The following is a 109,935-nucleotide window of genomic DNA, read 5'->3' on the forward strand; positions in this document are numbered from 1 at the left end:
AAGTAACCTTTTAAATTATAAAGCACACTAGTTGTTTTTTCACTTGAGAATATAAAACTTTTATTTCTTCGTTTCTCTGTTTATTATTATTTTTTAACTACAAAGTCACGTCCTAACTGCAAATGCATTGTGGTCAATTTGATGAAGTCCGGTGCAGTCTGCACCCTCCGCAGGCTCAGTGGAAGTGGATTTTGAACCTGAAAAGGAGCATAATATGTGATGATTTGGATTTTTTTTTTCCTTCAACAGAAAGGCCAACTTGATACTACACAGGGTGGAGAAGATAAGCCATTACTGCCGCTCCCTCCTGCGTAGCACCCACATCCAGAGCCGCACCGACACCATGGCGTACGTCTACTGTCGGAGTGAAGAGGGTCGACCTCCCAGCAACACATGGCATGGTTCTTTACATGAAAGACGTGCCACCTGTATGGAGAAGCTGATTTCTGTACAGCGTAACACTTACAGCAACACAAAACTCCGATGAGACAGTGTTTGGAGACTGTGCGCTGTGCTTCGTTTTCTCCCCTGCAAAATGACATCAATGATTGATGTACCTGGTCATCCACTCTGCCGGTGTCTCTCAAGTGAGCAGAGGATTTTTCGAAAAACCAGGAAAGCCTAAAAACCTCAGAATTCACTGGACATTGTGTTAAAGCTACCGGAAATCATATGTTTCTGTGGCTTACTTTTATCATGAGACAGAATATATATATAAAAAAAAGGAAAATGCCAGTGATTGCACATATCAATGAGAAAATGCAGTGTCAACTTGTAAATATTATTCAGCCAAGAGAAAAACTGTTTTTGCTTAGTACTTTGAATGTAATATTGTAGTTCCGCTTTCGGTGCTTTGCAGCTTACCTGGAACATTTAAAAGAGAGAGAGAGAGAGAGAGAGAGAGAGAGAAACAATAGCATAACTTATTTGCCTTTACTACCTTCATTTAAGAGGAGAAATGTGTTTAAGCCATTTGAATATCTTGTTTTTGTTTCAACTTCACTTTAATTGAAAATGTAAGCGTTGCTTGATTAATTTAAATCGGTAAACAAGACACTATGTTGTCTTGTATTACATGTTGTAGATTCAATTGAATTAGCAAGGCTTTGTGTGGCAAAATGATTGACAGAGAGGCTGCTACAAGTCTGTTGAAGTTATCAAAGACAAGATTGGCTGGCATTCAAACAAAATATGAATTTACAGACTTTTTATTTAGCACAATTCCAGTGCTGAAAACTAGGAGTCCTTTTGTCACCATATTTCATTTTAATACTACAGTACCCAAAATGAACTAAAGCCTAGGATATGTATTCCTTAGTATTATCATGAATTATGCACCCAAAACAAAAAAAAGACACAATGCCACACCAGTCTTAAAAGTAAATGCTTTAAAAAAATGTGTTTGGTTGTGGTATGTGACTTAACACAACAATAGTATTGATACTGAAAAAATATATCGAAAAATTAAATCAGAATGTATTTGTGTTGCATTCTAAGGGAATTGGCATACGTGATCACTTGACAGGTTCTGCTAATTAAACATTTAAATAGATACGTCTTAATACACAGATAATACGATAAGTATGATTAGATATGGTATTTCAGTTGTTAACATGGTCACAGTGACCTCATCACGTTGAGGAACATGTCAGGTGCCTGAACAGTTTATGTTAAAGCAGTGGTTCTGTCCGCTGAATTGTGAAGAATCAGTGATTTTTAGGGAACACCTGTTGTCCTTTGAATCGTCTAATTTTTCAGTCCAATGTCATATCTTCTAAGCCATGGATATTGTTTTAATAAAGATAAACAATGCCTTTTTCCAAAACTTTCATCTCATGTTATATGAATTGTAATAATAAATTATTATATTGTACATTTTAAATTGTAAAAAAAAAGACATGTATTATTATGTGGCTTTGATTGTAATTTTCTGAAGAATGTGAAATATTAAAAATGTAAAAATTTAGACAAAATCATGCTTCTTATTTCACTACATTTAAGTCTGAAAAATCTGACTTTATATAATGTATGCAGTAGGTAATGCATAACTGCAGTAGTTACGAAAACAAATGTTTAAACCTATGTAGTAGGTAATCCATAATTATGTAGTAGTTTTTGTTTTTTTACAAACATTTAGGAGAAAGGATGGCATCATGAAGCACACATTTCAAAGTAAAGGCACATTATTAGAATAGCTCATTAAATTGTATTTACTATATATATATTTGTGCTGCGTGAAAGTATGTGAACCCCTTGAGCATTTTGGAATTGTATTCAGTTTAAAAATGAATCATTCATTTTTATCAATATCAGTACTTTTTTATATGAAATAACAGATGTTATCAATTAAACATTTTCCTTTCACGGAAATCGATTATTAAGATAAACAGATAACAGATAAACCAAATTATTTGCCAACTATTGTACGTGCAAAAGTTTGGGAACCCTGAGCAGCATTGCTTAAATTGAGCAGGTGTGTTTACCTGATTATCAGTTGGGCCAAATTGAGTGATGAAATGGACCAATGTAATAAGAGATCTTTAGGGAAAAAATTGCAGAATTCCTTTTTTTACTTTATTTATATGTCAATATCATGAACAATGTCATATTACACCGAAGCTGTTAAATTAAGAAAATGAAAAAAATCTGTTTTCTGGTTGGTAATAAGTGTAACATTGTTACACTTACACTATATAAAATTGAACTCAGATTCAGTGTTCACGCTTCTAGATACTGAATGAATCAGCATCAATTAAGTGTTACTTGTAATGAAAATGTGATGTTTATTCATCATCAACATAAGGATTTCTTTCAATTTGGTTTATCGGTCAAGGATCCTTGTAGATTCAGGACTTCTTTCTGACAACATATCACTATAGACTCATCTTTTGCTATAAGGTGTCCCATCGTAGACTACTGATTCATTTGAATAAAAATGTCTTCTGTTAGTATGAATCTCTGCTTTCTAATCCCTTCCGATGGAGCTCACAATTTGTGGGTGTTCCAGCAATTGTTAACACATGTTGGAACACCCACATCCAAAAGCAATTGTAATAATGATCTGTTAACTCCAGCACACATTCACTTTTCATAAAAAATTATAGAGTAACTCGAATTCTTGTGATTCTACATAGACCTTCTGGTAACACATCCACAGTTAATGATGCTTGACAGAATCTTTCAAAATATTGCAACATGTCACTCTTATTATATACTTGAGGGGGGCGTAACTTAACTTATAAATTCCAGGGATGCCAATGTTGGTCGGTCTGCCAGTAGATCCACCACTTTGTTGGACTGAAACATCTCAAAATCTGAGGGTGGATTGCCAATACATTTTGTACGGACAAAGAAGCTGCATATTTTTGGTGATCCCTTTTTCATTGAGCACTAACATGCGGTTAACATATTTAATTTTCACTGAAATATCCATTGGTATATCCAATACATTGGATAGAACTTTGGTTCATGACCAAAAACAAGCAAAACCAATAGCATTGCCCTTAGCGTCGGGTGTATTTTTTGTTTGCTCATTGTTTGCTAATCATAGTATGTTAGCATGCTAACACACTAATCAAATATGGTGACAAGGGTAAACATCCATTTTATTTCTCAATATCTGCATATAAGCTATGTCATTGGGAACAGAATCCTGATGTTAGCATTTAAGTCAAAGCCCAATTGTGCTTAAAGGAATACTTCACCCATACGGAACCAGCGTTCTATCATTATAAAATAACTATTATAATACAATGAATGAGGTTTTTCTTCCCTCAGTCTTCCCTTAGTCTTCCCTTGGCCCAGCTGTCCTGTTATTCCTGACCCATACTGTGATGTCACAGTAAGGAAACTGTAGGGTTAGACAGTGAGACCATAAAACACTCTTTCTGCCTTTTCTCAGGCTAAGATGATCCGATTTCAATTTTGTTTGCACATTTATACTAAATAGGATCTACGAGTTAAATACACCTTCATATTCCAACCGGTGAAGTAGGCCTTTAAGTACTGCCTCACAGAGCCAGAAGTCATGCATAATCAGAAGATTACGCGTAGGTATATGTTTAATATCAATGTGTTGAGAGCTTTTTGGTTCAATAATTTCAGTGTAACATTGGTTCCTGAGACCTTTTGAGTATTTGAATTTGATTACTGAATTGTGGAATAGCAGCTGAGGCTATCAACACCAACGTCTAGTAGATAGTGAATAATGCGGTATTGACTCCAATGATTTGTGTTGTTAGGAGGTCAAACCTAATCTGACTTGGTTTTGATCAGCTGATGCACATGACTCATGTCTCCCGCCTGAACTAACCCAGACCTCAATCGAGAAAAGCCCTATGGGTACATACCACTTCATTGAAGTTGCAAAATATCACCACAATAATCTGCATCAGAATAAATGAGCTTGATGGCAAAATTGTGAAATGAGAGTCAGATGAAAATAACTGTAATCAGATTTGAACTTAGCAATTGTAGAAATGCGGTGCAATGCGGTTATTTCCCAGGCTTTAACCAATTTACCACATGATCCGAGTGAAAAATATTTACATTGAGCTGAAAAGGGGGAGGAAATCAGTCACTGAACTAGCAGACAGCTATCCCCAATGAATTACTCTAATTTATATCATTAACTGAAGGTGGCTATGCCTCTCTGCATGTGAGCTGCTGGGAAGCATTTTCTTTTTCCATATCCTTCAGCAAACTATTCCTTTAAGCTCGGATCCAGTTTCATTCCAGTCATGCAACATTAACTGCACTTTAAAAATCAGTAGCTTGATGTTCATTCTCACAAATTAGGCCATTAACGTCACTAGTGTGCCAGGAACAGAACTCAAATTTTGATGCCAATGTATCAATGGAGGCTTAAAGAATGAGTTCCTTTTTTTAAAACGACCCCCCATTTTTGGTACCTTATTGCCTTCCAGAAGAGTTCATAGCAACACCGTATATAGCGGGTTCCAAAATGAACCCAGACATACTTTGTCAGAATATTTTCAGGAAATACTCAAAAAAGAATCTGAACTTTCAAAGAACTGACCACACTCATCCAGCTGATGTTCACTTTAACCAGTGTTTTATTTCTACACAATAAATGACAGCAAAATGAACATGATACTCATCTTTATGACTCTTCCTTATGAAAATATAGTACAGATCAGACATGTTTTAGCCATGTACCATAGCACCAAAAATATATATAATTGCAACTGTGAAAAACAGAGAGAAACATCAACGGAAACATAAAAGTCCAATCTGTTGTATATGTGCCTGAAAAAGTGCATACTGTGTAAGAACCAAAGAGAGAGGATGCCATCAGAGGGAGGGAGGGACTACTGTGTCTGATGGCTACCTTTACAGTGTTGGTGAGTTTCTCAGCAAACACAAAGGCATTGGGATAAGACTCAACATACAGTATGAGTGAGGAGAAAATGAAAGCTGTTGGTGGGTGCCATTCAACCGAGACAAATTTGAAATGAAAGTCAATGCATGAAAATAAAAAACATATATATCAGTCAAGTTTGATTATAATGATCCATTTCAACAGACTAGTGAGACCCAGAAATGGCGATTATGGTTTTATTCATCTGGACAACAAATAAATAATTTCTGACTCAATGGATAAATTCAATGGTTTAGACAACTGACAACAGTGCTTGTACTAAGCCATTATGAACAAATAAATGCTGACAGTGAGTGGTGTGGTAAAGCATCATAGGGTCTTCTTTTTCTTTTCTTTCTTGCAGGTGATACTTTGACACAATGCACAACATATTCACGGTTCATCTCTTTGTATGATAGGTATGATAAAAATCAATCCAAGGGCTACTCCCAAACAGTTAGTACATGGTTTGCAAATACAATCATCATATAATATTATTATTTACATCTTAAAATATATTTGTTGAGCAATCGGGTACGAAACATCGCAGTAATACCACTAGATATCCATATAATATGTAAATACAATTTTTGTACTTCCCACTTAGAAAAAAAGGAACAATTCATTATTTTTTATTTATTGAGGGATTAGGAAACAGACATAAGTGGACCATTTCATAACCAGAGGCCTGTGAGAGGTACTTCATGTGTTACAATACACACACACAGAAAAAAATGTCTTACAACAAGATGGCACATCAGTATTTTTCTCCACAGTGATCTGAGCAAAAATATCAGGGCTTCAGACACTCTTTCTTACACTCCCCCATCGCTTTAGAACGAGTTAGACACTACAAAGTGTCTGCCATTTTTAGACAAGCAATACAACAACCAGGTGTTATGTTTGAAACAAAGGAGTGGCTTTGGTGGAAAATGTGGAGAGGTATCAAAGCCTATATCAGAAAAGCCCGCTATACAAATTGTATCATGCATAGGCTCTAGGTGAGAAGAACTGTGTTCCTTCAGCCTGACTTCAAAAGGCTCTGTAAGCTGGGCAAACATCCTCTCTCATTTTCACAGGACCAGCTTGACCCTGGCAGCCCCGCACCGGCATACCTGACAGTGACAGATGAGGCAGTGTGTGGAGGAGTGGGGAGGTAGGGAGGGGGTGCTGGGAGTCCCAGAGAGGCATGGCTGCCACCCCTAGGAGAAACTCTGACTCATTGGCCCCCGGCTTGTTGCCAGTCAGAGCTGGCTACCCCTGGCCCAGGGGCAGCCTCTGTGAGTACACATTTTCACACCTGGACAAATAGCGAGACAGGCCAGGAAAAGCAGCCCACCCATCCCTACCTCTCCTCTTGCCCACCTTCTACTTTTCCCCCCCATATCCAAGAGCACTCTATCTGGGTCTCTCCATTGGCTGCCTTCTGACCTCCAGTCCTTATTTTCCTTCATTTTTTTGCCACTTGCCCATTTTCTCCTATACCCTCAGCTGGGCTGTATACATATAATCTCTGTGCCTTAAACTGGTCTTTCAAAACAGAATTGTCTATATTATGGATGTATATGTACTTGACCATTATATACTTGGTTCTCTTTTTCACAACTCCTTGTACATATGGCTAAACTGTGCATTTAAAATAAATGAAAGAAAGAGAATCAACTTTACATTCTGGTTTTTAAAGGAAAAGAAGATACACTGCACTCAGTAACATTTGTGGTGAATGCTCATTGGATGTAAGCAGTGTCCATCTATACTTAATGACCAACGAGACTGGTTTGTGTGTGGTTGTGGGTCTGACATGTAAAGAAGACATGTACTGAATGTCCGACCAATGTTTTGACAGCAATGATCACAACGGATTGTGATGAAAATAAACAAAAATGACAGTTTTGACTCACAACCAATTATGTTTTCGGTTATGTGAACAATGTAAAAAATAACTTACATGGACATTAAATATAACTTAAAAAAGTATAACACTCTCAATAAATAGTTCTACTATTTACACCATTGTTATGAGACGCAAAAATGTCACTAAAATACCAAAAATATAGAAGCAGCAAACATTACAGGCATGAGGTACAGCAAGGGATCCTGTGATGGATAGTAGAGAGGTGATGTCCTCATCCAATGCGTAATCTTACACTTCTTTTAATGAATATCTTTGTTAGCTATGGCATATGGGTACCTTCTTCAATATTACCAATATATTTGTTTTCAAGTAAACATACAGTCACGCTCTGTAGCCTTTCTTCAGACATTGACTGATGACACAAGAAATTGTTGAGGAGGACATTTATAAGTTAGTTTCTAGTTCCAGTTTAAACGAGTGAAGGGAAAGGTCCGATGAACGATTTTTAATTTGTCCATTCTGGGGGCTAGAACGGCTTTCCAGTGACCTCAATGGCAGATATAGTGATTGTGTAGTGATTGCTGATCAACCTCTCCCCACTGGTAACAAGAATATGTAAAGCAGCAGTATCTGGAGTACTACCATTACATATCATTGGATAATAAGAACATAATACAAGTCTTTTTTTTTTTTTTACCAGGGCTATATATTTTAAATATAAAGTGTTAAATGCAATCTTTTCTTTAGCCTTTACAGGGTCCTTACAAAGTTTCATATTTCATAAAAGTTACTAAGTCTCTCTAGAGTCCCTTTTAATGGGAATTACACCTTTCCTTCCCATTTGACATCTCGGTTTCTCATCCAAAGTATACACCTTTATCCTAAGATGATATATTACACACACGCTAGGGCAAAAGAAAAGGGAAACACATTTGCAGTCTACTGTGACCATGCATTTCTAAACATAATGTGTTGATGTTGTTGGGAACCCTATTTTTTTTAGGGAGAGTTGGGGCCTGTATGGATGACGGATGGATGGATACATGGGTGATAATGACAATACCTTTCTACCTCATCGATAATATTCAATGCAAAGCCAGTTTAGGTTGGAGAGGAGTATCTACGGCCAGATGAAAATAATACAAATGAAAGGAAAGCGAATAGCAACACAGGGGGTCAAACGACCGGATATCATACAGTTTGTTTCAGATCATCATTCTGACAATAGCAGCTTCTAAACATTTTTTAAAGATATACTTTTTTCTCCTTACATGGAAACTAAAAAGTGCAGTAACTGAGGTCAATAATAAAAACACTGATTAAATATGACATTTTGTAAAAAATGAAATGCATGAAAACCAAAACCAAAAAAAATAAAAACATTGTCCATCAACATATAGTAATATTTACATGATATTTTAGAGTTTTTCTTCTTTTGTATTTGGTGAAAAATAATACCTTCTCACTTTCTCTGCAAGTTGTGTCTTAGTACTTCACTAACATTGGTTTTAAAATGGCATGAAAATTGGTCTTACATTGCCACTTGTGCGGGCTTGTTGTGTACAGTTTCATAAGAATGGTCAGGAATTCTTTAGCAGCCTATTATGAGTCAGAGGGACTTTGCCATTGGCCCAAAATGGAATGAAAAGTCATAATCATGCTGATTGTAACGACTATGGTTGCAGCCAAAAGAGAGCAGCAGAGTTTGGGCCAACATGCCAAGCAGCCTTCATTATTAAATGTGCATGAGAAAAACTAAGTATGTATTTGTCTGGAATGAACGGTAATGAAACATGAATGAAACAGCGATTCTAGCAGCCATGGGAGTTAATTGGTGGGCATGGACACCCGAGTTCACAATACTGAAAAGTGCTGTTCAGAACAACCAAGTGCACTTTTTTACTGCAGAGACAAACGTAACGATTAAATCAATTGCTTAACCACTAGACCCAGAGCAGAATCTTATGGACCTTTGCTCATATTGTGAGTGCAAATGCTGTGTTGACATCCAAATGTTTTTTTTACTGTGTACAACATTGTAGAGAGCCTGCAGAGCAAGAGCTGGTAGTCAAATGCTACTGGCATTGGAGAGAATAAGAGATATGTGTGTAGGCAATCATTTGTGTGTTTGTTTGTGTGTGTGTGTGTGTGTGTGTGTGTGTGTGTGTGTGTGTGTGTGTGTGTGTGTGTGTGTGTGTGTGTGTGTGTGAGTGTGTGTGTCTGTGTGTGTCTGTGTGTCTGTGTCAAATGTGGTCTCCCTCCACCTGTACTCATTCTCACTTAAAGCCATGGCCCAGGTTCTTAATTCTGTACTCTTTTATTCTGTGACTGTGCTATGACAAGCATTGACTACATTCAGAACAGGACTGGGATCATTCTACTTTTCAGTTAAAACTTTTTGAATTAGCGCTCGAGGTAACAGGTAAGTTTTTAAGCGCCATGAGGGAGCAGTTAAAAACTGAAAACTAAAATCACCCCAACCCTAAGTGAGGTGTTATTGATGACATTCTTTAAGTCGTGGTCAATGTATGTTGTATCTTTCCTTGGGCATTTTGGTTAAATGGTAATGACAGTGAGGTTCTGTTTTCTTCTTTTTTGTCTTAGTGCATTTCAGGTGTGTTGTCAACGTGTAGTCTCTAAAAGTATAGTGGACTAACATGCAAGCACAAATGAATGCTATAAAGAGGTACTGTAAGCAGCAAAGCGAGATTATGATTAGAAGATGGCAAGTAGCAGCAATCACAGTAGCAGAAGCCATGCTAAAATGATTTAATTACGTATTCAGGATTTCTCTCAACGTATAAAATCTTCTTAGGAAATTGTGTCTGTGGTTGGTCAACAATGAGCTGTCATTTTTTGTATGTGTTTGTGCATTTTATTTTGGCTTTTGTCTTGAATCTGTGGAAAACGTGACATTTAACATTATGGCTGTCTTATTCCCCACCCAAGCTAGGACTAGCCTTTATAGCCCCTGATGTGCCTATATGAAGAAACACACTTTACTGAAAAGGAGATAGAGGTACTGACTGTCTGACCATTTTTAAACCAGGAATGATACAAGCACAAACGTCTAGCTGCTCAAAAAAGTGTTGAACATGCCTTTAAACTGGCTGAGGATTATTTTTTAGATTTCCTTCATATTTCCAAAAACAAAGCCAACATCAACAAACCCCCCCCCCCAACTTGCACAATTTGATTTAGCTTTGGTTCAATCCTGTGATTGTAGAGCAAGGTCACTAAAATAGACATTGAAGCCAGCACAAAACCGAAAAAAAAGGCATGCTACCTAGGCTTGGTTATGTTTTTGTTTCTTTTTTTTTGTTTTGTTTTTTTGTAGATTTGTTTTCTTAATCTTTCAAAAAGAAAAGTCTTTTTCATGTATTTTTTTTTCTCCTTGCTATATATGTTTTTCTTTTTTTAAATGACGATATTGCAGGGGTTACTTTCCTTTTTAAGCTGAGCAATGAAGTTTCCTGTTGGGAGTTCTCATGAATCCCAGCCTCTATTCTATTTCTTTCTGTGATGAGGAGGGCGGAGCCATTTCAGCTGGTTGGTTGGGTGGTTGCAGTATGGATGGAGAGGTATGCCTGTTAAAGCAGCATGTGCAGGAAATTGGAGGCCGAGAAGGAGGATGGAGGAGGGAGGAGGGAGGAGGGAGGAGGGAGGAGGGAGGAGGGAGGAAGGAGGAGGGGGGGTCTGCCTCGGCCACTCTGGCTGTGTTGGAGCAAAGGTCCTAGGACGTTGAACAGAGGCCGTCCCTTCTCAAACCTGTCACCCCAGGGAATGGACATGCTCATCCCTTCTGTTCTCTATAGCGTTGGGATCCCGACAGGAGCACTCATCCCGTATGTCACAGGACATGGGGAATGGAATCACCTGGGTGGGACAGAGAAAAAAACAGTCACATTCACACTCAGAAAGTCTAATAGCCTGTAACCATACAACCCCCATGCCTCACTGGCTCAAAACCACAGCAATCATTTCAAATTCCAGTTAAGATACCAGGTTTACAAAAACACCAAATTTGCCAAGGTTAGTTCCAGGGAAATGTATTTAAAAAAAATGTGTTGTTAGTCCATTCCCCCCCGAGGGGATTTTTGTGATCTGGCCACTTACAGGACAACGTTTCAAAACAAAAACTGAATTCTGATTTTTCCAGCTCTATGGTTAAGGTTTGGCTGGATTCAAGTAGAAAAAACAACTTGGTAAGGGTTAAGGAAAGATCATGCTTTGGGTAAAATAAAAATGTTAGGGCAACTGTGTGGCCATGGTTATAATAATAACCAAATGCTTAAGGCCATGGTCATGAATTCAAAAAAATGTCAACAACTGTCATCCTTTTTTAAAGTTCAATGTTTTGTTGAACCATTTATCCACCCAAACTTTTCAACTGTGTGGATTATGTTACTTTATAATAGCATCACTTGACATCATCCTTTCCTTCCGTCGTATTTACTACAGCTCTAGAGGCCTTTGTCACATGAACATACAAATAGGGGAGAACGGGGGAATCTGAGGCATCGGGTAATGTGAGCCACCCCCTGTATCTAGGCAACGGAAAACATTTGTGGTCATGTGAGATATATGTTTTCAAGCCCCTCTCATTTCCCCATGGCCCTGAAAGAGAGGACCTCATAGTGCTGTGGTAAGCATGTTTTTTTCACCAAAATGGGTATTTTGCATGTAAAAGTAAATTTTCTTACTGTCAACTAATCAACTGTTGTGCCAAAGCAAATGTATTCACGTAGAAAAACTTATATCATACGTGTTGATGAACTACCAACATATAAAAACCATGTGATGATATTAGCCAAAGATTAGCCTGAAATGCTAAGAGAGGTAGTTTTTCTCAAATTGTGGTGGTGGGGGAAAGTGAGCCAAATGCTGTGGGGGAAAGTGAGCCACTGTCTCACTTTCCCCCACCATGAGGCACAAGTTAAGTTTAGTCTTAAACATATCTGCATGTAATATTACATAACATGTTTTATTTTAATGTCATACATATTGTAGAAAAGCCATCATGCCAAGGAAATACACCAGGAAGACGACCTGGGGCAACCACACGGAAAGAGCATCTTCTCATCTTTCCCTGTAACCTTCAGGGCTGGAATGTAGAGTAGGCCTAGGTGTAGAGTATGACAGGCTGATGTTATAATCCAGTTTGGTCTTCTCCTGTGTTCTGAGTCCCAGGCTCTTCTCACTGGTTCTGATTTTCCTATGCGTTGACCCCCAGACACAAGCTGGCTCTAAGGGTCCTGTGTTCTGACCCCCAGACTGTGTTCTAATCTAACTGGTTCTATCTTTCATTTGAATCTTATTAAAACCTTTTGAATTATAATATGTTGTATTTAATTTTGTTCAGTTACTTTCAAGAAATTTGCTTTGCTTAATTGACCAAACCCCATCATTCTTTTACTAGTCCGACATTAGTTCTGGAATGTGTGGCTAGCTTTCAGGATTCTTACTGTTACAATATGTGTTGTTATAGTAGTTTCAGAGTGGAAAAAGTGGATCAGTTTACCCCCTTGAATTTTCTGGTCTGTCTCAGCTTACCCCACAGCTGGGGTAAAGTGAGCCACATGACAACTTTTTTTAAAACAATCATATTTTCACTGCCCTTTTTCTTGAAAAAATTCTGCTAATGCCCATTTCTAGGACACATCCTGAATTAATGGGAAATGTGTAAATTTGAGTGATAAATCATTTTAGCTCGCTTAGAGGGGAGCAAATGTAAAAAGTGGCTCAGATTACCCCGTTCTCCCCTATGTCATTTTGCAAAAATTTGTGATTTTGCCGTTTTTCTTCGGATTGGACAGTCTCATAGAGTTTGATATTCTTCCCATGTGGTGTAATGGTGCCAACATTTGAAGAGTGCTGAAGAGGGTGGATAACAATTACAGACATGCAAAAAATAACACGGTAAGAGGCATATAATACAAGAGGCAAACTGCTCAATAAGTTGTCTCAATGGAACAAGCTGCCTTGTGATCTTCTAATATCACTCATATTCTATCTAGATCGTATAACTTTATCTCTTATTATGTAACATTTCCAGTGGGCATGTACATATGTCTTTCTCAGAGGTGCCCAGACACACACACACATGCACAAGTTCGCTCACTCTCTTTCTCCTCTTCCTCATACTTGATGTAGACCTTGCAAATCTCAAACAGGTTTGAAATTAAACTGGTGTGGTTCTCATTAGGCCATTTAGTAATGGGTACACACTCTGTGTACAACGTGTACCTAAACTCAGAGCTGAAGTGTTGAAGCGCTGAAACCTCCATAGTGTTGTTGGTATTGTAGTTCTATGCTGTTAAGTTAGGATGACAAAACACCTGCAAGTCAATGAAAAGTGGCAATTCCTGCCGTATGTAAAAAGAATATATATATATTTTTCATTAACACTTTAATTCTACTTGAAGTCCTAAAAGGAAAAGCTTTGGTTCCTTTGGTGTTCATAGAAGACCAACAATATATCAGTCTCAGAATATATCAGAGATTGATATCCCTATTTCACTGGATAGTCTGATGTCAAAGTGAAATACATGGGAAAATAGAACCGGAAGATCAGTAGCCATTGCCCCTGGCGTTTGACGTCACTGGGTAACGTTGGCAATGCGTCACTAGCACCAGCTGCTGCTGCCTTGTTTGCTTGCCTCTCGGGGGGCCTGTTTCAGCTGTTTGGGTACACAAAATGTGTCCCCCTTCTCCAGGCCAAACAAGGAACACATGTGGTCCAAGTCAAGACAGGCAGCAGACCAAGGGCATGTCTGCATTTGTGTCCTGGTGGCTTATCAGATCAATATGTGGGGGGATGGGCCGCTGTAGCTTTTTCTTGTTAGGGTTGAGTGGTATTACCTTTTTTGTACAATGGATTTCTGTACACAATGTAAATGTTACAACAATGCTGGCCACCCTGACCAACACATATCCTTAGCTGACAGCAAGCCCCATGCCAAAGACAGCTATCAGTTCAATGCTATTAGGGAAAGCTGTCTGGCTGCTAAGGGAGGCGTTGGTTCCAGGGGGAAGGTTTACGGCGCTATTATCTGAATATGGAGTAGCTGCTGTATAATTACACAGACTACAACTGTAAAGCCATCAAAGAAATTGCATCATGAGCTAATACTGTCTTGGAGGGTTGGTCAGGTAATTATTAAATGCATTAGCAAAGAGTGAGAAATAAATTAGAATTTCCCATCCCTTAAAGGATGGGGACAATAGTGTCCATTATATTGCCTACCATCAATGTCAAAGTTTGGGACTTTGAAGCTGACTCACTTCCCGGGAGACTGATTAAGGAAGTTAGTCAAAATTGAGCCCGATAATAATGGAATCCTCATTGCTCATTCCCATTTCCCACTAAGATCCTGACCACCGTTTGACAAGTTCCTCAGCTCAGAAAATAAAACGACCAGTGATAGAAATTGAATCAAAAATTAGAAGAAGAGGAGGATGTTTTTTTCTCAAAAGCCTGTCATGGAGTTTGTCTAGCATCAGAGCAAAGTTCAAATGTTAAACATTGTCGGCTGTAGATATGACAGGTTTGGAACTCTCAGTTTGTGAGATTGAGTGAGTTGTAGATTATTATGGAATGACATGGGGGTTCCATGCTAATCAGGACAGGGGGCAGTGATGAAGTCTACCCTTTGAAATGGGGTGTAAAATAAGTTGTATGTGCGGTGTTCTTAATGTGAGAGCCAGGTGAGCAGTGCCCGGACTCCTCTGAGAAAATGAGGCCTGTGCATGTGAGCACTTTACAAGCCCAGGACCCGACACACTTCAGAAACAGCTGTCAAACCGCATGAGTAAATTGAAGCCAAGAACCCAGTGCTCCTCGCTCCTACCTTTAAGTTTGAATAACACCAATCTATTAGTTGAACACTTTCACCTTGTCTACTTTAGATTCTCTTCCTTCACTGTCCCTTTGCTTTATTCCTCCTCTCTCATGCAGCATACCACCCCCACGTCTCCACCCACTTCCCTTCTACACCTTACTTCCCCTCCAAGGCCACCTCTGTTTATCTCTATCTTGAAAATGATGGTGGGTGGCAAATTTGACATGGTTTCCTTTGACCTTGACCTGCAGGGTGGCTGGGCCAGCTGCCACATCTGGCCCTGACTTGAGGTTCTCTCTGAGTGGCTGGGAAATGAGACTGGCGTGGCCTTGTGGGCCTGGGGGCCCTCATTCTGCCCCATGTCCCAGGGCTGGAGGAAGGCTGGGGAAGGACACCCACTAACAGCAACATGAAAGCCCTTTCTGAAGAACGCAGATCTTGTCAGAGCCCCATCCTACCATCTCAAGAACAGGTCAAAATAACACAGAGTTCCCTCTCATTTCTGCGTGTGCAGTCTGTGCGTGTCAGCCTGGGGGGGGGGGGGGGATCCTGGGGAGAGGAACTGGCTGATCTCAGGGATATAAAACACAGCTTCTCATTAGCAAATTACAGGTGTCATTAGAGTGAATTTTAACTAGCAACATTTTTGTTGATCTTCAAAGTATATTGAGAAATGTTTTAGGGAATACAGTGCAACTTGTCTTTTTGTAAATAGATACATTAATATATGCATAGCCATCTCAAATGTAATCATCTCTGTTCACAAGAGTAAGGGGGGGAAACGACAGTTGCAGCACTATTGCTTGTTCATGGTGTACAGCAACAGTCAAAATAAACTGTCAGTGTGACATTTGAAAAAACAACTTAAGCTATAATATGCGGATGCTTATTTATACCATTTGCCATAAGACAAAAGGTAATAAAGCAATGTGGGTACCTGCTCCTATCTGTGTCCCCTTTAACTGCTCTAGTGGAGCATTGGCAATGAGAAATAAAGTCAAGCTAACCACCAGGTATTTAAAAAAAAGAGAGACCTGTTGATTGCGTGTGTTTGTGGCATCTACTTCTGTGAATATTTGATATAGAACATGTTAATGAGAGGAAACTGATAAACATCATACCATCATCTAAATCTAAAAAATCTTCAGAAGATGGCGCTTTAGAAATGTGTTCTGTTTGTCTCATAAAGTAATACTTTAAATGTAAATCTGATATCAGCCAAAAAAAAAAAAAGTAAAAGAAGTAAATTACACTTGTTATTTTGAAAGGGTTTTGTCTACTATGTGAATGATCAACAGAGACAGAGAGGTTAAGTGGTCAGGTGCTGCCAAGGTGGCATTCACGAACCATCAGCTTAGACATAAACATCAATCGTGACACATATACCGAGTCATGTAGTGTGCATACTTGTGCCAGACTGAGGGTTACAAGCAGGGTTGAGGGACTGGGAGGAATCTCAGCACTTACCACCACCACCAACGCAGACAGAAAAAAACCTTTAAGCACATTTACAAAAAGTTGGCGAAGCCGAAAACTATATAATCGGTGCCCTCTGAGTACAGCTTCCAGCATCCAAGAAAGGAATTCCTTCCAAAGTAGGGGGCGTGGGGAGGTGGGGGGGACCTACAAAAGGTGGTCTTGCGCAGGCAACCCTCAAAAAAGGCATACTCCAAAAACCCTTGCCTCCTCTCCTCCCTGCCTCTCCAAATCCAGCCAGCAGCTTGCAACTATTAAGGGGAGATCCTGTGGTGACCTTACGTGCAGCCAGTCCTTGCACCTTCAAAGCTTCTGGGGTGGAATAATACACAGCAAGTCATCCAGAACTCCTTAATACACAAATCTCCACCAAAATAAAAGACGAGGGAAGCATATGCTGGGAAAAGGGAGTGAAAGTAAGTGAGCAGCTGAGTTCCATTGCTTTCCACAAAACTATTATTTTTCTTTATTCTACCCCCTGTAAGTCAGCTCTTATCAGGATGAAACTACGTTTTACGAGAAAACATAAGAGGTGATTAATAATTGCTAATAACGTCAAACCTACAATAGGATCCAAGCTTGTTTTGAAAGAGCAGAAATTGCCCAATTGTTGTATCTGGAAGACATTTTATGGTGTTCCAAAAATTCAGATTTTTCATATTGAACCGTTGAATCATTTCAGATTTGACAGGCATGGCGTTTGATGCCGGGAAACATAATAATAAACAATCATGCAGCTGCTGTAGAGAAGTCACTTCAGCATCTTCTGCAGAGGAGGAGGGAGCAGATGTTTTCACCAGTGCGTTGTATCTCCCCCATCAGTGGACTGAAGATATAGTGGTATGAACATTTGGTTTTAGGTCACAGAGTAAACAAGTTTTCCCCTTCATCTCCTTACCAAAGATCAGAGGGTAATAGTAGATGTTTGCGCAGGCGAACAAATAAAAGGGGTATGTCTGTGTGTGTGTGTGTGTGTGTGTGTGTGTGTGTGTGTGTGTGTGTGTGTGTGTGTGTGTGTGTGTGTGTGTGCGGTTGTATGAAAGGGGTTATATCATTGTTCTCATTTGCTGTGTCACAACACACTAGGGACAACAACACTGAGTTGGATTAGTCACCAGACCAACTGGTGGCTGGCTTTTCATGTGCTGTGTGTGTGTGTGTGTGTGTGCTGTGTGCGTGTGTGCGTGTGTGCGCGTGTGCGTGTGTGTGTGTGTGTGTGTGTGTGTGTGTGTGTGTGTGTGTGTGTGCGCGCGTGCGTGCTTGTATGTGGGTATGAGAGAATGTGAGTAAAAAAAAAATGTGAATGACTATTTGAAAGTGAATGGAGAAAGACTGAAAGAGTGAATGAGAGGGGGAAATGGTTCCAACATAAAATTTAAAATCCTTTTTTCAAATAGAAATATAGAAATATATGCTTTCTAATTCACTTCTTAATATACCAAAACAAATGGAATTTAAGGGATAGCATTGGGATGACTGTCAGACATACAGTAGCTTAGCAAAATTTTTGGAGTGCAGGCAGGTATTTTTAGGGTGGAGTACGTGGGATTGAATTGAAATAACTATGTTCATATAATATGGCACAGAGGAAGGAGTTGTGTCATGCTAAACAGAGCAATTGTTAGAGGAATTAATATACGTATAGAATATCACCAGGTTTCGCAATGACAATCATATAAAATACCTAATAAAAGACAGTGTGATTTTAAATACACCCATACAGTAAACAGATAAGAGATAACGAATACATTTTTTTTTAGGTCTTCCATGACACTCCTTGAACCATAACAATTAAACAAATGCAATCCAACCCCTAAATCTACTGCATTTTTGCTCAGTTGAGCTAAACCATTAAATACACATTAAAAACACAACATAATATGTCTCTGTGTATGAGCCAGGACCAGTTATAAATGCAGAGGGTTCATCATTGGCATCAAATGACATAGGCCTACACTGAGGCACAGACAAAAGATGTTTGGCAACAAAATGTGTGTTCTCGAACAATTAAACAAGTTGGGATGAAGTCTTCCCTTGAGGTCTGGAAAAGAACATTGATTTCCCACAGAAGAGTAAAACACTGCCTGTCTTTGTCACCCAGCAAGTGTGTGATTCAGCATCTCAGAGGAGACTGTCATAAATGAGTTACAGATTCCTTTTGTCAGATATTGTGTCATTTTTGAGGTTTTTATGCAACTCCGTCCTTGGTGGACTGCCATGCCTGTGTTTAGTTTGAGGAAAATCAGAATCAGGTGGAAAATACTCTGTTTCTGTTTTGACTGAGTTGATCAAACAGGGATGACTATAAGGATAAGCTTTGCCCAAGAGGAATAAACAACTAAATCCAAATGCCTTACTAAGTGCAAGTACCAAAACGATAATACATGAGAATTAAATTTAAATGCGGACGACATTGAACAACAGGATGAAGGTTGTCTGGAAAATAATTTATAACTGACATTTAGGTTAATTGTAGTTTAATGCAAATAACGTATGTTTATATCAGCCGAGGTATTAAGCAACATGTGTTGCAGGCAAGCAGCATCCATTACGAAATGGACTCACAAACTAACAAGCGCGAGGGGATTTTATCAAACATCTGGCTTTTATCTGTCCCCCCATATCAATTTTCATCAGCTTCATTTCTTAGTGTTTCCTTTTTGTTTTCCCTCACCCACCCACAGTAACCTTCCGTGCTCCCTGCTCCTGGCAGCTGATAAATTAAATTATGATTGGTTATTAGTTATTTCAGAGCAATCTTTTTTTTTTTTTATCGTTCTGAATACTTTCCTGGGGACCTAGTTGTGGAAAACATCAGTCAGACCTTTCTTCAAACAATGCCAGGGCAAAATGCTTTAAGAACATGTTGACAGTATCAGTTCTTGAGCCCAGGTAATCCACTTACTGTATGTTACTGTAGCAGCCCTCTGCAAAACAGCAATTTTTCAGTAGTTGGATTAGAACTGCTCTACAAGTCATCTGTTACTGCTGGTGTGACAGGAGTTAGTATCAAGTAGGTAATTTGATCCTCCATTTGCCTGTAGTTATTACAGAATCGGTAACACCTGTTTTACAGACACTACTATTGACCATCGGCATGTAGTATCCTTGGCTTGGACAGCAGTGGTAAACCTGTGCCAGATTCCTCTACAATGATTAAAGCCCTAATGCAATCACATTTTTAACCGAAACTTTTTTTTTCATCATCAGCAGCTTTTTTATAATTAAGAGGGAGAAAGAAAAGAGAAATAACTACTGATATGACTAATCCACTGGAGTGGTGTGTCTGTTTGATTGACAACAGCTATCTATCTATCTATCTATCTATCTATCTATCTATCTATCTATCTATCTATCTATCTATCTATCTATCTATCTATCTATCTATCTATCTATCTATCTATCTATCTATCTATCTATCTATCTATATATCTATCTATCTATCTATCTATCTATCTATCTATCTATCTATCTATCTATCTATCTATCTATCTATCTATCTATCTATCTCAGTTGCATTTAAAGGCTCATCTTGGATTACAGATGTTATCCGTAAGATTTACCTCTAGTTTATGGTCTGTTAAGTACTGTACCTATCTATCAAATAGTCAAGGTAAAACAATGGTGATGGAGCATATGACCCACTGATGAAAAGTGCCTGTATTTGCTACTTTGCCAGTAAGACTATTGGTGTATCTGTTTCGACCTGCCGAGTGCAGTAGTGCAGTAGTGCTGTAGCGATACACACTCTCTCTGTCTGCACTTCTCATAACTTCTGGGTCACAATGGCGGATCAGAACACAAAGTGAAAGCTTTAGGCGGGTGAGATCTGACAATCTACTGACTTCATACAAACTCTAGTCCAGAAGCGCCTGCAATATATCCACTGAAACTTGCATCAACAAATGTTATTTTCAAACTATAGATGTATTACTTTACACCCAAACATAAGTTATTCAGTTAAACTGACCATGACCGCCTTTTAATGTACAACATCCTAACACCAACAAGACCCATGCCCTACTCTGATCTCGCCCAGCTTAACCTCTTGTTGCTGTAGTAATCCAATGGACTCTATCCTCCCATTGGAATCTGTCAGTAGAAGGAAGTTATGCAAGTTCTGGCTGAGCCCCTGCACTGGATTGGGGCCAGAAGATGTAGAGATGAGATAGTGTCAATCAACAGCAAAAACCACTTCAGGAGTGAGGTCATTTCCCAGTGGGCAGCTCACCAATCTCCTTGCTGCTATCAAACTTAGGATTCAATATAGCTTACTGATTCTCAAGTTTTGAATAAAAACTGAAAGAAATCATGGACCTCTGGATCTCTTTCTTGCTGAAAGTAGCATAGTGCAATCAAATTTATTAAGACTAGCCTAGTTGTTAAGAATCGTAAACATGATATTCCCAGAACTCATTTTGCCAGACAGAATTTAGTGATAACTGTAAAACTCTCAGTGATCTTGAACCTGTTCAAATCTGTTTTGTCCACTTGCAATGAAATTAACATGTCAGGTTGTAAGGTTTGATTGATTGAATTAAATGCATTTTCGAGGAGTGCTATTGTTTTGTGTTTGTATAGTACATATCGCTATGCATCTATACATGTGCTGGGTCATGGTGTTATAGCACTCTTTCTCAAGGGCAAGTACAAAGTGCTTGAACCTATTGAATATGTGTGTGATTGGCCATTCAATTGCAGAATATAATATAATTGATTTACCTACAAAATAAGTGCTTTCAGGACCAATGTTTGCCAGGAAAGAAACATGACTAAGAAGAAACCATTACATTCATTCAATTGAACTAAAGTGGACCAGGAGCATCCTCATCCCAAAAGAGGAAAAGAGTCTCTCCACCTGAGGGACACTGACACAGCCAGTGAGACACATAGACTGCAATAAAAATGCAGCCAGACCTACGGATGGATATGCTAGGAATAGGCTACAACTAAAGTCCCTCGTCAGATTCATAGAAAGGTCAGGCCAAAGTAGCATATCCTGCAGCGCACAAGCCACAATACACTTCCAATAAGATCCCTTGCCAGCAGCTGGCTGGAATGAGAAAGTACCTCCCTGAATTAAGAGCAGTACTACCACAAGGATGACCAAACTTTTCGTAACACTCAGCTTAAAGCTGAAATACAACACATTGGATTAAGTATTGACTATTACGAAAAAGATATTCTTATAGTCATGATCTTAACCCTCTGTTATATTGTAAATGTTGGGTGGTGGGTAACTTCCTACAGACATAGAAAACCAAAAAAAAAGATTATTTGCATTTTTAGGAAAACTGAATATTGATGAATTCTGAAAACTCCCACTCTCCTGGATGTGGACATAATAATCTATCTACCAGCAACTTCAGGTCAGTTGGACACAAGGAAAAGGAGGGAAGAGTTTGTTGAGAGATGTTCCAAGAAGGTGAAACACAGCATTCATCAGCAATATATTCAGGTGTGTTTTCCATTATACTTACCTAGTGGAGGTAGACAAATTGATGCATAGCAGTGAGCAAGCCCAAGTGGGTTAGGCACAGGGAAAGGGACCAACGCTCACATGTGGGAGTTGGGATCTATTCTAAGCTATGTGTGACCAGGACCAAATCCAACATCATCTTTTTGTCTGATGGGTGAGCTTTATTCTGAGGTTCACAAATGCAACTAACCTTCTTGGTCTTGACAGTGGATTGGCAGCAGTCTCCTCCGTCATAGTTACAGAAGGCTCTGTTGTTGACCGAATCACAGTAGTTGTCTCCCATGAATGGCTACACCGGAAAGAGATAGCAAGTAGACAATAACAATATTATATAATAGCTAAAATTCTAAAAAAAAAATACAGAAGAAGCCTTTTGTTTGGAAGTAGTGGCTTCCTCTAGAGACATTTTGGGACCTTCTAGAGTTCTATGGATGTATTTGCTGATTCATGTTATACATTCAATTTCCCTCATCATTCAATGTGACTTTTTAAGCCCCTTAGTGGGACTGACCAGTAAATCAAACTGAGGACACCATAAACTATTCACCGCACAAAACACTCCAATAAGGTGATTTATTGGGTTGGCCCCACCCTCTCCACTTGGGTTACCAATCAGATTATACAACTGGCCTAAACTCAGTCGATGATATCATTCTTCCATGGAATGACGTGGAATTCTTTCACATGTTGTATACACATGTGAATGCACCAGGACTGATGGGTTTACCATCTGATCGCATAATCGCATGTATAAAGGCTATTGTCACAAGCAATAAATCAGTAATTACATCAGATTTCAGCAAGTTAATCAGTCACCTCAATTACTCTGATACCAGATACCCATGTAGCAACAGGATTTCAAGCTTGCTTACAAATGCTAACAACCTTCTGGTGACAGCCACCTGAGCCCCCTTTGCAGGTGGTTGTCCTCAGCAAGGAGGCGTAAGAGTAAAACAATATCAATGTGGGCAATAACTTGCTGGTATGTTAAAATATAAGTGTATTTTTAAATGTGCTTCCACATCTATCTAGAATAAAACTAGCCAAGGATCTTAGTCCTACGTAGAAGTATTGTTAGAATTGTAAATCCAAATATTCAGCTAAGCATGTCTGTGAGTATGTTTTCTGTTTTCACGCTATATCTAGTAAGTGGAATCTTCTTTATACATTGGCCACTTTAATCCACTGCAAAGTGTCTCGGTCAAATTTCTCATCCCTCTGTCTAGTTTCAGAATAAGAAAAGTGGAAGGAATAAGAACTTAAAGTATTGTAGGTTAGAAAAGACACATAAACATAATAATAAATCAGGTTGAGCCCTTACCTCGCATCCTTTGAGGCAGTGGAGCAGTTCTGGGTGTGGGTACCATTTCAATCCCATTGTACAGACTATATTCTGGAAGGTAAGAGAAAAGCTTTGGTAAGGTGTAAGTTATTAAGAAGTGTTTTTACAGTGGCTTGGAGTGTTAGGGTTACTGTTTGTGCAGAATGTAAAGCATTTGAACATCTTTGCCAAGAAGGTGTTTTTCTATTTACCTGCATTTTATTCCACATAACTCTAACTCCGACTAAAGTCACTGGGAATTTACCAGCCGCACACAGAAAAACACAAACCTGATGCGGTGAAACAAAGGCGTTATCAAAAGGGCTCATGTGCTGCACATGGGGACTTTGAAAGTGAATCCCTCTTTGATTTACACTGACTTTTTGCCCCCTCAGAACAAAGCTGAATAAATTGATTTTGACGAGATACAACTTGATAGAAAATGTTTTTTTTTTTTCATAACTAAGTCATGACCCCCGGAGGGCAAGGAGCTGGGAGCAAGAGCGAGAGAAAGGGAGAGAAAAAGACATTGAAACAAGAGCACCGTGTTATCAAATATCTTTGCAGAATGTGTGGAATCCCTTCCTGTTCCCCTACTGTGCTCTTCACTGAAATGCCACAGAAAACATTTCTGCTCAGGGCAGGTGGTCAGTTACTGTGGAAAAAGCTTGTGTAAACGCATCAATGTAGGCATACACTTTAGGTACCTGAGATAATGCCTCTGGATGGGCATGTGTGCGTTTTGCTGAGTGATTGTCTCAATACAGGGTGTGTGTGTAAGGGATAGGGGCAGTTGTATGGATGAGTCTACATATGGAGAAGTCAGCAGGTGAAGTAGGATTGTGTTTACAGCATAAACATGAATAGTAGTGTGCATGATCAAAAGTGCCGTCCACAGCAAAAGACCGGCTGACCTCAGATGGTCCATTTCACAGAACCCCCTGTGCCCAAATACAGTATCTCCCAAAATTGATGTGTGTTTCTTTTGTTGCTGCAAACTCAGGTATTGTTAATTTCAGTGTTGTCAGCAAATCAATGCAAAAAAACTAAAACAACATAGACTGATAACCGAGAGCTGCATAGCTGAGTAACTGTTCCACTCCTTCGATGTAGTGACTATAGGAGAACACATAACGTTGGGTTTGTTCACAGCATAGGTGACATTTTTTTCAACTACTGTACTTTTAGTCCCTTTTTTTCCCAATGCGGTGATGTCATCCAGAAACTCCTCTCTCTTCCCCTCTCTCCGAACTTTCTCTCTCGCTCTCTCACTCTTTTTTTCCCTCCCTCCCTCAGCCAGGCCGTAAATCATGATAACTCATGATCGTGGCCTGGCCTCACCCCTCACTACGTATAGGTTCCTCACCCTCTCAAGCCTCCCCGGGGCGCTGATACCACGTAAAAATAGATCCCTATCTCAGCGCACCACCACAGACGAGGTCATGTCATGTAGAAAATGACTAATTCCACAGGAAGCCCGACAGGGTAATTTTGCTGATAAAGGGGAGGGGAGGTGGGTGCTGCTGCTGGGGGCGCAGAATAGTTAGAGATATAGGGACAGAGGAAAAAAGTATAAGAGGAGGTGGAGGTATACGGAAGCAGTGAAGAATTCTAAGTGGGTCACACTAAGAACCGAAATACAACAAGTGTAAGAGCAATAAATCAACATCACTTGTTATTAAGGTGGGAAACATTGACCTCCAACTCAGCAAAGTAGAACTACTGTAGAAAGTAGATTTGAGGACATGCATTCTGTTTTAGTTACTGTATGAAGAATCCAATCCTGGAGGGAGATAGAGAAGTATTTTATGATGTCTACTGTACTCCTACTTTTACTACGACTGCAAACCGTTGTCAAGATTGATTCATATTTCCACCACCGCAACCCTTTTCCTGTTCTTGTTTCCCTAATACCATTTCATGACAGCGCCTGTGCATTTCTTGTATCTTATACCACAGCCATATGTGTCTGACATATACAGTAGGGGTATTTTTTTTTTTTACTTCCTGTTGCTTCATTTCTTGTCCTATAACTAATGGTCAACGCTCTCAAGGTGGACCGTAAAGGATTCCCTAAGACTATGGCATTAGTGTAATTACAAACATGACATCAAATGACAACATTTTCCAATGTCTGTCTACTCATCGTTGGGATGTGTGTAATAATTTCCATCACTGTCGGAAAAAGTGTTGCTTATGTGGCTATGGATGTCTGTCGGTTATGCAATTTGACTGTCCTGGCATTACATACATTACCACCAACACAGGAACTCTGAGTTCAATCTATTTGGAATCTATCAGTTGACAGTTAGTGGCACAGGACACAACACTAAACTCCACACTACCAGCAAAAACTCCTGACCCATCTCTGACACACTCACCCCTTTGAAACCCCCATACCACCACCCTCATCATCTTTAACTTATCTTATGCTATCCGGTGCCCCCCAAACAGCATAGCCCTAGATCTCAAATTACCACTGAGCACAAACTCATATCAATGACACAAATCCATGAAAAACAGATCATTTCATGTCCACGTGTCTCAAAGTAGCACTCCTCTCTCCACCACAAAAAGTTGCTGACTCAGTGTGACTCTGAAACAAAAACAAAAGGAGTTGTAGGGAGAGAAAAAAAATAATACAGCGAGAAACACAATGTGTTCCTTCACTTGGCTGTTCCTTCTCTAGTTACGAAACTCGATGCTATTTAGTAAGATCTGTCTCTGTCTCTAAAAGCTAAAAGGGCGTTGAGCTGACAAAAACACTTTAAACTAATTGCACATCCTTGACATCAATCAAGTTAAATGGGGGAGAGTGAAAATACAAGAGTAGGTGTAGTCTAGTATTCTTTACGTACGACAGACACACACACACACTCAAACACACACATACACAAAAACGCACACACATACACACCTTTGTATGCACCATAGCCCTATACTCGCCTCTTAATCCCACCCACAAACTTCATAATAATCTCAAATGAGCCCATGGGGTGCCACTCATATGTGATCAACCCACTCCCACAGGGATAAGGTGTACAATTCCCCCCCCCCATCCTGCCCCACCATAACCTCTAACCTCTGTGTTGTGCTACCTGCCACTTTAAACAAACAGTGCTTAATCAGTGGACTCGGGAGCTATGAGATATATCTAAATCCATCTCGGTCAGTAACTAGTGAGTGTCATAGGTTCAATTCAGAGAAGTACAGTATTACTGATGACTGGCCATGATAGGGTTTTAAAAACCTGACCACAGCTGCAGTGGGGGTCAAATGATTGACAAGACATCTTCAGAAGGCTATTTTGTTTTGTTTCACTGCGGGCTATTTGTGGTTATGACAAATAGGGGAGAACGGGGTAATTTGTCACATGGGTTGGATGTCACATTCGTTATATCTCGCCACCAGAGCGTGCTAGCTCTGAAATGTTGATATAAAAAAGGTCCAGAATTGGGATCAGAGGTCACATACATAGACTTCCTTGGAGGAAGACAGCTGCATTTCAGGTGAGAGGATGTTTTGTGTTTTTCATGTCAAATTCAAAATATTTTGCTTCTCAGTATTTTTCTTCTAGGCTTTTACGCAATGGGTTTATAACAAAACACTTGTTACCCTCAGAAAGTGTGAAGGGTAAACTATAGTTTAGATTGTGGTTAGCAAGCTAATTAGTTGTCAGATGGTTGTTGGCCTTGATGCTAGCAAGAAATTCAAGTTGGGGTTGGTCGTCAAATTTTTTGGGGGGTTGGTTGTCACATGTTATCTCAAGGCTGCAGCCAGAAAAGGAACCCAATAACGAAATAAATTGTCAAGCTGTATCCTCACTGACACCCCAGATAAGGAAAGAATAGAGCAGGAAAAGGCAGCTAGCAAGCAAAAGAAAAAAGGGCAACAAAATCAAAACAACCCAGTGCATCCCAAACTAGACCAGCTGCCAAGGCTACAGAACGTTATGTAGGCCTATTTGTCAACTTGACAATGCAATTAAACATTCAAATTTGGTTCTGCCTCCTTGCCTTCTTTTTAAGATTTTTCCCATTAAGATAACATTGTGACAAACAACCCTTATAGTGTGTGACAACCGACCCCTTGATGGGGTTGGTTGTCACAATGTGTCAGAGTGTCTTTGATGGTAAATTACTTCTTCATTACAATAAGTTGGAAAAAAAGAGAGACACACATTTCTAGCCAACACCTTAAGCTTCAATTTAATGTAGGAATGGCTATTGACAGATGTTTTGGTGATGAGCAATTCTCACTAGAGTAAAAAGTGTGCCTACTTACCCCGTTCTCCCCTACATGGGAGATTGAACAGTACAAATCGCACAAGTAAGTGTGTTGTCAATGTAAGGAGGTGGGGGAAATGTAACTTCCATGACCGGGATGTCAAAGGGCGTCATCATGTTATTTCCAATCAACTTCTTAGAAAAACATTCGACACAAAATGAAGCCACAAGCTGACATTTTGCATTGCGGGTAATAGAGCCAGGATGTTGACACTAAACGTGAAATTCTTTGCAGGCGAGTTGTCAATCGCGGAACTTTGTGAAGTGCGTCTGTCGGCACTGCAAGGCGGACACAAACCCACGTACAAACGTACCTTGACTTTGTGCGGGTTCCGCCAGTGCTCTTTGAGCACGCTTTCTACTGTCATGTTGCTAGGGAGGATCACCACGTCGCTGTTACTCTCTCTGCACGTCAGCTCACACTCCTTCCCTGTGTGCGGGTGTGAGCAAGAGAGAAACAGAGAAACAAAACCAATTAAAGTATGCACAAACCACACATACAGCAAAGGCATGTCACATGATACATCCCTTACCCCATTCACTTTCAAACGATTAGGAAAGTTTGTGTGACAGAAGTGCCATTTCACATAACTATGGTTAGGACTGTGGTTGACTCTCAGTAACAACAGATTAAAATAATAATCTGCGGTATAAAAGGAAAATAACAAGTATTGCAAACAATAAAGAATAATAGTGGCACACTACAATCAGTGGGTAATAGGAACAATAGAAGATGTCATCAGCAGTAAGAAAACTGAATTGTTATTATAAAATATGAAATTTGTTCATACACACCTATGCCATGTCCTTGCTTGCATGAGTACTGCAGGCTATAATGGAGGTTTTGAGGTAAAGAACACTGGCCTTTGCTGTGAAGGCAAAGATGGAACGACCCTGTCCAGTTGCCATCCTTCCTACAGCGGATCACATTGGACCCTGCAACCTGAAAATAACACGCATATTGACTGACAAATAACTATACACACACATTGACACGCAAACACCGGCCAAGGACATTGAGATGGCATCCCGTTGCAGAGGGGGAAATACAATCCGACAAGCCACAATGCCTGGGAGGCAGAACAGATTAAAAGGTGTATACATTTCAGAGGTCTGTGGCAGCAGGACTGTTCTCCCAATCAATAGCAATCTAATTAGCATTGCGTCAAATTGAGTACGGCTAAGGGAGACAGGGAGAGAGGCTGGCAATGGGAGACAAGTGTTCATACAGTGAAGTCGGTGTAATAAGTATCGGATAAAAAGACAGCATCTTATCATGAGCTATCATGAGTATACAATGCCTGTGTCGTATTAGATGAGAGTATGTTTACAACAATGTGTCTGTAGTGACTTTTGTAAACTAACAATATTCAAAACAAACATGACAATAAACTGCATTGTGAAGGGTTATGGGTGCAGAACATCCAACAAATACAAATGCTTTTCAAAGATTGTACAGTAGAGTATTTAGCTTCTGTGGCCTTGTTGACCCTCACAGTGATAAACAGTAAGAATTCAAAGAAGGGAGGAAAAAAAGAGAGTGTCTACTTTTTATGTGCACAATGACAAAAAAGAAGACAAATATACATATACGTATAGGTAAAGCAAGAATAGAAAGAGAGGAGAGGTATGGACGGACCTGCTTGCATGGAGCGTGCAGCAGCCTCACCGTATGGGCAGAGCCTCCTGTGCCGGCGATAGCAGTGTTACTGGCCGGATCGGAGCAGTTGAGTCTGCAGACGCTGTCAAAGCGGAAGCCATCGGTACAGTGATAGGAGCCGTGGAAGATGGGAGGTGGGGGATCGCAAGTCACCGGCTCACATGCCCCTTCTAGCCAGCTACCATCCTCCGTGCATTGGCGCTTGAATGCACGTCTACAGGGAGTGAAAGGGAAAGGAGATGATCAACACTTCTGACTGGTAAGTTTTGCTCAACCATTGGGATTAATATACAGCTTTTAATTAAATAGTCATTAAAGGTGTAGTCAGCGATTCTGGAGCATGCTTGTTTAAAAAAAATCAGTGAATATCTCCTTACGATCTGCAAACTGTATGCACTGTGTGTGCGCTGAAAAGAAATCCAGTGTTAAAACACAGCCTAGGCACTGTTAACTGGCATGTTGCTACAGCTACAGTGGGCGCCCTTTGTTTACATACCCTTTGTTTACATGCCAGTTTACAGAGCCTATAGGCTAAGTATTTTTTCAGTGCACCTGCAGGTTAGCGAAAATGAGGCGCTATTCACTGATTTTGACAAAAAAGTGATTTTGTCGACAAGGGTCCCTGAGTCCACCTTTAAATGGGACTTTATGCCTCACTTTCAATTCTAAAATGGCATGTTCTGCTGAAGTTCTGCGCTTAAGATAAATCAACACCAGCCAATGTTCCTATTTCTTTCTCTCTACCTCTTGGGTTTGTTGGTGACATGGTAGCCTGGCTTGCACTTGTACTTGCAGAGCGTGCCCACTTTGAGGCCCGTCTCGTTGCAGCGCTTGGTCTGCAGCACGGCGTTGGGCACGGGGGGAGGGGCCGGGCAGCGCAGCTCACAAAGAGCCTCCGGGAAGGACCACAGACCGTCTTCTAGGCAGGTGAGTGTGTTGTTTGTGCCTGAGGAAAACAATAAAAAGAGTAAGGGATATGTCTAAGAAAGGAAATGTATTGCAGGTTGGTGAAGAAAAAAAGAAATACAAATGTGTGTATCTTTAGTATCAGGATGTGAAACAGTAGCAGTTGTCGATTGACCCATGACAAAGAGTTTGACGAGGACAATTTAGACATTAGAAGCATTATTTGTTTTGTCAGTACCTTTTACATGATAATACACGTAACAATGTCTATTTATTATCTATTTTATCGCTATTTATTTTAAACAATTGAACTTGCCGTGCTGTCATTCACCAACCTAGAATCTATACCTCTCGTGACTTGTATTGTTATGTACTCACTCTAATATCTCATGGACTGGGAAGATAACAGCCTGAAAAAATGTATCAGTACATACATGCATGTGTGTTCATCACGCTCCACTTTGCATCTCACCTACGAGCTGGGCCGGTTCTCTGCACTGAAAGGTACTCTTCTTGCCGTAGGTAGTGCCCTCGGGGAAGTTGAAATGGGCGGGATGGACGTGGTATTTGTCCGGCAGACCACAGTCCACAGGCTCACACGACACCTGTTTGTTCCACTTCCCATTAGCACAGGTGATGGTCACCGTTGAGTCCGACTGGGAAAACAGGACATGGATATCAAGTGAGTGCCGAGATACGGAACCTATATGGATGACAGGCCTATTCTGAAGTTATTGTCAGTGCATTGATACACACGTTCGTTTGCGTTGCATTGATATAGCAGATTGATGTCCCGCACTCAAATTTATAAATGTTCACCTCACATAAAAATGACCACAGCGATTCAGCACTTGCTCCTACAAGTCTGTAATCAGCGTGTAACCTAACAAAGCTCGATCAGGCTTAGTTCGCTGCATGTCAGTATACCTCACAGGCTACCGAGCAGCTCAGGTAACTGCTGATAGCATTTGTAAGGTCAAGTCATGCCATTCCAGACAACTGATATCCAACAAATGCACAATCAGCCATAATACAAAACAGATTGACTTTAGTGGAAGTGCGACAACCTCTGAGAAACAGGCAGACAGGAAATATTCCAGAACTGGAATGCAATTTTTTGTATGTGTAATTATGATACTAAGATAGCAGTTATACTGTATATACTGTGTATTCTGTACAATTAAATTTCAACATGATTTTTGAATCCAACTAAAATTATTTTCATGTAATGCCATACAGTCAATCAACGTTGTTGTTACTGTATGTGGTAAACAAAGACAAAATTACTTTGAGATAATGTTTTTATTGTTAAGTTAGCTAATTGCATTACCACGCTGCATGGCTTAGTAATTGACAGGAGCCAACTACACTCAACAAAAATATAAACTCAACACTTTTGTTTTTGCTCCCATTTTTCATGAGATGGACTTAAAGATCTAAAATTCATTCCAGATACACAATATTACCATTTCTCTCAAACATTGTTCACAAATCTGTCTAAATGTGTCATAGTGAGCACTTCTGCTTTGCTGAGATAATCCATCCCACCTCACAGGTGTGCCACATCAAGATGCTGATCTGACATCATGATTAGTGCACAGGTGTGCCTTAGACTGTCCACAATAAAAGGCCACTCTGAAATGTGCATTTTTTTGCTTTATTGGGGGTCTGGGGACTCAGAACCAGTCAGTATCTGGTGTGACCACCATTTGCCTCATGCAGTGCAACACATCTTCTTCGCATAGAGTTTATCAGATTGTCAATTGTGGCCTGTGGAATGTTGGTCCACTCCTCTTCAATGGCTGTGCGAAGTTGCTGGATATTAGTGGGAAGTGGTGCACGCTGTCGTATACGCCGGTCAAGCACATCCCAAACATGCTCAATGGGTGACATGTCCGGTGAGTATGCTGGCCATGCAAGAACTGGGACATTTTCAGCTTCCAAGAATTGTGTACAGATCCTTGCAACATGGGGCTGTGCATTATCTTGCTGAAACGTGAGGTGATGTTCATGGATGTATGGCACAACAATGGGCCTCAGGATCTCATCACGGTATCTCTGTGCATTCAAAATGCCATCAATAAAATGCACCTGTGTTCTTCGTCCATAACAGATGCCTGCCCATACCATAACCCCACCACCACAATGGGCCACTCGATCCACAACATTGACATCAGCAAAGCGCTCACCCACACAACGCCACACACGCTGTCTGCCATCTGCCCTGAACAATGTAAACCGAGATTCATCCGTGAAGAGAACACCTCTCCAACGTGCCAGACGCCATCGAATGTGAGCATTTGCCCACTCAAGTCTGTTACGGCGACGAGCTGGAGTCAGGTCAAGACCCCGATGAGGACGACGAGCATGCAGTTGAGCTTCCCTGAGACGGTTTCTGACAGTTTGTGCAGAAATTGTTTGGTTATGCAAACCAATTGTTTCAGCAGCTGTCTCAGTGGCTGGTCTCAGACGATCTTGGAGGTGAACCTGCTGGATGTGGAGGTCCTGGGCTGATGTGGTTACACGTGGTCTGCGGTTGTGAGGCCGGTTGGATGTACTGCCATATTCTCTGAAACGCCTTTGGAGACGGCTTATGGTGGAGAAATTAACATTCAATGCACGAGCAACAGATCTGGTTGACATTCCTGCTGTCAGCATGCCAATTGCACGCTCCCTCAATGCTTGTGGCATCTGTGGCATTTTGCTGTGAGACAAAACTGCACATTTCAGGGTGGCCTCTGCTCTGTGCACTAATCATGATGTCAGATCAGCATCTTGATGTGGCACACCTGTGAGGTGGGATGGATTATCTCAGCAAAGCAGAAGTGCTCACTATCACACATTTAGACAGATTTGTGAACAATGTTTGAGAGAAATGGTAATATTGTGTATCTGGAATGAATTTTAGATCTTTAAGTCCATCTCATGAAAAATGGGAGCAAAAACAAAAGTGTTGAGTTTATATTTTTGTTGAGTGTAGTTGGCTCCTGTCAATTACTAAGCCATGCAGCGTGGTAATGCAATTAGCTAACTTAACAATAAAAACATTATCTCAAAGTAATTTTGTCTTTGTTTACCACATACAGTAACAACAACGTTGATTGACTGTATGGCATTACATGAAAATAATTTTAGTTGGATTCAAAAATCATGTTGAAATTTAATTGTACAGAATACACAGTATATACAGTATAACTGTATATGCAGTGGCTTATCAACAGAAAATAATGAATGAAAAAAATGTCCAGTCCGTCTTCCAATGCAAGTTTCTCAAAATCAAGGCAGACTGCCTCTCATTTTCGAGTCTGCAAAGTGCATCCAGTGCGATTGGGCACTTACATGTAGTTGGAATGTGGGAGGAAACCGGAGAACCCAGAGGAAATCCACACATGGGGAGAACATGAAAAATACGCATGGAATAGACTCAGGCCAGGAGCAAAACCCTACAGAGGTAACACCACTCTCCTCTGACAAACACTGACAAACTCAAGTCAACAGCTCTATATAAGACCTAGTATAAAAGATTAACGTTCCCATTATGGCCCTATTGAAGCTAGAATAGCCCTTGATTAGAAACAGCAGCCATTCAGGTTACTGCTGAAGGAGCTATGACCTAGCAAGGTCTGACGGAGACTTGCCACATGTCTTGCATTAATTTGTGTGCGCATGTGTGTGTGTGTGTGTGTGTGTGTGTGTGTGTGTGTTTGTGTATGTGTGTACTTGCGTGTGTGTGTGTGCGTGCGTGTGTGTATGTGTGTGTGTGCATGTGTGCATATGAACTCATGTTTACACACCCTTTACACATATCAGTGTGTAACTGTCCCTGATCAAGAGTGATGGGAAGACTATGCAGAGAATATAACATGAAGGACCCAGTACTCACTGGTATACAGTCCCTGGAAACAGCGGTGGCAACCAGAATGTTTTCAAAACATTACATTTCAAAATGGCAAAATCTTTTCTTGATCCTTGTTTTTTTTCACAAGAACAATTTCCTGACCTTAGGTCAGTTGATTAGAGATGACTCCTATTCCTGTAAATGATTTGGCTTGTGGATTGATGTGAGCAGAGATGAGACCAAAACAGGGAGCCACTGCATCATCCAAGCTTCAACTGTTTTCCTCTCCTCCCATTAAATCCCACCACGTAACGCAATAAGAACACTCAAATTGATAACAGCGCCAAGAATTCTCACAACAAAGTGGGGAGAGCTCAATCATTTTGACTTTTCCTGCTCACAACAAGAAAATAGAAACCTGTGTTTTTACCATGAATTACATACTACCCATGTTTTGGTTCATTTTGATTACACACATCTTTTTAAAGAGAGGCCAAACTTGAAAGCCACACAAGCTGGACTCGGTTAGCATTACGTATCTATTGCTTCATAACCTTCTTCCTCTTCCCATGTATATCTGTCTTTCATCTTGATCCCATTATATGATACTGCATAACAGTATCGGGTTCCTTCAAAATAAATAAGCTCCTTTCATATTTGGATAGCCAACAAAGTAACATATGCATCACATGTGAGCGACCGGCTGAAAAATAACTGGGTGTAGAGCTGAATGAGTCAATCATGATGGGAGGTTGTGAACAAAGTCTGCTTATAAGAAATGTGGAAAGATCTATTTAGTGTTAATGCGCTGACTGTAAATATGTGTGCAAGTGGAATGTTAAGTGACTTTGGAAATTGTTTGTGTGTCTTAAGTTACAAGATTGCCCATTCTGAATCGTGTGTGTGTGTGTGTGTGTGTGTGTGTACACGTGTTTGTGTACGTGTGTGTGTGAGTGAGTGTGTGTGTGTGTGTGTGTGTGTGTGTGTGTGTGTGTGTGTGTGTGTGTGTGTGTGTGTAAAACTGTGGTCAAGTGTAGGCACACAAACACACACACGTTTACATTTACCTACATCTGCCACGAGCTGTTTATTTAATCAAGCGTGTATCCCCAAGTGTGTAAGTGCATATTGTGTGTGTAAATGTGTAGGGAACTTTCCTTCCTTTAAAAAATTTACAGCTGACTCTTTCTCTTCCAGAAGTGATTTTAACAACCGTTGGCTACTCTGCCTAATTCAAGCCAGACAGACTAACAGACAAATGAGCCGACAGACTGACAGCCTCCATCTTCAACTTATCAGGGGTCTGCCTTTGCTCAGATCGCACACAAACAGAGCAGCACGTGAACAAAAAAAAAGTATTTTAATAACACACATGCAGTTGCTCATTGATAGGTGGAACTATTAAACTATTGTTTAGGATTGGAATTACAATGGATTATTGTATAGTCCTCGTGACAACAGTTTTGGTGAAAAGAATATCCAGCTTTACCTGGAAGCAATACAATTGTATTTGCCTGGAACATACAACGCTTTCTTGTTGCAGTTGAAGAAAATATTCTGGACAAGAATACGCTCAAAACAGTAACACACGGCCGAGTGTTACTGAGGCTCTAAACTGTACTCAGAAGCAGACATTGCTTGTCACTACATAAAATTCTGGGAGGTTTCTCTTTTTTTTAATGATAACCACCAACTTGTGTTACCAACCACCATATGAGAGCTTTTGTTTTGTGTTTCAACATTCATAAAATGCATGAATGAGGTTAAAGATGGACAGTTTCTCTAGACACCTAAATATCCTAAAGCCCTAAAAGACAGCAACCCCTTTTGCCCACCATCAATCATTGGTTAGCAGCCATACAACTTTGAAATCCAAACTCAACATCCTGTTAAGCAACAGGTTGGCAATGTTAAAGGACTCCGCTTGTGCATCAAGAAAAATAGGATTACGATGCACATTTGCTCGTATGGTTATGGGGGTAAAGCCCAGTGCATGACCCCAGGAATCAGTAGGTTTTATTAATTAAGAATTGAACTACATCATCAAAATCAAGTTATCTGCCATCAGAACTGGGTGAATGTGGTTCGATCACATTTGATTAACAGTGTACTGGCAACATGAGAAAAAAAACACAAAATTCCATCAGGTTATGATTCAGATGTTTCTTAACCCTGACTGTTGTATGGAAATATGTACAAAGCATAAATTGCCAGTTAAATGATAAGCTTATGTGAAATAAAAGTGTCTCATTCAGTGCCAGCAGTCAGTGTTCACTAACCCTTCAAAGAGAGAGAGAGAGAGAGAGAACGATAGGGAAAACAGACATCAGTCAAACACATATACAAATCAAGCAAGTGACGGAAACAGATTTCCTCTGAAGATAGCATAATCTGAGAAGGTGGTGTTCCCAGAACCACTTTGACATCCCTTAAACAAGAATGTAATTGGCTAATGAAAGGAGACAAGATTGTGCTTTGTGCTGCACTTTTCAACCTTTCCACCTGTGTGCGTATGTGTGTTTGTGCGTGTGTGTGTGTGTGTGTGTGTGTGTGTGTGTGTGTGTGTGTGTGTGTGTCTTGTGTGGCTGAAAAAAGAACAAAATAAATCATTTAAGAGATGTGCACTGAGGGGATGAGGAAAAGCTGAGTTAAGTTGAAGGCTATTCTATGTTATTAGTGTTGTGGTTTAACTTCAAATATAGCTTCAATGTACACATGAGTTTTTTTTTCAACTATGACTCCAACTGATGGGGAAATGAGAAAAGAAGTTCCTTGTAAAAGCAGCCGGATCGATTTATAACCGGCCCTTTGACTAATTCCTAGAAATACTCGACACTCAACACAATTCCTGTATTACATTTGATCTGTAATGAAGGTGCCCGGGGTTATTTTCAAATCAAATTCTTACAATCTGCGCTGCAGTCGAAAGGTTTAGTCAGTCACAGCTGTGGTGCTGTTGTAATCAAAAGACCACATATTGCCAGTGTTGGGAAAGTTCTTTTTCTACGTGAACTAGTTCAAAGTTCAGTTCACACCCTTTAAAATGAACTAGTTCAGTTCATAGTTCATAATTCAAAATTCTGAACTAAGTTCACAGTTCAAAAATGAACTAGTTCATAGTTCTTTTTTTTAAATATGTTGCTGCAGGCTATTATTTTTCTAAATAATTCCATATAGAACCACAGACAGAAATTATTTCAATAACATTCAGTCCACACTAGAAGCCAGCTGCAGCTTTTCCCCCTACAGTATATTCTCAAAAACATGAGGAAAAAGTTGCTGTTTAAATGTTTTTTTTAATGAAGAATTATTCTAACAAAAAAGGTTAAGGTGCAAATTTTTTTCCATTTTTATAATTTTCCAAACCTGGAAACAATTCACATGAAAGGTCATTCAAAGAAAGCAATACTGAAAAATATACCAGGCAGGTTGTACTCTACAAACAAATTAGCCTACAACTTAAAATAGTAAAACCCTCAAGGAGACCATTCTAAACTGCAGTATAGGGCCTACTGTTAACAACAAATTCTAGAAGATGTGTTGACATACTTATTAACACAAACACAATCTGAGGTAGGTAACAATCATACGAAGGAGAGGTAGAGCCTGAGGCTAGGTCCATGGTCTGAGTAAGTGCTGTTGCATTCATTTGTTTTTGTTTTTTTCCGCAGTGTTTCGCATTTTGATGACGCAGCGGCGGTGCGACGCTGTGGTGGCATGTGTTGCCAGATTGGGTGTTTTTCAGCTACATATTAAGGGCTGTTTACGCTGTCTTTTAGCGGGGGTTTTCTTTGGAAATCTGGCACTCGATGAACGATTGAACGACTGTAAGAGCGCCGTTCACAAACGCCAGAATGAGCGCGTTCGCAAAAACGTTCATGAGGCAGAAATACATACGTTCAGTTCACGTTCGCCCCCAATATGAACGAGTTCATGAACGAACGTTCATTGAACGCGTTCAGGCACAACACTGCATATTGCTGCTAGATTTTACACAAAGCAACAAAAAACTTTGAACTTCATAAAGTTGCACTCTACTCTCAAGACAAAGGAAAAGTAGATGTTAAAAAAAAGATATGGTTTACAGTGACTCGCAGTGAAACTGTTTCTGTGTAACAACTTACAGTACAAAGGCTTTCGGAAGAAGACTTTGACTGCCCCTGGAGGGATGTGCAACTGGAGAAATCGTTTTCCAGATAATTGTTTCACTGTTTTAGTATAAAAGAATGCACTTGAAAAAGATCAAAAAGCTAGCAAGAGAAAAGCTGTGAGGGACAGGGCGAGAAAAAATAAGATTGGATTGGATTGGATTCTGTTATGGTAATTATCAACATCATTCAGTCTGCACATCTATTTTGCAGCATCAACTTTCTTTCACCATTGGCATGTCAGCTGAGCACAATGATTTATTTGTCCTCTCTGACATTTCGTGGCCGGGCTTAAAAGGATTTCGGAACTCAGGGAGAGGATTTTGGCGCATAGATTTCCGTTCGCTCTCGCTGAATGACTATGTATAAAATGTTTAACTGAATTATGAGTTCTGAATGACAAAATCCATCATTTTAATCACCCCACCAAAGAAGACAATCATAACTTCCATAAACAATTTACGATTCCAAAAACTAATAGTAGATAATGGGATTTTTTTTTTGCGATTCATAGATGGATAATTCTGCAGAGCACAGTTTATTAAAATAAAAAGAAGAATGCTAGTTTGTTTTAAAACCAACATCGGAGTGAATGTATGCAAAACGTTATGTGTAAATAATGGGTCCTCTAAATACCTTTGAAATGTCTATCATCAGTTGTGCCAACACCTCAAAGTTCAAAAAATTATATTCTGCACATCCCTACTTTCACTTTGTATCCCTCTGACCCCACTTCACCCCACTTTCTTTGTACTGTCCTTTCTCTCCCTCTCTGAACAGCATAATTTATCACTAAATGAATTGACATTGATGAATAGCCGCATAGTGCGCTGTCAATCAAAATCTAATGCAATTAGAAGTCTGTGCAGACTCAACAGGGAACTATTCTGAGGTTTGTTGTACACACAATATGTATATGGTTGCTGGTTTAAATGAGCTTCTGTGCATATACACAGCAGATATTTATTTATTTATTTATTTCAGGATATAGTATTATATCTAGTATCACTGTGTGCAGACACAGTATACGGTATGCACATGTGTGAAGAAGGCCATTTAGTGGAAGACAGATGGACAGCTGAACAACCATGCGGTTCTAGAAACCCTCAGATACAGTCATGTCAAAGATTGGAGAAAGAGTATATAGTTATGGTCAGAACCTTTTTCTTTTCTTTTTTTTGTCTATTACTCCCATACACGAACATGAACAAACGCACATACACCCCCCCCCCCCCTTCCACACACACACACACACACACACACACACACACACACACACACACACACACACACAAACATACAGTTCCAGACTGAAATACACATAAAAACAAAATTTACCTTGTTCTCTGAACCTCCCGTCTCTCAGAGGGAGCATTAATAGATTGTCTTGTAGACTGCTTTACAGAGCCGTGGAGAAGGATAAAGCATTTATATGGCCTTTACAGCAGCCTGGCTCCACTCCAGAAGGTTTACAATGCGGTGTAAACTACCCTGTTTGTTTGTTTACTTGTGGCTCTGTGTGTGTATACTGAATCCGTCCACATCTGCGTCCTGTTTGTGCAGGGAGATTTTTCCCTGTATTTTCACTGTTTGTAGTATGTTACTGACTACATGGAGGCATTTAATGTGTGCCGCTGTGTGAGAGCAGTAGCAAATCTCTGCCCTTTAACAGAGACTTCAATGTGTGTGCAAAATGAGCAGAGATGGAGCGAGGGAGGGAGAGGGAGGGAGTAGACACTATGGGATGATGTCATCGTCCCGGTGGAGTAGCGATACAAAGTGACTGTTTGAGGTGATGGTGCAGCATGCTCAGCAAGAGACTAAACACTATTATGTCCCTGCTTTAAAGGGATATGTGTGGTGAGTGCTCGTGTGCACATGTGTGTGTGTGCATGTGTTGTGTGTTGTGTGGTGTGTGTGTGTGTGTGTGTGTGTGTGTGTGTGTGTGTGTGTTTGTGTGTGTGCATGTATGTGTGCATGTGCATGTGTGTGTGTGTGTGTGTGTGCGTGTATGTGTGTATGTGTGTGTGTGTGTGTGTGCGTGTTGGCGCGCATGTGTGTGTGTGCGTGTTTGTGTGTGTGTGTGTGTGTGTGTGTGTGTGTGGATGCGTGTGCGTGTGCGTACATGTGATTTTATATGTTTAGCAGCAAGCAAGCAGGAGGAGGAGTAGACTGGGGCGTCTCCGCTCCTCGGTGCAGCACTCATCTACCTGGATGTCCATGATGTCATTCTCCCTGGAGGCTTGCCGTGCCAAGCCTAGTTTTTGCAGGTGACAGAATAAATGCAAAGATAGAGAGAAGAGGAGAGAACGAGTGGAGAGCCGAGAGAAAGCCTGTTTTGCGCTTCTCTCTCAAGGCCATTTGTGTACTTGAGTTTGCATCGATGCATATTCACGTGTGCATTCGTAGATTTATGTTTGCACGAATGTACCATATGCTGCAGGAAAAAAAACGCTTTTGCACTTAAGTGTTTTCTTATGTGTACATGGTTGCATCCATGTGCCTCTTGTCTCTTGTCTTGCACTTCAGCTTTTTGACAGCCTGTGTGTGTGTGTGTGTGTGTGTGTGTGTGTGTGTGTGTGTGTGTGTGTGTGTGTGTGTGTGTGTGTGTGTGTGTGTGTGTGTGTGCGTGCGTGCGTGCGTGCGTGCGTGCGTGTGTGTGTGTGTGCTTGTGAAGCAGCGTTGTGTGTTTACCTGGCTCTTGATGATGTCATCGTCCTGGTGGATCTGCAGGACGTATCCAGAGTTGCAGAAGATGGTGCAGCGGTCGCCGTTGTAGAAGTGGCGGCCGGGGCTACTGCACTTGAGCTCTGCATTGCGGATTAAGGGTTCCTGGCAGTCGATGGCTTCACACGAATAATGTACACAACTACAAACAAGCATGTGTGTGTAGGAAGAAGGGGTCAGGGAGGGTAAAAAGAAAGTGAGAGAGGGAGAGAGAGAGAGAACTCAAAAACCACATTTCAAGTAACAACAGACATACATTTCCTTTACAAAATAACACCGCACGCTACAAACTCAAACATGGAAGCAGTCACACACGTTTTGCTTGCAAAAAAAGAAAAGCTGTGCATTGAGACGACCACATCCATCCATCAATGACTGATTAACATATCAGATCAATAAACCACATGGAGACAAAGATTGCCATATTTGCAATGCACATGAAAGGGGGTGTCCGTGGAGCGCATAGAAACGGCAGGTTGTACTCTGTGAATTAAGAGCGGCAGGATATATTATGTGCACGCTACAATGGCAGAGTTTGGCCCCAGCAGTATGTACGTTAGCCCTGATGGAGGAGACATTTAATGCTCTAGGAATGGTTGGACGTTCAAGGCACCTTTTTACAACTGCCCATATTCTACATTATAGGGCTCCCTCATGATGCCGATGCGGAAGGAAAGAAGAAAGAGAAAGAGGGAAAGGTATAGAGGCACACAGAGAGAGAAAATTTAACAAAATACAGGTCTGGAGAAAACATTTTTAAACTCTCTCCAGCAAGAATGGAACCTTATTTTGCCCTTTTAATCATGTTCTCTTCCTCCGCCAATTGCAGATTTCATCTTTTGAAATGTATATGCCTATTCTCTAAAAAGTTTGTTATGCCCCAATACTATTTATCATGTCCCCTCTTTTTGCTTACCTCGCCGTTTCTCCGACTTTAACATAAAGAAAGAGAGTAAAAGTAAAACAAAATTGGCATTTAGTCCAATCCATGCTAAGCCGAGCAATTGAAGACTGCTAAAGTAATAAAGCACAATAGTAGCAGCCCCCTTAAGTCTAAATCGTACTATTCTCCTGCCCTTCAAATTAGAAGTACAGTATAAAGCACGATACAAAAAAAAGTATAACTCCAACAATGTTGTGAAAAAAAAACATTACAGTGAGAAAAAAAATTGTATGAAAAAGCAGGAGAGAAAAAGGGAAAACACACATGTGCATGGAACATAAAAGTGAGTCATGTTAATAGCTCCTGTTGTTAACAACTCAGGGAAAAGGGGATGTGGTGTTTTGTGGAGGCACAAGTATTACGGGAAATGTGCTCTGCTCCGCCCAGGAGAATGAGAGAGTGAAAGTGGAGCAGGAGGCACAGAAAGGGGAGACTTAGGAAGCAGCAGTAGATGGCAAACAGTTAGAGGGGAATGGGAAGATGATGTGAAAGTGAAGGATGAGAAGACACCAAGGGATAAGGTATGATGAAGGGAGGGGGGGTGGAGTGAAAAAGTAGAGAGGTGAAATGATATTTGGAGGGAGGTTCTAAAGGAAGGACAAACAGGTAAATAACCAATCAGGTTTCAAGGATTTCACATTCAGTTTAGCCTGCTCAAAACGTAAGGGGATAATTGAGCCTTTCCGCTTGACATGCCATCATAAAAAGCATTAGTTTTCAGGAGGATCTAGAAATGAGATCAAGTGGGGGAAATAATTTGAAAGAAGAAGGAAAGAGAACTCTGCGAGGCAACTAGTCTCTCTGTGTGTGTGTGTGTGTGTATGTGTGTGTGTGTGTGTGTGTGTGTGTGTGTGTGTGTGTGTGCGGTGACAAAACAATTTTCTGGCTGTTGTAGATACACAGCAGTTTTAATTTATCTAGGTGCTCTTGGATGTCTCACTGGCACACACAACAAAAGCCACAGACAGCTCTATCTCTCTGCACAGCCCCCCCCCCCCCCCCCCCCCCCCCCCGACACAATCCATTCTCTGTGTATCGGTAGTGTTTGTCGTCAGTGCATTTTCTTGTTGAAAGGGATGGGGGGGGGAGGGAGCGGCGTCAGTATGAATTGTCTCATGCATGACAGTGGTGTGGAAATTGGTAAATTGTGACTCCTTGTGCATGTGTGGTCTGGTTATAGGCTATGTCGGTAGGGGAGTGATTATACAGCCACATGGTTGGTAGTTTAGAATTAAACGTTCTGGAGACTCAGAAACCGTGAATTTGTAGCTAAATAGGTGTTAATTGTTTCTGGTCGGTCTTGCCAACAGGCTAGGTATTTCCTGGGTTTTCTGCACAGCTAGGTGTTTTCCAGGGTTTTCCGCACACAAACAGAAAAAGGTCCAAATATGGTATGCTGTTCCACCCAATGGGCAGGACTTTTTGACGCATGATTGACAGGTGATTTACACATTAGCTTAAATGGCGACTGACGACCTTAACGCAGCGCAGAACAATGCAAACAGCTATTACAGGGAGGAACATGTCCACTTTGGCAGCACTTTGGAAAGGAAAAGGAATATTTGTATGCATGGTGCACTCCAGCCGAACTCAGTACACAACAAATTGGGGTGGTAAACAAGATTTAGTGCTAAGGGGGCAGCACGGCAGCTCTATTGTTGGAAATGTGTGGAGCTCAGCAAGAGGCCCAAATTAATTGTAAATTTCCAGTGCTAATATATTTGTTACCTACGACGTTTACTGTTATAGCTGTAAGCTTTGGGCCGGCGTCTAACGTCAAACAGATTGTTGGCATCATTAACTAACGCACACCTCTCTCTCTCTCTCTCTCTCTCTCTCTCTCTCTCTCTCTCTCTCTCTCTCTCCCTCTCCCTCTCTCTCTCTCTCTCTCGCTCAAATACAAACAGGCAAATAGCTCTTACCATCTCTTGTCTATTCACGTTTTTTCCCTTGTTTTGAGACGTGTTGGGGTTGACATCTCTTATCAACTGTCTTCCCTACACTTTGACTGAAAGCTTTCCACTTTCGCAGTAACTGTACTATATATTTTGTGTATTCAATTTTCAGTATTGTAATAACTCTGCTGCCACTCTGTGTACTCTGTATACAGTACACAGCACCTATTGCATGTCTGTTCTTCCTAGGAGAAAACTCTTCACTTCCTTACTTTTTTATTCATGTTGAATGTTTTTCGACTATGAAATCCTATACAAATGAATAGAACTGCCCCTACACCCTGGTCTATCAACAGCAAAGAGTCAGCATAAACTAAAATGATGGTGATTTTCAACTACATGAAATGTATACCCCTTTTAGAGACGTGGAAAAAACATGATCCTTGAAGGTGCTAAGAAGAATAGTTCTGAACCACTCTAATTTTTTCTTCTGATGATCATAAATTACATTTCACAGCAAACAAGACCATCAGTGCAAATAATGATATTTTATACAGTTTTTAGTTATGCTTTAGTAATGGGTACGCTCACCCAGGAACAACAGCTGGGGTAGTAGAAACACTATCACTTTTGTCCAAAGGGGGTGCAAGACTTAACAAAAACTGAAAGTTCCTCAGAGCACCTTTAATCAAGTATCGTGTGGCTGTAAACTTTTGTAGATTTCATATTATCGTAGGTTTTGATGTGTGTTTGATTTGTACTCTCATGTTGACCAATCGGCCCTTTTTTCCAAATGTTGCCTCAGCCTTACCTCTGGCCCGTGGGGTTGTAGATCTCGTTGCTCTGGCAACCGCTTATGGTGATGGGGTCGAAGGACTGGAAGGAGCGCAGGCCCACGCCGGAGATGGCCACCAGCCCTGAGGCGAACATGACCAGGATGGCCTTAGTGTGGTAGAACGCCACAGACAGGTCGTGGCTCACAGGGATCACCAGAGGGTTGGTACGGCAACTGAGGCGCCAATCACCTGTATAGAGAGGAGATTTGGGAAAGGGGAATAGAGAAAAAAGTAAGTGGAGAGTATTGCAAAATGTAGGGTTAGGATTAACAGGACAGCTGGGCCAAGGGAAGGCTGAGGAAAGACTAAGGGGAGAAAAACCTCATTCATTATATTATAATAGCGATTTTATAATGATAGATCGCCTGTTCCATATGGGTGAAGTATTCCTTTAAGTGGGTTGCAATTTTTTTTTAAGTATACGTAAAAGACAGTTCTCACCAAGACTATGGATGGTTTCCTTGGTGTCCACCAGCTGAACAGTGATGTTACACTGAGTCTGGTCAACGTAGTCAGTCCCATCAGCAGCCAGATGTATAATCACTGCTGCCGCCACCATAGGATGAGAAAAGTGGGCCTGAATAAAGGAAAACAAAAGTATAAAGTTAACTACAACTTTCAATAACCGGTATCCTCTCTCATACTGTAGGGGTTTGAATGTGTTAATATGTCTTTGCCTGTTTTTTTAGACATTTCTATCATGTTTCGTGATTTCTGTTGAATTTTCTTGTGGCTTTTGTGACATGTTTAAACTTAAAATAACTTTTATAATAACAGTATGTTATATACTGTAGCTATAGAGACAGTACAGTAACAGACTCCAATGCAAAACCTTCAAGACAGCATCATCATCATTTTCAACTTCAGGCTCTGCAGCTGGTCTGTAACATTTCTTTGTACTTAGAAGATGGACAGAAAAGAACCGACACTGTCATAAAAACTGGGATCACTGCCATTTGATTTTTATTAGCAGGACATGTGTAGAACACTCAGTGAGTCTTGGATTGCAGAGTGTGTATTAAATCAATTATTTTCTCCCTCTCTCTCTCTCTCTCTCTCTCTCTCACAAGCCAGGCATCTTTAGCGCATCGCTCTCTGAAGTTGCATCAATATGTGGTGACAGTATAGCAGTCAAATGACAGAATGTAGCACCAAAATGTCTAATGTTTTATTGATATAGGTCTTACTTTGAGCCAATAGTTAGGATATCCCCAGGTTGACTTGTGGGCCTCACGACAGGGGAACCACGCATACTGAGACACTCCATCTGATAAGTCAAACACCTTGGACTGACAGGTCTGGAAAAACCAAAAAGAAAAAAGAAGGAAATGTAGTTATCTTGTATGCACACAAATATTTTTTTTCATTCTTTAGAAGGTCCAAAGAGTTTGTGAAGTGATTAACATAAATAGGTTGAAATAAATGTAACATAAAATGAAATGTCAGACAGAAACCAAGTTTCTCAAAAACACTTGTTTCAACTGACTTTGAACAACTCAATTTGCTTTTATGGCAAACAGAGAATTACTGCTTCCTCACAGTGTTTATGAGGGTAACATCCTTTCACTCAAGAACATGTGGTGTAGCTTAGCCAAATACAACTGTTCAATTTTCTTCAACTTGTGGACAACACCTGCTGAAGGGAAATAAAAGGATCATGTAAATGGTGACGATCGTAGGTTATTTTCGCAAAATATCTCAGTACCTAACGTATGCCAACTTGCCAGCTAGCGAGTCATAACATTGGTTTCCCATCAAAACTCCCAGGGTTCAAACTTGCCAAAAAAGTGAAGAGTTGTAGGTAAAATGGAAATAACAAACCACTTAATGGATCTACGAGGAACGTCTAAATGTTTCTTAAACAGTCTAATTGTTCCTCTGATGATCATAATTTACATGAAATAGCAAACGAGACCATCAGTGCAAAGAATGCTATTTTTATAAAGTTTTTCTTAATGCCTTTGTCATGGGTACGCTCACCCAGGAAGAACAGATGGCATAGTAAAAACACTACCGCTTTTGTCCAAAGGGGGTACAAGAATGAACACAAACTGAAAGTTCCTCAGAGCATCTTTAAAAGGCTGTGACCCCTGTTTTTTCCTGCTATATCAGCAGTTTGGGCAGACGTGTAGCTGACATCCTTTCAGTGCAGTACTGTCTTCAGTGTGTCTTGCCAACAAACCCGACATCCTGCCATGCATTTCAACCACCATATCCCTCTCCCTTTCCTTCTGTCTAAGATTCTCTCCATCATGCTTGTCTCTGTATACTCACCTTCTGTTGGCTTTTTCAACCCTGTCATGCCACACCTGCCCACTAGAAGCCCTCAGAGAGTTTTCAAGATTCCATGCAGCACCCAAATAAGTTGCCTTGTGTGCATGGAATACCTTGAAAGAAGCCTATATATGCGTAAAAAGAAGTTACAATATGAGACCTCAATTGTGATGTAGGTAATTTAAGGGGTCATTTTAATTGAGTGAATCTTACATAATAACTAAGATTACTGGATTACTGGATTCAGTTCATTAACATGATAAATGGTTCTTGGTTCTCCAACCATTAAAGTCTTAGCGGTACCGTTTTAATGAACTCTGGCCTGTTAGTTAATACTTGACTAATTTAGAAAAAGATTATGTAGAACCAGGCTCGGCCACGGAACGAGGACTTTCATTTGTTCCTAAAACCAAACAAGGAGCCATAATGTATTGATGACTCGCCGATGTGTATATCTCTGTTAGTATGAGTGTATGCTAAAAGAATACATGTTGCCACATTTGAGGCATGTTCTGTTGTTCAACAGTGCCAGTAAATGCATAGAGCAGAAACGTTTGATAAAGAGGTGTATCATTTTGAACCTGTGGACTTCTATGGATTAAAATTCACAAGGAAAATTCTGGTATTGTAGAATCCAGGCCCCCCTCTTGGATTTGTGTCCGACGCTTTATATAAAGGATGTGGAGTATGCAGGGATGGGATACTCCAAATGGTCATTTTTTAATAAAAGCAATAGAAGAAAAAGCAGAAAAAGTAATAAATGGACAACTCGGTTAAAAGACTATTGAGCAATAGATAACACAGACAAAGGCTGAGAGAGGGCAAATACCCAAGGACGGCCAGTTTCACCCGCTGCCCTGAGCTTGTGAAATGAGATACCAGTAACATGAGAGTTTTGCTAGAGAGGCTACTGTAAGATTCTGCCACCGTGGAAAAACTGGCCAGACCAGCTATCTGTCTATATATCTATCCCCTGGATCTGTTAACGTGACCTTTCTGCGCACAGCTGAAGTGGCAGAAATAAGAAATGCAGGTGAAAAGCACCTGAGACAAGTCGCTGGGAGACTTCTTAGGCCCCACTCGGGTGCAACTGCGTAGATCTACATGTTGTATTAATCTAGAATATGTGGCCATGTGCTAAATGTTAAGGAAATGAATACAGTGACTAAATTGAAACCAAGGGTTGTTTTTTTCTGCCAAGAGTAAAAACAGTACAACATTGCTTCCCAGACTTTGGACTAGAGGCTTGAAAAACTATCTATTACTGTATGACTTCACACTATGCTTTAAAGGGACTATGAATTAAAGTCAAGAGCTGGTTTCCATTGCTAACCATTTTCTGACAGGGTAGGTGAGAAAACCCTTTACTCGTGCAAACTGATGACTAATTTGTGTAAACACAGGTGGCACTAGTTATGCCTTCCTGGACACCACTCCTCCTCCTCCTCTTATCCTTTTCTCCATGTGTTTTTCTAACAACCCCACTGTTTGAGACAAACACTGCATTTCAAGCTCACAACATATGGCTACGAATATCAATATATATGGACTACTCAAAGCAATTGAGAAACCGAGGCAGCAGCATAAACACTGTCGCAATAACATCTGCACAAAACATCTGCACAAAACATCCCAGTATTGTAACTGCATGTTACCTGTTTTTAGAAATAAACAGTGAGAGGAAGAGGAAGTAATTGGTGTCAAATACACATAAAGAATTTCTGTGACAAGAAAGACAGCACAATTGCATGAGCATGTAGAGGTGAAGCAGAGGTCATAAACAACACTAAATTGCCACTAATTTAGGCTCCAGGGGGTTAAAGTGGATCAAACAGGAAAAGGAGAATCAAAATATGGAAATCAAGTAAAAAAAGAGCAGCACACTAACATTTAAACTAAGACCAGTTTTTGTTTGCCTTCGCTCAATCTTGTATGCCTATAAAATATACCACCCGCTAGCAGACCTTCAAATACATTGCTTGATTACAACTACAACATCACAGCAGGAGATGTTGACAAAAGACAGTCAAAATAAGTCTCTCCTTTAGAAAAAACAGCAACAGAAGTTGTGGCAGATCCGTGGTTTCTCGACTGGTAAAAATGGGTGACTGAAACTGTTGCAAGTGACAGGAAAAGGCAATGCTGTTATTGCTCATAACTGTTCTGATTCAAAACAAGGACATAAACGTCACTATTCCGGGTACATAAGTCAAATGTTGAGATGTCTCTTTGGAAAAAAAACACAAGTTTCGCCGTGCTTGGAAAACAGTAACAGCAACTATAGAGATGAGTTCAACTTCACACACACACACACACACACACACACACACACACACACACACACACACACACACACACACACACACACACACACACACACACACACACACACACACATGGTCTTAATTAGTACCAGCTGGCAGACAACAGCCATTCCCTGGTCTGTGGACACAAACTGGTATGTTTGTAAATCACCGCTTCAGATAAAAGGAGAGCTAAGTGTCTTGGGCCAAGGGGAAACCAAAGAAGATAAAGGTGAGGAGGAGAAAGTGCCACCGTCAGCCTCATTACCCTGAAAATATGTCTGTACTATAAAAACCTTTATGAGCATGAAGCGGAACAAATTATCTTGGAAAAGGGGAAGAAATAGAGAGTTGCGCTTTTAGTAAAGACAGAGTAATGACAATAATAATGGCTCTAACAGCATAATGTTCCTCAACCACAGCCTTTCCCCTTGTGAGATTTTGTGCCAGGGTGAAGTTAGATTACCTATACAGGGGGATGCCTGCGCATAGCACACATATGCTTTTGTTTCTCCTTTTTTTTTTACTTGTACCAGCTCGAATATTAATGTTGAAGGCTCCAGGTTGTCAAAATGTCCGATTTCGGGTTCAAATCATTAAAAGTCACAGAGACACACATAACTTGAGCCATTGTTCTTGGAAGATTATTGAGGACATTTAGGAGTTCCACAAAGGACTTCCGTATCTCTTCCAATCACTAAGGACGCTACAGGATCTTAAATTACTTTAGACTTTTCTGAAACTCTACTCTTTAGGTCTCTATACTATATCCTCTTGTTGTAAAGTCATGACACACCTAATGCAGTCAATAGTTAGACAATAATATAATTTATACTACTACAATAATATAGACTGTAATATAATACAATATAACTAGCTAATATTTCTGCGTAAATGTCTTGACATATCACTTGTGGTAGAAGTGTATGAACTCGGTCTCACACAGGTGGTGCAGAAGTTTTTACAAAAACAATTTTTATTTGTTCATCTATATCTATGTGTTTGTATTTTAACAAAACTCTCTAAAGCGAAGAGGCTTTGATTATTCATTATTGAGTTGCGAAGTGATGATCACGACAACGTATCACATCTGCACACTGTCAGATAGGAGGAATTTAGCTAGACATTTTTTTTTCAACCACCTTTGCAAAAAAAATAAAGAAATTACAAAAATTGACTGTTTGTGTGATCTATCCACTCAAGTTTTGTGTGAGCACTTGGGCATCAGTAGTCAGGGGTTACCTGTTGAGCATTTCAGAGTTAATTATTGTGGCAGGTCCTGCTGTAGTGCTTTGTGAGGTCAGACAATGACCTAGTTAGTTTATTCAGGATTTGTGAAAAAAATCTAGGACCTAAAGGCCAGGACACACCAGTCCGACTACCCGAAAATGGAGACTGCCGATTCAGGGAGCTCCAGTCTTCCCATCGCGGCCGAAAAAGTGCAAAGAACACACCAAACCGACTGCTGACTTTCTGTACGCTCTGCGCTTGCGCGGGACGTAATGTCTCCATAACAGCAGGCGGCGCTAATCTGTATTGTGGCCCGAAAAAATACGGAAGCTGGAAATGATGGGACGGCTCTCTAGACCATAAACATAGATAGAAATACGTATATTTATGGACCATAAAGAGCACCATTTTTAGCAGAGAGTGTCGAGCATGGTGTCGAGCAGTCAACAAGGGTTGATGCATGTGAGTACTCGCTGAACGAAACAAACAAACACATTAAAACGATGGCTAACTGTTGTTAGCTGTTTGTGCTACCCGCCTCACTTCCGGGCTTCACTGATTCGCTAGCCCTCCACAAATCAAATTGCTCCAACTGAAAGACTGCCCGCCGCCGATTGAACATGTTCAACCGGCTCAAAAGAAGCCCGACGACATCTACGACGACCGATTTCACGGCACACACCAAACAGATTCGTGTCCCCGCCCCCTCCCGACTCCATCAATAAAAGGTATTTCTTCCTTTCCATTCGTCCCTCTCTCTTAGTTCAAAGGCACATATAAGAATTTGAAGCCTGAGCACGGTGAGCACAGGAGTGAGCATCTGTGAGGCATTTGTGGAGAGAAAGAGAGAGAAATAGCAACAGGGAGAAACTAGTATGAGTTTCCAAGCACCATCCCATGGTTTACTGGAATGCTGGTGAGCGCCTGGTGTGTGAGGTAATGTCCTGTCACCCGGCCCCACCCATACCCACTGAAGCTCCCCGTCTCATTGTTCGAGGGGCTAATGATGGGCCACTTCCATGGCCTACTGAAAATGGGGCTGTAAAAAAGTTGGTGAGTGGGTGCAATTATGCAGTTTACCTATCCCAGTCTCATCAGGGCAGGCATAAGTGGCTGCGTGGTAGGGGAGCGCAGACCACAAACTAAAGGTATAGGGATTGGTGAGTGTATCATGCCAGCAAGTTGAAAACAGATGGGTCTGCGGAGAATATAAATGTCTCTCAGTCAGTGGCCCCCTATGCTCAATGAAACAGGGCCAAAAGCCTGCATATTAACAGCTTAAAAATGTTATGGGGGGTCATCGGTGTCATGAAAAAAAAAACACACCAGTCACAATGAGGTTTCCACATGGCAGAACCACAATAATAATTGAAACGGGGGAAAAGTAAAAGGGGAAAAAGGAACGCCATCCCCGAGGTTTCTTTTTAATGTTACCACACGCTTATGTCACTGGCACGGTGCCTGACGAGGGCCGTGTGGTTTGGGGGAATGTTGGTGAGAGAGAGCATGCCAGAGAAGCTCGCCTTCCTGTGCTGCTGAAAGCAACAGCTCGGCTACTGTATGAGCTTTTGTTTTTGTGGGCATGTACGTGTGTGTGAGTATGTGTGAGTATGTGTGTGTGTGTGTGTGTGTGTGTGTGTTTCGGCTTGTGTGACGGTATGCGCAAGTTTGCCTGTGTGTTTGTTTGCATGTATATGGTGAGGAAAATGTGTGTAAATGTGTCTATCCGCGCTCTGCAGAAGCCTCTCTCTGCAGCATGGACCTATCCCTCGCTTAAGTACACAAACACACGCTGCTTGATTTTTTTTTGGGACCCGGGACAAAAAGTGGGCCAGTTATCGGTTCCTTGTTTACCAGCCAGAATTGTTTCTCATCTCTTCTCTCTTCTCTCTTCTCCCTCTCCTTCCCCTCTGAAGCATGAATTACCTTAAGGATGAATGTGGCAGAGGTTAGTTAATTCAGACCTCATGCACATGTTTGTTTTACCTCTGAAGATGGGTGAACTTCATATATGGGCAATTTCTTGCTGCGTGAGAGGACTAAAATGTTATCCCTTCTGTTGCCTATGTATAATTAAGGGGAGTGTTCTCCAGAGGTGCCCAGGGGTTGCGTCAGAGATTGCCTGGGCAGCAGCCCTCTCTGGAGAAATCACCTGGCTTGATGTTTGATCTTAAAAGTTTGAATGCACACGCACACTTCCCCACCTCAAACACCAACTCATCTACACACATAAACTACATGTTCTTAAAGGCAAGCAGTCTACACACACACACACACACACACACACACACACACACACACACACACACACAAACACAGGTTAGTTGCTAGGGCCAGTTCTTCAATCCAATCCCCCTAGAGCAAGTTGAGCTGGCTCACCATATTCCATGGTGTGGTAGAGGGGGAACATTATGTTCTGCTCCACAAAGACAGCAGTAGTACATTTCAGTCCCCTATGGACCTGCCCTATAATCCTGCTTGGAGTCTGCACTCTGAGAGTGTGTGTTTGCCTGTGAGTCTGACTACCTGTGTGTATGCGGTGTGTGAGCTCGATCAAGAAAGAAGGAGGAATCATTTACGTAAGCCGAAGCCACCTTACTGTTTTCATAGCTAAGCCCCATATTAGAGAACCTCTACAACATTCTGTAACAAGTCTGCAAGAGGAAACTGAAAAGTAAAAAAAAAAAAAAAAAAAACATAACCCGAAAAAAAATGAAAACAATATAGCTATTAAACCTGGCTAGAATATTCTTGGCAGTTAGGGCATTTTTTGTGAGATTATTGATGTGTCTCAACTTTATTAACTTCATACTTTCTCTGGTGTCCATATGGCATTTTGATTGGATCAAACTGCTCATTTGAGGACTCTTAAATATGGAATGGCCAATAAGAGTGGTTTCGGACCATTTTTCACTGTCTCAATGATTTTAATTCAATTATGTATTTTCTTTCGAATGCAGTGAGACTGTCAGTCAAAAACTAATTTCCAGATTGTTTTGCCTCCAATTACAACCACCAACTCTCTCATTTTTTCATCCGTCATTTGCCATTCGGACTCCTTACATTTTTGAATGTGTTGTTCCAGCCATCATATAAGATATCGTTAAATATAATTTACCCCTTTTCCTCTAACTTGTGCTGCTTTTACAGCATCTAATCCCTGTATGCTCTTGTGTATTCATTCTCATTTAGAAATATCAACGTCTCCTCCATAATCTCAATCTGCATGTTATTCTTTTACTCTTTTAAATTGTACTCCCAGCCATTACATCATGTAACTTCCCTTTGTGTATCATTCAAGCACAAACAATATTACTGCACTGCAATTATATTTTCTATCTTAACACTGTAAATAACTCCACAAGTTAGTGCTGGGATCTACACTCTGTGAACCAAACATTAATGTGTCTCTTACAAAGATCCATCACACACTTGCATTCTGCAAAGCTACCCTGAATACTACTTAACTATTGTGTACAAAAGGGCAGTATATGGCTCAATGCACCATTTATTGTGAGGTTGCTGAACCATCTTTTAGAAATAATTTGAATGTGGTAGCATTCACCCATCATCCATGGCTTTGCCCAGGTGTATAAAGATAAAGAAGATAAGAAAATAAAGCTCAGCTCTCGTGTGCAAATTTTTTGCTTATCGAGATTATCGTTCATTATGGTATTTAATGGATAAATGGATGTGTTTGAGTATATATATTTCTAATAATACCTCTACACACACACACACACACACACACACACACACTTACACACAAACACACAAAAGAACAAGTACAAGGCATTTGAGATTTCGTGCAGATACATGATCTCTCTTTCTGCTCAAGTGCCTTCTTGTGCTGTTGTTGCTTTCTTGCATCCGCAAAGATCCCTATCACTGCTGCCCGCCTTTCTTTCTCTCTTGGACACAGACACATGCTCACGCACACAAACACACACACAAACACACACACACAGAGGGAAAGAGAATCAAAACTGTCTTGTGACATGAAACACAACTGAGACACAAAACCAATACAGGACTTGTTTACTAGATCAGAAGGAAATGCCGTTTTACCCTTTATCCTACCTCCAGCACTCTCGTTCAGATATATATAAAAAAGAACACACACACAAAGTTGGTTACATATTAGTGTTGTGGGAAGCACATTTTGAACCCAACTCTACCAAAGAGCTGTGAGCCACGAATATAGTAGAAACATGATTAAACCGCAAAAATCGAGGTGAGCTATTAATGTAACTAGACAGGACATCATGCTTTTGGTTTCTGATAAAACTATAACGACTACACCTAGCAGACTCATCTTCACAGTCAGTTATTTAACTGCTTGACAACATGGTGCTAAGGCATAGTTTGGAAAAGTGGTTTAGTTTCTCAATATCTTCAGTTCTTAGGTTATGAATTGCAGATGTCGAGTGTTATCGTGTTCAATGTGTTACTTATGAGTTATGACTTCGAATAGCATCCCAAACATATTTTCAACAGTAGACCGAAAACGTGGACAAGTGGAATATTTGACAGGAAGATTTGTGTTGAAAGAAATCAATGATAAAAAACACACACACAAAAAAACTTTTTCTTTTTATGTGGCTGTTGAATTTCCCTCCAAAACATTTTTTTTGAGACCTTGGCACTGACGAGTCATAATTACAATGGCTGCGTGAGACCGTTATCATTTGAACGTAATATGTTGTGTTGGGGCATTAGGTTTGTTTGACCTGTATGCAAAACAAAACAATATATTCAGTACAAATTATTCAATAAATTGATCAAATATGGCTTTGTTTCATAGTTCTATTGTAAAGAGAGGTCAGCTATTGGGAACATTTTGCTAATTTCTCCAGTAGTCGTCCAGAGAGAAGCCAAGGACCAGAGAAGGTGTTTGGGTGTCTTAACACCTTACTACGAGACTTGGTGTTGGTTTTCTTAACACGTATAAGCTATTTCCATGCCTCAGTTTGCCTCTGTCTCTTTATTTATCTCTACTTTGTTTCTCACACAAACACCAGCACACACACACACACACACACACACACACACACACACACACACACACACACACACTTACACGCACAAAACCACAACAACAATGGAACATACTGTGGAATGGATGCTGGTGGTTAACCAGACACTAACTCCAACAGAGAACTTAATTGTTGTTTTGGCTTTGTGCCATGGAAATGACATTGTCTCTGGGGTGTGGTTGACTGTGATCACAGGGTTACTGCCAAGTCCCCAACAAGAAATGACGGCTACCGATTATTGATCTTGCCAAGCATAGGAATGTATTCTTACGAAGCAAGCTACATTGTAACTTCACCCACAGTAAAGATTAGCATATAGCAAATGGAGAAAATGTGTGTGTTGTAGCCACAATGCTATGTAACATAAGAGCTCCTGACAGGGTCACCCTCAAGCTTATGTATGCATCACTCTCAACACTCTCGACAGTTGTTGCTTGAGAAAAATATTATGAATGTGTCACACAAATGATAATATTGTCTGACTTTCTTCTGACAGCCTTGTTTTTCTCGAAGTGGCAAGTAACTCCAAGCCAAAATTCTACATATAAAAGATATGCCCACCATCTACAAAGGCAAGTAATAGCATGCATCTGCTTCCTTATCCGAGGAAGTGATAACAGGTGTCAAGCTCTTCCTACAAACTTCACTGAAATAGCTTTTCCATACATTTCCGTAATTTCATAATATGCGCGCTGATCCAAAGGTTAATAACAAGAATAAACAAAGGTGATATGGTACACTGTGTCCATCACTGGCATTTATTTCTGTAGACCAATCAGTTCCCTGGAAATGACATAAAAGTCCTGCTGTCTCTCAGTAACCATTGATTTGTTTCCCGAAAGAAAGGCATACATGTCTTACACATATTGCAACAACATCCAACTATGTCCCAATGCAAGAAAAGCAATCTGCAATACGGTAACTTCATTAGTTGAATTCATACTCATTATTCAGCTGACATTAAATGTAAAATATAAAGTACATAAATAGAAGTGTATTTAATGTTGTCTCCCTTGAATAGAGTAAAATAGCTCTGCACCCCAATGGCAGTTACCATTTCTCAATCCTTGCCGTTTTATACTGATGACAGTCATTTTAAAGTGCCAAGCAATTTACTACCAACGTTTAACTCCGTGTCAAGGGCAATATGGGAGACTGTATCAGCAAAGCCACAGTGCTTTTTGGCAGACTTGAAGAAGAATGACATCAAAATCTTAACAAAGTTCATAGATAAACAGTACCATCATAAGTAACTATGCAGCTCTGAGGCTTGGACTTCCGATCTCTTGATGGTTATTACATTAAATGCCAAAAGGCTTTTCCTTTTTCCAAAAATGGGAAACTCAAACCCCTTTATGTAAACAAACGCCAACACACTGACAAAACTAGAAAGAAATATTCTAGATAGGGAATGCAATCCAGATGCCTGACTCCTGAGCGCTTTTCCTTTAAACATGGTAAGATCATTAATAACTTTTGCTACTGATCAGCCACTGTGGTGTTTTTATATGTTGTTCTGGAGTGTCCAACACATTAAACTGGATCAAAGAACAAGGGCAAGTCCGCTGTCGGATCTTCATCTCCAGAACACATCGTGCTCCTACTGTGGCATGAGCCTCTAGGTCTAGGACAGTCCCCTTAGCCACATGCCTGCAATTGTGCAATTGCTTATTGCCTGAATGAGACTCTCAAGTCAGTTATTTGAGGCCCCCTTGTGTTATCTTTGTTTTCTGAGGGATTACATGGGTGTGCACAATTGTGTGTGCTTTTTGTGCTAGCAGGTTTCTTTTGTTTGTGTCCGCATATGCTCAAAACTGCAAAGACTCAGTGTAATCAAAGTCAATTTGGAGTTGAAGTGATGTCATTTACTGGTGTTGGTGAGAGGAATGGGCTTTGAGGACACAATTTTTGATATAACACTGGACCCACCAGCTTTCTAAATCACGATTTACTTGATAGCTGACAAAGTGTTTTCAGAGAGTGAAAAGGGGGGACGGGGAGACAGAGAGAGAAAGTGACGAGACTGTTGCGTTTCGTTAACCGTGGTTTGCATATTTCCCACACATACACATGCCCTTGTGTGTCCACCTAGAGCATACCATCACTGGCCTTGTAGTGACGTGATCTCATCACATATGACCCTTTGGGGAACAGTGTGTTCTCCACAGCAAACGTGCTTTTTGAATGGACAATGTGTCCTTCACAGCAGAAATCCTTTTTTGTATGGTTATATGGACAAGTTCCACTGGTGTTTCATTGCTCTCAGCGAATAAACCATCTACAACGGTTTTGGTTTTCGAAAGCACTCCCCTTTTAGCTCAGACAGATGTGGTGTGGTATGAATGTCAAATGCATTAAGTGGGGTCAGTTAACCTATATCTTTGTTTTTAAGTAAGCCCTTGCCTAAGTGTTCTTCATCAAGGCACCTGACCACAGCCGGGCAAGAATACCTAGTTCCTCAGCCTTGGAAAACACATCATAAGCAGTGGAATACAGTTCCACACCTGACATCAAAAACTTCCAACATCAATCACAAGCATCCGAACAGAAGGCACTGTACGTGCAGAAGCATGAAGCAGATCAAAAAGGAGTATATCCTCTTTTGTAGTGTAAACATTTTTGCGTACAATTTACCAATGATGTCACCCAAAACATGACACTGCAGGATGTCTGTGTTTGGTCCAACAAATACCCTGAAAGCTATTACGGAACTAGATTAGTTAAATTAAATAATAAATAGGGCTTTAAAGAAGATATTATATACTTAAACAGCTTGCATTAGCTTTGACCATCCATTTATAGGGAGTGGGGGTTAAATAGGATTGAGTCTCATGCACTTCTATCTGTTAGAAGATGTGTGTGTGTGTGTGTGTGTGTGTGTGTGTGTGTGTGTGTGTGTGTGTGTGTGTGTGTGTGTGTGTGTGTGTGTGTGTGTGTGTGTGTGTGTGTGTGTGTGTGTGTGTGTGTGTGTGTGTGTGTGTGTGTGTGTGTGTGTGTGTGTGTGTGTCCATGATTGTATGCCTCACCCTAATGTTTTGGGCAATCAGCTCCTGTCTGCGTTTGAGACAGCAACAGATCAATGCCTCCACCAGCATTACTTTAATGAGAGTAGCTAACTTCTGCAGCCACCCTAGGAGACATATATTTAAATGTCCCAATCTCAAAAATAAGTTCCCTTGCAAGTCCCTTTTAATGTTTGTCATTCATCAATGTGTAAACTGATTCATGGTTGAGAAAGCAATTGTACCAAATCACCCCGTACCCTAGGGAAGGAGAAAGCCTGTTTGCTGATTGACATAATATTCTATTTTGTGTTTTTGAATTAATTGTAGTTACTTGTATTTCAATGCATGTTAACCTCTATTGCAAAACAAAATGCATCAAACTATTTTGATCTTTTAACTGAGAGCAACTGCAATGTGTAATGATAACACAGATAAAAGCATAGTCTTGAAAAAAAAACATGCATAACACATTCCATAACACACACACACACACACACACACACACACACACACACACACACACACACACACACACAGGTTGTGTTTGTATCACTTCCGAGGACATTAAGACTTACATTGATTTCCTGGGGACTTGCCCTAATTTCCTGGGGACTTGCCCTAACTATAACCACCTTTTGTCCCTAAAAGGAAAGTAGGTCCCCACAATATAACTGTGTAAACAGAAAAATGTCCCCAGAACAATAGTAATACCAACACCCACACAAACAAACACACACACATACACACACACACACACACACACACACACACACATATACGTTTATATACTGTATACACCTTACCTTAGTAACAGCAGGGTATCCAGCTGCCACCTCGCCAGAGCAGTAGGGCTTCTCCTCATGGGAAACATCCACAGAGGAGGCCCACTGGTCCAGGAAGCCATTGGGGGTGTAGAGGCCACAGTCTCGCACGCCCGTCTCTCGTTCAAAGTCCTCACACACGCCATCGCCATCATAGTAGTAACACATGCTTGGCTCATCTGCAGGGTTAACAGACAACATAAAATGTGTTGTGCTTTAATAATTCATTCTCTGTGGTTTACCTTTAAAGTACAATATACTTTTTGAGTAAAAAAATAGAATTGAATACGACTCAAATATCCGTCTGTATTAGTCACTCTTCACTGTCTAGAATGTTTCGCACGAAGCCAGGTGAGTTTTTAACAACACAACTCAACCGTTGCTACTGCACCAGTTGTCTCATCCTTTTCTACATAACATGTCCATCCTCTGATCCTTTGGGATACCACCAACAATTCAACAAACTTTATCACTCTTATTTTGGAAGATGGAGAGAGAGAGAGGACGAGATGTAGAAGAGGGAGAAAGGTAAGGGATTCAATTGCCCGTGTGTGAGGATCCCCAAGCGGAGATAAGGGAATATTTTAACGTCAAGAAGAAAGAAAAGAATAGAAATAGGGAGAGAGTGATAAAACGAGAGCAAAAGAAGAACACAGAAATAAAGGGGAAATGGGGTGGTAAGGAGGGGGCGGGGGACAGAGACAAGGGATAAAGAGAGATACAGCCGTCATTTTTACAGACGTCCCACCCGGAGTTAAGATCTGCAACTGGAAGCTTATGGACTATAAAGAAAAAAGAAGGGGAGCAGAGAGCAGGGAGGTTTGTATGGGCCTCATTGCTCTCAGCTAAAGCAGTGTCAGCCGGTGGGGTTCCAGTTAGGGGGGAAAGTCGGCATTCTGTGCCAAGTTGGCTGGGGCCCTCCTCCTCGAAATTCCAGCCCTCTCCGGCACGGCCAAAAAAACTCAAGTCAGTCCTGTTGCTCTCTGGCAATGGTGACGAGGGGCTACTGAGGGGGCACACAGAATACGCTCCCGCCACTCACTCAGTGGGAGCGGAGGCGCAGGATGAGAGGGAAGCCAGGCCTGAGACAAGAGGGGAAGCTCAAACAGTGGCTGGTGGAAGAGCAGGCAGAAAAAAAAGGCAGTAGGTAGTAGAGTGTGAGCTTAAGAGAGAGAGAGAGAGAGAGAGAGAGAGAGAGAGAGAGAGAGAGAGAAAAGGAAGGGAAAGGACGAGAGTATTGCCACAGTATTTGAATTCGCACAGGGGTAAAATAAACAGATAACGAGGAGGGGGGAAAAAGTGGAAAGGTGATTGAGTGCAAGAGCAAAAAAGAAAGTTGGAAAAAGAAAGAGAGTTATGAGATGAACAAAGATGGATAGAGACAGAGAGGAGAAAAGGTCCAGAGGCTGTCAAAATAAACTCTACCAGGGGGGTTTGAGTCAGCACCCCCAAGCTACACTGACAAACATGTCAATGTGGGGGAGATGTGATAGCATGCAGGCATATTCGAATATTGCTTAAGAAAATGAGATCGCTGCCTTTTCCTTTATGCTTTATCTGCACCTGTGTTTATCGTGGATTGGAGCCCTGTTGAGACGTAGCCACTGGGATTGTAACTCCTGGTGGGGTCATGTGAAAAGAACTTGTCCATTTCACCAATTCCATATATAATACGGCCCAATCGTGTGAATGGCCTATAACAGCTCATCCACACTGCAGTAACCTCACCCATTTCTCTCCCACTATCCAACACAAATGACAAGCCGGCATTCTCTCACACATACAGACAGATGGACAGAAGGTCCCATCATTATAGTGTCAGATTTCTGTGCAAAACTACAACTATGTCAGACAGTGCCGGACACACACAGACACATAACACACTTACGCACACCCCTGAGCACTGCAGTCGGTGGAAAAACAGCTCTGACAATGCAGTCATCCAGCAATCTGACAGGGATTAAGTGGCCACTTCACAGAGGCTCGCACACGCGTACATGTGTGCATGCATGTGCTGTACACGCACAATCACACCCCAAACAATCACAACAGGGGGGCGATATGAATGTTTCGACAGCAGGAGAACTGGACAGGAAACCAACCGTCGATTCATAAAACAACAACAAAGTATGAGATGCCAGTCACTCAACCGTGTGAAATGACTCACCCTTTCAAAAAAGTAATTATTTCCAGATTTCTTTTGATTTTCTTGTTTTGTTTTTTGTTTTTAACAGAAGGTCAAAGTGATTATGGTATCTAATGGCATGTTTGTTCTTCTGTGAAAGTACTTGGATGAAAGATGCCCAGATGTTAAATCTGTTCATTCACAAAGTAAGCCTGGGTTTCTCATCGACAACTTCACTTTCTATTTTGTGGAATTGTACAAAAAAAAACATCAAGTCAACTCCAAAAGGAGAATAATATCATGGCACAGAGGAACACAGAACTGTGGTGGTCAGATCTTAACTTTAGAAATGTTAAGACATGTGCACGTTACACATTTAAAATGTCATTGTGGCCAGTAAAATCGGAGTCTTATCAATCAAACTTCTTCAAAAATTCAACATGGTGTATGCACTCAAACGCAACGTGTATTTCATTTGAGTCTTTCCAAACAGTGTTTGCCCTGGATGCATTTACTGCAAAAGCAGTGCATTGGTAAACATCACACAGCTACTAACAAAGCGAAATGCTTGATAATGCAGGGGTTAAATACTTTGATCGCAGCTGCACTGAAGGTAAAATTACTGTTCTATTTCCAGCCTTTTTCTCAACCGCAATCCACAGAAATAAACCAGCCATTGCAAGCATGTCTTTATAGTTTGACAATATAAGTCCATATGACTTACCAACACAGTTGAAGAAGGGCTCTTTCTTGCACTGACTGGAGCAACCGTCGCCATTGATAGAGTTCCTATCATCACATTCCTCTCCTTTGGAACTAAAATAGCAGGAGGCGTTACTCAGAAAGTGTCCACACGCATCATTTTCCAAGTGATGAATACTGATTGAAACACATTAGGAGTACGGATTTCTTTTAGTTCTGAAAATGGTTCATCTGCAGGCATGCATTTTTAGTATTAGTATTGTGTTGGTGTTGGTGTGTGGGGGGCCTGTTACCTCTGGATGCGTCCATCCCCACAGTAGGGTGCCCCCAGTTCATGCACCAGAGCTGGGGAGGGCTCACTCTCACTCTGGCTGGAGATGGTTTGGACCCGGTAGGTGTACACAACATGGGGCACCACATCCCTACAGAGAGAGAGAGAGAGAGAGAGAGAGAGAGAGAGAGAGAGAGAGAGAGAGAGAGAGAGAGAGAGAGAGAGAGAGAGAGAGAGAGGCGAAAAATACAGTAAGTTGCCATATTTATGTATGATGTCAAGCCTTGAAGAAATGCCTGATGAAGAATCTGGAAAGAGAAGACAAAGTGTAAAACAAAAGCTAGAACACTGAGAAAGAGACTCAGACCAACAGGCATGTGAAGCCTGTGGTTGTGTGTGTGTGTGTGTGTGTGTGTGTGTGTGTGTGTGTGTGTGTGTGTGTGTGTGTGTGTGTGTGTGTGTGTGTTTTAGTAGCTAAATTACCACTAAAGCCAAAATAAATAAAAACCCTTGTCCCAAGAAACACTTCCACACTACCTATCCAGTCGCACGCGGATATGGCTGAGGTTGCCCACTTTGGGTCCAGCATTTGTTTTTGTTTTTTTTTCCTTATCACAGTGATTCGTGAAACCATCGCGATGAATACACATTGGACAGGAGAAATATTGGGGGACTACTCACTTTGCCCGGTGTAAGTCGCCCTGATGGTTTCTTGAGTCACCATGATAAGGGATTCTGAAATAAAAGTCTGAAAGGAAAACATAAAAAACATAAATGAGAAAAACCAAAACCATAAACCAAAAATAAATAAATAAATCCAAACTGTAAATGAGAAACCAACGGCCATAAGCAAAACAAAGGGAAGAAAACTGTAAATGAGAGACAACTAGACTGCAAGTGAGGGTGCTTTCATCAGACCAGTCGTCCTGTTTTTGTCAATATTAAACACGTTACTTTTTCTCTAAACTGTTGTTTGCCTTTACATGTTTGTATTACCATCTGGTTTTATCATTTCTGTTGGAATGTTGGCACTGTTCTAATTTACGGGCATACTAACTGGTCATTTAAAGGCAGAAAAAAAATTGAGAGTTTATGATTATTTATGTATTTTGACTCTTATCAACAATAAAAACAGGATGACTGATGTACACATCAGCATTCTCATTTGCAACAATGTATTGTTTACAGTTCTCTTTTCCATTTTGACTTCGCTTATAGTTTTGGTTTCTGATTTCTAGTTTGAATATCTTGCTTATGATCATGGTTTCTCCTTTATGATTTTCTTTTTTGGCTTTCAGTATTTTTTTTACTCATCCTTGGTTTGTGTGCGGCTGTGTGTGTGTGTGTGTGTGTGTGTGTTTGAGTTTTGCTCCCTTACATACAACAGAGCAATTCATTAAATTAATAGAAAAACATGTAATATTTTTAAAACTGTCATATTTTCAAAATCACTATGTGATGTTTGCTCATGCTGGAAAAATATTCTTTGAACGACTGCGACAGTATTGTTCTTTAACTAAACACTATTATTTTTATATGTTTAAACAAGATCACTGCTGTTTAATTTTTGGTGAGTGTGATAATTATGTTATCTTGGTTATATAGTGCAGAGGGGGATGGGAATGAATAATGTTTGTGTTTAATCACGGCCAGTTACATGACCATATAGATTAGCCATAGATCATTTCATGTGAACAATCAAGTACCATGGGCTTGATTTTGTTTTTTATTTCTGCATAACTGTAGACTCAATGACAAGCATGCAGAGAGACTGTACAGCTCATGCACATATGTGGATTCATATGCCCATTACACATAGGCCCTCACGCACATGCACACATGTGCAGGCAGGTGTGTACACACACACACACACACACACACACACACACATACACATACACATACTGTACAGTACACAATATATTTGTCATTAGTAAGACCCTGCCAGCCAAATATGGGCTTTAAACTTAAACAAGAGTGCACGGGCATCTACCACTATTCCCACTGCTGCAATAATCCCCAGTGTAAGTGCAATTCAACACCAGCAGCAACAATCACTCTGGTACAACAAATGTTTTACCCAGGGCCAAAGTTGAAGTCAGAAATAAAACCAAGAAATAGTAAGAATGATGTGCAGGGAAGCACATAACCATAACTTTTGATGAGCTCTAAATCAAACCATTCACTTTAACAGTTTTGACTATCAAGCAAACTAGCAAAAAAAGGGCAACTAATCAGAGTGTTGGTAGTTCAAACAGTGTCCCCTCCAGTCCACATGTTGAAGTTTCCTGAAGCAAGACACTGAACGGCAGCCCTGTCATCAGGGTGTCATCGAATGAGAGGTGTGCATTTGTGCATTTTTCGTGTGTTTGCTTGTATACAAACATTCTGTAATGCTCTTCCTTTGGTGACTCAAGTTAAAACACAAAGAAAAGACAGGAAATGTGTTTTCTTTATGACTTGTCTCACTATGGTACATGTTATTTTGTTTTCCCCCCTCATCTTCATTTCTCCAGTTTCTCTTGTGTTTGTTCATCACATTCCAAGCAGACAAAGGTAGACCGAGTTCAAGTTCACTGTGCTGTCCCAAATCTAAAAACTTATGGGACCCTAAAGATCAAGTAACACAATGAATTTCCCCACAGTGAAATGTGTGCCTGGGATAATATATTTATGTTGGCTTCGTTATCATCAACAAAGAATGTTTGACCTGACAGACTTGTTTTTTTACTACAGTATGTCCTGTTCTGTAATGTTGGCTCATGCTTGGTGCAACGTTAGGCTACACTCAAACATGCCCCCTCTAATTGAATTAGTTTAGCCCCTAGAAAAGTCAAGCTGTGCGAGACTGTATCTTTAAAGAGAGCAAACACGCAGAATGGACGGAAAGCATAGAAAACAAATCTCGCTTTGCATCAAGGCAGCCAATGAATTTTTCTTTTTTTGTGGATAATGAGAAATGCTGGCTATTATACTGTTTTCCAGCGCACAAACACAAAGTAATTGCACTGCTTGATCGGACCACACTGAGAAACACGTTCATGCAAGAAAAGAACAATACAAGTGGTTAGATCTGTCCCAGTAGGAAGTAAACGGAAAGGAGAAGAGGGAAACATAAATCAAGAAGAGATAAGGAGAAGGGAGGAGTAAATTGTGACGTTTGTGGAAAACACGATAAGGTAAAAGTCATCCATTCCTTATAACACTGATGTTTATTCCATCAATCTCGGACACGGATGGACAGGGAGTTGGGAATTACTGTAAGATCGCTCTCAGTGGTCTCCAGACAACATTGAATCAGCAAATGTTTAATTGCTCAAACTGCAGCCAGTTATTGGAGATTTGGAGACCAAAGACACCTTTAAAATAACAGCATCTTTTGAATGTTCCTGAAAAACGATGTCTTGCAGACCTGGGAATAATGATCCAGAAAGGGGCTTCAGGAGAAAGCCATGTGGACGACTGAGCGCACAACCCCGGTCGTTTGGAACACAGGCTTTGGTCAGTGTGCACAGTCAATGTTGATTTTCTTTTACAAGTCTATCTAGGCTAAAAATTGCAAACAGTCAACACTGTCAATAGCCAAATACTGCAAACACTTTGGAAGAGAGCCAACAACTTTCTCCGGTAGGAGGCCATTAGCCATAGGTCTGAATTGAGAAATGTTTCTACATTACAAACGTCATTTCACCAGTCCTTACCTTACCTTTCAGGCTCATTGGAATCAAAAAATCAGATCAGATATATCAGATACGTTTGGTTCTGCAGCATAACAAGCATGTTAGTATCAGTCACATTCTTTGTAATGATTTAATGAAGGCTATGGACGATCAGAGGATTTCTTAGCAAAGTATCTTCTTTAAAAGATCCTGATGTAGGTTTCCCAGGGGGTTAGGGTTCTTCACAGGGGAAGCAGCGTGCTACCATTGATGGTCTTGTTGTGTGTAACAGAGTGTCCTACCACTGTAAAATTAAATATTTCTAAACAGACTGAAGAGATTATTTCAGATATATACAAATCCAAAGACATATCCATGATCACATTCTGTGCACCAGCGATGTCTTCTACATCCTGTGCTGTGACTGAGAGTCTGAAGTATGGGTGTCATGATGAATCCTTGGTTCTATGGGTTCAATAGTGCTACTTCTCATAGCGTGATAACAACTGTTTGAACAAGGCTTTCACCCTGTATCCAATTAGGTTCATGCCTCATTCCTCCTGACCTCAATACTAATAGCCATGCTGTGTTAGGCGCTGCCGTTCGCAGCAGGCATGAATTAAACAGAACATGTGGTGCAGATGTATAGCAGTTCTATGAATTCTCCATAGGAGCCTATAGTGAGTGGAATACATCAGAACAACATTTGGAATGACAGGGGCATGAATAAACAGTTACTATATGAATGGCTTTATGGCCATCAGCAAATGTAGACTTTATGTGGTATAATCATTTGACACATGTGTATATGTGATGGATAATATCCAGTTACTGACTTACTTCTGGCAACATTCCAGACTTCATGAAAACACACTTTCATCTGTAACTGATTCGATATGATATGTAACTGATCTGACATGCAACTCATACTACAAAGAACTTTCCTCCAGTCGCAGACAAGGTGTCATGTGATAAGATTCAATCATTGGTGCTTCTTTGTGCATCCAGACATTCTTCTCAAGACCCTTGTGGGAATAGAGGTTTAATCTTGGCTTGTGCTCAAAGTCAGGCACAAGGCACTGTAATATGCTTTTCAAAAGTGTTTTGATAGCACCAAGTGATTACATATGGAAGCATGTGCTAATGTATGTGCCTGCTACTGAGAGCAATAAGAGTGTTGCTGTGGGTCTGTGTTAATCTGTGTGTGTCTGCCTACACTTTTGTGTACACTGGGCTTATGTGTGAGCATGCATATGGATGTGTTTCCGTTCTGTAGCTGCTTGTTGTTCTTGGCTGAGAGATCCCAGATGAGAAAAGCAGATAAATGTAGGGAAGTTGAGAAAATATCTTAGATTGAGCCTGCAAGAAAAACAAACAGGCCAATACTCCTTTTGTCAATGTGGCAGCTGACATGCATTTGAGGTTTCACTGCTATTAATTTTACACCTCAAGCATCCCTAACAAACTAATGCTACATGTTTAGACCTGACACTGGTACATTAAAACAGACAGAAGAACAATCTAATGCCATATTAATGCATTTTGAAGGCATCTATCACTCCAGTTAACAGTTGGCTATAGTATACACAGCCTCATTGTTGTGATGTAGTAACATCAATTAATAAAAAAAAGTTATATATCTCTATTTTGCCTGAACCCTTACCTGAATCTAAGCTTCCATCAGGCTTTCCTCTAAAAAACCTGTGTGCCCCAACATATTAAACACACATACAACTTAAAAGACGTAGTTTGTTGATTATATTCCATTTGACTGCAAAATAAAAATCTGCTTAACGCCTAATGCTGGGTTTACACTAAAGGACTTTTAAAAGACTTTTTCATTTCCTTTATTTATTCTCGAAAGATCAATTGAGGTTACCCTCTTTTACAATGACGTCGAGACAGATACACAATATACAATGAGAATACACAACAAGCTTACAAAGAGACAACAACAATTAAAACATTCAGATCAATTGAATAAAACAGAACAATAGCCTAATTAAAACAGTTACAAGTGGAGTGGGGCTGATTCAAAATAATGACTTTAAATTGGTTAACAGTTATGAGTGTATTTATTTTAATTTGATGTTGTAGGCTGTTTGATGTTGTAGGCTTTGAAAAGACTGAAGACTGACACCCTCTCACATCTAGAGACAATCAATTTACACCTGAAGACAATTAGTCATTAGTTCTCAGTCACAGGTTGCATTCCGAATCGCATACTTTCTACTATGTAGTATGTAGAAAAAAGATTTAGGATGTCCCGATTCTTGTGGCCAGATTTAGGATGGTTAGAAGTACCCAGATGTCCTACTTCATGCGGCCAAGATTGTTAGTGTTGAAAAGTGCATCCTATTTGGGCGATTCTGACCCACAATCCAGTGCGCACGTGAAGTGACGTAACATCGACGAAGCCTCCATATGAAAACAAACGGGGATGCGACGGATATAAAAGCAAGAGGCAAGATCAAGGCGCAATGTTATGATGAAATAAGAGAGTAAAGTATGTCCCAATAGTATGCCTACTGCATCCTAACTAGATTATTTTTATCGTCGGATGTAGTATGTAGAATAGAAAAAAGAAAGAGTATGCGATTCGGAACGCAGCCACAGACTGAGATTTTGAATAGACAGGGGGTCTCATATTGCAAGACTACAACAAGATTCCTTTTGAAATTAATATAATTTCCAATCCTGCTACGGGGGATTAAAAGTGATTTCAGTGAAATAAAACATTATTTTTAGCAAGTAAAATGGACTGTATAAACAACTATATGCCCTTATCACGTAGGCTTTGTGTCATGCATGATCACATTAAAAACTGCAAACGCGATTGTTGTTTTTATTTAATTAAAAAAAAGTTAATTCAATATTCCGAGCGGGGGACATCCTGTAGTTATTTGACCAAATGTATATGCTGATATATGTATATGCCCCAAATAACTCTCACTCCTAACCCTGTATTTGACGGTAAAGTGTTAAGGTTGCGCGTGACAGCCTGGTTCTCCAGCCGAGGCTTCTATGTGAAAGTGTCCGGAAAAAGTGGCTCACAGCTGGACACAGGTCGCGACTAATGCCGCTCCTCCTGCATCGTGTCTGGTGCTGGAGAGAGTGTGACAGTGTTCACGTCATTTCGCTTGAGCCAACCCCTTAAGACTAACGATAATATCAAACCTGTTTGATAATGTCGGAACGTCAAGACGGGGAGAAGACTGGCTGAAATCGGGTCGGAAGACCACCATACACCAAACGACTGAGATTACGGGCACGTGCCACAACTCCAGCAAGACTCCGTGATTTTAGTCCGACATTGAAAGATTGTCTGCGACTGCCAAATCCCGTGAAAAGTTGTGTAGTGTAAGCCCAGCATAAGGTGCAGCAAATGATTACAATTTGCATCTTAAAGACACAGAGATCAATGTAATGATGTGTGAATTTGAAAGTGCAAAGTGGTCAAATTGATAAGGGATGAGAGGAAATTAAAATGTATGGGGTGATAAAAAGTGTTGCCAAAGCCTTCATGGTTTATTTTTAATACTGAATTTTCTTTTCCAATGACTTGACTTTTGCCTACCATTGTGTCATCCGACCATGCCGGTGGGTAAAAGTGGTTATAGCTGTTGCAAGCCTTTTATAGAAGGAGATCTTCAAAAGTTCAAGTCTTGCGATCTTGCGCTTACTTTCTCACAGCAGCACACCTAGTCCTTCAGACTGTGAGGTGGACAAGATAGTTGGACTGTCGGTTTTAGAAAGTTACCGATATTGTAAGACTCTGAGAGAGTCCAAATCTTTTCTGGTACACACACACAATGATGACTGTCGGAGTGCCACTGCTATTATTCACAATTAGCCAGAAAGTTTGCAGAATAAAACACATAAACAACCAGATCTTGCAACTTCTTTTTAAGAGGAGAGGTAGTGTGATTTTCAAGCAGCAGCAGCAGACTTGAGTTGTATGGGAACAGTTGTGAAGAACTATGGGTAGAGACCGAATAAATTGGGGCGTGGGGGGTATGGGGTATAGTCTGGATACTGTGGGAGGTACTCGCTCTCTTTTGGCTGGGAGGTCTCTTCACATCCGCTCCAAGATAGGCTTTGACTGAATGACAGCTCGTCAGAAATAGGATTAGCCCATTTAACCCAATCCTCCTTCCCTCTCTTGTCATACTTTCTCAACCCCCTAATGTGTTTCTCCATCACCTTTTGGCCCCCTTGAGCCCAGCAAAGATTTACCCCCAACTAGTCAAACCTTCCACCCCTGAGTCTTCTTTTCACTTCACAATTTCTTACTCCCCACCATAATTTACTCTGTCACCTTGACCTCAGAGCCCTTAGCCATTCCAAACAAACCGCCACCCACTGATGGAGCCAAAGGAGCCAAAGACGTCAGTTGTCCTGTCGCCCCCAGGTCAGGTGAAGGCCAGCCTGACAGTGGGAGGTCATCCCCCCCTTCATCAAGACCTCCATCTCTCTATCCAACCCCATGGAAGCATGTTGCAAGAAGAGACGGCTAACTGTGTGGTCAACAAAAGAATTTCAGCAGCTGGACCAAGTCGATCAAACACAGCACTTTATATTTGATTGGTGGCCTGCCAAAAAATCCAATTGAACTTTGCTCTTTACTCCACTATGTCAATGGCGATGTTTGTTGGACTTTTTATTTTTAAGAACAACACATGAGTACTATGAAGCACTGGAACCTGTCTGCTTTTGACTTATTTGGTTTTAGTGCCATGGTATGCAAACAGACACCAGAGCATAGTAATACACTTCTTCAATATCATAAGTAAGATATCGAGGCTTATGGCCATGCACTGATCAATATCCAAGAGTAACTCAAATATGGTAAGAAAATGTTCTCACAATTGTTTTTTTTTTTCTTCTCTGACCGGAGACAAGACCCCATATATGCTCTCACAACGTAGAATATTGGCCAGTTACACTGTAATGCAACCACAGCTAGTGAAATATACCACAGCAGTGAAACTACCAACAGTACATCAATAATCACTGAAGTGTGCCAAAACCCCCAAATAAATACATCTCTACTGCAGACAGCCTTCCACAGACACTGCTGTTCAATCAGGCAGTTGTGTACAGACACTTTATGGAACTTAGGGTATCATCGTTCCATCTTGCGTAACATGCATACTCACCTTGTTGCCTCTTATCAAGCACTATCCTTCTCATGTGAACCACGCTGACAGCAGGATAGTGAGATGGCATAACACGCAGCAGTGCCATGTATAGCACAATCTTTACAGAGTCAGCACATTCCATGAAAGCAAAGCACTAAACCCTCACCACAGTGTGCAGATAATACCTTTAACAGGCCGTCTGTATGCCTTTGCTTCATGGAACATGGGAAAAAACAAATGCTGGCAACGATTGACCTGTGACTTGAGGAAACAAATGTTGGGCCGCAGATTTGAAAACTGCAGAAGAAGCGGTGGCACGCTAGTGCTCCTGTGGGTAATGAAAAGGATATCTGGTATTACAAGAACATTTTTTGTGGATAGTTTCCAAAGATAGATAAACACTTTCGTACTTGTCCAAAAAAAACATTTCCACATGACACCGAAGCAGAAAGCTAAATTGCCATCACTTAGCAATTCCTGACTAATGAAAGAGAATACTTTGGGTAAAAACAAGTGTTTAACCATCCAATGCATGTCCAACGCATTGTTAGGATTTCTTCTTTTGGCTGGCGGGAAAAGTTGGTCTATAGAAATTTGCCAAAGACCATAACCTTTATTCTATTTGGTTTATTTAGTTTTCTCAACTCAGGAATGTCAGGGAGAACGTATTGATTTGCTGTCACAGTCTGTCAGTGATGAGCAATGAAGATCTTTTGTGCACTCATGCAAAAACATTCTAGCGGGTCACTCACCTGTCCGTATATCGCCGGGTAGGTTCATTCAACATCAGGCCATGTGGTGCGTGGCTGAAGGGTGGCTGGCGCAACAGGCGGTAGCGTAGTGGTTGGCAATGTCTACAAAGTGCGCTGTCTGGCTTGGATGCCAAGAGGGTGGCGTCAATCTCTAGGTGTTGTTCCATTGTGAAAAACTGTACCCCGTACACCTCTTCCTCTATGTCCAGCCTCAGAGTCAGTGGGGTGTCACAGAAGACATTACTGGGGCCCAATGAAATGTTGTTCCCACTTACAGTCAGTAGCAAGACGTTGTGGATAGCGGGCAGCGCGATTTCCTCTGGGTTGAAGAAGGTGACCCACACGGTCAGGGAGTCTGGTACCAGTGGGTAGGGGAACTCTAGCTGAAGCATACAGCCCTGGAGGGGGCACTCCGACAGGCCAACGACACCATGCTCAATCCCTGCATTGGGACTCCAGGTCCGCACACTTGGTTCACAAGCCTGCTCCACATCTGGAGGGCCTGTGGAAGACATGTTTTTTTTAAAGACACAGTCACCTACATGACATGTACAGGTAAACCAAACAATAAGAGCTCAAATGATTCACAAATACAATCAAATTATGTTAAAGGTGCTACGAGTAACTTTAAAATATTTCTGAAGAAGTCTTATTTCCGATGCCTTTGTCGTCGGTACGCTCACCCAGGAACAACAGCTGCAGTGGTAAAAACACTACCGCTTTTGTCCAAAGGGGGTGCAGGAATGAACTAAATCTGAAAGTTCCTCGGAGCACCTTTGAATATTATCAAACTCAACAAGCAAAAGCCACCTGGCCATTTCCTACAAATACATTTTAAATTGTTCATTTGAATGAGGCGTGTAATGATAAAAGGCAAACAATTTATGTTACAGGTCCTTGAATTTCTCAAAGGATGCGGGAAAAAAGTGCCAACAGACAAGAACTGGCATCAGTGATCTTTTTTTTGTGCATCTACACTTCTTGCAACATCAAGGTAGAGGTAAAAACTGAGAGTTCATTGTGAGTCCATCTGCAGAGGAAAGGCAGAGCTGAGGTGTGTACCTTGCGAGAGAGGCCTGTTCAGGGTTCTCACTTCAGCGCAGTCATTACAACCTCTAACAGTCACACTCCAGCCATATTTGGAGTCTACACACAGCTAACTCGCATTATCCCAAGTGACGTACACTAACATTCATCAAGCACTTTTAGAAGCCAGCAAGCAGCAGACACTATGTTCTCCCTCAATTTCCTTTTGTGCATTTCCAAGCTGGCAACCGACAAAGCCATTTGCTAACCTTATTTCTGGGCACCGTGCAAAATTCCAGTGTTTAATCAAGTGAGGACTGAATACGGTTTCCAAGCCACATTATCTCAACACATTTATTATTGTACTGTAAGTGTGTGTGTGTGGCCAGAGTGGAGGTGAATTAAAGAAAAAGAGAAAGAGACGGATAGAGAGAGAGAGAAAGAGGACGAGGGGGGTTGGCTGGGAGAGAATTAACTAAGATACTCCAAGAGCTTGGCTTTGCTCAGCTCATGTAGTTCTGGCTTTGTGATTACATTTTCATTGAGTTTGCAGGAAGGAGCTATAGCCACTGAAAATATTTTGTAATGTCAGCTGTTATGATGGGCCCTACTCCTGCTCTGGCGCTGCTGTTAATATGGTTGGAGATTTAAGAGGAGACAGAATAGGGGAATCATCCACTGTGCAAGGCAATGTAAACTGTTTTTCAAAGATGAAGAGATGGATCTATGATTGGCAGTTCAGTGTGTGCAAGCACAGGGTCTGAAATCCCTCATCCAAAGACAATTATTATTATGTAATTATCTGCTTAGTCAGAGCAGCGACCTGCAACAGGTCATCAAAATGTACGAAACTTTTAATAGTGTATCTAATATAAATGTCTTTATACACTATATATATATATATATATACATTTATATGACCGGTCCATCCAGATCTAACCTTTGAACATGACCAATCCATTCACTGTTGATTAGGTGATCTGGGTATTAGCGTGTCAACAAAAACAGCCCACCAGGAAAAATTATTAAATATATTAGGCAGCACTGCAGTGTAAATAATGCTAGTTTTATTGTAAGCCATTGTCTCTTAACTTGTCAAGCTATAGTTGATATAGACACAGTGCATAAGATATTTTTTTATGATCGCTGCAAGCCAATTAAGCTCATTCTTGTTTCATATGCTGGTAAACAATAATGTCCTGAACGCGATCAAATTCGATTCAACTTTACAGAAATCATCTGAAAAATGAGTCCTGGCTTGACACTGGTGCCTGCCCACTATCCAGTCATAACACTTCTGCTCTAGAGAATAGAAGTGATCCACAAAAAAGTCCAGAGGGCCGGATGAATAAACAGACAGGGATATGTCCGGGCATGCATGCTCTATGCTGTCTAAGAAGTGCCTGGCTTTGTCTCTCACTATCGATGACTCACTGTCACACACTGCTACACACTTCCACTTACTCTCAAGGCAGTCCGTCCTCCCCTGGGCCCCCCCCCCCCCCAAATAATTTTGCCCCGACACACACATAAAACAGACAGACCTCTTAATAGACACACTTTATGAAGGCAATACACGTTCTACGTTTTGGGAACTGATGTCACAATACAAAGTATTCAGTGTATATTTGGAAGTTATCTGCCACAGCTGGTGTTTTTCTTTTTTATCTTATGAAGCAGTAAACACTAGCGCTATCTTTGGGTACAAATTACTACTGATATATAATTTTTTTGACTGGTATAATCAAGTCAAATCCAAAGAGGAGTTTATAAATACAGAAGAAAACAAATATATGATGGGAGCAAAAGAAAAGCTTTGAATCATTGAGGAATTTGAAGATGGATGTTTTGTTAAATGTAACTGTTCACAAGCAGAAACAAGTGAATAGGAACACATTTTCAAGGGTGACGTTGTGTGTAATGTTGGCTTCGAGAAAGGTTAAGCAGATTATCTAAAGGAATTGTGTGATTCTCAGGTAAGACTTTTCTCAGAACTCATATACATTTCCTTTGTGAGTATTTTACATTCCTAATGGTACCTTGTACATATTCATTTGGACACACAGATCCCTGCAGTTAAGACTTATTGAGTAAATCAATACCGTTATATACACAAGCAAACATTTTGGACACTCAATGTTTTGCAAAGGCAGTTTCTGATTGTGTAGTCACGTACACAAATACACATCCTGCATCCTTCACTTCAATTCATGCTCACTGCTGTTAAATCCTTCCGTGCGAGTGCAACTTACCACATGCAATGATCCTAACTATGTTCCTAACCACTCTTAACGGCTCCTTGAATCCATATCCACATGTTTTTTGACTTTTTGTTAAGTTCCAGTCATATTTCTCTGGGGCATAGTGTACTAAAGATTTATGAGAGGTACTCTGGCTCTCTTTAACCACACTAGTCTTTCCCAGTTAATTAGTGTGAGGACACAACCCACAAATCCTTAGATAACAGGTGCCATGTGTATGCATGAATGCCGACGAATGTCAATGAATGCATGTATACACACATGCACAGTCACACAGTTGCATTGAACAATATAAGGGTGTAATGGCTATCGTCTATTCTATGCCAATACCACTCTTTTTAGAGTTAGTAGTTGGCCTAAATCTCTTTTGGAAGTTAGTAACCGCTGGACACATTTGCACCATCACAGCAGGAAACGGCAGCTGCGGTATTCAGTGAGAAGCTGGCCCAAGCAGAGTTAAACAGGGAATGGGGAGCTGCCACAAACAGAGACCCCTTCCAAGAGGGAAAATAGAGTACAGTTTACGCACACAGCATGTTAGACAAGCCCAGACTTGCCTCTGGTGCACAGTACACTATAGCCAGTGTGAAGACAAGGTTCAGTGACTTTGGAATCAATAGAGCATCCACACACACACACAAACACATAGATATGCACATGCAGAGACATTCGTACAAAGGGACTCAAGCGAAGACAGAGACACCAATAATATTGTAATTTCACATTTTTTGGCATATTATTACCATTTTTATTTATTTTGTGTTGGATTATTATTTTGTGTTTTCTTATGCAGGTGTTTGCCAATTAACGGTTTGCACATGGAAGCACATATCACTTCCATCCAATAGAGGAATCAGTAGTCTTAATACAAGTGCTTTAAATCGATTGATCATTGGTGACTCATTTGCATGCTGTTTTAACTGGAAGACCAAGAAAGGGCAAAACAATATTCAAAATAAAATACAACTGCTGCTACTCATGGAAATGTCACAGCAAGCACAAGGTCAAATATGAAATGGATGATTAAAAATAAATGTGTCATCTCAACACTAATCAGCCAAAAGATTTGAGTTGTATTAATAGTACACTTACTGGTAGTTTTCTCTCAAAGATAATGCACTGGATTAAGCTATTAAGTGATGTTTACTAACAATAGCAATAATCAGAAGTGCACAGATGGTAGAACTATTTTTAAAGCTGAAATACATCATCCCTAATGCCTGTAAAGTTGTTGTAAAAATGGGTTCACTAGTTAGTAGACCAAGAATGGAAAAACATTAGAGAAAAATGTTGTTGTTTTTTCAAGATTTTTTTTTTTTAAATATCCCTAAACTGATTTCCTTCTTGGAATTACAGCTATGACAGGATCTTTAACCTTGAATTTTTGGCCTGAGCCCTCATATGGGAATAGTGGTACCATACAGCAACATCCATTGGGAAGCGACCTACTTGATCCTTCCATGTTGTCCCACGGTCCAAGTGTCATGAATTTGAGTGAGTCATTTGCATATTTTGAGGTTGAGTCAGCGACCAACAACATATTTCTTTTTTGCATATTTGAGTATTGACTCAGAGAATAAACAAACGGGGCAAACCTCAAAATACGGTGAGCATATACTGTAAAATGTGGTGAACAGGTGGATGTGGCTCTGCTTTAATATAGACTTTGATTTAAGTTATAAATAAAATCTCTTTGTCATCAAGAAACTGACAGAGAGTGAGAATCAGTGCAGAGTAAAGGATGAGTAAGGAGGAATTCATCCTTACATTTTAGGATGAGCATCATTGAGAGTATACGTGAGCCATGAAAGTAACCAATAACCACCCTACAATAACAGTGTTCCAACGCCATTGCACCAATAAGTATGGTGAATAATATGGTACTGTACCTTCAGCTTCACGCGGTGACCAGTGTCCAGAAGGGGCACAGGGTCGTGGGGAGGAGGAATTGGAGGCATACTGCAGTAGAACTCTCCCCTCAGTGCATTTATCACACACTGATCCCACTTCTCTAGGAAACCAACAGACAGGCACAGCAACCAACTTAGATACAGGCCAAATAGATATCATTAACACAGTAAATAAAGATGCAGTAATGACAATAAGGTTAATTTATGTGAGGACTTATGAGAGTTATACACTGTTTTTTAAGATGGTGCTTCCAATTTACTTGGCTCACATTATAGTGTTTTAGTCTTTAACAAATCATGTAATGGTAAATAACCCCCCCTCCCCTTGTTCTATTAGCTCAAGCAATAATCATTAATGTAATTTATCTCTCGACTTTATCAACTTTATTGCCATACACGCACCCGCATCTGTTTGGCAAACTATGTAGCTCATTTCACCTGTCGTAAAAGTGTCCCGAAATCGGTGGAAACCATTCGAGGACGATGGAGTTATGATGCTGCTGGACCACTTGAGGGGCCATTGGAACCGGAGGAGGCTTGGAGGCGGGTTGCCAGGTCTGGTAGATGAGGTTCAGGTAGCAGTGCATCCTAGCCACCTGGTTGAGTGTGAAGGAGTCGGTGCAGGCGTCGTCTGCAGGTAACAGAGGGATAGTGAGGTCGGTGTGAGGAGTGGGGGATTGGATTTTGGATTGATAAGTGGAGCAGTTATTAAATCATTCCACAGTTAAGTTAACTTAGTCAATTGTAGACAGGGCACATTGAAATGGTCAGAGCGCTCCTAGAGCAGTGTGGGGTTAAGTGCCTTGCTCAAGGACACAATTGTAGAGATGGTGGGCAACGTAGATGTAATACCAGCCACCACTAATATTACAAATAACACCCTCCTGTCGGGTCCCGGGGATCGAACCAGCGACCTCATGGTTATTGGTTGGCCCCCTTTCCTCGAGGCCACCTATTTTTATTTGAGCACTATCTTTTTCCCATTCAACTATGACAACAACAAATGTTTTAACCTTTTTTGCAAAAGAAAAGTGACATAAAAGGATGTGCCTCCTGCTGTGTTTTCCTCTTTAAATGTTCCTGCTAAATTCCACACTTGTCTCAGTATGCACATAGACTCAACACATTCCTGTATGGTGGTCTCTGTGTCAGTTTTTTGCATGTGAGAGGTATACAACTGTAACATTTTGCCCCAGGTAACTATAGCAAAGCACTTTACAGAGGCTCCATCCAGCTCACCTGCATAACTCATGTAGTTGTTAAACGGCGTGTTGGTGAAATGCCGACAGCCACAGGTTTCGTTGCCAGGTTCGGGGTCGTGGCAGCCTTTGTATTTGGGCGTGGGGTTGGTGTCGGCGCACAGATCTCCGGTCTCCATCGAAGGCTCAGTCTCCAAGCAGGCGTCATTACACGACTCGATCTCCGATATGCCTCGAAACACGTGGTAAAGCCCGAGACTGTGACCGATCTCATGGACCATTGTGTCAGTGTGACCAAATGTACCGTAGAAGGAAGGGTTCAGCACAATTCCACCTGAGAAAAAATGCAGAGAAAAAAAGATCCACATTCATATGATGTAAAGATTGCAAACGACCCCCCCAAAGTGTGAGTGCACACAATACAAAAGCCTATTCGTAGTGTAGTGTAAAGTAATCGCTGTGGAACTAGAGTAAGACTCCAACAATGAATTATGAATGGTCTTCTCAGCTTCATTATCACCTTTATTCCCTGTTGAAGCTGTGAAGAAGACAGAAACTACCCGGTGCTTGAACTGTAATAACTCAACATAAACAATCTGGGATGCCAAAGAAGGGAGGTGTGAACACTCTTAAAGGTGTGCATGTGAGTGTGCATGCATGCTCATATCTGTGTGTTTTTGTCTTTTACCCAAATGTGTGAGAGCCTCTTTGTCCCAGGGCCAAGTGGCAACCCCCGCCAGATCTTCATCAGAGGAATTGGCAAAGAAGACATTGAGATGAGTCGAGCCATCCAAATGCAAAATGTCTTTCAGCTCTTTCACATCCAAATAGGCTCTGGAAAATAAATAAAAAGAATAATAGCCAAAAAAATATTAGTACTTATAACATAGGATTCCTGCATGGGTCCAGTCTTGCAAAGCAGCACCTGCAAAGCTCAGTATAGCGGATATCCAGTGCAGGTTTCAGTACATACAGTTACTACACATTAAGTTAATAGCTTAGCAATGGCAAAAGTATTTTCTTTGTGAACACAAATGTCATAAAGGCAAAGTTTTACAAATAACAAAAGTGTTCCAAGCAGGAAAGAGTTTATGTAGTGAACAAGAGAGCTCAAAATTAGGTCCCTTTAGAATTTAAATGTTATTTTATTAACTATTTATTCTTTCAATACACTTTATATTTGCAAAAAAAATAACTGCTTGTAGTTCAATCCCACTAAAATCTCTCAACAATTCTTCTGACTCACAACAACACTTGCTCACTTGGAAATGACTAAGACATTCTTTGGTGATTTTGTGTCTGTAGGCCCTGGCTCAGAAATTGCGCATAAGGTTAAATAACAGTGAGTCGTGCCGTATCAATTTTGACCAATCAAATCCTCATTCTCATTCCAATTCAAATTTCCTGCAGTCCCTGCACGCTTTCTCTTGTGTAATAGAAGGGAGATTAAATACTATGTTGTTGTCTGGTGCTGGTGGGAATCATCCACTTTGTGTGTAATCTGGCATTTCTGGACATTTTACTGTGACATTGCCTAATGTTTTTAATGGTCTTGCATGCTGCACTGCCATAGAGTGAAACGTTTTTAATTGTATTGGATCGGGGGTGAAATAAACAGTGACTGATTGGCTGCCTTAGAAACTTAGGATATTTGATATCACATATTCAAATCTTCACACTAGCCCTATATACTTAACAATTGTATGGTACTCTAAATGAGAAGGTGCTAGCATGGCCAAGGAATAAAGCTGATGTGTGTCCCAGAAGCAACTCTTGTTCCATTTCTATACTCTGGTTAGTTTGCATCTGTAGTTCAAAATATGTTTTAGAATTAGTTTTTATTTTCTGATAGCATCTCAGCATTTAATGTGGAACTTGCTTAAGTAAGACTTAGATTAATTGTTTAAGAAAGTCTACTGTCTCCCTAGACTGGGAATACTAACGGCAGCACTGATGATGGCAATCATTCAACACCATGACATATCTCTACAGCAGTGAAACTGTCATTCATTCTCTGAACACATCAAACAAATGTCTTCTCTGTAAGCCTGTCTGGTGGTCCTGGCAAACAGCATCAACAAGCTCAGTCATCTTTTGAAAGTATAATCTGTTGCACATGCTAAAGTGATAGTGTATGCCTTTCCTTTGGCTTCAGAAGGCTTAACAAGTAGATTTCCAATGGGAACGACAAACGTGAATTTATCAGAAGCAAAGTATGATATTGGCCCTACTATCTATCACAATTTAGATCCTCTTCGGATGTTTTGACCTTGTTTGTGTGATCCACTTGCCGGATGTAAATTTTGTAGTCTTGTTTCATCGGTGCTTAGATTTTAAGATTAAGTGTGATAACATTGAGGGGAAAAACAACATCCCTTTACTGCACCTGACTCCATACCAAAGGGGAGTTTCATCAAATTGTACACTTTCTTTGGTTAAACGCAAACTAACCCCTGCTTCTTACCAAATACACATCCCAAAATCCGTCCCTAACAACTACAATAACGAGCTGTCTCATTTAGCTTGTGTTTGATAAAAATGTGAACCAAGTTAATCAATTATGCCAATATAAAAATGAGATGAGGAAGAGGAACGGTACTATTGTGTGCCATTACTGTTCATTACTGTTATGTTGCAAGGTTTATTTGCACGTGCAGTACCTCATTATGGCACATCTGGAAAGAAATGTTCAAAAGATACCATGTCAGTGGTCCAAGTAAATTTCATGCTTTGTTTTGTCAAGTGCACATCACATTTGCCCCACTTGAGGTTAATTAATACAAGGATAAAAGCAGACTTTTCAAAGACTCATTCCTCTTTGACGTGCACAATCCACTTTATATCTATATTTACTCTCCCACTCAACAGCTGAAATCCAAACAAAGCATTTTGCACTATGTATTCAACTGCTGTATAAGTTGGTTTACAGATCCAGTGGACAAATACATTTTATCCGATGTGATTTGATTTTTTTTTACATGCAAGCTAAGGAAATTTCCCTATTGTGCTCACTAAATTTCACTGACATGCAACACCATTTAATATAAGCGGTCCTGTAATATTCACAACAATTAAAAGGGATCAAATTTGTCATTTGTTGTGATTTCAGCTAAGTCATAGTTGAGTATTTACTGTAGTTGACAAAACAACTGAAACTGTGAGTTGTACCACTAGATTCAGTGTTATGCTTGTTTCTCTCAATAGGCCAGTTTTTATTCAATTGATGAGAGAAATTCCAATTGCTACTTCTGTTATTTACATTAGAGTATTCATTCTTTCAGATCCTCAGGCTGTTTTATTTGGTGTCAAGACTCAAAGTCAATTGACATTATTAAGCCTGAAGAATCTTTTTTGTACTTGTAGCTCTTTATTAAATGTTCTGTGGCCAGAAGCTCGAAAGTGTTTTTTTGTTTTTAGTTTTTTGGTTAATAGTTATATGTTTGAAAAGCACGTTTAAATGCATTAAATATTCAAATTTGAGTGTAAACCTGATCTGTCTCGTATAGTGTATGTTGGTCAACCTAGCCTGAAGGAAGCAATTTAAAAGTCGGTAAAACTTTGGTTTGGCTGTGTTCTGGAAGAGTTTACACCAGTGATATAATTCTCCCACAGCGACCTAGGTTAGCCTCCTAAGGTTACCACCAATGCACATTTCATATGTAGCTACATGAAATGTTTCGTAACATCTCTACAATCTTTGTTGGACAACTCTCTCTGCCTCAAATCACAAAGTTGGATGAGGAGCTGCTTACTGAAGATTCAGTGTTCCCCTCAAAACAGACGTTTTGAATAAAGGGTTCAGTTCAGTGTAGCAAATGCTTTCTTCAAGCCTATGTAAGGGTGGAGAGAGAGAGAGAGAGAGAGAGAGAGAGAGAGAGAGAGAGAGAGAGAGAGAGAGAGAGAGAACAGATGATATAAGGTCCCTCTTCCTAATAATTTCAGGAATTTCATTATTTCCTTAGAAAATATTTGTCCAGAGGTTTTTGGACATGCGGGAAGGTGGGGGGGTGGGGGTCCCAAGAGTTTGATGCTGAAATGATTGACTCAGCAATGACTTAGAGCAGCAATTCTACTTTAGGTTGAAAACTGATCATCTGAGATCAATTATTCTAATGCCCCTGGACCTGTTGCACATGAACACAATGTGCATTGCATGTTGGATTGATGCACAGGGGAACTTTTCAGAGCAAAATCAGACAGTTTCTATTGTAAAAAAGGCCCTTTGTGTGTATGCATGTGCAAACGTGAGTGCACATTGTTGATGTCATTTAATCATCACTTAGTAAAGACTTTAGTAGAGATTTGTTAAAGGGGTCACTGTAGGGACAGTACCCTATGACATACTTACAAGAGTGTTTATAGTCAGAACAGTTTGGGCATTTCAAACACTGTCTTCCTATCCGTCCATCCACATCTTTCTCAAACCTCCTCCTCACCAATAACCATTTATCCCAAATTAGCAAGCCCCTGGTGTGCTCTCCCTCTCTCAAACACCCCTCAACTTTTTCCCCATCCCATAGCCCCTCTTATCCTCTCTTGCCTCTCATCATACTTGGGTTTATTTTTTTCAGTCAAGATGAGGCACTTGGGAAGGACAGGATTTTCCATGCATTTAACCACGCCACTTTTCAGACATGTCCTGGGAAAACTTTTAAAGACTTAGGAAGAAAGAGAATAACACAGATTTTAAAAATTAGAGAGAAGGAGAGACAGACAGACAGACAGACAGACAGAAAAGGTATGGGGAACTTTGCTAAACTCTAGCATCACTGCAGGTAACTGTTGAAGGGAGATCCAGGGGTGCCCGAGGCGGCTAAAAAATGCAGAGTTAATGCTTTTATATCTGATACATATTAAATGGGGGATTATGACTTCATCCATTTACACCCATATATAATTCATATAAGCCCATAAATTTGCCTTGTATACATATGTCTGGGGCAGCACAGTGTGAAAGCTGGGGTGAGTTGGCATGGCAATGACGATCTCACGGCCAAGAACACTTTCAAAATTGGAGGGGGCCCTCGGCTCTCCTGTCATCAAGTCGTTCAACACCACAGCCCCTAAACCCATCAGTCATCTCTGCCTTTATTACTATACTTGCACTCTTCTCTTTAACCTTCCTACTTGCTCTTCGGAATATTTTCCCCCTTCTATGTAAAGCACATGCATACAGTAGGTGCTTGGTCAACACTCAGATTCCAGAGTCGCTGCCATGACTGCCCATTTGCTGAGGGCAAAGTTTGAAGATGCAGATTTTGGAGACATATGAAATAGACAATGAGATGGTGCAAATGATCCTATCCGATCCCGATCCTATCGAAGTAAGAATGAACACTAGTCATCAGTGCCCTTTCCTTGACTTTGAACCCCAATGACCTCACCATTACCATTACCATCTGAATTCCCCATTCTGTCATATTTTCAAAAGACCACCTACAATAACTGGCAAAACATTATTCCATCATAACCACACACAAATCCCCTGGATGCCTAGTTGCCCATGCAAAGCTGCTTTCCCCTCAGTCCCCTAGTTAAGAAGGCAGACTTCTATCAGCCCCCATGAGAGCACAGGTGAAACCTCCACAACAGGTGCTTTTTAAGCGTTCTATGGCCTTAAAGTGGAAGTGAAAAGCCCTGGCATTTACACCCAAGCACTTCATTATGTTTTATGGGATGGGGGTTTAAGATTTAGACGACCAACTGTAAAACACCCAAGTCAAGAGCCCTAGAGATTAGCTACCCGCACTGAGCTAGAATACAGCAGGGAGAGGCAGTGAAGGAAAGAGAAAGAGTGGTCCATCCATTAACCTGCCACAATGAGAGGTATTGACTCAAGAGAAAGGGAGAGAGACAGAGGCCAAGGGAAAACTGATGACCCTATAGCCTCCTATTAGACCAGAACTTAATTTCCCCCAAAATATACAGAAGATAAAATAGTCTTAACATCCATCTTGCAAAGTTTGTGTATTCATCTTGCTTTAGTTTGGAAGGTATTTCAGGTGTTTACAAACCTTCTTACTCTGTTGAGTTCTGATCTTATCGGATCGATGTCCTATCCAGCTGTCCAGATAATACATATCAATATATATAATATATACAATATATTGACAGTCAAACATACAAAATATTCTCAAACAACTTATTCAGGGTGCCATTTGTTTTCTGCCTCCATACATAATGTAAATTCACATAATATAAATCACAGCGTCAGTCTGCCCCAGGGCAGCTGTGGCTACTATTGTAGTTTACCAGTATGACTGTGTGTGAATGAATGGAACATGGAACCCTGTAAAGCGCTTTGAGTGCCTTGAAAAACGCTATATAAATCCAATCCATTACAGCTGCAATTTCAGATTTTTCTAGCTCCAGACATAACAATGTGCATCTTTACAATGAATGCTGTCTGATAACATCAAATACCACCAAACCATAAGAAGTGTCAAAACCAATGCAAAATATTTCCCTCAGCAGGGGGTGGGGGGTTATCAATGGTACTTTCAGAGAGAGATTGTTGTAGGACCACAGAGCTGCCTGTGTCCTGTGTTACCAGAGTTTTGAAAACACTACATGTAAGTGGTAACAGGCGCAAACACTGCAATAATAAATGCAGGACCTCACAACCATTGTTCCCCTGCATATGCAGTACATTGTTTGTCCAGAATTCCATAATTAAGAAGGAATGTCAAACTGTTTGTAGTGCAGCTCTTTGCGAGTCCCTGCAGACATACCATAATCAAAGCAAAATAAGCAACCATTTGGAGAGATTAAATAATTTTTTTTCTAGACTGCTTTTTGTCCCTCTGTCTCTTTCTCGGTCTTGCTGGTACCCTTCCTTTCGAAAGCCCATCCTTCAGATGAGGAGGTTTGAACATTGCAATGTCAAGCGTTTTTGCCAATGGCTGATGTCTAAATGAAGTAGTTTGTCTGCCACTTGATGAATGAGCTTCTAATGATGACTAAGGTGGGAGGGATGTGGTAGGAACTGAGAGATGGAAGCAACAGCAAACCCACCTGCTTTCCCTCTCTGATGTTGTTAATTAGGTGTCATTATTTAGCTATTTAGCAGCCATTTTAAACAGGAGGATAGAGCCAAACAGACAATGCTTCCAGCTTAACAGTGATTGAAAACAGCTTGTTTTTTCTTGATTCATGCTATCAGAAAGCCTCAAACAATCCCACACACTAGGTCTACTTTTTCTCCCTTTCACTTGTCCCCAAATGACAGTGGTAAGAATCATTGACAAACATCTGAATTTCAGTCATTTTAGTCTCTTCTTCTGGTGAACCGATTAAGACCCCCTGCATTGTCCACAAGAAAATATCTCAGTCTACCGTGTTGGGTTTCAGTATAACAAGAAGCAAACAATCCTGCTATTGGGGATCTGGCACAAAACCAAATTCCAGAGATTTATCCTCCTTACCAGCATTTACTCATCATCTACAAGCCACAAAATTGCCTGCATTTGTCAAGGCCTCTGTATTCTCCTAAAGTAGCCACATGAAACCACATGATATCTTGATTGATACAGTATATACAGGTCACCTAGAAAAAAAATCTTTAATACTGGTACTCACATGCAAGTGAATGCAATGGTATTCACATGCATCTATCTTTGCTGTTTTTCTTGGACAATTCCTGGAAAAGTCTTTCAGGCGCCCACCTTTAGGGACCCATACCTGCCTCCCAAGGAAACATGTATTTCAGTGGTTTCCTGGAAAGAGTAGTTTGTGAAATTATTTACTTTGAAATTAGTTCAATTGCTAGAAGCAAAAGCCATACTGGACTCCTTTTTCTGACCTCTAATTGCCCTTACACTCTGTTTATAATGTCACTCTTTCCAAACCAACTCCCTTCTCCAATCAAGCCAGCTAAATGAGTACCACTGGGAGACACATAGTATAAGGAGGTGGGGAGAGTTGTTGAAAAATTGATACAGAAATGAGTGGTCTGGCCGGCGCATTTGCTACTAGGAAAGTCATACCATTGCGTTTGTTTTGCCCTGCCTTAAGTGTGGAACACTGATTGAACCAGGCTAAGGTTAGATTGGACTAGCGGCTCCCAGAGGATTTCCCAGGCCACACAGGCTGGGAGTTATGTTACACTGAGCCTCAGCACAAATGATCAGGAAACAGTCGGACTAGACTGTTTATCTTTTCAGGGAAACATGTAGGGAAAGGTTTGTTTTTGCACCAGGTACGCGAGACTATGACGTACAGTCGGTTTGCCGAAATGATTCATAAAAAGGCAAGGAATTCTGTGGTTAGTTAAAGCTTCATGGTGAATTCACCAACTACTTAAGAGGATGACTAGTTCAGAAAAACATGATAAGAGACAAAATGGGAAGAAAGTGAGCTTACTTGTGTGGAGAAGAGCGGTTGAAGCATGTCTTGGTCACATCAGTCACATTGGGGTTACAGCAGTCGCCGAGGTCATAGAAGAAGTTTTCCCAGTTACATTCAGGGTCACATACATTATTCCCCTGTTTGTGCTCAGGGCAACGGCTCCGATGCCCAGACATGCAGTCGCCTGCATCGTACCCTGTCAGCGGGTGGTTGCATTCTGGGTCACACGCATCGTCGCCAACTTTGCTGATGTCACAGTTAGCTAGAATCAAACGGTGTCGGAGGGAAGAATTTGTCACATTGTGAATGCTCAGCTCCCAGGTGATGTTGTAAGGGCTAAAGGCTTCATTCAGATGCTGGTGCTGAAGGCTGATCTGGTGGTCTGATACAGTCGGCCTGGTCCGTGCATCGTCCCAAACATTTATGACACGATAGCGCACTTTCTTTGGCCGACGGAATGTCCAAAGTTGGTTGTAGTTTTTGATCACCTCAACATTGTCGCAGACAGTTTGGCCACAAGTCGGAGGCTCCAGCGTTGTGTCCAAAAATCCTTCCGAATTCCCAACTCCACCACCACCACCACCCAGAAACACTAATCTTCCGACTCCGCCCTGCTCAGGCTGAGGAAAGCTACCATCTTTAACAGTCAGCCACTTCCGGCCCGGGTGCTCGAAAGTTTCACGAATGACCAGCTGAGGTAGATCTTGGGGGTCCTCGTGGCCCTGCATGTCCCTGATGATTTGCCTCTGCCCTCGGGTTTGCCTCCACAGACCCACCCTCTCCACTGCCCCCCTGTAGTTATGATTCAGTGCATTCCCCCCGATCATCAGCACTTTGCACTTTTTGGTCAGATGGCTGAAGACATCACCCGATTGCTCCCGACTGACGCCCACTTGGGCGCCATTGAAAAAGAGCTTCATGTAGACGCCATCATATGTGACAGCCACATGGGCCCATTGGTTTGGTACATAGCGGGTGTTGGAGTGGATGGAGGTCACTTTGTGGGCGCGGTCAGTTTTGAGGGAGAAGAAGAAGCGGGGGTCACGATTCCCATGATCACTAACCGTCTGGATGCCAAGCAGCCAGCCTCGGTCACTGGAGGCGTAAAAACATTTGTCGTATAGCCCTGGGGAGAGAATAACAGAAGTCAGCCATTAATATATAATATATGCCTGCTTTTATTTCCAGGTGTGAATGTGGACATTGAGCATGAACAATGAGCCGCAGTAATACAAAAAAAGTGCTGTTTATCGAGAGCTGACACTTACAATCCATCTTCAATATTGAATCAAATTATTTTTTTCTGATTCTTCACAGTTCACGTGCTTACAATAGGTAATGGTAAATGTATTTCAGGATCTGTTAGTAAATATAATTAGATCTCAATGAACTAAATCTATAAAACACTCTGGAATATTTCGAAAAGTTTTCTTTCCAGGGGCAGACTGAAAATGTAGTTAATATTAAGGAGCAAAATGTATTAATGTGACATATTTTTGTAATCTAAGTGCTGGAAATCAGTTTGAATTGCATGTTTAGCGAGGGGAGACCCCATGGAAACCTCTCTGTATAGGCTTTTTGTGAACACTGAGCACATTTAAAGCTGTTTGTGTATATGGCCCTTGCCAGTGGGGTAGCCAGAAAAGGCTAGTTTTCTGCTAAAGCCTTGTTTTTCTAGAGGCACCAAAACACCTTTTTCCTGTTTCACTTGGACCTTGCATGTCAGCTTCAGCATGGTAATGTGTTTTCACTTCTTAGGGGATCTCTAAATGTTAACTGTTTTGTTTGTTTAGCGCTTGTTCAGGTGCGTGTGCAGGCATACAAGCTCATGTCTGCGTGTGTGCATGTGTGTGTCTGTTAATACATGTTGGTGATTATGGGCATATATCCATGTGGTCCAGTCAAAGTGGGCAAAGATTCCAAAGCACCTCGACATGCCTCACAAGAGCCAACACAAGTTTGTGTTAACAGGTGATTCTAGGGAGTGAGCTGGACTCCACTCTTTTATTTCTTTTTCTTTCAAAGTTTTTTTTATTAAATGTTAGTAACGAAATTGTAGCACAATGAATACAAATTTTTTCCCCTTTTTTTCCCGAACATACCCCACCCACATCCCACCCTCACACCCAACAACACAAAATATACACTACAAGAAACAGAAATAAACAATCAATATGAAAAAAAAAAAACACATAAATAAATAAAATGTAATCAAATAAAAGAGGGGGGAGGTAGCTACTCTTCTATAGTTGTTGTTGGTTTTTTTAAATAATTTAGGAAGGGGCGCCAAATTCTGTCAAATTTATTCTCGGATCCCTGGGTAGTATAACGTATTTTCTCTAAGTTCATACATGCCATAATGTCTCGAATCCAATGTGAGTGGGAAGGAGGAGCAGGATCTTTCCACTTGAGTAGGATAGCCCTACGAGCAAGTAATGAGGTGAAGGCTAGTACCCTCAGCTTCACTTTAGGTAAGCCCGAATTTGGAGCAATGCCAAAAATTGCAGTGAAAGGGTTCGGCTTAATTTGATGCTGAAGTACTTCAGAAATTGTTTGAAAAACTGATGTCCAGAACTCAGTCAAGGTGGGACACACCCAGTACATGTGAAAGAGTGATGCCGGTGCGCTCTTACAACTATCACAGGTCGGATCTACATCGGGGAACATACGAGCTAATTTAGTTTTAGATATGTGGATACGATGTACTACTTTAAATTGCACAAGAGCATGTCGGGCGCACATGGAGGTAGAGTGTATCCCACATGTGATCTGTGAAGGCAGAGCCTAGGTCCTGCTCCCACAGGGTTCTTATAGCTGCTAATGAGGGGCTATGCAACTTCGAAATAAGGTTGAAAAACACAGAAATTGAGCCTTTTAATGTGGGGTTTACAGAAAGAAACAAATCGACATGATTGGCTGGCGGTTTATAAGGGAATTGGGTAATTAACTTCTGCGTAAAATGCCTGATTTGCAGAAATCTGAAAAAATGTGTCTTTTCGATACCGAAGTGTTTTGTCAATTGAGAAAAACTAGAAAATAGATCATTAATAAATAAATCACCGATGCATTTTAAGCCTTTTTTATGCCAGATCTTGAATGCACCATCCACCGTCGAGGGAGTAAACAAATGATTAGCTGCAATTGGGCTGAAAAGTGAAAAATTCTGCATTCCAAAATTCTTCCTAAATTGGGTCCAGATTCGAAGGGAGTGCTTAATCACGGGACTACTGTTGGGAATAGCCGAAGAGAGTGGAAGTGCGGCGCATAAGAGGGCAGATAGAGACAATGGGCTAATAGCGCTGGACTCCATTGTTACCCAGACTGGGGCTGAGTCGTCAAGGTGAAAATGCACCCAATACACTAAAGAACGGATATTAGCAGCCCAGTAATAGTATTGGAAATTAGGGAGGGCCATTCCACCTGTTTGTTTGGGTCTTTGAAGAAAAGCTTTCCGTAACCGAGGGTGTTTACCATTCCAAATATAATTTATCATTAAAGAGTCAAGGGCCTGAAAAAAGGATTTGGGGAGAAAGATGGGGAGACATTGGAATAGATATAGGAACTTTGGGAGTAATGTCATTTTAATTGAATTTATTCTACCTATAAGAGAGAAAGCCAGAGGAGACCACTTCGATAATATTTGCTTCGCCTGATCCAATAATTTGAGGAAGTTCGATTTAAATAGGTTTTTAAAATTTCTGGTAAAACATACCCCAAGGTAACTCAGATGATCTGTCACCACTTTGAGTGGGAGAGCTGTATAATCAAGTTTGAGAGCTTCTTTATTAATCGGAAAGAGTTCGCTCTTACTCAAGTTAAGTTTATAGCCAGAAAACTGACTAAAGACCTCCAACACAGAAAGTGCCTCCGGTAAAGAGGTGGCTGGCTTGGCGACAAACAAAAGTAAGTCATCGGCGTATAATGATACCTTATGTTCAATTCCTCCTCTCCATATCCCCTGAATCTGTTTGTTACTGCGAATGGCAATTGCAAGTGGTTCGATTGCAATAGCAAAAAGGAGCGGGCTCAAAGGACAACCCTGCCGGGTCCCACGGTGCAGATCAAAACTACTTGAGTAACGGCTGTTTGTTAATACTGAGGCAGAAGGGCATGCATATAATAATTTAACCCAAGAAGTGAAAACAGGACCCAAACCGAATTTTTCAAGGGTGAAAAACAAATAATTCCATTCTACTCTATCAAATGCTTTTTCAGCATCCATAGAAGCAAGGCATTCTGATTCAATATTTCTGGGGGAATGTAAAATGTTCATTAGCCGGCGGGTATTATAAAATGATTGGCGTCCCTTTATAAACCCAGTTTGGTCGGGGGATATGATAGAGGGGAGAGCATCCTCCAATCTATGGGCGAGAATTTTAGCAAGTATCTTCACATCCGTATTTAATAGTGAAATTGGTCGGTATGATGCACAATCTAGAGGATCTTTATCCTTTTTTAACAACAGGGAAATACAGGCCTGGTAGAACGAATTAGGCAGGAGTTTACCTGAGTCAAATGAGTCTGAGAATACTGAACATAAAAAAGGCGATAATTCGGCTGAAAATTTCTTTAAAAAGTCAGATGGAAGTCCGTCTGGACCAGGAGATTTGCCTGATTGCATAGATGTTATTGCTGCAATAATTTCCTTCTGAGTAATAGGTGCCTCAAGGCTATGTCTCAAGTCTTGAGAAAGGGAAGGCATGTTTAGGTTACTGAAAAAGGTTTCCATCACCGTTGCGTCTACTGTACAATCAGAACTATACAAATTTGAATAGAATGTTTTGAACTTTTCGTTTATCAATTTCTGATCTGATGTTGTACACCCACTGTCTTTCCATATTCCAGGGATGAGTTGCTTCGCTCTAAATCCGCGCAGTTGATTGGCCAGGAGTTTACCAATCTTGTCACCATGCTCGTAAAAAGTACTTCTGCTCCTAAGCAACTGGTCAGCAACTTGACGAGAGGAAAGAAGGTTGAATTCTGTCTGAAGTTTTAAACGTTCTTTGTAAAGTTCAGATGAAGGTGAATTAGCATATTGTCTGTCTATGTTCAGAATCTGATCAGCAATTTCAGTTTGTTTCTGTTTTGTACACTTATTTTTGTATGCTGCAAATGATATAATTTCACCTCTCAAATAGGCTTTCAGGGCTTCCCAAATTGTTGCATTGGACACATCTGGTGTTTTATTTATACTCAAAAAAGTTTTAATATGTGTAGAGATGTGTGAAAGAAAACTCTCATCTGTGAGCAACAATGGATCCAGTCTCCACTGCCTTCTTGTATACTCAACGTCAGAGAAAGCCAGTTGAAGGAGCAGAGGAGCGTGATCTGAGATCACTCTTTTATTTTAACAATTTTACAGTCATGCATACCTGGTATTTGCTCTCATAAGGGTTACATTTCTAACCATCATCTTTCGAGCAATTATATCTAACACTCAAATATGACCTGCACATCAAGCCAATATTAAGTATAGAGCACCCTTTACAAAAGCTCCTGGGATTTATGCATCACCTGCCTGTAAATATAATGCATATGTCTCTTCTACCTTTAGCTTGGTCTGAAATTATAAGCTGATTATCATAGTGATGATCACAACTTTGGCACAATGTGCTTGTCCACTCAGATGTCTTTTTTTCGCCATCGATTAGGCCACCCAAGCCTGCAATAAGTGGCTGGCTAATAGTGATTGCACGGACGTCTGGCTAACTTTGACTGGCTCCTAATTAGATGCACACTCTGGTATGCATTCATTTACTTGGTGTTTCTATGGACTAATGTTCAAAGGGTGAACGTTGGGTTCAGCGTCAAGGTCAGTCCTTTGGTAGATGACGTTTTCAGGCTTTCCACTACACTGGAAGGAAAAAGCCTTCCATCTGTCAGCTAGTGCACTCAAGGCTAAAAGGTGTGCTACAATGCTCGTAGGGCTCCTAGTGTAAACAGCTGTCATAATTCTGCCATGCTCAATTAATCTAACACACTACACTTTTCCAGACCCTGCACTGCGACTCCTCTGGCTCACGCATACACACACACACACACACATGCACATACTTATACAGACATGCATATACACATGCACATGAGGAAATACACATTCCCAGTACAGACAAATCGAAACGCAGAAGTACACATTTGTGTCCTTTCAGAAACACACGCGCAAAGGGATTTACATGGGCACACACTACGGTAGAGAGCAGTTCCTGTCAGGTTCAAAGGCAACCTTACTCGCACTTGCCATTAGTCTTCTTCCAAGAAAAACACACTCAGGGAAAAAGAAAAAGTAAAAAACCACACATACACACACAAAGAGAAATGTCACAACGACTTGATAAAAAGCAGGGAGGAAGGGAACAATGAAGACTCCGTTTACTTTTGAGCCGTTCTGGCTCGGAAAGGTCAAAGAAAGGCGCTTTTCATAGGCATACTGAAGTGACCGCAACAGCAATTTCCCTATGGAAACAATGGAAAATTCCAAAACTAAGCGAACATAAGAAGGATATTGATTGTAAAAATGTCATTGCGCCACTTAAAAACACTTGCCTTCAACCGTTTGAAATGGCTGTCAAGTTTCACTCTAAATGCTGAGTCATAAATGATCTCCCAATAGCTGTGCTTGTTTTTGAGTGTCAGATGACATAAATGTATCAAACCACTTGTTCTATACTCTTACTCATATACTGTGACACTCTCATCACTAATTAAATGTAAGAATATGGATTTGGGGGTATTTGAAGACACCTTTCCAAACACTCGGTGCATTATTGTTATAATTAATCAAATTAATAAGAAGATTTTTAAAAAAGATTGTAGGTGATTGCTGAAGATAAATGAAACAATCAGAGCACAACGCTTATTCAAATGTCAATCACTTGCTGGGTAATTATGATCCCAATAGAATTCCTCTTTTTCTTATTTATCCAGTCACATTTGATTATTAGTTATATGATGAAAAAAGAAGAGGAGACCATTTAGGTATGAAAAAAGGATCCTTAAGAAGCTAAATGTGTTTTTGAGCAAATGTGTGTGGGCATCATCGCGCTAAATGACAAAATAGATCTGTTATCGTAGCAACTATCAACCAACGTCTGCAAATAATTGTCCCAAGCAGGTCATGGAAGAGAGCCTACTTTCCTTTCAGGATTTTTTTCCCCTTCTCCTTTGATGTGGGACAACCCAACATGACCCGGATAAAAGGGCTAATAAGGCACAACAAAGTTTGCATAACATTTGGACAAAGCACTTGATGTTCTGATTGTGTGGCTGTGTGTGTGTGTGTGTGTGTGTGTGTGTGTGTGTGTGTGTGTGTGTGTGTGTGTGTGTGTGTGTGTGTGTGTGTGTGTGTGTGTGTGTGTGTGTGTGTGTGTGTGTGTGTGTGTGTGTGTGTGTGTGTGTGTGTGTGTGTGTGTGTGTGTGTGTGTGTGTGCAGCAACTCCTACAAAGTTTCAAATTGTTTTAAATCTTATAAACCCTGACAACCTTAACGGTGAAATGACAGCACAGAAAGAAACACAGTTTGTCTTTCTAAAAGTTGTGTGGTTGACGAGGGCACAACCCAATCAAAACTTGTAGTTGGTGAATGTTTGACGAGTCACCTGTGGATTATAAAGTCACAACTATTGATCCCCAGACATTCTCTTTTCAACCAAAAATTGGTACAAGAAAAACTGGTTAACCCCAGTATTATTGATGATGAAGTCATCACCTTAGAAAGGTCTGTTTCAATCATCTCATCCTGTTGTTACAAAATGAAGATTTTCTTCAGAAGTATAAGAAGTGTGTGTGTGCAAGGCGCAACTCAAAAACAAAGGCAAGAACGAGCCACCAGAGCTGGTCAAGGAGTATCAAAAGTACCACAGTACTGTGTGTACCCCACTGTATGCTGATTCCCTGTCAACTGCACCAATAGCCACCACATAAGCCAACATGTAACAAAAAGATAAATTGAAATATGGAAGAGAGAAAGCAAAAACAAATGGAAAAGAAAGGAAGGGGAGAGAGGGAGAGAGAGAGAGAGAGAGAGAGAGAGAGAGAGAGAGAGATGGCAGTGGTCAAAACAATCCAGTAAAAAAAACAGCTGCTGCAAACAACACTGCGCTGGGATCAAAACAAGGGGATGGGGCATTTTCAGAGGCACTGGGATTTTTCTAGGCCTGAATTGGATTTAAAAGATTAGGCTTTATTGAATTTGTTTGGTCATCATATTTGTTCTCTTAAAGTCTCCCTCTATTTCACATTGATGTTAGCACAATGGAAGCAAAAAAAGGGGTAAAAAAAATGAACACATAAGATTACACGTGGATTAATATCTGTAGTAGGCAGAAGCCACAACAAGTAGGTGTGGGACATGACAACAACACCTGTATAATATATACATATATGTTTAAACATCTTTAAAGCTTATAATTTTCCTTTTCTTGTTAAGATTGAGTCCCAGAGGTGTTCAATGATCAGTGTTGCTGGAGGTCGTTTAGTGTTGTTGTTGTACTGGATTGCATTATACCGTACAGATGTTCCTGTTATTGTGTCCATCCCCTGTAAATCTACAAGTCACTCAGGTCACAACAGACCCCCTCAACCCCCTACCAGTTTGAGACTCTTACAAGGGATTGGTTTTGCAAAGCATGTCTCTGCCAACTGGCGAACACTACCTAAACGTGTACTGTAGCTCAAAGCACACACACACACACACACACACACACACACACACACACACACACACACACACACACACACACACACACACACACACACACACACAAACACACACACACACACACACACAAGGGGTGTGTGTGTGTGTGTGTAGAGGGGGGGGGGGGTTTAGAGAAGGCCAGACGGACAGAAAATAAAGGAGCATGTAAATGCATTCATATGGGTTAGTAGAGTCCCCAAACGTCTAGGCTGGCATACAGGAGACTGAAGGAGGACTGAGTTCAATTCAGTTCAATTCAGTTCAAAGCGGGCCGCCATCTGCACAAGTACTGTAGCAAGCAATGAGTTGTGTATGCAACGCTCTCTATCGGCAGAGAAAAGCAACAGAACACTGTCCTATACTGTAATGCACAAAGGCGCTATTTATCAGAACAGATGATGCAGAACTGTTTTTTAACACCTTTCTGGAGCGCTTTTACGCATGGCTGCAGACCCGACTAAACAAAAACTAGTCCGCACAGATGTCAACTACTAAACTGTCGGGGATCCATTCATGTGGCTGTGTGTTCTCCTCTGCGCAGTAGATGGATATAGATGCATCATCACTATCTGAGTGAGGCTTAAATTAGAAATTTGCTGAGGGAACACATGGTTTCGCACAGTAGTGTGCGTTTTGGAGAGACTGTGCACCACCGTTCACCAACACACGCACCAGCACAAGCAGGACATTATCGGGAAGGAGGGGAAACCCTGGATCTCTCAGTCCTGTCCCGTAACTCCGGTAGCCAATCATAAAGGTGTCGATTATGGGGGGGACACTCAAGCTTGCGGCTGGAGCTGCGTGTTCTGAGCATTTTACACATACAACAATTAAAAAAATATGTTAATAACAAATCTCTCCCCTTTTTGCCTCGCGTGACGTGCTCGCTCACAAAGTTTTGGCCATTACATCATAGTTTTAAAATAGCCATGTCGGTTCAGAGAAATTACATTTTACGCACAGTGACATCAGCTGCTGGTCAAATGATGCGGTAGCCTATATCTGCTGCCCTTGCTCCTCACTTAGATTTTATGATGATCGCCCACTTAAATCACTATTCGAAAGTGGGAAAATTTGAGTAAAATTTCACTCGCAAAAATAGATCATTTTGCAGCGATTTCCTCTCTTCAGGTGGCCAACTTAAATGTGATCAAAATCTTCAATGACCCTATGCTTGCACTACCTAAAATATCCGCTGTACTTTTCAGAGCATTACATCATTGTCTAGTCTGATAGATGAACTCGTTTTCAACTCGCTGAAACTGCATGTTGCTTTGTTTGATGTTCTACATGACACTGGGACAAAATAGTGCACATGTGCATGTTTAGTTTGCAATTTTACCATTTAACTATCTTTGAAGTTGCACTTGTAAAAAAGGAGTTGTGTTGACATTTGAATGGAGGATGTGTAGACTATCCTACCTGCAATCACTGTGGGTGATCGTTGACCTCCCTCCGGTTTGATCCACATCTCCAGAGTGAAATTTCCTCTGGGTATCTCCACGCCAGGCTTCAGCCGGAGCTGGTCCCCCCTGCCGGTAAAATAGACAGCTTTTCCCCGGTCTGGAGAGTTTTCCTCCGCCTGTGAGGAGCGCCGACGCTGGCGGAGCACCCGTCGCTCCAAGCCGGGCAAAGACCGTTTGCCCCGGGGCAGACGTGTGGCACAAGCCCCTGGGATGGTGGCTCTCGCCTCCCTAATGCGCACCAACTCCCTCTTGGATCTCCCCTTTCCCCGGACTGTCCCGCACTCTGATCCAAAACACAAGATGAGAATCACCAGGCAAGACACCCAGGGAGATGTCCAAAGTTTCATTTTTCGGGAGAGGAAATGACAAAAAATAAAAATAAAAAAATAAAATAAGAGAAATAAAATAAAGAAACAACGGAATAACTAGAAGAAGAAAAAAATGTATGTCCACGATGTTGTCCTCTTTGGAATCCGCTCGAGTTTTTCCTTCTGTCTTTTTACAGCGGTAGAATGTCAAACCGTAGAAACTGTCTAAATAAACCCATAAAGCTATGCTGTTTTTCCCTCTTTATAATGCTAAGCCACGACCCCCTCTCTTAAGCAAAACTACTCTGGAGACATTCAGGGGACACAGGAATATTTGATTCATGTATGTGTTCCACGGTGCCTTTTCAATGGGTCCCATTTAGCCAAAGGGATGACTAATAAGTAATCAATCAAGAGGGGGGTCCGGCCGATGCCCCCCTCATCCCCTTTGGACGGTAGGAGTTACTTGCAGAAATCCACAGTTGTCCGCCAAGCGCTTGTCACACCTTTTTGTTGTTTCCTTATCCTACCCGTAAAACAGCATAAGAAATGGCACATATTAAATTCCAAAGACAAGTGACAACAAACCGACCTCTCATATTTATTACAGGAAACAAAAGAGGTAAATTGTGATCAAAAATGGAATCCAAACTTCCCTCTGCCTTGTGTGCCTGTACAAAAGTTGAAATGCACTATAATATGTGCTGAGGCGAATGAGAGGAAGAGGGACAGAGAGCTGCAGAAGTAAGAGGCATCGCGGTCCTCATTGATTGCCTGGAGCAGCAGATACACTTGGAGGAGTCAGTCGGAGCTCGTCGTCCGCTTTAGAGGCAGTTTCCCTCTAAGTCTTTATAAGAACAACTCATGTTTCAAATGTTCCGGGGCTGTTTTTTTTTTTTTTTTTTTTTTTTCAAAGTGGGAAGTCACTCAGGTAGGCAACTCTCACTGACGGCAATTCTCTCTATGGCACATAATGATAGGATGGTGTTTACGGAGTTTGAAAGGCGTATATGTATCCCTCTAGTGGCTACAATTTAAACAATCCCAACACTTCCCACCAAGTCCACAATCATAACCAAGCAGTCTGAGAAGAACATACAGAGAATCATTGTAGACCTTGTTGTTCGTTGTTTTAATCCCTCCTGAAAGCTCTAAAATTGATATTATATTAGGCCTATATTATTATTAGATTTTTGCACTGGCTCTGACAACCTCATATACAATAAAGCTTATCTGAACTATTAAACTGGACTAATCCTCAATGTATTTAAAACAAATCTACTATAGAATACTATATACTGATTGTTCCAAACATATATTGTTTTTAATCGATAAGCTTCCGATTTATTTTTATTTTTTAACAATGTCAGTTATGTCTCTCCCTTTCCACCTTCAACCTAGAATGTATTCCTTCGGCCATATATTTGAACAAGTCTTCAGGCTTTTGTTCTGTGCCATATCTCATCCATCCACCAGATGCCCTTATACTTTCCTTCCTTTTACCATCACCAGATTATCTCACCCATCTCCACCCCAGCTCCCTCTTTACTAATCAGCACCCCTAACTGCCCGGCCTTTACCACCCATCTCCCCAAATGCTTCCCATTCTGTCATTAAAGGAATAGTTAAAAAAAAATGTATTTTCAGCCATTTGCCTTCCTCCCCGTCTCACGGAAAGGTGACAGAAACCATTCCTGTCTGTGCATGCGTTTTTGATATAGAAATGGGCAAATGTCGCTCCTTCAGGTTAGCTTATAGCTCAAACACTGGTAGTCAAAGGGGAGCAGGTCAAAAGATAAACTTTACAACATCACTCAGGGCTCCTGTGTGCTTGTTGCAACTTGTTTATTGAACAAAGTACATGCTGGAAGGAAACCAGGAAGTGCCTGTGACGGTCACGTATGTATTTGATTCTTTGCTCTCAACAAATACAGCATATTTCATGCAACTACAAAACAATACTATAGGCTATACCAACAGACTTCCAGGAAAGTCCTCCATTTTAACTTTTGCAAAGTATGATGTATTCTTTATGGGCATAACTGCCCCATCAAAGTCATGTTTCCCGTTAATGTATATTTCAAAGTAAAGTAAGCTGTAGATCAAAAATTAAATGGGTGAACAATGGCAAAGTAATGGGAGTTTTGGTCCTTTCGTTACTTAACTTAATTTGATGCATCATATTTCCTTTCACATTTTGTGGGCCATATAGTTTGATGTTTTTAATCGCAAAATGGCAATAAGTGCACTCAAGTCTGCTTTCTTTTTCCACTAGTGCATGTTTTTTGTTTGTTTTTCTTAATCGGGCCAACTCCATTTAACTCCAATCTAAGTTTATTCCAATGTTCTATGACCATGCAAGGATTTTGGTCAAAGGGATTTAAAAAGGGAAAAGAGTAAGGAGGGGATTTGTAAGGTTCCGGTTGACTAACACATCTTAATGTTTACTGACCCGTCACTTCAGATGGATGTGAGATACAAAACCACACTCTTCTTGACTAAGGGTCTGCGAGCCTTTGAGACCTGCGGTGACAAAGCCTTCCCTATAAGTCTGAGCTGCTGAGTGAAATGAAAACTATCCTTTGGTCAATGTTTCTGTTAGTCAGAAGATAATTTGACACAGTGAAGACAGTGATTTCACCTTTCACTGGCTTTCCAGAGAGACAGTCGGCTGGAATGTCAGCCCCCCCCCCCCACACACACACACACACACACACACACACACATTTGTTTGTTGTGAGTGTATGTTTAGACAGCAAACCTTGCCACCTACTATAAGGGCAAGAGAGAACAAACGTTAAATATTTGCTTTCTTTTCATACCGTGTTGCGATGTTGGGCCACATATTTCCTTTTCGTTGTCTCGGGCCGGGGGGGAAGTGCCATATTGAAAGGTGCTGACCTTGAAAGAAGCCGAAAGCAGAGTTTCACATTGAGCACAAGTTTCAAACTCTTCAAAAGAGACAGTGTTAAGGTCCAAGCCTTTACATGACAGGTTGTCAAACACACACATTCTCCTTTCAGATTTAGTCATGTGGCAACACTTCCATCTCTTTGAAAGAGTTTTTGTTTGTGTGTTTTATCTGAAAGACCCCTGATTCCCAGAAGACAGTTTGCCTTTGATGCACACTTTGTGGCAAAAACAAAAAAGCTCATAGGCCTACTGATTTGTATTTTACCTATATTTTGTCAGTCAGCAAAAAACTGCTGGGTCACACAGAATTGGGGGTAATTGAGTGTTGCAATGTACTGCAAGTGGATTTCCATGGGATGGTAAATGGTACCAGGAGTTCCGAAGACTCGATGAAAATGCAAAACCCAGTAAGGGGGCCTAAGTTCAGTGCAAGAAAGACTTCTCCAGTCCTGTTATGACATTCTTCACATCCTCACCTTGGGTCAAACTGTGTGAATTGTTCTCTCTCTGTAAAGGAACATGAGTATTGAAGGTAAAAAAAATAATAAAAAAAAAGATTACCTAATGTCAGCATCCATTCAGGTTGGTACACTATGTACAGACTGAAGCGGAGGGAGGGGGTATACTGAAACATGCTCACATAAAGGTCACTCACCATCACTCCGTTATGCAAGGAGATTGAGTTGAATTGTTTTAGTATAGTCTTGCACCCGCCACCCAACCCCCCCGGGGCATAGACAAATCAACATGTGCATAGTTCAAACGGTGGGACTCCCTGGCTTATACCATTTGCCAGTCGAAGAGCGTCACAGAGCATTTTCTCAATTTCAAAACAGGCTGATTCCCAGTTATTCCCGGATTTGATGGTCCCAGGAAGACAACATCCCATTTTAACCCATTGACCTGCTGGTTTCATGTCACGGAGACCTTGTGCCATTCTGCAAATCCCACCGCAAATCTAAGTCAGGCCATAAAGCAGTTACCGCTGCATCGCTTTCAGAGAGGCATGATGTTAAGATCAGTCATGGGTCAGCAGTGAATAACAAACACTGGAAAAGGCTGGTCCACTGACATTGTCAAAACAGAAGAAAGCAGGCATAAGACAGACATGTGATAGGTACATCTTGAACGAGGTGAGCATGATATTTATTGTATTTTTTATTTAAACCAACAAAAATGCAACTTTTAACTCAAATTACTTGAGTCCCATTTTGTCTGACCTTTTTTGCCATGCCATCATCTCTAATTTCCAAACTATAGCCTTTATCCTTAGATTTAAAATAAAAACCAAAAATATTTATACACAGTTGAGAGGAACATAAAGAGGTATAATAGTAAGTGAAACTGTCAGGATTATCCACTTTTAGTATCTGAATGAATGCATACATGTTTTTCTCTCTCTCTCTCTCTCTCTCTCTCTCTCTCTCTCGCTCTCTCTAACTTTTAACCCAGAGAGATTATATCCCTGCTGTTAAAAAGTAAAATGTGTTAAATATGAGCTCGGCATAAATATACGTATTTGACTGCTCTTTAAATGTTTTTTATCAATTACGATGTGTAATATTTATATTCATTTAAACATTTTTTTTTATAGCGTCTAGATCATAATTGTCCTTAAACTTTTCATCTCTAGTTCCACTTTGCTGCCATGGCGATGTCGGCCATTGCCGTTGTGCTATCACCTCTGTTTAAGGAAAGTGGTTGCAGAATCGTACATAATAATCCCACTACGTCATCCAAGCGACTGTGGAGCAGTGTGAGTCAAATAGGAAAAAAACATTGTCCTATAATCCATTAATGCACCCAGCTTAATCTGTAACTGTGGCTGTTCTAAAGTGCAAAACCTAAATGCTTTTGCCTAATTTTTTAGTGTGGATGATCTGGAGAGTAGAACACTGACAATGATACCACATTGAAGAATAATGCAGGTTAGGTTTAATTGAAATGTGGGAGAATTTTGAATGGAAATAAAAGTGGTTATGCAAAGCAATGGTGACAAAAGGATTCCATGATAGTGGCCAGAAACCTTGTAAGGCGGTGTCTCTTTTTTAAATATAATGCCGTTACAGAATACCCATTAAAGCTCTTAAGAGTATAATCCCGTGCTACCTACAAAGTCATACGAGTTTGCAGCGATTCCATGAAAACTGTCACGCAGGCAGTTTCTGGTAAAAGAAGAAAACCACTTCGCAATAAGAGATGTGCCAACTGAGATGGAGGTGTTGTTTGTTACTTTTCAACCAGAATATCTCAAAGATTATGGAAAATGTATACATTCATGCAAATCGGTTTTAATCTTTGCTAATGCGTATGACAGCTGTCATTTATGCTTAGCATGGAAGGGCAGCCAGTTTAAATGGATAGAGCGGCATATATGCATGTATGAAAGAAAATGGAGATGCCGGTGTTGTGTTATGGTTTGATCTAGTCTAAACATAATCAAAGTATTGGCAGAATGGTACATGAAACACAATCCATAGCGGGGGGGGGGGGGGTGAGAAGTCAGTTTACTGTCTGGTAGGATGCATAAAATCAATAAAATGTCATTCTTTGTTGATAAAAACTGAAATTTCAATATTTATTATTCCATGTCAGTTAGTGAAGTCTACAGTTTCATTTACGTGAATTCATCACAGCAATCTTGAATTATACAAAGTCCGATAGTAGATCATTCTGGATCGCAGTGAACAGGGAGAAGTTAACTCAAGCACATGGTTGTTTTTACTTTTATGTCTATAATTCAATCCTCTCTCCTAAGGGCATTCTTTATCATTACATACTAATGTATTACAATCTAGTCTGTTTTTCTATATTTCATGTCAACCAGCATCTCCCAAACCCACCAACTTTCCAGTCGGCTCCCTTTATCTTCCACTATCCAAGTGCTACATCATTTATTACTCATAGGTTCCAGCTGTAGAGCTACAGAAAGTAGGAAGAGGATATGACTTTTTACACCCCAGTCAGACAACTATATCTGTCCACTTGTCTGCACCTTTAGGGCAAATTTTCACCGTCAAATTCTTGCACGAGCAAAAAGGTAGTTTTCTCCTACTTGCTGGCCAGAGCAACTTGGGCAAACAAAAAAACAAATTGGCGAAACATGTTTAAGACAAAAAAAAATCACTTTCCAGTCAGAAATAAAGCAGGCCCACATTATTCTGTCCTGATCATCTCTGGTTTTTAGCGCAACTCGAACGACATGGAACAAGGAGCATGAATACTATACCGAAAATGTAATTTACTTCCCAGAAGCCCAAGCTTGTGTTTTAGATCATTGTCTAAATGTTTGCTGTCCAAAGTAGAATGCCAACAAACAAAAAAACATATCTATCTTCTTATTTTTTCTCATTGTATTTTAGTTAAAGGTCAGAGACAAACAATGGCATGATACTTTACTACCACCAGCTGGTATGCTTTGCGGTTGAATGGGTAGATTTATTTGACAAACTTGGCTGCTGATGCCCTTCACTTGGCCTTAGCTGACGAAGCTCAATTCTGCTGCAGCTAACGTTTTTTTCTTAGATTGTGGCATGCTTTGCTTTTTCTGTTGTCAGACTACTGGGCTGGTATAAAGAGAAGTTGGAAATGGCAGAAAGTTGGTCTTGTACTATTTCTGGCAAATGGAAGGGGCTTTGGCCATGTTTTTGAAAGCTACAGCACATACAAATCATACATCAGGGTTTTCAAAAAGTGCAATTTTCCCATCCACACTGCAATGCGAGGCTGGCATTTTAAAATGTATTTGGACCACAAATTTAGAGCCAAAACGCAGAAAAAAATGACTTTGTTAAACTTACCCACATGTACATTTTAGAATAGCAACCTTTAGGGTCACATTGCTCAACTGTTTCTAGCTTAAGCTTGACAAATGGTTTCCAGACACATGATGAGACAGTCCAGTAGAATTCACTGAGTAAGATGTTTACATGTTGCAGTTAACACTTAATTGTCTCGACCAATATTCCTGCACCTTCATAGACTCTTTGAGCTAATCAATTATTAGTACGAAGCTTAATGAAAGAGGGATGCCGATTCTTACTCCGAAAGTAAACGCTAAGTACCTCAGTTGAGGTAAATCAAAACCATGCTGAGCATCACATCATTGTCTACATATGTGATTGTGAATGAGGAGTGTGTTCCTCATCATCTTCACATCCTGGATTTGAGCCGCTGTTGGGAGCTGTGTGGTAAACAAAAACCCATTACGGGTCCCCAACAGCAACCAAAGCTTGCCCTTGGTTTAACACCACTGCTTGTGGGGAAGAATTATATGTTCATGGGTGCAGAGTACGGCACAGTCAGCACACCACCGCTTGCCACCAATACTGCCCCTCCGTCTAGACGTTAGAGCACGTCCATATGGAGATGGTTAAAAAGCTCATTAGCCGGCCTTCTTGAAATACAGTTGCAGTGACGCTTGTCCATAAAAACACAAAGTAGAGTGGTTTCTGCAGTGGTATTAACCAGGTTGAGGCATCAAGCCCCCAGGACTGACAAAAATTTGGCACAGGCCTCCAGTTCACCAAATGATTTCTGAAAACTGCATGCTTTCCAAGAAAGGAATAAGGAAAGAAATTATTTCTTGGAAGATTTCTGGAACTTTTTGCCTGAGGTACTCTAATCCAGCTTGGTGAGGAAGAGTGGAAACATGTCTGGAAAGGTGAATGGGATATGGCCCATTGGAAGAAAAATGGCTTGGTCTTATTAAAAACATTTAGAGTGACCAAAGGATTGCTTTAGGGCAAGGAAAGATTTGACGAAATGAGTGCAAAGACCAATGCAGACTCATGCAACAGCCTTTCCCAGTTTGTCACTACTGAAGTTTCAGCATTACATTCACACATTGAACTCATTGAACTAAAACTAAAACCCTCCTTCCTTTACTTGCAAGATGTTCCTCACATAAAATTAGCTGTACGGTGTGTTGTGCAGGCTTTCACGTTGTAAAATACACCCATAAACTCATTATTTATGGTAAATCTAACCCCTTTTTACATTTGCAGAGCTGTACATTTAAGCACCTTTTTAGCTTTCAACACCTACTGAGTCAAACAGATGTCTGAACATGATTGATTCAGGCTAATTAGGGAACCCGATACCATGGGTATGACATTGTGTAAAAAGGGAAAATAATGTTTTTTGCAGGATTGCAGCACTTTACGATTTAAAAAAAAAAACATGACCTCATTCCAATCATCAGATAATTTCAATCAATATTCAGTAACCCATCCTAACTTTCGAGCAGCAATTCATGTTTTCACATTTATGATTGATCAATCTATGCCAATGAAAAATGTCATATGGACCATATTTACAGAGAAACTAGACAGGGGTTTACAGTGTATTTTTTCTTATTGTTTTGGACAATGTAAGCCACTAACTTGACCATTGACCAACCAAAGAGCCATATATTCTACTCAGCAGTTGGTGAAGACCAAAACAGAGCTCAAAGTGAGTGAGTGTTTAATCTTGCAGGTGAAAACAATCATACTCAGAATGCTAACATTTACAGTGCCTTGAAAAAGTATTCATACTCCTTGAAATGTTACACATTTCGTCAAGTCACAACCACACACGTCAATTTATTTTATTGGGATTTCATGTGATAGACCAAAATGGCGCATAATTGCGAAGTGGAATGAAAATGATACATTGTTTTAATTTTTTTTTTATAAATAAACTGAAGTGTGGCGTCAATACTATAGAACCAACTATCCCTGCAATTACAGCTGAAAGTCTTTTGGGGTATGTCTCTACCAGCTTTGCACATCTACAGAATGACATTTTTCCCCATTCTTCTCTGCAAAATAGCTCGAGCTTCAGATTCAACGTCAGATTGGATGGAGAGCGTCTGTGAACGGCAATTTCCAGATATTCTCAGTTGTATTTAGGTCTGGACTTCTAAAACATGGGCCATTCTAAAACATGACTATGCTTTTGATTTAAAATCTTAGATCTGCCTGTATGTTTAGGGTTGTTGTACTGCTAGTAGGTGAACCTCCGCCCCAGTCTCTAGTCTTTTGCAGACTCTAACAGGTTTTCTGCCCTGTATTTGGCTCCATCCATCTTCCCGTGAACTCTGTCCAGCTTCCCTGTCCCTGCTAAAGAAAAGCATCTCCACATCATGATGCTGCCACCACCATGTTTCAAGGTGGGGATGCTGCGTTCAGGCTAATACGCAAAGTAAGTTTTCAGCCACACATAGCGTTTCGCATTCAAACTTTGTGTTGGTCTATCACATGAAATCCCAATAAAATAAATTGACGGGTGTGGTTTTTACGTCATAAAATGTGGAAAATTTCAAGAGGTATGAATACTTTTTCAAGTACATGTGTTTGCTCCAGGTATAAGCATGATAAACATGTTTTGCCACATATTAGCTGAAAATATGTCAACATTGCATGTGTTTACAGCTTGTTTCACTGGCCCAAAACAGCGAGAGAAAAAAAATGAATACATGTTTTTGTTGCTATTTGATGAAAATATTTTAAAAAATACATTTACATTTTGACTAGAAAGATTTAACAGGATATGGGAATATCCTAAATAATGTGAATATAATTAAATGTGATTCCATATCCAAATATGAGATGATTTTCAACAATCGGCAAACGTTATCAAATTACTGCATACACTTAACACTGATGGCATAAGACTAGACCGTGACTACGGGATGAATGAGACTTGACAGCAGTGACCACAGAGCAGCAGCAACACTGTTAAGCACTAAGGGGAGAAAACCTCAAACATTACTGATGTAATATATAGATAGCAACAGTACACACCATGGTTTAGCTGGTTTCAAACTGGATGTGGTGCTGCTTGCCTCAGCACAATTTCTTCACCCAAACAAAACATCTGCAGACAGTGTGGAGGTCAGCAGGGTCCCAACATAGAACCACTGGACAAGTGTTTTCCTGGCGTTTATTGCTATTCTGAACCATGCACTCTTTCAGTCTGCAACTTTAGGAAACAAAAACAACAATATTTACTATACGCTACTGACCTATTGATGCAAGAATGACTCAAACTAAAATCGACAGCTGTCAGATGTTAGAAGTACGCAAGTACCTGTCAACAAAGTCAACATTCTCTCAAGTCTCCTTTGTGAGCACATATCAAAAGCTTCACGCCTATTAAAGTTTCCCCTTTATTATTAATACAACCAAGGGCTTGTTGCTCAATATCTTTGATGAGGTTGTGGCTTTCATTGGCAGGGCATATTTACACTTCGAAAACAATAATTAAAGACAAACCATGTGCCACATCCTCATAAAGCATCTGATTGATAGAGTGGCGCCAGTGTTGCGTCTATGTCCCGTATAGTGTGAGTGTGCACCATAGACTGTATATAAAAAAGAGGTGTGCAACGCTTGCTTGCACGTCAGCGTTGATCTTTATGACTGAGTTTGAATGGATTGCACATGGTTTATATAAATGGTCACATAAAGGTGTGTTTTACCTGTAAGCAGAAATAGTACCACGTGCGTGCCTGTGTGCTTAATGGCTGTTAGTGTGAATGTTTTAATCAGACAGAAAGAAGAGAACCAAACTGTGTGGAGAGATAGGTTAAGAGAAGTGGGTGTAGTCCTTATAGGCAACTATAGCCAAGAAGAAAAATGGCAGGAATGTCTACAATGTGGTCGGTTGGTAAACAACATTAACAAAATGCAGCGGACTTTGTAAAGAACACACATAATACCGTGTGCTTTCTGGGTGTGTCGTAAATAATCGGAGTGCTTTGTGGGGGTACGTAAACAACGTTGTGGCCTTTTGTAGACACACACTGTGTTGCGTAAGATGTGATGTATATTTTACTTTGGCTGGGAGAGGCAACATAATGCATTTAGTGAGATTGTAAAGTCAGTAAGCAGAAAAACACATGCTGCAGCATAAATAAACAATGCATAATGCTTTGTTGAGATGAGCAAACAATGGGCACGTGCTGATTCGCAGTCAACAATGCAATGCCGCACCTTAATGTGTCTGGGCCAAACAATGCAAAAGCCGATTATGTAAATTGGGGTTATCGAGGGCACTGCAATGCAACAATGGCACCAAGTTGATTGAGCTGGGCTGTGTGTGTGTGTGTGTGTGTCTGTATACTCTACTCATCCCCTTGGGTTTCTCTTTTTTTCCCCACAGATGCCCTTCGTAAAACCCCCTATCCCATGCTCTCTGTTCTGAGGCCTCATTATAAGGGCTGCTGTCAATCGGAAGGTCAAGGGTCGTGACAGGGGATCAGCTTGATCGATACCCCCCGGCCTGATCAATCAACTTGTCTTTTAGTTTCCACCAATGAGATGCCGGTTTCCATCAAAACAAAGGAGTGAGAGGAAAAAAGTGTGCCAGAACGAATTAGGTAGAGTGAGAAAAAGGGAGAACGTAAACAAGCCCGCCTGGCTGAACAGATCCCAGAAGCGCCTTTTTTTTCCTAATTTTGGAATGACATTGTCAAGGACTAGGACATTGATGAGTGCTGTGCGTCATCGTGATGCACCTGTAATGCCCTTGGGTCCCTCTGTGTTTGCTCCAGATCCCAGACACCTTGTGGGAGATTTAGAATCTGTGGCTGCATAGTGATCAGTTCCTTACAGCAATAAAACACATAACATATGCACCAGCCATATTTGTCTTCTTTATTGGTAGCGATACATTTAAAAAAAAACTGAAAGGTTAATATTTGTAGAGGTACACATTCATCTCAAATCCTCAATGTGGGAAAGCCCAGATTTTAACGGAATAACTCAAACAATTAAGCTTTTACAACTACAAAACCATACTTTCATTTAATTATAAATCACCTCATTTCATAAATCCAGATTACAAGACGCAGGCCAGCCTCTCCTCGTTTCCTTCCTAGGCAGTTGCAGAGTTAAGAAAATTGAAATGGTCCATTAGCTTTGATTATCAAACAGGCTTAATAAATGGGTCATTTTTCAGTATCCTCTCAAATTAAAATTGCCCAGTGTGTATTTTCAATTGAATGTCTCTGCTTCTGTGCCAAGGAATTATTCTCCCTCGGGAATCATTCCAGCCACCAAGTAGTTACAAATCATGGAAATGAGATGATGGAATATAGAGTAGAGAGGCACTCAATGCTTAATCATTAAAAATGTACTTTCTTTACATCAGCTGCAGAGCGACGCCTCCCATGACATTAGCTGGCGGAAGGCCAAGCGTTGTGGTGCGAGCTGGCCTGGGCCGTTCTGTGGTAAAAGATCATTCTTTTAAAACTGAAGGGCAATATCCTAACAACGCAGCCATGACACGCTGCAATAAAACAGATCTAAAAGGTTTGTAATACAATTTGAATGCTCTAAAATCAGGCGGAACAGTATACTTAAGTGATGACACTTGGACTGCCACAGGGAGGAAGTCACTCAGCAAAGTACTTTTTCCTTACTAGTGTGTTAAACTTCATAACACATAACACAAACGCCTTCATTATAACTCGTAAAAAAAAATCATAAAAATGCTAATTTATCGAACATCCCCATCCGCAAGTGCTGCAAAACATTAAAGAAGAAAATAAAAAAAGAATATGAAGGAATGAATTACCCTTCCAAATGTAAACACTTAGCTGATTTATTGCTGGGAGAGAAGATACGAATGATACCACACTCATGCCTCTATGATAATTATAAACCTGGATTTAGGAGACTTTTAGCATAGCTTAGCATAACGATTAGAAGCAGGGGAAAACAGCTAGCCTACTGCAAAGTTGTTGTTTTTTTTTTTAAATCCACCTACTACCACCTCTTAACTTCCTGGACCATCCGGCCGAGAAATAGTCCAGCATATAACACTCCAAATAAACTTGAAGCTGGGGTGGAGGATTTGGGAAGAAAATGGCAGTTGGGATAGAGATTCGAATCCAAATACCTTAAACCGCTCC

At 40.7% G+C, this 109,935-nt stretch overlaps 2 protein-coding genes across 3 annotated transcripts in view; one reads left to right on the forward strand and one right to left on the reverse strand.

Annotated features, from left to right (window-relative positions):
* Positions 1–641, forward strand: part of astn2 (astrotactin 2) — a gene marked incomplete at its 5' end in the record, with an annotated part of 278,723 nt that extends 278,082 nt beyond the window's left edge. The window contains one exon of the mRNA XM_080046601.1: positions 250–641. Coding sequence (XP_079902727.1) covers positions 250–487 — 238 coding nt within the window. The 3' untranslated portion in view covers positions 488–641. The remainder of the gene's footprint in view (positions 1–249) is intronic.
* Positions 642–5,102: 4,461 nt separating this feature from the next.
* pappaa (pregnancy-associated plasma protein A, pappalysin 1a) lies at positions 5,103–97,703 on the reverse strand. 2 transcript variants are annotated; one of them, XM_080046872.1, is made up of 22 exons: positions 96,770–97,703; positions 86,668–87,778; positions 78,995–79,140; positions 78,347–78,640; positions 77,546–77,738; positions 77,087–77,208; positions 71,911–72,412; positions 62,381–62,509; positions 62,110–62,201; positions 59,243–59,439; positions 45,779–45,889; positions 45,033–45,168; positions 44,567–44,780; positions 40,885–41,059; positions 30,677–30,860; positions 30,043–30,244; positions 29,308–29,512; positions 28,434–28,581; positions 27,953–28,068; positions 23,353–23,424; positions 22,222–22,320; positions 5,103–11,111 (listed from the first exon to the last, which is right to left on the reverse strand). In XM_080046872.1, the coding sequence occupies exons 1-22, from the start codon at positions 97,158–97,160 to the stop codon at positions 11,007–11,009; spliced, it is 4,944 nt and encodes a 1,647-aa protein (XP_079902998.1). In that variant the 5' UTR covers positions 97,161–97,703; the 3' UTR covers positions 5,103–11,006. The 2 variants fall into 2 exon arrangements, 1 of the variants encoding a protein (XP_079902998.1); XR_013845336.1 differs by lacking the exons at positions 5,103–11,111; positions 22,222–22,320 and having other exon boundaries at positions 23,391–23,424; positions 27,953–28,063.
* Between the last annotated feature and the right edge of the window lie 12,232 nt (positions 97,704–109,935).

Source organism: Ammodytes marinus, assembly GCF_949987685.1.
Source record: "Ammodytes marinus genome assembly, chromosome: 18".
Taxonomy (NCBI): Eukaryota; Metazoa; Chordata; class Actinopteri; order Uranoscopiformes; family Ammodytidae; genus Ammodytes; species Ammodytes marinus.

Bases quoted from the DNA above. Each gene is read 5' to 3' on its own strand.
- pappaa (XM_080046872.1), bottom strand. From the start codon at position 97,160: ATGAAACTTTGGACATCTCCCTGGGTGTCTTGCCTGGTGATTCTCATC. The intron at 62,510-71,910 runs GTGAGTGACCCG...CTCTCTCTGTAG, and splicing joins ACCCGGCGATATACGGACAG to GGATGTGGTGCCCCATGTTG. The intron at 45,169-45,778 runs GTAAGACCTATA...TCCTTTATTCAG, and splicing joins ATCCTAACTATTGGCTCAAA to GCCCACTTTTCTCATCCTAT.